This window comes from Trachinotus anak, unplaced genomic scaffold (genome assembly GCF_046630095.1).
Source record: "Trachinotus anak isolate AG129_WGS33_773 ecotype Australia unplaced genomic scaffold, CSIRO_AGI_Tana_v1 ptg000013l, whole genome shotgun sequence".
Classification (NCBI taxonomy): Eukaryota; Metazoa; Chordata; class Actinopteri; order Carangiformes; family Carangidae; genus Trachinotus; species Trachinotus anak.
Window position 1 is genome coordinate 14,829,452 of NW_027273864.1, and position 141,544 is coordinate 14,970,995.

The window sequence follows — 141,544 nt, forward strand, 5'->3', positions numbered from 1 at the left end:
CAATCTGAGCGGCATTGTCCTCATATGTGGCCCGGGGCAGTGGTTCATGAAGGAAGTATTTTCTTAAATGACAATAAAAAGCACAATAAGAGGGTGTAAGCGAGCAGGTTGATGATATTTATTTCACAAAAGATCCAGTTTAGTGGAGACAGGTGGATTTCCTTACACTCTGTGCACTTGAGTTTGGGCTGGATGACTGTGTGAAAATCTCAGACTGAATATCTGTGTTCACAGCATAGAAGTGTGGCTGTAACTCACACAAGTGCCTTTGTTTTTGTGTAAAAACTATTTTTTATTGGTATTTTGTCCTGGCAGTGTTTGCCATCAGCTTTTGTGCTTGTGATTGTGTATAACCGTAAAGGTCAGAGTGTCCCAGCTCAGACTGATGTAACAGTCTAAGCTTGGGCCCACATTGACTCCGGGACCCTCACAATGGCTGTGGTCTGCCTGCAACACAGTAAAAACATTGTACTAAAACCATTCTCTGAACCCCCACCCGTCTCTGCTCATGGTGTGGTGGCACAGCACGGAGGGAGGCCGCTCAGATGCTATCTGACTCGCTCATCAGCAGGTCAAGAGAACAGACCCGAAGACGGACTTCAATGGGAGCAATGTGAAAAGACTTCAGCTGCATGAAGCGCCTGATAGATTGAGGAGGAAAGGACAAAATTTTCTGATACATGTTCAGTAGCTGAATGAATTCTCTGCCTCTTTTCCCTCCCACTCTAACTGTGTCCTCTAGAAATGATGTTTATGTATCAATAAGTTGGAAAAATAAATACATTTTGGGAGTAATGTTATGGAACATAAATTAGATTTCTTATCAAGATAATGAGGAAACGTTTCTAATGTACGATCCTGCAAGCTTGCAAAAATGTTAGTACTAAACATATCTTAAATATCTAGGCTAAAATATGACAACATATTTAAAGTTTTACTACAATATCTGCTCTCACAATATGTCTGCTTATACCAACATGATAAATGTTTTTGCATGATTCTGTTTCAACAATGACAGCATCTGGTTAAGGTTAGAGAAAATTGATGTCTTCTATGTCAAAGTCCTGTGCTTTATACGCCCACCATTTACCAAAAAAGAAGCACTTCTCTACAGGAACATAATTCAAGTAGTAATTAAATCAGATTATTAGTATATAGCAGAGAAGGGAATAAGTCACACGAGTGCAAGTCACAAGAAAGTCTCAGGTTACTGTGATGAGAATCAAGCGAGTCAAGCCGAGTCCCTGTAAGTCAAGCAAAACAAGTCACTGCTCAAGCAAGTCACAAGTCAGGTAATATGAAATTCTGATGGTCAACCCCAGTTTCCACCTTTAAATCAGGTAACAGACAGTGGTCATGAAAGGTTTAGTTTTAGTTTCAACATTAATAAAAACTGTTGCAGCTGTTTACACCTTAAAAATCTTATATTTGACATGTTGTGGCAGTGTAGAGTCTGGATCTGTGACTGCTGCCACCCTCTGCTACAATTATTATTAGGATTCCCCAAAAAGTTCTGCACCGATTTACACCAAACTTGGTGGAGAGATGGGGCATGGGCAAAAGAAGAGCCTATTACATTGACATGACTTACCCCCTCCAAATGACAGCTTCCATATGCGTTGGCTTCTGCATGTCCTCCACATCCTAGTCAGTTGCCAGGTTTGCGGGCATTGTACTGGAAATCACCGAATCATGTTTCAAAAACAAAAGTAACTTGTCAATATCTATAAAAAGTCCATTCAAGTCATCATCACCATGTGACCTTGAATGATTATCTGTCTTTATGTGCTGATGCTATGTATTTTACTCTTTTTACTTTTACTCCAATAGACTCAGTATTTTATTATAATTCTTATTAATGTTCAACCTTTGGGGACCATAATTGAATTGTAATTGTAATTGTACTGTTACAGTACTAACAGTTTTACAGTTGCTTCCCATAAAAACCTAAAAGGCAGACTGCTATCTTCAGCAGTTAATCAGAAACGTGTTTCACTTTCTGCATCACTGTGCACCTAAACTCATAGTGGGGGCAGATGATGTCACGTTACTGACAGTTTATAAAATTCTTGAAACAAGCAGATTTTGCTCCAAAACAAGTTGACTTTTATGATATTGTACTTCTCTCTATTCTGAGTGAGCTCAGTGGGGTGTTACAAATAACTTTACTGAGCACAGAGATTTTTGTTTCGTCAAATTAAATTATTCTTTGTGTGATAATGATTTCTTTGTAAAATATAACTGATGTGCATGCAGAAAATCTTTTTCTTCGCTCAAAATGTCCCATTGTGTGAGACTAATATGAATCCACAGGCATTTTACTTGTTTAAAAAAAAAAAGACTTAGAACTCAGTAAGAGACAAAATGACTTATTAAGATGGAGATTTTATTATAGTGTAGTATTCTGTCATGATGACCCATCTATATTTTCTCACATGGTCTTTTTAGAGCTCGAATGTGTGTGCGTGTCTGTGTGTGCAGACCTTAACGAGGTTAAACTGTTTAGGAAACACACATTGTCTGCACGCTCATTGAGTTGTAGCAGCTGCAAATGCCTGCAGTGTTTTCTGTCCACACAAAATGGCTCTTCTGCAGGTGACAAAACAGCCTCATTATATCAGGGCTGTATAAAGGACAATGCAACAGGGTGTTGTGGCCACCGCAACAATAGCAGTGAAATTAAAGATGTGAAGAAGCTGGTTGAGGCTGTGTGGAAATGGTTACAGACGGCTGTGGTGGGATAGTACGGGAGAACGGTGGGAGGGGGCTCTGCTGGGTCAAGCTACTGCAGAAGCTACAGGTAAGGCAGATACATGTCTGTCACTCTCCTTTCTTTTTTGCTCTGCCTCTTTTTCTCTCAGTGCTCACATCCATGTCTCCAGTTTCTCTTGGCCCGATTTCCATTCTTGCCCCACCTAAGTGTGTGAAAGTTGTCGTTTTTGCGGCTGCATCTCCTCTTCACATGAGAGCGATTGTACATTTCAAAAGGTGAAATGTGAGAGAAAAAATTCTTCTTCTTACTTTTGCAATTAATCTACGAAAGAGTAAAGAAGCAGCATTGATGAGCAGATCCTTGTCAGACTCAGCAGTGCTCAGCAGGGTGGTGGAAGGGTTAAAATGACACACCACACAAATTTAAAAAAAGAAAAAAAAGGAAAAAAAAGCAATAAAAAGGAGAGGAAATGAAAAGCAGCTTGATGGTGAGCGGTGATAAGAGGTGCACTCGTCAAGAAGGCAATCAGCTCAAATTAAAAAAAAAAAGTGAGGAAGAGAAGTGAGAAGAAGGAGAGATGTGAGGAACAAGAAAGATAGCGACACACATGCCACATCAGGATACCTTTGCGATTATGAGGGAAAATCAAAGCTTTATGAATTTGTGCGTGTAATCCTGTGTGCGTGTGTGGGTGCATGCATGTCCGGTTTTGCATATTTAGCTCATTATCCGTTCTGACTGCACTCATTTCCAGTGCAGTGAGTGAGATATCAGAGCTGTGATCTGCCTGGGGGAGGTTTGTGCTGTAAAACTCACATCATATGAGCTGTATGCTGTGGTGGGCTTCAATACTGAGCCTCTAATGCTTTTCAGCTCTGCTCAAGACAACCTGATCACTTACATCAACAAACACAAGCCCCAACACACTCTTCCTTCTTTTACAAAGTCCTTGTTTTTCTCCTCTTACAGCTCCCTTGTTTGTTTGTCATCACATCTTTCCTCTCCTGCCTGTTTCATTACTATTTTTGCGCTGTTTCTCTTTTCCTCTTGTTCTCTCATTCTGCGTTTGTTTCTCTCCGGTGTTTGGTCTCTGGCCAAAGGGGCCTCTGCTCTGAGCTGTTATATGCTCTGCAGGTCACTGGAAGGTCAGCTGAGAGGCAACATTAACAGCAGAGACACTTGGCCTTCAGCATAAATCCCTAGAAATGATTATCTCCACTCTCTCAAGCAGCCCTGCTCATGGCCATCACAGGACATTGCAATTTGTTTGAGGCGTAAGACACAAGTCTGTGTTGACAGGTAAGAAAAACGTGTCAGTTGGATGCTGCCAAATGGAGACATTGCATTTTTATGGCACTGGAGTGAAAGTGAAAATTAGCTGTGTGTCAAAAGTAATGGGAGGGTGTGGGCAAGAGTGAATGCTCCACTGACAGTCGATGTTACAATAAAACAGTAAACAGTGTGTGCGCACACATGTCTCCAGTGATGAAGAGATTCCTCTCTGCTGAAGTGTCCTTGAGCAGAAAACGAAATGCCTGCTAGCTGGGGTGCTGATCCTGACCTCGGAGACAACCTCGCTAGACTTCCCTGCAGCAGTCACAAGACTGTTATTTGCCTTTCATACATATCCATAAATATTAGGAGTCAGGGTTCCCTTTTCTGTCTTCTTCTTGGAATTCACCAACAACTTCAGTGGTGACATATTCATTACTTACTCCTGACTCTTAAGGCAACAAAATGCGTGGACAAAGGGCTTCTTCAGTGACCAGAAACAGTGTACTCTTCATTACCAGCTAAACTACCTAGCAACTAACTTTGTGATGCCTGAATTGGCTGGACTGCATCTGACAACTTTTGTAACCTTCCAAAACTTTCAAAACAGACAATCTGACAAGCAGGTCCACATCAAGCAGTGTTTGCACTGACTTCAGAGCCCCTCTGACTTTTTTTTTTAGCACCACCATTATGTTCATATTTTTGAGACTTTAGTGAAAAGTCTCGACAACTATTGGGTAGATTTTGTTGACCAAATACCTGCAAAAGCAATGACACAATGAAAATGACAGAACATCAGCTGTACTTTGTGCTGAGTGCTAATTAGCAAATATTAGCATACTAAGAAATTAAAAAAACATGGTTTTGCATTATACAAAGAAATATGACTGTTGTTTAGCCTACCCTCATTGATTTGAATGGAGTGGACAAAATATTAGGTTCAGCTGTCAACATAACGCAGTGCAGTTCAACAGCACCAGAACTACATCCTTGAAAATGTTCACACAGTTGAATCAACACGACTTTCAAAAAATACTGAGCACTGAAACCTTCATGGAGGGAGGGTTCATTGCTGGACTGTTGTATTGTACTGTACACTATCAGTTTATGAGGTGTCCCTAATAAACTGATAATGTACAGTATATGGGCCAGTGTAGGTGCAACGTACCTGGAGGTTTTGTCCCTCCTTTCCTATTTCCTGCCCTCCCGGCCTAGATACCCCGCCTCTCAGATTTCCTGAGGGCAGAGCCCTGGGCTTTTTGTCAACTGTGTTATAAGATAGTGGAGCCCAGACGCCCAGTCCCAGGGGCCCTAACACACAGGACATTAGCCTAGAGCCTACAGTGTAGCTGTGTGGGGCAGATGCATTTCTCCCTCCCTCTTTCTGTCCTGGACCCTCCCTCCCACTTTCATTGGTGCAACAGGCAGAAGAAAAGAGGTGATTGTTTGGAGACAAGAGGAATGAATTTGTCCGCCTCAGACAGGAGAAGAAAAGCAGTTTGAAAGAGACTTGTCAGTGGTTGTGGATCGGGTGGTTGGAGGGTGTCCCACTTTTCAGAGAGAATGCACCATGTGTCAGCATGATCAACCTTTTCTGCACAGCCCGGTCTACATTCACAGTGTGTGTGCCTCTATAGTGTACATGTGTACAGTGTGCACATCTGGGGTTGGAGTGTGTATCTCTAGTGTGTAGCTGTGCTCCAGTATAGTTGCATGGACATATGCACAGTTTACTCATTTTTGGTGTCATGTGTCCTCATAACTGTTTCAATAATGTCTTTCTCTTCTTGTTTTGTTTTTTCCCTGGTTGGAGGAAACTTAATCTCATTCTACATTCACAGAATTTGGATTACGACAATTGGCAGAATAATTTTATTTCCTACTGTAAAATGTTTAACAATTGTGGTTATCTTGGTGGAAACTAGAACTCTGCAGGACATCTCCATATCAATACTCATGTTGTTAATTTCTCTCACTGTTTTTTGTGTATTTTGGTCCTCTTGAGATCCCAGCAGAGACAACACTATTCAACTCAGACCTCACTGAAGCTCGACCCAGATTGCAACAGAGCACCAAGTCCCATTGGTGCAGAGCTGACACATCTCACATCCCCTGGTCTCTCAAGAGTGCAGTGTGAGACTTCATTGGAGGTTTATTTGTCTGTTGGTTACCCAGGGGATGAGCGTTTAGTTTTAGTGATCAGGGTCATGCAGTCATCTAGATGGCATAAAGCTCCCTGACCTATCTCCAATACAGATTTTAAAGACAGACTTTTCTACTACTCCTTCCTTAGAGTTGCACTATGAACTGTACATTCAGTTTACAAGTTCTCTTCATTCACAGCAGATATCTTTAGTCCTTAAAGATCATACAGACTTCACCATTCAAGGCACCAGTACTGAGTTAACGTGTTAATAACACAAATACTGATGCACAATTAACTGCTAGCAATGGATATTATACAATCCTTAAACCATTCTACAGCCATTATGAAGTTGTACTAAGCATCAACATCAGCATCAGTGTTTTTTTTAGAATATAGTGGGGGACAACAGTCTGATTAGTTGTACCAATGGTTTTTAAAATATGTTGTACACATACAGTAGACTGTCATTGAGACTGTTATCATTGTTGAGGGCAGGGTTTAAATTGTGTGACAACTGAAGCATCCTGGACCACTCATTACAGCTCAGAAGCCCCATCAAGATATTATAATGTAATTTAATTCAGTTATGATTTCATGTAAGATTTCTGCCAAAATGAATGTCTTTGCATTAGGTAAGATGTCCCAGTTTTCATTATCAAGGTGATATATATTTTTCTTAATCACTGAATAGTCCTTATAAATTTGTCATCTTATTTCATCACACTCTGTTCCCTAAAATCCCCCCTTGTGTGAAACTCCTAGTTAGTTTGAAGCATATCTGATAATTTAAAGACAGATTTTAGGCTTTCTGTCAATTGCATTTACAATTGATTAAGAAAAACTCCCAATTCTGAAGAAAAATATTTCAATTATTACTTTCTACTCATTAAAATTTGAGAGAAAATCATCTAAATGCACGTTCACATGCATAACTCTTGGTCCATCTTATAATTTATGCTCCCTACGAGTTTGAAAAAGAGATTATTCTGAAAACAGATTTCAAAATGTTTAGGTAATGATTTAGTGGGTAAGCCTGTGTATCTGTGTGGCAGGAAACACTAAGTGAATGCCAAATGTGTTACCAACCTCCAATAACCTCTTTTTCTGCATTAAAACTGATTTATGACATTTTCACACTCTTAACAGAGCAAGATCTTTATTACACAACTATAACTATCAACAGGAAATAATTACAGTATTGAAACATAGAGATGGCGACACATTTACACGTGAACTCAATTGTCCACCAAAATCACTGTTGAGATTTAAGGGATACAACGGTCCATAGTGATCTCTGCAATATGAACAACTTACGGGATCACACTGACATTTTTTTCTGAAATTTTCAGAGAACTGGTTTTCCGCTTTAATTTTTGTTTTTACAGCTGAGACCAGCCAAAGAATCTGTAATAGTATTAAAATATAATATCTAATTTCTCTGTAATCATAATCTCACTGCTTCTTGCCTTTGAGTTTGTTAAAAGCTCTTTGACGTACGTGTGCGTGACCTTCACTTTGGCATCCAAGAATCCCAGCATAATGAGGATGAATTGTTTTCTCCCACTTCTGGTAGACGTCCTCTCCCTTCATCATTATTGGGGCTCTGAACTGCTCCTTTCCCCTTTCATCTCCTCTATCGCCATCTCTCTGATGACTCACTCCTCTGAAGTCCATTCAGACCTTGTTTTTGATTCCATTAATTGAGTTAGAAAAACAAACGGTCCAAGGAGGGGGTACTTGTGCAAAGGTGGGAGCTGTAAATCTCACTTGTGATCTGATTTAGGATGCCCACCCAGTCCCCAAACCCTTCCTCCTCAGAGGTCTTCAGAGACGTTCACCTCGCAAAGCAACTCTTAACTACTCGACTGCTTTTTATCTCCTATTTATGGGAAGCCTTGTTCTTTCGCTGTGTCATATTTTTCGGGGAGGAGGTGACATTTTAAAAGGGCTTGTGAGTAAGTCTGTGGGAGGGCCTGAAAGAATGACAGAGTAAGTGCTTCCAGGGTGAGAGGTCAGGGAAGTCTTGAGAGGAGGCTGCAGGCTGCACTTGGGGTGACCCTTAGCCATGTGTCATCTCAAGGCTCTCTGCTGCAGCCTGGGGCCAGAGGCAACTTTTAGTTTTCTGAGGAGCTCGCAGACAAATACTTCACACCTCCACTGTTCCCTTTTTGCCTGTTTACAATACTGCTGGTCGTTTTCCAAATTAATTTATCCTGAAGAAGGATAAGAAGAAGAAGAAGTCATTGTAAATTGATAGCTTTAGATATAGAGCTATGACTGAAACTGAATAACAGCTTTGAAGGGCAGAAAAGCATATTAAAAATCTAAAATATATGTGGTAGTGAGGTTACATTTACATAATTGGTAGCAACAGGTTAAATTGTGTACAGAAAAAAAAGCCCTTATGGTCTTTTAAGAAATGTCTTATATCACTGTTGGATTAGCCTCATGCAACAGACTGACAATGAGAAGGTCTATTTCATAAGAGTATTATCCAATGGGCAGATGCAACTGGTTAAGTAACTGTGGGAACATATGGCTCAACCTGCTCAATTTCTGTCAACAGCTCTAATCTCCTCTGCCCAGTGAAGTAACCTGCTTGTTAGAAAGTGGCAGCTCATGTCAATAAGGGTGAGAGGGGTTACTTGAATACGTTGATACGCATTTGAGATCGACTACAAAGGCTGCTCTGAAAGGGAAGGAGATGGACAACTTATGCAACTAAGAAGGTCGATGGATGTGTGTATGTGTGGGTTATAAAAGCACCAAGACGTCCTACATTTTTGATCGTTTTATAAATATAACTCTCTTCAAATCTGCTTTTTAACTTCATCCATTAGACATTTTGTACTGTTTCTGTGTCTTAAAGCTCTTATAACTCATGTTGGAGGCAAACTGAAATTAGCTGTAAACACAACACTGATATATTATCATGTTTGAAGATGATGTGGCAAACAGTTGCCCATTTACACGTAAAGCAGAGGAGCAACATTAGCATTTATTTGGAGTCATGCCTGTGCCCACCTGATGTACATAAGTCCAACATTAATTTCCAGCTCCTGAGGGAAATATGTGGCTCTTTAGTGACTAAATGCTCCACTATGTTCACTGTCCAGTCACTAATTTTTTTTCTGTTTGCCGTTTGGTGTTGGGCAGGAAGTGTGCAGTCACATTTTTAGAGAGCGATGAGAGTAAAGTTGTCGCTAAAACGAACTACAACAACGAACTGAAAGATACTGAAACACTCTGGGGCTGAGGCGAAAGAGAGCCAGGTGAAAACGCTCTGTGCGCTCTTCACTTTGAGTGACCTCTGTCACATACAAGTAGTCATGTGATCCACTGTTAATATAAAAATATTGGTTATAGCCGCTCTAAGTTTGTAGTATCCTACCAGAAGGGAAATAAGTTTTCTCAGGCATCACTGCTCGGATTATATATATTTTTTTATTACCAGATTTTCAGTTTTTTTTGACAGGTAGCAAAGAGCAAGCTTGTGCTTTCTGACTCTGGCGGGATGGTAGGGGTGTTAGATGAATATAACACAGATCAGTAGTAACAGGAGAGAGATGCAGAGATGTTCTCCACGTATTGACATCAGCATCGGCTCTGGAGCAACATGTGAAGATGAAGTGGTTCACACACAAAAAACTCTTCATCCCTCGCTCCAGAGAAAAACAGGGATGCAGAAAAGGATACAGAGCATCTGATGCACAAACATTTCAAACAGGATAGTTATTATATTAGTACAAAGAATCAAGTATTTATTACTGTAGCTGTTGAATTGTGTTCAGTGAACTTGTAATAGTGCTTTCATAAAGGTTATTTGTCTTTTAAGATATATGCTCGCCTCTTGTGTCTCTCAAATAAAACATTGTACTTTGTCACAGTATGACAACAAAATAATCAATATGAACTACTGTATCTGTTCTCATTTCAAAAACATACATATTTGATATTGAATAGACAGAGCAAATTGGATAATGAACTTGATCTCTTTATTTCTTACGAGTATAAATGTTGACCAGCTCAGAGAAAGCGCTTCAGCTAAAAATATATTCATAACTGGGATAACAGTATCCATATTATGTTTCAGGTGATATACTCAAAGAAAAAAGGCAGTGAAAATAAATTATCTGAATAACAATAATAACAATAATAATTATAATAACAATAATTATAATAAACAGTGTCAAATTAGGATTCATAAACCTTTTCGTTTGCTTGTTTCTTTTGTGAAAATTCCATTTAAAATTGTCCATGAGCAAAAAATCCAGCATATTTTCATTTAATGTTGTGAACAAATTTACAATATTCACAGTTATATAAACATGGTCAGCACATACTGAACCACACTGCAGACAGTCACGGTGTCGGTGGGGACTGTTGGAGCAAAACAATGAGGTGGGATGACATTTTTGTGTTTACGTGTGTGCTCCTGGCTGACAGGAAGCAGAATCTTCCTCCATCAAAATAGGTACCTATAGGTAAGGAGTAAAACTGTCCTTTCTTCCCATGATACATCTTTTCTCCGACATACCACTGGCATAATCAATCAAGAGACAATCAAGAAGAAGACACACAAACTGCGTGTCTGTAACATTGTACACATTGTCCTCTAGTGAGACCCTCTTCCCCCTTTATGAGTCTGTCTCAGGTTCTTGAAGCAGCTCTATGCTAACCCTTCTCTTCGCCCTCTCAGCCCATGGCCGTCACCATGTTAGAGTGGTGCGGGTGGCCAAATGACGGGTGTATTGGGGTGGGCGTAGGGAGCATGTGTCCAGCGTGGCTGAAAGGCGGCAAATGGCCCATGGACATGTGTCCGGCCAAGGAGCTGAAGGGAGAGCTCTTGTCGTGCAGGCTTTTGGTAAACTCCTCATAGCTGTCGCCGCCTCGCTTGCTCTTTTTGGATTTGTTGGACATTTTCCGGTTGCGTGTCTGTATTCCCTCCTTTTTCATGGTCAGGGGCCGGTTCACCTGTGTATAGAGGGAGAAGTGAGGAGGTGAATGATGTGGTTTTCAAAAGTTCAAACCCACAATTTACAAATTTTATAAACTTGTGATCAAATAAATTTCTAAACATGGGGTATCTGTGTTCTTTTTTATTTTTTAGTCATTGTCAGCAAACCCCATGTATAAACTAAACCGCATTCATTCATCCCTGTCCTGTCTGTGGCACCCAACCTCTAGCCCACTGGTTCCTTCGTTATGAGGATGTAAATCTTGAAAAACAGGTCACAGTCTCGTAAAAAAAGCCTCAGTAATTTCCCCAAGTTGGGCACAATATAGGTACTGAAGCTTTGAGCAAACTCAAATAGGAGTTGATACTGTATTTGCTGACTATTCTCACTATTCTGTAATACACATTTGGTCTAATGAGTATTTACAACAGCAGTGAATGTGAAACTGACTTAAAATAAACTACAGTACCCATGTTCATCATAGTACAGGAACATGTCGCCCTGTGCAACATTGCAGCTCTTTCGTTTTTTTTTAAAAATTGTTTTTGAACAACAGTGGGGGTCTACGGCACAGGGGCTGCATTACAGAAACTTCGTAACTTGCAGATCCTATCTTAACTATTTGGTAACCATGGTAATAAAAGTAACAACCCGATTTAGGAAAAAAACGATTACAGATGAATAGTTCCTAAGTCAATGTTCCTATCCTCACTTAAGAGAGGAAAAGTGTACTACACTGCTTCCTGACTTCCAAAATCTTAAAGAGACTGTTAATGTGTCCTAACTTTCATTTTTCCACCACTTTGCTAACTTGTAAGGAGGCTGACATGGCAACATGGGGCTCCCTCGTTTGTGGTGCAAATTACAAATGTGCTAATGGAGATTTTCAACGTGAAGTGGCCATTTTTTGTACATTGAGACATCTAATAGGTTGCAAAAATACCTCGGTGAGATGAGATGAGAAAAGTAGTGTTGGTCGCTAGGTAACAGAGACAAAAGTTGATAACCTATGTTGGATTGAGTATTTAGGATTTCCTAACCTAAGATAAGATAGGATGACGTAAAATAGGATAAGTTTTGTTAGGATTTGCTTCTGTAATACCAAATTGGGAAAATTCTTATTTTATACTCTTCTCTATCTTAATTTAAGACTTAAGATAGGAAGTTTCTGTAATATGGCCCCAGGGAAATAAGCTATATCATACTTTGACTACACAGAGAACATGATATACTAGGAATTAATTCATTGTTGGTTTTGATCTTTTTGTGGGATTTCTTGACAATAAGAAAATATATAATATCATATACAATATTTTGATGCCTTAATTCATGTGGAGACTGGCCTTGTGGCAGTCCCACTCAACAACAGTCCCACCATTGTGACTCTCAGGGGATTACGCCTACCATGGAAACAATAAAGCACAAAGAGAGAAAAAACCAACGAGTCTCTTGAGAGTAAAACAAGCCTCATTCTCTCTCTCTCTCTCGCTCTCTCTCTCTCTCTCTTTTCTGCCTCTTATCCCTCAACAATCAGTTTAACCTGCCTGCCTACTTCCTGTCTACTTGACCCTGCTGACTTTGCACAGGCCCAGTGTTGGCGATCAGCGGTGAGAGACTTACGTTATGCAGTTTATAGTAGAGGCCGCAGGCGTTGCACACTGGGTCTCCATTTGCATTGCGCCGCCACAGTGTGGTGGTGGTCGTCTGGCAGTTAGCACAACAGGTGCCTGCTCGTCTGGCAGCGGACTGTTGAAAAATAGAGAGTGAGTTTTAATGAGAGGTCGTCAGAACAAGCAGACACAGCAAAGGCCAGTTTAAGAATACATTCAGATAGATAGATCTGTTGAATAGACAGGTTTCATGACATTAGGGCCACAGTTATTTTCATTGATGATTCATCTACAAATTATTATCAATTAAGCAATTAAACATCTAACCAATAAATGTTCAATTTTGGGTTATTTTCTTTTTCTATAAACCTCAGCAAACTGCAAAAAAAAAATGCTCATCACAAGTTCCCAGAGCCCATTGTGATGTTTTAAAATGTATTGTTTTGTCTCACTGACAGTCCAAAACAAAAAGAGGTTCAGTTTACTATCCAGACAGAGTGGGAAAATCTGACAGTCTTCATATTTAAGCTTTTGACCACAAAGTTACTTAAAGGATCAGTAAAGGATGATCAGTTATCGATTGTTGTCAATTTTTTTTTGCAAATATTTACATATTCAATTTAGTTCACTCCCCAATGTTTTTATTTTAGAATGAAAAGTTAATGAAAAATATATTAATTAATATATTAAATGAGGAACATGAATTTGACGTAGAGCAGCTAAATTCACATCCAAACCACTTCTTACTCAGTCAGTCCTGGTGGATTCTTCACACCTGAGTATTTCATGCTTTTAACGAGGCTTATTTCCAATACAGGAAATTAATAAAATAATCTGCAAGCTCTCTCCAAATGTTCCAATAATTGTTTTATCTAAACAAACATCAATGAGTTGGTTTAATAGTTAATTGATAATAATTTTCCCAATTAACAAGTCAAGAAAACCGTTTCTCACGTCCCCCCCCCTGCCTGTAAGTCAATCATCAGCTTCCACAACTTTCCCAGTCCTCTTCTTTTTCACTGCTTTCTCTGTCATGAACGGAGAGCTTGACCACTAGAAAATGAGGTCTGAGACTGTAGTTGTGAGGCCGCAGGAGGAAGCAGGCGCTGGCCCCGCTGCTTTATCTGGACCGGTCAGATATCCGGATAGGAAACAACTGGAAGGCTGCTGCCACTGAACACAGGGCGCTCCGGAGCACAGGGAGCCCCGGCCGAGCCACACGGAAACCAGGCGTGATATATGGCCGCATATGCGTTTATAGCTACGAGACGCTGACTTAAATGCCCACATATTGTATGGAACAGGCACTCTGGTCAGTGCAGGTGAATAAAAAATGACCCCGAAACTAATCTCTACCGTTAGATAAATAACAATCACAGTCTTTTCAAAGTAAGGCCTGAAAATTAGTCACAACACTTTGCGCACCGCGCTTTTCTCGGTAGACCGTTTTTCCCTCGGTGGGTGTGACGTTGCGCACTTTTTCTTGCGCTTTTGAATAAATGAATGTAGCTTTCCTTTGATTACATCGCTATTTCTGATCAAAAAATGCTTCTTTCATAAGAACAAATGCTGTTTTTGATCCATTCCCTCGCTTCTGTCTCAAGCTGGATCCAGAGCTCCTTCAAATTAAAACCATTTAAAATCATTTTCTCAAGTCCTGGTTTAAAAGTGCGTCAGCTAATTAGGCCTCTACTGATTTAATGAGCAGTGTGTGTTTACTCTGTAAATACTGTCTTCATTTCACAGCTGCCTCCAGCACCAACACACACCAAACGCAACTGCTGCAGAGGGTTACATGAATGCATTGAGCTCTGCTGTTTTTCTTTGAAATTATTAGGAGACTCTAGGAATAAGTATTTAATGTTATTAGCCTACTTTAGCAGTCATGAAACTGTCAAAAAAAGGTCATGAAGTTAAATATAAAGTTTTTGTACAGTTGTTATTGTGTGGCTCTAAAGTATTTGGCTAAAATTAGATTTCACCTTTTAAAATTGTGATTCCAGTAAACCGGTGTTTCATTTCTAAACTTGTGGCTAAATGCATGTAAACAGTGTGTGTCTGTGTGTGTGTGTGTGTGTGTGTGTGTGTGTGTGAAGTGTGCAGCTGAGTGAATGTGACATAAAAGTTGGGGCTGACTGGGTAGCACTGATGTTTGAAGCAGTGCATGGTGGGAAATATTTATCTTCAACCAACTGCAAATTTGTTCTGATCCTCTACACTGAGACGCACCTTTCTGTCCTCGAAGCCACAAAATGTAAACGTAAAAATGTGCTTAAGAACAACAGCTTTGTGACAATGCTTTTTCACATAATCCAATGGCATCTCAATGGTTTGTTCAGAAACCATGGAAATTTCTCAGCCCCAACAAGGAACATCTCATCCCTTAGTCTATTTGAAAAAGAATTAAAAATCAACAAATTTGGAGGCACATGGTTTTCACTCTACAGTAGCTCTGCTGCCCACATGTCAAAATAAAAACAAAGCTCTACTACAACACCTCGCACAACAAATTTCAAAGAACTCAGTGTTGCACACAGCAGTGGCATTATGAGCCATTAAGTGTCGGCAGGGCACTGTGTTGTTTTGAGGGATGGTGCGCTGGCCCTGCTATCAATGACAGTATCAGAAGTAGCAGTAATAATGATAACAGCAACAACAGAGATAGTCCCACTCTGCTAACAGCCCGAGCTGAAGGAGCAAGAGGTGAGCGAGAAATACAATTCCTGGAAACTGATTGGGAAAATATAACTTTCCTGGCATTGTACCTCGCCCCCCCCCAACTCCCTCCACCTTACACACTTTATTTACTACCGCCTCTGCACACACACACACACACACACTTGTTCCAGTACCATGATGTTGGAGTGAACGGGACTTACCAGCCTGCGTTTGGGTTTGATGAGTGGTCTGTTCTGGCCGTTCATCTTGTGGTAGAGCCCGCAGGCGTTGCACAGGTAGTGTCCGGTGCTGTCACGTCTCCACAGAGGAGTAGAGGTGGCTCCACAGTTTACACACTCACGGCCCTCTGAAGAAAAACACACACTGACATTCATGAAATCAGTCATGATACCTTTCTGTGCTAACGTACAGGGACCTTTGTTAAATTTGTTCATTTGATGTTATAACCAAACTGTGATAATATACTTTCATCAGCTGCTTTGACAAGAATTTATTTGTTCATATACTTTTTGGTGTGTATTTGTAGGCATGTCAGATTTCTTTGGCCAGGCTGTTGTCTGCTTAAGCTTCTCAATCAGTTTTAGTTCAGCAATATATTTCCACAAACAACACATCTAGTCATAGATCAAAGCACATACTGCATTTTTTGTATCTTTTTTCACCCCTGACACTGTGTTTGTGAGAGTATAAAGAGAAAGAAACAGTGTCTGCGAGTAGTATGCTGGAAAATAAAGTGACTCCTTAATAGTTTACATTATCAGAGGCACTAAACAGCTGTAACGCAAAGAAGAGTTTGCTTTGCTATCAACAGTAACTGCATGCGTCCACCCTCAATTTGTAATATTTGTTCACTTTTTAAATAATATTGCCAGGATAAAAAAGCAGTCTGATGATGAAAAACATATATTTGCATATCAGAAGAGCCATTTAATCCCACTTTACAAAATAGATTAGTACATTTTCGTTGAATGCCTTTGACCCCTCAAAGCTCACAAGGCAAGCAGCCCATTAAAGAAAGAACATTTAAATGTAGGTCACTATTTTCATGAAATATTTTAGTTCTTAACCTAATAACATGTCATACAACCTATAATTATATTAATGTCAGTAAAATACATTTTATAGCCAGTTAAGATGTCAGCTCCTATTAAATAAAATACAAGTTTAAAGTGAGGTTAGGTTTCCAGCCGTGCTAGTAAGCTGCTTAAACACAATCAGGTTTGAAGCTGGAAGTCTCCAGGTCTGTAATCAAATAACAATCAGGACAATGTATTAATGTCTTATGTAACAGAGAAGCAACTCCAGCCTAAATACTGAGGTTTTGGCTCTGTGCACCTGCAGATCTTCCTTTCACACCTCTGGGCTGGATCCAGCTCAGTGTTCTGCTGCAGCCAGATCAGGCGTAATTACAGAGTCATGGTTAACAAAAGAGGATTATCAAAGTCTCCCTGTGTTGGAGAACAGTGCAGTGCATTTATTAGGGCTGAAAACAGCATTATCATTATTATTGTTATTGTTATTTTATTATTTTTTATTGTTATTCTACCCCAATTTCCAAAAGCTTGATGATGCTCTTATCACAGCACATTGCTCATCGCTACATTTAAGATAATTTACAGAATGACTCAAAAATAAATTAATCTCGCAACATTATTAATCATAATATATTACCGGTAAATGGCTTCTTTGAGGCTGTTAATTTACTTGGGTTAATATAACAAAAACGTTTCTCCTTCAGGTTTTTGTTTTATTGGTAGGATAACGGTTTTATTTTCTTGGATAATTTCATTATCCCATGAAGAGTAGTGAGGCGATAATAATCTTATATATTTGCTTTATGTAACATTCACAGTGGATTCAATTTGCATCTTGATCGTCTGTTTGTGTGTATCCATTTTTAACAAGAATGTGCAATAGTCATTTTACAGGAACATTAACACAACAGTGTTTGGATTTTAACATGGCACGCAAAAACCACGCACTAGTAAGGTCAGTGAACTCATCGTTGTACAACAGATACACAAACGTGATCTACACTGGAGTGTCACAGGACATTTTAAAAATGAGCGAAGTTACTTTATAATTGTCTGAGACCTATTTTGAGTTTTACAGTATTTTTTTTTTTATTTTTTTATTTTATTTTTTGGTGTTCTACTGGTTCAGGAACCAAACAGCAGCTCTACACACAGCGTCTTATTTCATTTTGGGGATCAATGTTGCGTGTTTCCAGTGGACTCACCGGTGCAGGACCGTGTCTTGCCTTTGTTCTTGGCGTTGAAGCTGGGTGATGCTCCCAGCAGGCTGCCCGGGTGAAACAGGCTGCTGCCGTACTCATGCGCCGCTGGGAGAGAGTAGGTGGGGTATGTAGGTATGGGATGGTGGGTGGACGGGGTGTGAGCGCTCATGGAGGCCAAGCTGCTCCTCAGCGGACTGGATCCCTCCATCTTCATCCCCTCCGCTAACGACACTTGGTATTTGATAGATTCCTTCTCGTCCATTCTGGTGGCGGAGGACGAGGGAGACGCGGCCCCCGGGTCCGGCGATACGTCCTTTGGTGGTGTCGGGGGGAAAGTGTACAGATGCGGGCTGGAGTGAGACGGCGGCGTTAACGACGGCGCGGAGACCGTGTTGGAGTTGCTGCTGCACGGATATACGGCGGAGAGGCCGCCGGGCGACGCGGAGCCGGGGTGGTGCAGGCTGGGTTTGCTGAAGGGACTGACGGCCCAGGCGTTGTGGTGGTGAGCTGAGAGGGCTGCTTTCCCCCCGTCCAGCCATGAAATCCCCGGGCTGTGGATGAGATGAGGCCGGCAGACCTGAGTCCCCGTCAGACGGGCTGTGAAATAACCAAAGAGCAGATTATTTATTACAGAGAAGATGACAGGCTGACTCACCGTATCCGAGTAGTATTTTCTATGGCACGCATGTTTGGATACAAAAAAAGACTTGTTGATTCACTGGACACACTGCTCTGACAGAAACGTGTAAATAAAGTAGCCAGAGTAATCCAACATAAATAGATTAAACCAGCGTTTCCTGCACTAAAATATGCATTTAAAATATTCACTTCTAAGTTGCATTAACAGTTTTAATCTCAATATATGTTTTTACTTGGGTGAATGTCTTATATTAAATACAAAATCATAAAATAATGTAGCCTAATGTAAAAAAAAAAAAAAAAAGTGAGCCACACAGACAAACCTATTTATCAGACAGAAAACTCACATTTTAATTCACATGTTAAAATTACAAACACAGAAAACTGTCCCACGTACGTTTGATGTTTCAAAAAAAAAAAAAAAAAAAAAAGATAATGAAATAGTAAAATATGATTTGCCTGTCATTATAAGGCAAACATCATTTAAAGCATGAAAGCGATTGTTTTCAGAAAACAATAGCCTATATAGTTTTGCTTTGCAACTCGCAGCCTGTGCAGCCAGCTGCGAGTTTGTGTTTATGTACAGTTTTTTGGTTAAAGCTGCGCCCCTGTGTCGCAGCTCCATCTTACCGTGCGCTTGGCTGTAGGACACTCTGGCCCTGGTGGAGTTGTGGTAGTACGGGTTTCCCTGTGAGTCCAGGTGATTAAAGAAAACATCCACCTCATCCGGAGGCAGGAGCTGCGCCGCGGGCTCCATGTAGTTGTGGCCCAGGCTGGGGTGGTGGGAGTCCGGGTGCTGTCCGTTCAGCATCGCATGGTGGTGCATCCAGCGGGGCTGATCAGCCGTCACGTCCATCTCTATGGCTCTCTGCAGCGCGGTTTATAGAGCCAGAGAATATCCAGAGGGCTGGTTTACAATGTGTCCTTTACGAGATCTTCACTGTGTCCATTTACAGTTGAGAACTGAGTTAAATTCCTCTCTTCTCCGGGACATCGAGTCAAATTTGACGCTGGAAACCTGCAACGAGCAGACATCAGATGTTAATATTTGAAAGGCAGAGGTGTTGTGCAGCCTGGTATCTGTTTGTAAGCATCGGTCCTCCAAACGGAGAGCTTGTGCACACTACTTAGGTTGCATGCAGAGATGGAGCCCGAGATAATAAAACATCATCTCCCCGCCACAATATTTACTGCCACACCACTCTTCATACTACTCACCCACAGCAGTCTTACAATTACACTCAGTGACAACAGGTTAAAAGTGCTGTACCTTGTTGTTGGTAATGTTATTTTATCCACGTCCACTTTGGGAAAGTGTCCCCTGTCCCCTGTCGGTGCAGCAGGTCCTCCCCACGTTTCGTTTGCAGTGTGTCGGGGTGGACTCGCTCCGCTGGGACTTTAAGCAACACGTATAACTGAGGCTGACAGCGCGGGGCGAAGCTTGTCAAGCTCAGGGGCGGAGTCTCCAATAAAGCTTTGACTCAGCCAATTGCACAGCACCTCTGCAAAACCTCAGAGGCGGTGCCCCTACCACCACCACCACCACCACCACCACCACCGTTACCAGAAGATCACTGAAATATTTGTATGGTATTAATGTAGAGAGACGTGCTCTGGCTGCCTGGGGGCCAGGCCTATATAATGACTTTGTGGAATTTAATGTTTCATCAACAGTACAGGAAAATAATATCAATCTAAACACACCAGTCAGTTGATATTTCTATCAGGGTCCGTTAGGGTTGTGGCCACCATTCATGAATAATGATCTGCCAAAAATGTAAAGTTAAATAAGATAATTCAAAGTGTCACTGACACATGTAAACACACCAACACCAGAGGTTGATCTAGAACTACGTGTTTATATTTTCCACATCTCGCTGTATCTTATTTATCTCAGACTCTATGGAGACATTTGTCCATGAGCAGCACCACGAATTTTTTATCAGTGAAGTATGTGAAATAGTAAGAGGTGCAGTCATTTCCTCTGAATGCGCCCAAATAGCCCCCCCCCCCAAAAAAAAAATTTAAGAGTTTTAATCCGAAGAACTTGAGCACACGGTTGTGTGAAGATAGATTTGCCGCTGATGATGTGTTTTCTACAGGGTCCATTGTTTTATATTTAAATGAGCAGACGTCCTTATCCTGCTGCATGTGGTCTCAGAAGGTGAAGTGTGAGTTAATTCTCATCTGTGTCTCCATCCCTTGTTTGATGTCGGTCGTGTCAAAGTTCAGGGTAGGCTACATTTCATGGATCTCTCTCTCTCTCTCTCTCTCTCTCTCTCTCGCCTCGCGCATGATTGACAGACAATAATTGGAGAGGGAGCGCGTGCAGCCCTGGCCGCCTGCTCGACGCCACATCATGACGTCAGTGCGTCTCAGAGAAGAAGAGGAAAAAAAAAAAAAACAGCCTCAGAGATTCAGGACATGAACTTTTTCTAACACGCAGTGAGAGAGAGAAAAGACAGGGAGAGAGAGAGAGAGAGAGAGAAGAGAGAGAGAGGACGGGGGGGGGGGGGGTCTGCTGTAGTCCCAGCGGATGAACTCGAGGAAGGACATTGCAACTGATATTTACACTGTGGCAGCATCAATAATACATCAAGTACATCCTCCTGACCCGACTGTGATTTCGAAGAACAGGCCGAATGCATGGCAAACTACTGGCAAGGCGGACCGCTGAGATTAGATTAGATTAGATTAGATTAGATTAGATTAGATTAGATTAGATTAGATTAGATTAGATTAGATTAGATTAGATTAGATTAGAAAACTTTATAATGTCTGCAATGAGGAAACTCTTTGTGCAGAAACACACCCACCGGCAGAAGCTCCGTTCGCTCATGTTGCAGTGAACTGGTTAAGAAGCGGCTCTTTCTCCTGCAGTTTACGGCCGATTCACTCTGTCAATAAACAAACTAGGAAAAAGATTTGGAGCTTTCTGTTCTCCATCTCTCTGCATTAAGGCGAAGTCACTGGCATGATAACAGCCGAAAATTGGCTCTTAACTTCCGGTTGTACCCTGTTTCCTATATGAGCAGCTATAGCCTGCGTTACATGGTCAACAGTGATTTGGCCTATGAAGGCCGTTTTCTAAAAAAAAACAATGACATCTATGAAGCCACTGAATTTATAAGACACACACACGTTAATATGATTGGAAATTCGCTCATTTATTATCTTCTGTTACATCTCAGTCTAAAATTGCAAGTTTTTCTGTCTGTGTTCACATGTGAGAGTTTTGGCAGCAGCGGTTCATGAAGCAAATGCTGTCAAACTACCACCATTAATCCTTGTTTTTCATCATGTGTAGGCCCACAAACATTAAGGAGCCTCACGACAAGATGGAATGAGACAGCTTCCAGAGAGAGGTTTGGTAGATTGTAAACCAAATACAGTGTACTTGGTACCGTGTTTGTTCAAATTAAATTTAGACAAAGATTTTTTTTTAAATAGTCTGATATCTATCTATCTATCTTTCTATCTATCTATCTATCTATCTATCTATCTATCTATCTATCTATCTATCTATCTATCTATCTATCTATCTATCTATCTATCTATCTATCTATCTATCTATCTTCGGACATTTCCCTTCATTGTGTTTTTCTATTTGCATTTGTTGTTGTTGTAACATTTAAACATCTAAAATAATTAACACCCACCCTCGATCAGACCAGCAGCTTTAGATGACTAATAGTCTACATTTAGATAAATCCACTTTTTATTTTTATTTTTTTATTTATTTATTTATTTATTTTTTTTTATGTAGGCCTACTACAATGTAAAGGGCTTGCCGTCATTATTTATACCGCCACAACAATTCTCTCCCAGCACTATTAAAATGAAATCTAGTGTATAGATTGAAGAGAGCAGAACGTACCGGGGGGACAAGTGTTGCAGTATTAGAGCTCATCAGCATGATAATGTGGAAATACACATGCTTTGAGTGTGAGCCCTTTTGATCTGGCGTGGCGATAAAACCTTATCGGCGGCGAACATCCACTTCCATTTTAGTTTGACATTAATTCAATCCGCCTTTTTTTCTTCCTTTTTTTTACTGCTCCTTTTTCTCACAGGAGCCCTGGAGAAAGAGAGAGGTCGCAGCCCGATTCAGCTCTCAGAATCTCATTATAGGACTCCCGTTGAAAAGGAATTTGCTTTAACTAATAATAAAGATAAATAAAAATGAAATGTCACTATAGTAGCCTATAACAATAGGCCTAGAAGATAGACGTTTATTAGGCTATCAGTACTGATCTTAATCAAAAGTATAATAATAATAATAATTATTATTATTATTACTGTTATTATTATTATTGATGTTGTTACTGTTGTTTTGTCGGAGTGTTTTTTTTGTTTTGTTTTTTTTTAGGGTTTGGGGGGTTATTTATTTAACTGTTTTGTTTTTTGTAGGCCCTAGTCGTAGTAGTAGTAGTAGTAGTAGTAGTAGTAGTAGTAGTAGTAGTAGTAGCAGTATTTTTTTGCTGTTTTTTAACACTCAAGTAGCGGTCTTGGATCAACAATAATCATTTTAGGTTACATTGAGGTGCGTGTGTGTTAAGTCGCTCTGCCAGCTTGAAAGAGAGAGAGAGGGAGGAAGAGAAATCCAATGCTGGTAGGATCCTTGGGTCCCACTGATTATAACCCATCCCGGGGTAATTTTTCACCGGTGCTGGCTAATCTTTGTTCTTTGTGAAGATAATAAATAGCCTAATCGTTATCAGCGAGCTGCTGGAGGTGTCGGGGAGAATGGGGCTGATCGGCCCGGGAAATAGGCTCCAAAGTGCCGCGGAATAAATGCCATTTCTTATCTCTCTCTCCCAGATTATCGCCGCCTTTTCAAACTCGCACAACAAATACATCTAATGCAGGGAATGCATCATTTGCTGGACCAGATCTGTGTGAATGATTGATAGATAGATAGATAGGGGGTGGAGTGGGGTGGGGGCGACGGGGGGGAAAGTATGGTGTTGGCTATTATTTACAAGTTTAATGTTCTGCATGTGCAAAGCCTTTATTCGGTGTATTTAGACAGCATAAATACAGCTCGCTTTTCCATTATTTTTAGGTTATCTGCGGGAGCCATCTGAGGTTCCGGTTCTTTGTTGTGGTATCTTATTTCTTTCATGTTGGATTTTACTGGATAAGAGTTAAACAGAGACAGCCGCTTCCACCCAGGGAGAAAAATGCATTTGAATAATGTTTTCATGTGTTGGAAATTTTGCAAATGGCAAATGCGAGCAATAATAAACCATGGGTATAAAACGGTCTGGTTACAAACAGGCCTTGTTAGATTTACTTGATATTTGAGGCTCATAGGCCAGGAATGTGGGATTGATTTATTTGTATTTATTTATTTATTTTTGTCATCTTGGTTTAAATCTTACAGCACTTTATTTGGCTGTTTGGTTGCAATGGTGAATCATGGTGCCCCTCTAAAATAATGAAAACAGTTCTGATTTGATTAGGTTATTGTTCAAAGTGTTATCATGAGCTGTATTATTATGTTATTATTATAACTATTTGATAATTTCTTCTAAACACCTGCAAACCAAATTTCAGTTAGGGAAATCAGACAAAGAACACTGTTATACATTTATTTTCAGTTTCTGGTTTGTCCTAATTTTAGACACAAAGGCATAAATTGAAAAGCAAAAAGACTTTACAAATAAGATGAACATACTGCTGATAAAATAAAAAAAAAATCACACTTCTCCCTGAACAACAGCTATAGTTTCATGCCTCATTCAAAGAATAAAATGAAATAAACCCCGCGTCCTGTATAGGCACAAAGAATGAAGAAGAATCTATTTATTGTGGTGTTAAAGCATTGTGCATGAGTGTGTGCACGGGGAGTGACCAGTTATGGCAGAAAAGGTATTTTTCCAATATATACAAACTGGATGCTTAATAACTTGGCAGCTGCAGCAGCCTTGGGTGCTGCTGATGGTCTCCAGGGAAACGGAGATAACAGCGCACTCATTTTCCATATCTTACAGTCTATTATATTCAAGGATTAGTTCTCCTTCCCGAAAAGGTCAAACATAAAGTCAAGCCAGCCAGGAGTGCTCCTCCTCCTCCTCCTCCTCCTCCTCCTCCTCCTCCTCCTCCTTCCTCCTATAGTGACAGAGCATTTCCCATTTTTTTATATTATCTAGTTAAACCAGTGTGATGACCTTTGCTGACATGCTTTGATAGATGCAAACCTCCCACAGCAGAAAACAAACCTCCTTGAATTTCCTTTATATCCTCATATGGATTTCTTCTGTGTTTGTGGTGAACAGTGATTTCCTTTTGTTTCATCTCCTATGCTAAGCCATCACTACTATGGTATCCTATGATATAATTATATATTTTTTTTCTATTACACCTATGATCCACTGAAAATCATAATTGTTTCACATCTTTTATTCATTGTGACCCAAATATTGCTGTCTTTTGACTTAGGACACAAAAAAAAAGATTAGATGATATAATACCTCAACAGTGGTATGCAAGGATGTACAATGCTTTAATCCTTGGTCTTTCAGTGTAGGTTCAGTAATTTAGAGTTTCAGGGATAGCTGTATTCATAAAATGTCTTAAGGCTAGAGGTAGCCTCTGATTGGCTGACTTAGAAGAAACTATTAAAAAAATAAAAAGCGTAACTTTAGGATTCTTGTTTTTGGTCTAAGAACTTTATAAAGCCCAAATCTGAGAGATCAGGGTTTGTCCTGGGGTTTGTCCTAAATTTTGGAGACATACTCACAATTATTCAAATGCAGCAGTGCGTCATTGTACAATAGGTCTAATAAACTTCAAAAAAGCAGGAAGGGAATAAGAATCAAATACATTTTCAAAACTTCAGAATTTGATACAACTTTTTGTTTAATCTGTTATTTAATTTTAATATTTTTTAAATTACCTTTGATTGTTAATTTTGTTTTTTTTTAAATTATATTCAAATTAAATTAAAATCCACTACTTAATTCAGATTATTCTAACTCTTATTAGATTACATTTTTTTTTATTTAAATATTTTTTTTTAAATTTAATTTAATCTGTTAATTTAATCAGTTCTTTTATTTAATTTAATTTATAAATTAATTAGTTAGTTAATTCAATTTAGTTTAACATTTATAATATTTTAACATAATAAATTACATTTAATTTGATATATATCCAATGTTATCAATTTTAATACATAATAATAAAATATTTAATATTTATCATCTAATGTAATTCAATCTAATCTAATACAATCAAGATTCTTCTCACTCTTATGTATTGATAAATATTTAATTTTGCATTCACTGACAGAGGGGTCACCTGATAACCAATTACTGTAGTAATAGTGAAAGTAAGTAAATTCATTCAGAAACATGATGTCTGAAACTCTTTGCTATTAACTTTTAGCCCCATTTAGAAAGCACACCAATGGTGAAATGAGACACTTTGTCACTGAGCTGCATGTTGGAATTATCAGGCGGACAGTGACACCTAGGGGAGCAGAGTCCTCACACACTAACCTCAGAACCTCAAAAAAGGATTTGCCTTTCAAGTGTGCTGCCTTCTTAGTAACCTATCTTTGATTCATGTATTAACAACACTTCCTTGGTACTGATGTGAGACTTTGGAGCTAGAGGTTATTGTTTAGTCTTTCAAAGACAGAGTATATCCTCTTTCTCCGCCAAGATTTTTGCTCCCTATTAAAAACAGACTGGCGACAATATAGCGAACAACCCTGGATCAGTGAGAGGATACACATGCAAAGGCTTCCATGCAGGGCAGAGCGTGAGGGGTCACTGAATGCGTTAATGAGTATGAAAATGATGATGATTGAGACTAACCACAGTTAGTCTCAACTCACCTGGATACTTTAGGTTGGTTTTTAGTTCAATTTTTTTACCCATTTACCAAACAGAAGAGGCAGAGTGGGGGCAACAGATTAATTTTGAGGTACTTGGACTCCACTACAATTCGCAGATAAATATGATGAAAGTTCCAAACTGGTACAGCACTGTCCTGTTACAGGTGGTTTACACGCATCTTACTGAAACTGACTACTACAACAATCTCTTATTCCACCATGTGTAGTCTTGAGAAGGATCTTCACTAAGTAATTAGAGGTCAGAGGTTCACCACTTCACTTCCTGCCTAGAGAGCAGCAGGAAGTGAAAGTTTACAACACCTTGTCATTTACAACCTGTCCATCAAACTCTGTTTCACTGGAGCTGTCTGGGGAGTTGTAGAATTCAAAACACCTTTTTTTCAAACCTGTGAGTGTTCATTAGTTTCAGACATCATAACTTTATTTTGTCTTTGCATGTTCCAGTTCCTGTGTGTGCGCTGATGAGCAAGTGTGCATGTTCAAATGTGTGTAGTAGTGTGTGTGTGTGTGTGTATAAGGGCTATGAACACAGTTACTGGTCAGGAAATATGTGGTAACTGGCCAGAGAAATTAATTCATGATTCTATTCTTACAACACAATTTTAAATGAGAGAAAATCATGCGTCTATGGAAATTTTGAGATTATGGCTCAAATTTTAGCTAAATTTTTCTGGCTTTGAACAAAGTTCATGTGGATAGAGTGAGTTTGAAATGTTGGATCTGCCAAGCTGACTTTTATCCTGTTTTAATCCACATGTCCACCGTACAGTGCAGGTGAATCACTGATTTTTAAAGTGACATTACTTAATTTGGTGTTTCTACTGGTTTTGATCCACTGGTCCATTTTTTATGGAAACTTGGACACCTCTGCAGATAATTCAGCTGTTGGTAAAAACCTCTGAAGCGTCTGGTTCATAAATTAGCAGTTAGTTTGTTAGATTAGCTATCCAAGCTCCCAGCCCTTACCCCCACATGTCCTGTGTTCGCTTTACAGCGTCGGAGAAACACTGACTTTAAATTTGAAACTGCTTCCAGTGCATTTAAAGGCTATTCACTGGGTCTGTTTATTTTGGAGAAGAGGAGACCTCTGTAGGTAATTCAGCTCCCGGTAAAATCCTTTCGAATGAGTGACACTGAAGAAATTCAAACCGGGAAAAGCTTGCGGCAATGGTGGTGAAGACAACAACTCCCATGATCCCACCCTGTTTCATGACATCATCCAACGCTGTGTTTTGTTATGTAACTTCCCAAGTGGCAGAAGTTATACTGTGCGTTTAAATCACAACTTATAAAGTTTCAAAATCATGGTAGCATAGTTAGCGAAACATCAATTGAAGGGATAAATGATTTGTGGTAAATTGGATCCTTTAACAGGAATGGGAAGCATGAATGAACAGGTCACGGCCATGCAGGTGGTTCTGTGAAGGTGTACTGTCAATAGTCACAGTGGTGCTTGGAGCTAAATGCCAAAGTGAGCTTGCTAATATGCTCACAATGACAGTGCTAACATGCTGTTCTAAAAAGGTATGATGTTTACCATGTTTACCAAATTAGTTTAGCGTGTTAGCATGCTAACATTTGATGATTAACACAAAGTCCACCTCAGGTGTTTGGTCATAAACCAAAGTATTAGACAAACTCAAAGTTTGAGCTGGCGGTGGCATCACATGAAGAGTCAGGGGATCATCATTTAATGAAGATCCATACAATAGCTGCTGAGGCAATTCAATGTGGATCAAAGGGATTGACTGACTGACATTGCCATCCCTGAATGGCTAAAAATGAAAATGAGCAGAGGGAGACCAACATAACTCTTGCTTATCTCCAAAGTTTTCTGTCAGTCACCCAGGAAATTTTCATCTGTGTCTCAAAGAGGAAACTGAGTGACAGTGATGACCTTGACCTCCAGCAGCAGCTAAAGGAAATTGAACATCCACACCTCAAATGACAGACTTTACTACAGTATATAAGGTCATCTGTGGGCTTCATATTGTCTAAAGTTTCTGTGTGCACATTATAGCACAATAGTGTGTGTCTAGGCATACGTATGTGTGTGTGTGTGTGTGTGTGTGTGTGTGTGCACACTTTGTTTAATGTTTTTGTGTGTTTCTGCTCATTCTGTGTCTGATCCACAGTGATTGCAAGGGTGCAAATCCCCTGACTTTCCTGCTCCTCCTATGAAGAAATGTCTGCTGCTTTGTGTAAGCTGATTCTATGGTACAAACCTATCCACACACACACACACACACACACACACACACACACACACACACACACACACACACACACACACACACATCCGGACACACATGCACGCAGAGAATAAACAAGGTCTTATCCATCTCTTCCCCTCTCTCAGTTTCTGTCTCTTGCTGTGTTCATCTGACACACACACACACACACACACACACACGCACACACATAAAAACACACAAAAACAAACCTCTCTTAGTATTCAGAGGAATTCAGTTCACCGTTTCTCCTGCTCAAAGAGAGAACACTGAAGTCATGAGACTGAAGTTGCAAGATGTGTGTGTGCTTGTGTGCATGTGTGCACTTGTGTGTGTGTTTTGTCTCTTTGCCACAACTCTCTGCAGGTGCAAGATGGAGAGAAGAGAAACACAGCTGACCATTAGGCTGCTTTACCACATCCTTCACACTGTACTTCACACACACGCACACACACTCCTCTCTGCATGTTTCATAATTGTATTTTCCGTGTGTGTGTTGCTGTGTTAATTAATTGTCAAAGCTTTTCCTGGTATTTCATCTGGATTATGATGAGCTGCTTCTGGCCCCCTGGTGGTTTCATTTCATGTGTGTTTGTGTCAGTTGGTATTATCAGATTAGATAATCCTTGATTTGAGAAATAGAGTCTGCCTGATCAGCATTCTCAATATCATCACCTTTCCTCTCGCTATTTACTCCTTCTTCCCTTTATTTCAAACCGACAGTCTGGTGGGTTGTAATGGAAACACTCAACACCAGAGCTTCTGTTTGATATGACTATTAACTTTTCTTGTTGGAGAGTCAATAAAACACACAAAACGACCACAAAGGGACTCAAAACAACCACAAAGAGGCACCAAACAATTACAAAGATGTGTAAAAGAAGAAATAACAACAATGAAATGCAAAGCAACTACAAAGACACTCAAATGACCACAAAAACACACAAAACAACTACAGAGAAAATGATAAACTATAATGCCATAATGATGAACAGTCTCGATCTGCTTCCCTCAGAGCGAAATCTTAAACCTGCGATAAGTGAGCGACCACTTGGGGGAAGCAGAAACTAGTGAACACAACACGGACACTGTATTAGCACCTTTTAAACTGATATAGTGAACTTATTAACAAACATTTGCTTTTATACACATCCAGCATATACAGAACAACATCATCATTCATTTAACTCATGTTTCTGGCCATCTGGAAAATGTAAGTCCATTAATCGTTCTCCCTTAAGCTCTGTTTTTGGTCTCCAGGGAAATAGTTGTCTCTTTAGCTGCTAAATGCGCCACTAGGTTCACCAGCTAGTCACTGGCTCTGTCTGTCTGCTGTTTGGTGCTGAGCAGGGAGCAGAGCTTTTTCACCGAAAACAACAACTGTTCAGTTTGACCCAAAATGACACTATGAGAGTGCTGAGAGTGACCCAAAACAATAAAGTTGTGGGCAGGCCAGAAAACAGTTGTCACAACAAAAAACTCCTCTTGCTAGCAAGAAGTCATGTGATCTTTTGTTAATACAAAAATACTGATATAAACAATCTCTCATCTTATGCCAGAACCGACTATGGGCAAAAGTTTATCAAACAATGTTGTGCTTTTAACAACATTATGAGAACAATGTGATTACATAAAGAATACATGACATTATTAGATAATATAGGCTAGATACAGTATTTGTGTAAAAAATATACATGTTTTGCAATTTTAATGAATGAAATTTGCTAAGAACTAAAAACGACGATGAGGTGTTTCTCCAGGAAGTGCTGGAACCTGACCATCAACAGTCATTTTGATTTTCTCTTCTGCAGTGAGATTTGTGTCGAAATGGTATAAAAACCTCCTATTTGAGTCTGTATTGAAGGCTTCAGTGTATGCAGGAAAAGTTGTGGGACAAGCTGGTTACAGTGGAACGTGGTCTCTTATGCCACCTGCACCATCAGACTATGTGGTTTGCTGTCATACATCTTCTGGGCTGCAGGCTTTCAGCGCATCACCCTCACAATTATACATTATATTTTATTTTACTGAATTCTCATCAGCCTAATATCAAAGCAATGATCATTCAAGTAATCCAGATCAATGTCTGCATTGTCACATGGGTGTACGATGCCACAATATTTACAAACAAATGGAGAACATTTAATTATCAGTAACATAAACAATTAAAAACACGTACTGGGTGTTGATAATATAAACATTTTACTTTATTAAAATGTTATTTACTGTTACAAAATTACACACACAGAACATCCTCTAGTGCCTCCTCCCCCTCTCTGTAAAACCTTTCTACCTCCACTTTCTTGTGCAGATGTAGAAATGACAAGAGATGGGGTGAGGCCTGCCACATGGCCTCTATGTGTCCTCCCTCCCTCCCCTCCTCTCCCCTCCTCACCCCAGCTCCTCACCACATCAGGATACACTTGTTCTGGTGAATTCCGGTTTCAAACGGAACGCTGCCTTGCTCTGGTTTTCTGCAGGACCAGTATTAAAAGCAGGCACATGCTGTCTCTCAGTGGCCCTGTGGTCAGGGAGGGGGAGCTTCTAACGGCCTGTTATACTCACACACCTTTCAAACCTCACCCGCTCTTGCTTCCTCCCCCTGAGCCTTCCTCCCCTCCTCACCCTTGACAGCCCCCTTGCACAGCCTTATCACCATGAGAGCAGATTAAAGAATGAAAAGTTCCTTCCAGTGCAAGCCACCAAGTTCATCACCTCCTCCCGCCTTTTTCACGCTGTCACATCACCGAATCCTCTTTTACTGGTGACCAAATACTAAGTGCCTAAGGTTCATTTTCTTAATATCCCACATTAAAACAGTATTTTAATATCATAAACACAGCCTCTAAATTTCAACTGCTCTCACTGTCTTCTTTGACTTCCAACCTCAATTATGACGCCCCTAGTGTAGGAACAAATGTGCTGCAATCAATTTTTTTTTCGTTTGAGGTTTAATATTATAACATTTTGTAGGTCAAACCCGTCATGTTTGCAGTGATTCTGTGCTATGGCTTGGGGGAAAGTACACTTATCGCTCTTAGACATCAAAACCACTAGAGGAAATCACATTTTACTAGCACATATAGCTTTAACACACATGACATCATCTACCTACTCACACAGTAGTTTTCGCATAAACATTGTGTTTGACACAGTTATTGTCTTTGACAGTTTATTTTCATATAGAGCACAATATCCATTGTTCTGTCATTTCTATACTCAGACTGTTTTCTGCTGCTTTGTGTTTGAGACTGTGTTGAAGTTTCTCATGTGGAAATGCCAGCAAGAAAGAGGGAAAGTGATTTTCCAGAGTTCCCCCTTTGCTAAACAACATTGCCACCTGCTGTTAACCAGATAAACTGGCTTATGTTTACAGTTCCATATAGTGTAAGCTGTCCAATGACAGCTGCTGGGTTTTGAACAGCAGACTTGTAAAGCTGCACAAAATCTCGCCACGTGTGAAATTCCTGCCTAAATATTTGGTCTCTCGCTCTCTCTTTTTATTTTATTTTATTTTATTTTTACCTGCAATTGGTTTGCGCAGGTCTATTTTATAACTCAGCTAAATCTGATGGCTGCCTCAGTGTTTTGGTGCGCTCTGCACCAATCACCAGAACAAATTCCTTGTACGTGAAAACATACTTGGCAATAAACCTGATTCTGATTCTGATTCTGATTCTGATTCTGATTCTGATTCTGATTCTGATTCTGATTCTGATTCTGATCTTAAGCTTACTCACTGAAGTCAAGTTGTGAACTGTATCATTGTTACTCTGCCTTTACACATGATACTGTGATTATCTACCCAGAGAGAGATTGATTACTGGGTGATCAGTAAGCCTGATCATCATTAAAACTGGATGGCTTGATGGATGGATATCGCCTGAATAAATAGACGATTTGACCAAGAAACTAAAACAAAATTACTTGCAGTGGCCGTTTGGGGATTTGTTTTTTTGTTTTATTTTATTTTCTATGCTTCTGTGATCATCATGACTATTCAAATCAGCCTGTGCATTGAATGATAACCACAGATAGGACATCTTTAATGTGTGTCCGTGGGGGTATAGAGGTCACTGGCATGCGAAGGATCAACACAGTAGTTTATAGATAAGGTAGGCGTATGTTTGTAATCTGATATTTTCTTGTGGAACACAGAAATAAATGACACAGGTCACAGGGGAATTTCCCTCAGAGGAGCACAGTGCTTTTCAGAGGGATGTGCTGGCTAACCGCTGCCCAGGCTGGGCTTCCGGCCCTGGGGCAGCAGTGCCTGCCGGTACCCCTCACACCCTGCAGCACCACCACTATCACCCAACTCCAGACACTGTGCCAGGATACTGTGGTGACACAACCCTGGGCCTCTGTTCCTCCCTTGTCAACAAGACTGATGGAAACAGAGAGGAGGAGAGGAGAGAAGAAGAGGACAGGAGGACTGATTGATATTTAAAGTGACAACAGCTCAGAGTATGCAGAATAGAGGAAAGGATTAAAACATGTGGGAGATAATGTTAGAATGAGGGAGTAAATGAAAGAAAATGACAGTGAGGATGAATAGAAAATAGCAGGAGAGGAGTTAATAGTGATTTCTTTTTATATCAGTAATAACATGAAATGAAAGTATCCTTTTAGTCATTTGGCTATATTTGGGAAGTTCATTATCCAGCACATTTCAAGAGTATCTCTTAGACAAAAACTTTATTTAGAACAACAGGACCTTTGCTAGGGTCTAAATTAATGTAGTTTTTTTTTTCCACCAGTTATCTTCAGCTGGCATGAGGCTTTTTTTCTGTCTCTCTAAGATCAGGAGCCACCAGGGGGCAGAACAACCTTTTAACCTTGTAATGTTTTCTCGAGTAACGTAACATAACACACACAAGTACGCACAATTAAAATCAAATGAGAAAGCTGATAGGTTTAATGGCTTATATGGTTGACTGATCTTGATTACTTATGGTTAACTGTCTGTCTGCTGTGTGTGTGTTTGTGTGTGTGTGTGTGTGTGTGTGTGTGTGTGTGTGTGTGTGTACAAGATGGAAAAAAGGGAAAAGGAGCTTGTGGTTGCATAACAATAATTAAGGCGGCATGATCAAACTTCAGTGGAAGCCATTTTTTTTCCCTATTGTGCACTTGTTTTAATGAAGTCAAGCACATCATGCACCTCCATATGTGTGGCTCTTCTGTGTGTGTGTGTGTGTGTGTGTGTGTGTGCATGCACATGAATACAGGCATGTCCAAGTGTGTGTATAATTGGTGTATGTGAAATACCATGGCTGGTCGGGAGTCTGCCCGCAGTGTGTCTGTGTGTTTAGATCAGAGCCTGCTGAGCCCCCTCACCTGCTAATATTAGACACACTACTTGTTGGACAGACTGACAGCTCATTATGAAGACTGCAAAAATAGGTGTAGCCGTTTTCACACACACACTCTCCCTCACTGGGCATCCTCACACACACACACACGGACAAATTTCACTTGTGCACGGCCAAACTCAGCACCCTCACACCATCTCTAAACTCCGAGAAAAGCCTTTGTGAAGCACAGCCAGAGGGAGCCGCCCGCCTGACGCCAACATGAAAATGCACTTGAGGCTGAGTGTGTGTTTTTGTCCGAGTGTGTGTTTGACTTGATAGTGGTGGGCGGAGGGTGGTTTTGGAGTATGACGACAGAATAAACCTCCCAACGGTCAGCATCAGTGTGTCAGGCTTGCTCATGGGAAAGTTTAAGTAAGGTGAAGTGAGAAAACTGGCTTCTCCAAAACTGGGTCTTTCTCTGTTTACTGTCAAACTGTGAGCTTTGAGTTTGGATTTATATTAATACAGTTGGAAGCAAAACACAAAGGTTTCTGGGTAGATGTAAAAGTATTTTAACTCTCTATCTGTTCCTCTCCCTCCCTCTCTCTCCCCTCTATCCTTTATGTGTAAGCAGTGTGTGTATGTAGGTATGCCTTGCCAGGCATCCTAGTTATTAATTCAATTACCACAGGAGGTTATTCTTTAATGTGCAATAAAGATTCTGGAAATGCAAAACAACAGCTACTATTACAAACAGTATCCATTCCTTTGTGTCACTGTTATGGAGGGGGTTTTTTTTTTTTTTGCAAGAGTAGCCCCATAATGAACTAAAATATAATGTAATACGGAGGGTAGCTCAAACAGAATAGTGTGAATATTAAAACATTATTGTTATTATTATTATTATTATTTTAATCTATTAGCTGCCATCCACATGTAGCTGATAAGAGACATGAAAGCTGCTCTAAACAGTGATGTCCACACAGTAACTTAAACACCAACATTAGAGTTGTTCCGGTACCAAATAAAATATGTGTTGGCTGTGTACGTCTATGCACCAGTCTGATACATACCACATAATTTATTAATACACCTCGTACTTTCACACCTGGATAAAACAGCAGTTTTCCTTGAAATCAATGGTTCTTTGCTGCTCTAAAACAGTTAAAACAGGAAGTTACACTGTGCAGCCGCTGGCAACTACTGTTGTAGAGTGGTGAAAAGCACTCTATAGTGTCATGTTGGCCATTAGCAAAATGTCAGCAATGTGGCAATATGTTACACTGGAACAGTCCACCAGTATAAAAGCAACGTGTACAGTATGCAAGGCTTTAATTTTGTGTTAGGACAACTAATGTAGGAAGAATTATTTATTTCAAGATTCATATTGTTTTATGGCTGACAGACAAATTAAATAATAAAGATTCTATTGCAAGGATCTGTTCTACAAAGGATTTAACCTGAGCCACAACAACAACAATGAAAACCATGAGAGCAATCAAATCACACCCATACCGTAGTACACAGCTATTACATTTTTTTTTTAACGCGATGATATCGGATCGGTACTCAGAATCGGCCAATACACAAGGTCGGGTATCGTATCGGTAGAAAAATGGTATCGGAACATCTCTATCTAACATTTGTTTCTCATCTATGACTGGCATGATTATTACAGTAAGTTGCTGTAATTGGTATATTTTCCATTGAGAATTGTCATCATTAGCTTTAGGATGTCCCCACAAAGTTCCTGGGTCTTGTCTTCATCTCCACCCTCTTGAAGGAGTAGCGTTCTCCAGTTCGGCCGTCTGTCAGGATGTACCATGTCCCCCAGTAGATACCATTGGTCACCCCACTGTAGCGCCCACGGTAGTATTGTCCATTCAGGTTAGCTGCCAGGCAGGCATCAAACCACCAGCCTGCACCATAGTAGTGACCACAGTTTCCAGCTGCATAGCGGTCATGGTCTCGGTCAGCAGTGCTGAAGGATCTGCCATCGTGGTTGTAACGTTTGCTGTAGCTCAAGGCATTGCCCGCATCTCCAGAGTACTCACGGGCTGTCAGACGAAATCTGGAAGAAAAGAGAAATTACATTTGACAGTATGTGAGGGTTGTGTGGAACATCCAAGTCTTCATGTGTGTGGCAGGGAACCAAGTGGACACACACAACCTACACACAACTGTCTAAAACAAAAGACAGTCTCCATTTTACCGAATGGATGCTGATACGTTGAAGCACAGTATCTTACTACTATATGAATGCAACAGATGAGCTTCAGGGGCTTCAGGGTAGAAGAGTGATTTTTCATTTGCTTAAGTGACCTTCCAGACCTGCCTATTTTAGTTTAAAGCCCCTGAAAACAGATAAAAAACTTCAACCACACAGTCCCAATTTCTAAACTTTAATTGTTGCTTATTTAGTCATTAATTTTCTAGTGAATGGTCCACCCATCTAACTAGTGCAGAAAGTGTGTATTTGTGCAGTGTGTTCCACCTCTGTGCCTCTGAAGCTACTTTGAAATTGCTGTAGGTAGCATGGCGTTTCTGTTGGTGCCAGTCCTCCAGCTCGATTCGGAGTTGGTGTTGGCCAGAAGAGGTGAGGGCGTACAGTGCTGCGTTCCCCAGCCAGTGCTCTCCCTGTGGACTTCCAAAGCCCTCCCGGTATTCTTGCCATGTCCTGTTAAAGTCCAGCAAACCATCCTGCCGATTCTGGATCACCGTCCAACCACCGCCGGCCGTCTCCATGTCACATTTAGCCTGAGCCACAACAAAGACTTTGATATCATAAAGCCTAGATTTTACAGATCCACAGATAGCATACACATCTCTAAAAGAAGCAGAGAAGGGTGGGAGTCAGTCTGTGTGTTTTATGAGTGTGGTGAATCTGAAATACCTCAAGTGCTGGCCGGTGCAGGTCAGGCTGGATAGTGTAAATTCCATTCTCTTTGATGCCAAGCCTGTAAATCTCTGCACAGTCCTGAGGATGTAACCTCTCCAAGGGGGCGACTGAGAACCACACACAGTACAATTTTATTCAACTTAATAATTAATAACAACTGTATCATGTGATCACTCCTCTTCCCCTTACCTGTGGGTGGGTATTGTGTGATGCTCTTCAGGAAAAGCAGCAGGTCCTTCTCCCCCTCTCTTCCCACAGCTGCACTCTCTGTCAAACCCAGAGAAAGATTATGTTGTCAGTGAAACACATCACACTGGGTCTGAAAACAGAAGCTTTGTCTTTATTTACTGCACAGAGGGGTTCCAGTCTGTATGATAACTCTTTAGAGCTTCCTGACATCAGCCATACAGTACATATGTGTGTCTGTGAGTGTGTGTACACAGAGCTCTTCTCATCCTGTGCAGTTAAATTCCTATGCACTCACCTATGACCGACACTTAGCAGGCCTCATTGAGGTTCTGTTTACTATGTGTGGGGGAGTGACTGCACTGGCATTTGTGTGTGTGTGTGTGTGTGTGTGTGTGTGTGTGTGTGTGTGTGGTGTGTGTGTCTGTGCATGTTTGTCTGTGTGTTGCAGAGGTGGGGGATATTAATGTGTACTACTCACCAAGTCGTTTGGCCATTGCTCCAAGGGCCTGGCTGTGACAGTGGAGGTCACACTCTGTCAGCACAGCTGCCATTAGTGCCAGGATGGCCCCTAGAGAGTTGCTCTCCTGGCCCCCATGATTCCAGGGGCCTCCTGTTTCCTGGAGAGAGTGCATGCAGTGCTGCAGCTGAACTAGACGTTCTTTGACACCTCCAGTCTGCAAAGACAATGCCAACAGGTGCTCCTTGAAGAGATTGCGTTAAACAATGGTCATGATCAAACACTGCCAAATCCTATTTATTCTTCAGGGAAATTTTGTATCTGTAAATGTGGGTTGAGTGAAATAGTGCTGTGTTTTTAAGCGAAGGAAATGAAGCTGTGCATGTGCATGAACATGCATCCTTTAGTTTGGAAGATGAAATCTCAAAGGTTCACAGCTGAGTGGCACAATTTGTGTCAGTCTCAGTCTGTCTCTTACACTTACATCAGCCATTGTAATCATGTCCCTCACACACCTGTTGCTGCATGAGCTCAGCACAACCATATGACGAGGACATTTTTAAAGCAGGCCTGATTTTATCCCTTCTTTGATTGCTGACTGTCATTGCTCCATGGCTGTGAGGTGGTGCCAAGTTTAGTGTGCTCACTGTCCCCTGAGAAAAGACCTGCTGGCCTGTGCCTGATAGTACACTGCTCAGTTGTGGTTGGCACACGTGAATGAACAGAGGGTCAGCTCTGCTGCATGATGTGTCTGAGCCATTTCACTGTTACTTGGCTGAGAAACATCTGAGTAACAGTTGCATTATCTGGCTTTTCGTAGAATGATGTTGTAGATGAGATTTGTAAGTTAGAAAAAAATAAATCTCATTGTGAAAAGTAAAGCACCTGACTTCCCATTACACTGTAAGTGATGTCACTTACCTTAGGCTGAACCTGGGGGAAATCTTGCCTGTGCTCCACCCTCCGAGGAGTGTCTGAGATGGCTGGAAGTGCAACCCCCATCCTGCAGGCTGTTGTCCCAGTCTGACCTTCACAGGCCCCGGTACCCACTCCTGCTCCTGTGCCGGGTGGGATGGGTGCAGCCACCAGACTGTCCCTGCAGGGAGGTTGTGTGCAGGCTGGGGATGCATCTAAGGACAGCAGTGCTCCCACATACAGTGACAGCAGAGGAAGCATGCTGAGAGAGCTGAAAGGAATCATGGGAAAATGCAGGCTTGTCCTAAACTTTGTTTTAAACTCTTGAGCAGTGGTCCAGCCTCCTTCCTCCAAGCTGTAAGTTGTTTGTCCTTTTGCTGTTAGCCGTTTTTTTTTTTTTTTTTTAAATCTCAGTAAGTGCCTTTTCAGGCGGAAAGTGTTTGCTGACCTTTTTGTCTAGATGCTTCTATTGTTGTCCTTGTTTCCTACTCTCTGTGCTTCATCCTCCTCTTCTTTCCTTTTTTCCTCACTCCTCGTCCTCCTCGTTCTCCTGCTCTCTCTCTGTTAGTGAGGTTGCTTTGGCTCAGATTCCTAGATAACTGCGGCACTCTTTGCTGTCTGACATGGACTAATGCACCCACCCCCTGATGCACACACACACACACACACACACACACACACACACACACACACAATCTGTCCATCTCTTTAACTCATCTCATTCTCTCTCTCTTGGACTCCCACACAGCCACACACAGAGCTGCACATTTACACGCACACACATGCACCCAGAACGTGGACAGAAATCCCACTACGTCTTGAACACACGTGCACATGTGTAACATTATTGTGAAGCTCTTCACCTGCCCTGTGGCTGTACCTGTCTCATGTTAATATCGCAGTTTTGTTTTAATTCTTCTCAAGCAACATGCACTCATTCTGGACAGACATTGAACACCTTATGCTTTCACCCATCAAAGTGCATACGTGACAATGTTTGTCGAGGTGAAAATGCAGCAGATGCCTAAAGTATGTGGCTCCCTCTCTGCTGTGTACTATTTTCACACTTGTGTCCTTTTGTACTGCAGTGTTTGTGTTTACAAACTGAGTTCCAAAGACGCCATAAAGACTCAACATTGAATAGGTTTGAGAAAGCAGGAATTCCTCTATAAACACCAGAGTCATCCCACTCATCAGGACTCTGCAGAGGCACACTCCCAATAACGAGGAGGACAAACACACATGTAGACACAAAGACACACTTACACATCAACACAGAGCAGAACTAAACCAAGATGAGGGTTAGGCTCATTCAGAAGAAATAACCTCATATAAATGGTTTTCTGCTGAGCCCATAGCAACTCAGCTATGTTCTGTAAAAATGAAGGAGTTTGTGATTTTGGATGAACATTTTGAAGAAGAAATGGCATCCTAATTTTATGTTACTACATTTTGTATACCGTTATCTTGGTACATACTTATCAGAATAACATCAAGAATGTGGTAAACAATGTGATTTCTACAGATATTACCATTATGAATTTCTCCTTTTAACATTTTTCATTTGTTTTCTTTTATTCATATCAGCTTCCTCTTCAGGATACTGACTGATCAGCAGAAAATGCTACAGTCATCTATGGCCAAATGTTTAAAAGACACCTTAAAAATATCATTAAAAAACATATTTTATAAAATAAATGTATGTAACATAATAAAAAATAATTCAAAAGATAGTACAAGGTCCTTTAAATTATTTATAACAATGGCATTTTCTTTATGTAACTCAAAGTTACTATTTATTCCAATTTATAGCACAGATAAATTCAATTCTATGAGTTCAAGGCACAAAGATTTTATTACTTGACAGAAGTTGAGAAGCAGTGGTGACAGTTGGAAACTCATTTCATTTTGTGTGTCTCACCAGATATCATATTTTTATAAGATCCGTGTGTGTAGTTCTTACCTGTGGGTCAACATGGATATTTTTGCAATAACACTATTTTTATCTTCTTTTAAATCATATAATGCCATATAAACAGATTACATTACATCAGTACCACAATCTTGTTTCAATTTAAAGCTTGATATCAATTTAAAAGTTACATTTTGAAAGGACAAACAACAAATGTATTTTCATTAGAGCAGAGCACAAATGCGTGCACACACACACACACACACACACACACATTCACACTCCTCTCTGCATGTTTCATAATTTTATTTACCGTGTGTGTGTTGGTGTGTTAATTAATTGTCAAAGCTTTTCCCGGTATTTCATGTGGATTATGATGAGCTGCTTCTGGCCTCTTGGTGGTTTCCTTTCATGTGTGTTTGTGTCAGTTGGTATTATCAGAATAGATAATCCTTTGATTTGAGAAACAGAGTCTGCCTGATCAGCATTCTCAATATCATCACCTTTCCTCTCGTCATTTTCACCTTATTCCCCTCATTTCAGACTGACAGGTGGATTGTAAGGGAAGCAGTCAACACCAGAGACTGATGCAAAAGTGAACCACAGAAGGGAACTGATGTGAAGCATTATCACCAAATGTGGTCTTGAGTATGAACATTTTAATCCATCCATGTGGACAAAAAGACACTCTCACACACACACACACACACTCTCACACACACTCTCACACACACACACACACACACACACACACACAGAGAAGGTGAGGTGAGCAAATACAGACTAAATCTTTGACTTTTTGGAACTGCAAGGGATTAAGAGGAGATTGCTTTTTTCACCCTCTCTCAGCTCATTTGTATTGACAACTTGTTATAGTAGAGTTATGTAGAGGGTGTAAAGGCTGATCTGCATTCCCATCTTACCATGTTTCAGAAATCCTGTGTTCAGGGGACAAAGACAGTCATTCAAGTACAGAAGTCGATCAGTCATCTATCTTTGACCTTTATGCTTTCTCAGCAGAGATTGCTGCCTCGCTCTACAAAGATACAAAACATGAATGCAGGTTGAAGTCTGGAGCCGCCACGTCACTTGGTTAATCCATTAAAAATAAGATGACAGTGTCCTCTAGTGGTGGATCATCACAGCTCTCCCTTTTGTCAGTGATTCACTCCAATCAACCACACTGACACATCCCATTTCTAGCATGTTTTAATGACATAAAGATGAAAAACATCACTAATTAGTTGGGGGAGTGAAGCAGGAGACACAAAAGGATTATTTTTTGGATTTCCAAGTTCTAGCAAGGTTTTCTAGATCAATAGATAATTTCTTACTTTTAAGGGTGTTAGTGATGTAGCCTACATCCACCAATGCTACAGAGTGATGGTCAGAAAGACTGAAACAGTGTTACAATGCATTTCTGCAAGAACATCAGAGCGGTTTGGTGCTATGCGGTTTTGTAGAATTATTTCACATAATTTGGCGTAATATGACTCATTTGAAGCAAATGAGTACAAGCCTCCATTACAGCACTACCAATAAATGGAAACTTGTCTGACACAGCCAAAACATCTCATGTTGTCCAGTGGACTTTGTCTAATATAAATCCTGAACTTGTGAAACTACTCCTATTACTCTAACAATCCCCATCTAATGATGAAAATCACATGCAAGCTTTCCAAAGTCTGAGAAAATTACCCTGGTGATGTCGTCAGGGTTATCTCAATTTGGACATGAGGCTTAAAAGTTGGGACAGAAAATGTGTTTCGCAAACTCTTTGACCAAACTGGAGACTAAAAGTCAGGATCTCTCAGCCATTGCTGCTTCAATTTTTAACAATTCTTGTGAGACGCCAGTGTGCAAGTGCAATACTTAATCGCTGGAGTACCCATTTAGCATCAACAGGTGCAAGGACCAAACAAAACTGAACTGTTTATCAATGCTTTGTAAACTTAAGATGATAATTGATGATAAACAATACTGTGCAAAGTCTTACACACTTAAGAGTTTTAGATTCCTCTCCATGGCACAATATAGTACTATCGGTTATTGGTTCCAAATTCAGTCTGCAACATGACAATGACCCCAAACACACAGCCAGAGTCATAAAGATCTTCAGAGACAAGAAGAACAAGGAGGCCTGCAACAGATGGGCTGGTCCCCACAGGGCCCTGATTTCAACATCATGGAGTCAGTCTGGGGTCACATGAAGAGCCACAGCACACTGCCACAGCCTAAATCCACAAGAGCTGGTTGGTTTTTCAACAACTTACCTGCCACATACTTTGAAAAAAACTGTTTGGAAGTGTTTGGAAGAAGCACTGCTGTTGCTTTAAAGGGTGGTCACACTGAATATTGATTCATCTAGTATTTTCTGTTTATTGCATTTTGTTGGAAGTTAATTAATAAGCAAAAAACTATTTTTGCCATTATTTTGAAAGCTTCCTATGTTTTACTTGTAGTGCCCAAACCTCTGGCACAGTGCTGTATGTCTGAACTGAACGTTTATCTGTTTTCAAAGGCTGAACTTGGCTATAGACCAAACCTGCCAATGCTCCCTCAGAAACAATGCAGAATATTATGTATATGATAAATATAGCAGAAAGGTGTGATAGGTGGGCTGGGATCATTAATTAGCTGCGTCTGACGTAGGACGCAGGCGTTGTTTTGGAGGAGGAAGTGAAAGGGGAAGACAGAAGCTGGGGTAGCAGGTAGTTAGCTCGCTGGCAGGCAAGCCTTCAGAAAAGTGCCAAATATACACACCGGTTGTGGACAATCTGCCTCGCCAATTTACGACACGGGTTTTGTTAGTGTTAACGCAAAGGGCAACTCATTTTTATAAGAATTTGAAACGAGGCATTGCCACATTAACGCTAGCTAACGAGTTGAGTGCCAGCGAGCTAGCTAGCTAGCTAACGTAACGCCTAGTTAGCCTCTGACGCTAACTGCTCTGAACAAAACAACAGCTAGTCAGCTCGCAGCCTGGTCCGACACCGTCAACAAGTCTCCGCTCCGCTGTGTTACAAGCTGAAAAGTAAGTTTTTGAGACGACAACAGTCTGTTCGTACATGTGATATTTGCTCCCTCGTCAGTGCGCTCAGCGTCCTATTAACGCTAATGCTGCAACACCAAACGTTAATGGTGGTGCAGTGTTTTTTCGAGAAGCTGGATGGCAAAAACAAGGCCGGCCTGTGGCTCCTCTGGGTCCACTCCAACTAGGAAGGAGAACTGGGGAGACGAGGTCGGTCGGTCGAACAAAGAATCGTAAAAAAAAAAAGGTGCTTCCTCCCCTCTGTCAAATGTTGACAGAGGGATTATTGATTTCTCTAAATACTTTAGTTTTTATCTGGCGTTCATACACTTAGAAGTAGGGGTGCGGGGCACACTCTGCCGTTCACCTGAAAACCACCAGTTTTGGATTAGACATATCCAAAGGTGGGATTTAGTAACATGTCTGGATGTTGGCAAGTGTCGACTTTGACATATCTCTTCTGCCAACAGTCTGTGTCAGAGACATGCATATCGCTGTCGTAGTGTTGCCAGGCAGACGGGACTTGTGTTGTGTTTTTCTGTGTGAAATAGTTTTCGTTTCGATTGTGACTCACCGGTCACGCAGGGACACGTCGTTCACTTTGTCTGTTTGATCAAAGGTACTTGATTTAATGATATGAAATGGCCAAAACGCCTTCTACTTGTACCAGCAAGCTTGCTAGGATTAAAAGTAACCAGAAATCTGTTGCCATCCGAACATAAAAGTCCAGTATTTCTTGTCGTTCATGTGTAAATGTTTACTGACATTGTCATATAGCTCTTTATTTCTTTTTGCCTCTGTGGTTTTGAAAACAACACTTTGTACATTGCAGACGCAGAGTACAAACGCTGAGCTATGTCCCCCACTCAGGGATTTTGTCTTTAATGACTAATGGCAGTATTTGACAACTATTCATACCAAGCAAACAACTCATCTCAGGTTACTTGACACTAAAGTTTAACTCTTAAGTACCTGCCTGGTGGTTTGGATAAGCTCTAATTTGAGGTTTACTCATACCCCACAAGGTGGCATAAATGGGTTAATTCTTTAAATATAGATTTTAAGTACAACTTGTTAACATAGTTAACATGCCTGATTTTTTTCCCCCACAGTTAACCTTGAAGCATAGACAGCTGTGTCTCATTTTATGTTGCACAGTGTACCTTCCAGCTTGTTCTGCAGTAACTGGAGCACTTCATTGTTCACAACTGAACATCTCGATGTGTGTGTAGGCTCATGTGGAAATCAACATTTCTGTCCAAAAGATCAGTCTTTCTATTCGATACTGTCCTGAAATACAATATCAGTGGTTAAAATGCAGTACTGAGTATATAACTGTAAGGGGAGAAACCTTTTTTTCACAGTATGGATTTATAGAAATATTTGGCTGCACATTATATCACACATAGTAGAAACTGTAGTTAGTGGTCTTATGTGTGATTATTTCAATGTTATCGGTGTGCTGAATTGACTCTTTTTGGCCAGTGGAGCATCTGTTTATCACATGGGAAGGGGTTAACCAGGAAACATGAAGATGGCTTAACTTTATGACTTGTGGAGATGGACAGAGTATTGAGAAACATTCAGCTTTCCAAATCTATATTTAGTTCCAAGTTTGTTTGTGTCTGTTAGCATACACGCACAAGATATATCAGATGTGATCTGTGAATTCCAGCTGTTTGTGCCAGTGATTTTCAGATAGAGGGGAAAATGTGTTGGGGCTTTTACTTAAGTCCAGCACATGACGGTTTTAACACACATTTCTCAACATGAATCCATGAAGAGTTAGATTCTAATACTAGCTTGTAGAGTGATGGGCAGTTACCTCTGTAGAAAATCAAACATTGCTGTCTTCACAATGCCTAATTTATAGTTAGTAAAGATACTTGCCCAGTCATCCCTTTTGATTCTTAAATAGTGAATTGAGATAGGACACTGGCAACTATGAATAAAACATCAAAACAAAATTTAAATGAAAGAATGTGGCTTAAAAATATTTAAATTCTCAGGATTACACTGATTAACTTCAAGAATCTTTTGGTGGCTGATATGATGATGGCAACTAAGAATGCAACAATTGTTTTGCTTTGTGAGTTACTTCAATAATTTCAATTTGTCGCACTTTGAGGTCGTCAGGCAGAGCAATTATGCAGCAAGCTCAGATACATAAGATATGTAACACTATCAGGAGCCAGACAGAGTTGACAATTGACACAATCTCAGGAGCAAAAACACTTTTTAATACCAGTTCTTTCTGCAGCACTGCTGTTAAAAAAATCTGATTTAAAAAAAATATTCTTATGTGCAATGGTGTAATAAATACTTGCGCAATAATTTTAGCTGTTGCGAACTGCATGACATTGACCACATTAACCACCCATGGCACATTTGCAGCTTTAATCAGCAGCACCCATTTCTGAATGCAGAATACAAGTAAATATATTCATCCAGACACCAAAAATTGTTTCACATATATGTAATAGTAATTGATATTGTCTAAGTACAATACCAGCACAGATTTCCACTAACTTGCAGATATACAGGTTTTTCTCAATCTGTTTTCAGTTTGTCACAAAGTGCTAATATTAATATCAGTAAAATTTGCCAACTAATGTTGATGTTTTAATGAAATAAAATTAGGTGGTCAGATCCACCTGATGTCAGACTGAACCTCCTTTCAGAGACCATAACCTAAATTCAGGAATCAGTGGCCAATGTTCTGCTATTTGTCAAAGGTTTTAGATCTGATCTGAGTTTGTTCTGTAATCATGTGACTGTGGTCTCAGCATGCCTCAACTTCAGTGATGTGCTGTTGTTCATCCTTCTGTCAGCTAGTCTGTGCTTCACAGTATTGTAGTCACTGGAGTGCTGTGTTTGTTCCAGTTAGAAGGAATGCAAGTGTACTTTTCCAGCTCCTTATGGGAAATGAAGTGTTTGTATTTTATAGGCTTAGTTTTAGAATTTGGATTTACTTGTGCCCATGATACAGTGTGTCTGTTGAATTTTTAGTTTTTCATCTTTGTGTCTTGGAAAAACAATGCACAAATTGTTTATGTTCGCTAATTGGATTACACTAAAAACCTGGTGGATTAGCATGTTTTACATGTCTTTTATGCTTTGTGTGTCATGTACTTTGACTTGTGACGTGCTGATAGGAAGTGGTCAAGTTTTCTGTTAAACCGTTGTGTGACAGGTTATCTTGCTTTACAAAAAATATGTGGAAGTTACAGCTCTGGTGATTAAAGACATGTTTGTGATCAAACTGCGTAGAATATCACAGTCACAAATACATCTTCCTATATCTTTTCTATATACTATATACTGTACATACTAGAGCTGCTATGATTAGTTAATTAATCAATCGACAGAAAACTGACTATTTCTGCTATAAAATTATTAAATAATTGTTTCTGTCATTTTTTAATCAAAAATGCCAACATTTGCTGGTCCATGCAAACGGAACATCTTTGAGTCTTGGACAAAACAATACATTTTAAAACATCACTTTTGAGTCTAGAAAATATTAAATGGCATTTTCACAACTTTTTGACATTTTATTATATAACAAAACAGTTAATCATCTAATATTAAAAAAGAGAAAACGGAAGCTTAAACAATAATGAAAAAAAATGTGAGTTTCAGCCCTAGTACACAACCAAATATGTAATTGGCCTAAGTCACAGTTCAGATTGTTTTCACTGTTGTGAGGAAACAATGCATCATATTCTCATCAGACACCTGCTCCTGCTGCCATTCTCACTAAAGGTATGCACACCTACAATAGGCTTCTTCTTGTCAATAGCAATGTGCTGGAGTGTTTGCTTGGCACAGATAAGACAAATGTGTGACAAGAGATAAAGCAGCCTGTTATGAAATCAAGGTTTATTTTAGTCTATTCAGCTTATTTGCGTGTGGATAACGGTTATAGATAAGCCCTCAAGACCGGAACGCTTGTATTTTAGTGTCCTACAGTTTATTTTGTAATATGAGTTTCTGCCATGAAACGTCATAATGTTTTTATCTTCTGTGATGAAATCTTGGAAGGCAGGAAGAGTACTTTAAATAGATTGAAGGTGAAATGAATAATAATAGGGTGACTAAAGAGCAGTCTCTATCATGTTCCATGTCTCAGACACCAATGATTAGGACAGTACCCTAGCAAATTCTTTGCTTTGTTCCAGCATCATTAAGATCACAGTGATTGACCTGTCATACATAACATCTTAGAACAACTGATTTTAACATCAAACACTGATATAATTTATCTAATTCTTTCTTCCTGGCATTTCTAAAATTCAAAGGGGGCTATACATGACTTGCTCACTCATTTGTCTGTTTTGCAATATCTCAGATCTTGCTTATTTAATTTTGCCAATACTTAAAGGAAATTATGCACTTCATTGCTCACCACTGCTTTCGAGCGTACAGAAATTACGTAGATTTCAGAATGAAGAACTACAGTCTTTGCTGAAAGTAACGTCATTCATCTCTGACTGATTGACCCAAAACATTCAGACAGTATGTATATTGTTGCTTTGTTGGGAACACCAGAATTTGGGCCATTTTTGAACATGAAAATGACCAATTTGTGCACCAATCTTGGAAATTAAAGTTTTTAATAATTACGTTTGAAGGCATTACATCATGTGTTCACTTTAGTACAGTTCCAGATGTTTATTGATTAAAAAATGACACCTGTGATAAAATGACATGTGCATATGAAGATACAAACAATAGGGCTTTAAATAAATACACATGTACTGTGTCCCTCAATCCATGTTGTGTTTGCTGTTGTAAATACTGGTTATTGTTATGTTTGATAGTGTACAGAGATCAGCACATGCTGTAGTAGGTTGTCTCCTCAGTGACAGCGATATGAGCAGAATATGTCAGAAGTGTCACTTGATTTGGAGCAGTCAGTCTTCTAGGAGGTAACTTCCTGTGGTGTGTAAGAGGGAAAGAGAAAGAATGATGTGTTCCTCGTGATTTGCCCAACAGCTTAGAAAGCACATGACTGGAATGAATGGTCTTCAAACCTGATTGGTCCATGGGCATGAAACTCTACACACCAATTTGTAGACTAATGTTTTCCAATGGCCTTGTTTGCACAGAAACAGATTTACTTTTGTATTGATTTTATTGACTCTCAACAATAGAAAACTGGTGATTAGGTTGTGACTTGTAATGAGTATGTTAGGAAGGTATCGTTGAGTAACCTCTGTATGTTGAACTCTGTAAATGTTTTGCTGTGTGTCTTTCTGCAGCTGTGGAAAAATGACATCCAGGAAGAAAGTGCTGTTGAAAGTCATCATCCTGGGAGATTCTGGGTGAGTCGCAACTTGGCATATTTCACATCAAATCCTAAAACCTATCATTAGTTAGTTATACTATAAAATCATTTGGTGAGAAATAAACCCAAATGCCAGTTTAGAGCTGAATCTTTTTTTTAATCAGCGTCTAATACTGTTATTTCCTTGTTGGCAGGAGTTATTACTGTGCCATAAGCTGTCTCCAGGCAGAGTGAATCCTCTGCTCTTCACTAATGCAGACCTGCTCTTTTTCATCTGTGCTTCTTGTCTGCAGACCTAACAAGACTTAATCACTGCCATTATTTTCATGCTCAGTACTGCTCTGGGTTGTCTATGAAAAGTAATTGTTAAAATCAGTTCTGCACATATTATTTTAGGGATGCTAATACACATTGTGATAATAGATATTAGAGCTGGGTGATAGTGGAAAAATCTAATATTTCTTAAATAATTACCTCTACTGATAATGTGACAATGTTTTGTCTGTGGCTGTTGTTTGTTTCCTACATTAAGTGCTATCTTCTGAGCAATAGCTAGCTCAGGGTTTATATAAATATAATGGCCAAGCAGGTGGAAACATTACCTGTTCAGCTAAAACAGTCAAAATTAAGTTTTACTATATACAATAAATCAGCCAAGGAAAAATGAACATTCAGTCACAGTATCATATGAAACTACAATAACAAGATACCAGACAGTATTCAGTCATTTCTTATAGTATTGTGCCCTATTTACACTTGTCAATTCAAGTATCTTATATTCAGATAAAAACCACACCCACATCTTTGTTTGCCACATTATAAATTTGTTTCCATCTGACTTGGCTTGCTGTGAAAATGCACTTGACATTGTCTGGTAACTGCCAGAAAATTCAGAAGAATGGCAGCTTATACACTGATGGACTACCAGTGAGACCAGGGAAGAAGTATTTTGCTAGTCTCTACAGGCACTCACATACCTCTCTTCCTCACTTATAAAGATCTGTGCCATCACCCTCACAGATCATTCAGTGTTGCACTGATCAGAGATCAGAGTGATTTAGCTGGAAATGTTGCGCTCTTGTCCCTTTTATTTGTGACAGGAATAATTATAGATAATCTTGTTATTTCGAAAGTTGTCTTTGTCACAGGAGTGAAGACCCTGTAAGTGGCTTCTCCTCCACAGACTGCCTACTAAAAAACTTACTAAAGACTTGGGAGATGGTTTGAGCAATCAGATTTTAATCCGTGTCTGATCCCTCTTGGTTGCAATTGGTTCTTCTGATATCACATTTGCCATCTGACTTACTCAAGATGTAGGATCTGGTACAAATTGTAAATATGGTCATGATTACACCCATATATCACCCAGTTCTAAATGAATGTAAGTCATTTAAACAATGCCTATTTCATACTAGCTATCATTAGTAGCAGTTTTTTTTTTGCTCCTGTTCTACCATCTACGGTATCTGTTACACTGTTGTCTGTTCTCCTCTTGCTCAGTGTTGGAAAGACATCCCTAATGAACCAGTATGTGAACAAGAAGTTTAGTAACCAGTACAAAGCTACAATAGGAGCAGACTTCCTGACCAAGGAGGTGATGGTGGACGACCGACTCGTTACAATGCAGGTGGGACACAGTTACAACTAGAAGGCCTTCATCTTATGAGGGGGAATTAAATTGTAAATCATTCAAGCATTTAAAGCACAGTGTCATTTAGAATTTCCTGTTTTTGTTTTTTGTTTTTTTTTTTAGATCCTTTTTATATTTGTAGTGGTCTTTTTCTCTCCTCTGTAATCCTGTCCCTTTACTAAACTATTTGTTTCCTTTTGGTTGCCTAGATCTGGGACACAGCTGGCCAGGAGAGGTTCCAGTCCTTGGGTGTTGCGTTTTACCGTGGAGCAGACTGCTGTGTGCTGGTGTTTGACGTGACCGCACCCAATACCTTCAAGACACTTGACAGCTGGAGGGATGAGTTTCTGATCCAGGCCAGCCCCCGAGATCCTGAGAACTTCCCCTTTGTGGTGCTAGGCAACAAGATTGACTTGGAAAATAGACAGGTTGGTATGAATGGATAATACCTCCATGATAAACCAATTTAAAATCATTACCCATCCTGCATTTCATAGTGTCCAAATGTCAGAACCCCTAGACCCTAAGACCCAGTTCCTGTGGATGTGTTTCAGCTACATTGATGGTTTTGGGGCTGTGCTGTGAGTGCTCTTCTGGCTCTGCACAGTAGTACTATGATGCAAGGGTCACAATGGATGCTTGGTGTGTGCATTGTGGCTGCCGTAGCTGATATGCTGCAGAAAAACACATGTGTATATTCACACTGGCTGCGTGTCTGCTATGTCGTTGCTACCGCCAGCTCTATCTGTGTATATACTTGGATTTCTCTTCATTTTTAAGTCATTTCTGTATTATTTTTGACAGAAAATGTCAGTAAAATACCACTCTCTCAACATACAGCTGCTAAAATGGTTAAAAAAAAATATTAGTGTCTTATTCAGATTTAGCCTAGACATAGAAAACTATAGTGGAGGGTGTCCGTTTTGTGTAATATTGCTGGTATGATTTCAATATGACGTCAGTCTTTTCTCTGTCTAGTGTTTCTCTAAAATGAAAATGGCTGTCAAAATGGAAAATAAGACATTCTGCAGCCACCACGCGACACATCCAGTGTGCCAAAGCCCTGACTGTTGCTCTTATGCTGCTGTTGTTAAGTAGCCTTCAAAGACGTGCCTCAGTGCAAGTGCACATGGGCTCAAACTACTGTAAGAGGAATGGCAGACCACTTGGTGAAAACAAGAGTCTTTTTAACTGGGGAGAGGTTATTTGTGTGAAATAAATAATAATTGCAAGGCTCATATTTAATATGTACGGTAATAAAGGAGTGTGTTTGTCACTCACCAATGAAATATGGCTCAAAAATATTGTTGTTAATAAAGTTGTTTGATCTCACCAGAAGCCAACAAATCAACATGATGCCTTCATAGAACAATGAAGGTCAATGAAGATCTATTCCAGGCTTTTAAAAAAAGTTTATTTTTGTTTAACACATCTTTACAAACTTAAGCTCATCATACTGATGAAACTTTTCCACTTCATACACACAGGTAACCACCAAAAGGGCTCAGGCTTGGTGTCAGAGTAAGAACAACATCCCCTACTTTGAGACCAGCGCCAAAGAAGCCATAAATGTAGAACAGGCATTCCAAACAATTGCACGTAACGCCCTCAAACAGGTGAGTCACAGTTGCTTGAAATGAAAATGAAAGGGAGTGGAGATGTGTGTTTTGTCATTGTCAAATTTCAGTGCAGTTTTTGTAAAATAATGATAATGAATTCTGTCAGAATGTTTTCCTGCGCTGACTATTTTCTTTCTCTTGATGCCTCACAGGAGACAGAGGTGGAGTTGTATAATGAATTCCCAGAGCCCATAAAACTGGATAGGAATGACAGAGCTAAACCGTCAGCAGAAAGCTGCAGCTGCTAAAGGACAACTTGGACCATCTTCTCTCTTGGCTTTCTGAACCATCCTGTCACCCATTACATCACCTGCACCTCGAGGGAAAGGACTTCCCTATTGGTCTTCCTCCTTCACACCACTGTTCATTCCATCAACACAACCCTTCACAAAGTACGCTGCACATGGATGTATCCCTCCCCCCACTTAGTACACAAATTAATACACTAGCATACTATATGCTGACAAATCCAGTGGCGAAAGATCACACTAGGGAAGAATGAGACCTCTTCTGACCTCACAGTCCCTGACTTGATAGTGAGTGATCTCCTGTCCTGCCCACCCACTGTTTGCCCCTGACTCTCACACTGAGGGGGCAAGATGGAGCCTTGTTCAAAGAGTGCAATTGGGAACTCTAGATGGACTGGCTGATGCTCTGTAATGTGAGAAGACGTTGGCTAACGTCAGCATCCCAAGTATCCTATTTTCACTTTCTGTTTTCTGTTTGCTTTCAATTTGCCTATCTGTCAAGAACTAATCGAGTTGAACTATATATATAAATATATATATTTTAATTGGCTGATGTTATTTCTTAAGCCAATCTGAAACACATACTTGTTTTGGTTTTTTTTGCACTTTCTTTTTATGTTTTTGCCTTTAAATGTTATAGAGGGATGACTGATTTTGGGCAACATCAGCTACCACACCTTTTGGTAAGCTTCAAATTATACCTCCTTGCTTGTTTTCCCTGCCAAATATATCCTGAGAATCTGTCAAACGGTGAATGTTTTGCCTTTTCCCTTCATGGTTGTGTGCTAATGGGTTTACAACTGCCTCACAATGCAGAAGAAATGTTCCGAAGTAGACATTAAGTAAAAGCTGATAACGCAGTCACAGTGTAAAACATGGATTAATTCTCAATATATTAATATTTGCCTTTTATGTAACATTACTTGTACTGCTACTATTACTGCTGTATGTGTTATGTCCTTCATCAGACATCTTTCAATGCTATGGAATTACAATATGTGTCACCAACACAGCATACACCTGTCTTCTGTCATGTCTTTGTTATTGCTGTTCTCTCTATCTGCTTGTAGCTCAGGTTGGCTAAGTACTTAATATTTTTAACGGATTGTGTATTACAGTGTATAGATGGTAAAGGTAAAAGGCGGATGGATTGAACTGAAATTGATGTTCTCTCTTTCCATGTAAAGATAAGATCCAACTTTTTGCCCTGGTATTACTCCTTCTCCTTATAGAAAAAAATCACTGCGATGCCAATGATGTTGTAAAAGAAAATTGGGATGTCAAATAAAAAAACTCTTGAATATATCAATGGTTTCGCAGTACGTGTCTCAGTTTCTGTTTTCTGTGGTTAACTTCTTACATTTTCTCAGTGCATCCAGACTATTCCTCACTTACATAATGTAAGATATAATTATTTTCCTTGGCATTTGTCTGTTTTCAAGACTTGAAACATTAGGAATTGTGTGTCATGCTTGGGTGAGCTGCATTGTTTGGACCTTGGTAAGTACTCCCTCACAGCAGTTTTCACTTATTTTGGCTGATTTGACATCTCCCCAGGACAACCACTGCTCTTTAAATCTGTTGTTAAGGAGGGACCACTCACACCTTTGGGACTTTTGTTGGGAATTTTGTTGATGCAAACTCACATGCTATCCACACTCATTCTACTGTCCACTTATTCCATGTTTTATATGTAATACACACAGTAATTTATAGTAAGAGGCAAATTGAACTTTTGGACACTGCGCCATGACTTTTGAATATGAGAGGTCAGATCAGCTAGAATAAATGAAAACACATGTCCTCACAACATGTGTGAATACTGCCAGACAACTTTTCCAGAAAAGACTTTGACTTGCCTGCCAACAGTTTGACTTGCCATACTAGGAAACTTAATGCACTTTATACATGTATATGTGCTGTAGTTATCATTGTATATGTCTGTATACTTAACAAAAATAAATCAAATTTTACACAAGTATAAACTGAACTAAAATGATTCAAAAATGAGAAAAGTATGAATATAATAGACATGATGTCTTCTTCATACACACACGCGTCACTATATGAAATGTAGGCTAATGCCATCATATGGATTTCTCACTATGCACCTGGACTTGGACAAGAGCTGACCTGTTGCAGACCAAAGCCGTGGAGAGCTAACCACTCAGTAGACCACTGGTGTACTGTGCTTGACCATTTGAGGAACACCTGCTGAAGGGTGTCACAGGTGAGCAGTTTCTGCGTTTGTTCCACAGTTTACTTTTATTATACAGTTGTTATTCATATCATTCTGGTAAAGAGTCAGCCTCAGTCTGGGGGGAGAGATCTGCCCAGACAACCCACACACAAACCTGAACTACACCACACGTGCCAGACTCAGCCCATGACCAGTTCTGGCAGTGGGCCAGAATGGCTTTTTGTCAGTTTCCTGCTATTTTCCCCCATGCTGACTCCTCCCTTAGATGCAGGATAGAATCAGAGTACACGACTGCTCTCTTATCAAATGACACATGGATGCAATTCTCATGGATATAAACAGAATAAACCAGCAAACATGGAGCAAGAGTCCGGAAAAACTTCAGCTGCAAGTGAGACTAAACCCACAAACCTCAGCTGCCAGTGAATGAGTGTTTAAAGTTCATAAACTGCAGCGATAAGTAAAGTGAGGTAAAAGACCAACAGTAGCAGTGCATTAAGTTCAACTTACTTACAAATTACCATCACACAACATTCATGAATATACAGTTCATTCATTATAAATCAATTTTGACTGAATATAAGTCTTAAATGTCACATTATTCCTGTGTGCAAGGTTAATTTGGAAATATGCAGCAAGCATGTCCTAAAGCTAGAAATCAGAGAGAATCCTCAAATCAGGTTCCTTCATAGACAATACAAGGGGCACTGATTCTGAAGCATCAGCAGTTGTGCATTGCATCGAAACATCCATTAAATGTCATGAGTGACCAATAAAAATGTGGAATGCAGGAACAGCATCACTCTTTTTAATTGGACCTCCCATATTAAGATCTATTGAGTGCAAATGATGAACCAATACAGCAGAAAAATATACTCTGGAAATATAGACGTGTTTGTAAATCAATCAGTCAGGCCACTGATGGTTAATGGCTGAAATTACTTTGAGCCACTGGAGGAAATGAGTTACCTTGCTAACCCCAAAATCTACAGAAGGTCTGTCATTTACCCCCCAGAACAGGTATCGCCCAGATTTTAAATTGGATGTAAAGTTTAAGATTTGAAACATTCATTTTGGTGTAAGAAATTACACAAACATTTTATGGCCTCACAGTGTCAGAGCCCCGTTTATTTATTTTTTTTTATATATCATCACACATTTTAAGGTTCTTCCTCTGGTCTCTAACTTTAGGGGAGGGTGCTGCATGTTCTGGGACACGGGAATAAGAAATGTGAACTCTTGAAAAGGGGCTGGGTTCTACTTCAAATGTACAGTCCATGATTGTAACACAGTGCCCCATCCTCAAAGCATCTCGTTCAGAAAAAACAAAAAATAAATGTCAAAGCCCATCCAGGACTGTATTGGAATAATCATGTAAACTTGAAAATGAAACAAATTCCATGAGAGCATTGTAATATTTTTTACACAGGACCTGACCTACTGAATATGAGCAAAGCAGGAGAAGCAGGTTCCTTTTGAAAGTATTTCACCTTTTGCTTGCACTCAGTCAGGTGAGTTACGGTGGAGTGGTTACGTTTCTACAAATGAAAAAAAGCGAGCCTACGTTCAGCATTTTCTTTCATTATAGTCTGATTACGTGAATTGTAATATTTAACATTTGTTGCAAACTGATACTTTGTAGTGTTAGTATTTCATCTCGTTGCTCGCCACAGCAGCGGCAGCTCGGGGGCAGAGGCTGTTCCGGTATGTTAACGGAAAAAGCCCTGACAAGTGTAGCTGCTTCCGCCTTTAGCCGCCTCTCCTGAAACAGAGAAATGGTAAGTGAAATTGGACAAAAACTCACAAACGGAGAGAGTTTAACAGTCACATATATCAAACCGTGTTGATATGACGATGTTATCACTCGTCGACCAGCAGCACCTCCCTTTGGAGAGGCGCTGCTCGTGTTTTTCCACGGGTTTCATTTGAAGTAGCTCAGCGGGCGGTTAGCTAACAGGCTAACGCTAATTTCCTCGCTAAGAGAAAAATCCGAGTTCGAAGAATTCGGCTGCGTTTTAGAACGCGATGGAATCCCTGATAGAATGTTGCCATTGTGACGTGCGAGGTTGGTTGTTGCGCTTTGGTAAAGCTTTGTTGCTAAGTAACGTAGAATGTTAACTACAATGGAAAGGTACTGGTTAACTCTGACAGCACCGCTTTGTTCCTCAGCTGTAAAAATCCTCGTTGGTAAATCATGATTTGTTTACACAGATCAACACTTTTTTTTTTTTTTTTTTTTTTTTTACAGTTCTGTCAGTGCTTCCTGTCATCCTCCTGTTGTAGTGTGGCGGTGATGCATGGTTTTGGGTGTGTATAGTGAGGTCAGAGTGTAGGGTCTGCTGAACCGGTCATGCTTACTTTGTGAGGGCACTATCAATCTTTGAGAACTAAAAAAAAATTAACCATTCATTAAAAATTGTATATAAATACACAACATCTCTACATTTGGTTGTCAAAAATTGAATAGTGGGTGTGTTTTTTTTTTTAATTTAAACATGTCTGATGGATAAACAGGGTTATGGCAGCTTTTCCAAAGGCAGATGTTATTTGCAGCCAGATGTCAGTAGCCAACAATGATATTTGTAGCTGGGTTACAAATAGCCAATGTGGATTGCCTATGTGGCTATTGACACCCAGGTGTATATAGCAGACCAGATGCAAGCACCCAGAGGCCTGCACTACGGGTCAAGTTCAACATACCCAGCACACCTCTTTCGTTATCTGGCTTAACTGAACATAATGTGGGCCCACTACAAAGCTGGTTATCAGTTGGCTTGGTTAAACCAAGGTTTTCCTATCCTACGAGCGTGTTCATGTGAAAGAGGCTCTTGTTGTTAATAATTTCCTGTCTTTAAAGTTAGACTATAGGTGTACTGTAAATAAGCACACAAATTATCAAGTTTTTTTTACTGAGTGAGTATTTTCATTCTTTTTTGTCCGATGATGAACAAAGTCGTGTCATGCTGCTGTTGCTGCTGCCAAAGCAGAGAGAGAAGAGAATTGGCTGATGACTGGTGAGGTCAATCTGACTGAAATGTGAGGATATTGTTTTTCTAATAAGAGACATCAGAGTTTGTGGCTTATATTTCCTTTTCTGAGCTGCTGTGATGGAAGAAGAGTGTAAAAGCATCAACACTGTCAGGAATCCTGTTGGGATTAAAGAATCTTTGTTCAATTATAATGAAGGTATTATTTAGTGTGATCAGCTCTCCCTGCATTTGTTAGCTCTGTTTTAAAGCCAAAGTGGGTATATGCAGATAAGTTTGAGGTGTTTCCTCCTTTGGCATCAGTGCAGAGTGGCTCTTTTGTCGTCTGTAACTTGTTCCTGTGGATTCAAATACAAATATCCCCATACACCAGTCATGGTGTTCTGTTTTTTTTCTTTTTCTTTTTCATAAGTCACCGCACCTGCACTTGATGCTGTTATTCCATGTGTTGTTGTTATTGTTAACTGCCTGCCCTCTTCTTCTCTCCAAGTTCGATTTTAGATTAGACCACTTGTAGTGTTATTATTCTGCTCTTGTCAGTCCTGTTAGAATCACATCTCCTGTAGAAAAACAAGTACTGTCACATTTTCAGAGTTTTGACATCGACTTGGTACCGAAGTATCAGTTCTCGTGACATCCCTACTCTGAAGATAAACTGCTCTGGAGCAGGTTAGGAATTCAGTATGATTTACCATGGTTATTTAACATGGTAAGAAGTGAACCACCATCGTAACCATGAAAGCCCACGATTCAACCTGAAGTTACCTTGCTAACCTCAAATCCTGCTTTGTAGTACAGGCCAGTCTATTTGCACCCTGGTGTCCATAGCCAACAAGGCATTACATGTAATGTGATCAAGAAAATTTGTCTTTGCACATGCATTAAAGAGCTTTAGTAATTTGTCTTCTCAGAGGGCTTAGCTTTAAGGCATGTCGTTACAACTTGTAAGGCACTTTGAGTAAAGTTACACAATTACAAACACATTGAGTGAAACCTTGTGTGTGATGTTGTGGCTTAATCTGTGCAGTTTGAGTTTCTTAGCACCATGGAGTCCAGGCTCATTAAGATTAACTACTAGTTGTGTCAAGTGCAAACTCAACAGAAACAACCAGGTTGAGATTTAAGACAGCACAAGACCTTATACAATGTTTTCAGGCTAACTGAAACCAGGGAAGTGTGTGTATTTAAAACTTGTTGATACACAGGACTTTTCTCAAGTCAGTCTCGGTTACACCTGCCCGTAGATTCAGATTTACTGTCCTTGAGGAATGATTTTCATCTACTCTTTCTCGCTTTCCTTCCTCAGACGGCAACTTTGCGCCCATATCTCAATGCAGTGCGTGCCACTCTGCAGGCCGCCCTCTGCTTGGAAAATTTCTCCTCACAAGTAGTGGAGAGGCACAACAAGCCAGAGGTGGAAGTGCGGTGAGTTTGTCATCTTAGCTTTGAGTGCCACTTTGGAGCAACCAAGCACTACATGAAATCAGAGTTGAATTAAAATTAATTGTGTGTGTTTCTGCCCACTTCCAGGAGTAGTAAAGAACTGCTCCTCCAGCCTGTGATCATCAGCCGTAATGACAAGGAGAAGGTACTGATTGAGGGCTCCATCAACTCCGTCAGAGTCAGCATCGCTGTCAAGCAGGTCAGTCAGGCTCTAAACAGATGATTACACAGTAATTGGTAATTAGTAAATGTAAGGATGAGAATTGTAGGCTGTCAGCAACCCTGACCACTACTTACCTCAATCTGCTGCTGCAGGCAGATGAGATCGAGAAGATTCTGTGCCATAAATTCATGCGTTTCATGATGATGAGAGCAGAAAACTTCTTCATCCTGAGGCGGAAGCCAGTGGAGGTAAGTGGGCTTTGAAAATAGGTCCTCCACATTTACAGGCTTTTCACACACACTGCATACATAGAATTGGGCAAATTTTCCTGGTAAGCATTTAGTTGTTCTTTAAAATGTAACGTGAACCATAATGAAAATAACTTTGTTATAAGAACAGTGATACATTTAATAAAACTCCAAATTTAGTCTAGATAATGTAGTGAGGGATGAGGTAAGGACAGGCCGGTGTTATGCTTTAAAATGCTCTGAATGACCTGGAATGGCTAGAGCTCTTGAATGCCCCTTGAATATTCCAGGCAGCAGAGGCAGCAGAAACAAAACTGTGTTATTTTTAAACTTCAAGCGAAAGTCAATGATGGTTGCTATATTATCTTGAAGCCACAAATGTTGCTGTGTATGTTTGGTCCTTAAATCACAAAATACCCAGGAAATGCCCTAGAAAATAATTTGTTGCAAACAGTGCGAATGCTGAAGTATTTGTGTCAGTTGCTGCTGCTATTTAAAGTTTATCGTATTCAGCTGAAACAGATACATGTGATGACGGAAACTTTAACATTCAACTTATTATCCATTTTTTTTTTTTTGCAGGGCTATGACATCAGTTTTCTCATCACCAACTTCCACACAGAACAGATGTACAAACACAAACTGGTGGACTTTGTTATTCATTTCATGGAGGAAATTGACAAGGAGATCAGTGAAATGAAGCTGTCTGTCAACGCCAGGGCTCGTATTGTTGCTGAAGAGTTTCTCAAAAATGTAAGTGGTTGTCTTTCTACATTTTTTATTTGCAGAATTAGTGGTTTGTTTTTTTAGTTTTTCTTTTTTATTAGTGTAACCAAGACTTTGATATTGTTGCAGTTTGTGTTCAGTTAACTTTACTGCTTATAGCTAAAATAGGTTTTTAATATTGAAAGTTTATTATGGTTATATTATTAATGTTACATTATTAATTTGTGTTTCTGATTTTTTTTGTAGCTTATACATTGTTTTTGTTTTACTCTTGCAGTTCTGAGAGAGAGGAGTACATTCCTTTTGTAATCTTGGCCGTCACTGTGGAGCGTGCACATCACAGGGCAGAGACGAGACAAAATACTGACAGCCAAGAGAAGTTAAGAAATGTAAGATGTACAGTAAAGATGTACTGGCCAATGAGGTTTTGCCCTTTAACCTTAAAATGCCCCTGTGCTCAAAAATATTGATGTTTGTATATAATGAATATTCACACCAGACATTAATATCTGCCTTTAGAACATTAGAAGACATCAGGGCAGGTCCTTTAAAAAAAATATTTGTAATCAGTATTAATGAGCACAGGGTAATATGAAAGTTTTTCAGATAATTTAATTTTTTTTAAATATATATATTATATGCACATAAATTTCATTTTGCTATGTTTTGTTACGACAGATCTTAAACCATGAAGGCAATCAACTAGTACACGTTTCTTGTTTTAGTACACAGAGTAGACCTTATTGTAGATGGATAATAAAAATAAATATACTTGCTGGCAGTGAAGAAAATAAAAGCATTATCCTTTGTATTTTAGTAATTTCTTTTTTTAAATCTGAAGTTATGAAGCAAAAACAGCAGGTCTGTCTTTCCCCCAATCACTGAAGGTTTATTGAGATTTTGACAGCTGAAGACAAAGAAGGCATTTGGAATTATATTTTCAGTACAGTTATATACAATATCAAATGTATAATATTACAGGAATTGTACAGAGTTCTCAAAAAACTGACATACTGTATGATACATGTTGATTTTCACACAAACCTTACATCAAACAAACATGCGTGTAGTTTGCACAGTACCTTATTTGATATTCCCAAAAAAAAACAGGTAATCATTTGAATGTTTTTTTTTTCCATTATTATTCATTTATATATTTTATTATTCAGTATTCATTAATCAGCCTGCAGTTCGTTTTTAAGTGTCAAACATAAGATTAAAGATTTCTCATAACATATCACTGATCTCTTAAAAACTGAAACCCTAGAAAGTTCAAGTCTGAAATCCGCAGAGCATAAGCTACATTTAACAGAAAAGGTATCTGTGTATTTACAAAAACTATTTTCAACGTTTGTGGTGTTTTTGTGGGGCTCTGTGGTATAAGAATTTTATCTTCACCTCTGGAATGTTTTAAGATTCATTTTAAACCTTTGTTCACTCAGAGGAGGTACACTGAGCACAAAGGCTGGTCTTTTTAAAAAAAAAAAGGAAATTAACAACCATAAGAGGAAAACACAAAATTGAAATGTTTGTTCATATCTGTTGAAAGGTTTCACAGCAGTCAGGGATTATGGACTTAGATCAAGAGTATTTTAACTTAAAGTAGCTGCGGTCTCCTCACAGTCTTTTTAGGGTTATAATACATGTTTTTCACACAAAAAAACATCTTCAAAAACACTGGAAGCATATGGCAATATACACAGTGCACAACATACAGTAGATATTAAATATAATCATGGAAAAAGATGGTTAAAGTTAAGGGAATATTACATTTACAGCAAGAACAGTAGACCCACATATCAAAAATAATGGCATTTTTAAGCGAGAGAAACAGTACAGTTCACAACAAACGTATAAAAATGGATTATATTTCGTGAAAGTGCTTTATAGTTGGAGTCTGGGACGATACTTATTTCACCTGATCAGTAAAGAGAAGCTGCCATTGTAGGCAGTTGAACAGCACCGTTCCCATAATGCTGTTCAGAGGTCCTAACAGAAAGTTGGACGAGGTCTTGGCTGGAATAGGAAGTGCAGGAGATTAGAAGTGACCTGGGACTGTTTGCAGAGCGTCTTCTGTGGTGCGCTGGACATTCACATTCTGAAAAAGTGATAAGAGGAAAGGAGTGAGTGAAGTCCTCTTACTTATCTGACATTTACAAATCGATTTTTGTTCATTGAGCTATCCCTTGATATACATATCTTCATGAACATTTACAGTACATTAACAGTAAAATGATTAAAATATATTATTGCTCTCGCCTAAAATTCAGATAGTTTTGCTCATGTCTAGATTACAAAAACTGGAGTATATGGAACTTGTGGGTGCATCTAAGATATTTCTTCAGAAAGTTAAAGTTTTTGGTTGTAAAAAATGTATGACTAATTTAATTCTAGTAACTGATTTGAGCATTTCTCTGTTCATACTGGCCATTAGATATCCCTTCTGCGCTTTCAGTATTCTACAAGACCCAATTCAGTTGTTTGTGTAAAAATATATTCCAAAGTTTATCTGAAGGAGTCTTCAGCAGTCTGAATTAGACAAGTGGGTGTCATTTAAAAACAAAATTCCCTCTTTGTGTTTCCACAGATAGAACATATGGACATTGAACTGCTGTTACAAGACTTGAAAATGTTCCATTTACAATTTTTCTTTTAAATGGTTCTGTGGTTTAAACGTACCCTGAACTATGACCATGTTTTGATGTCTTCAAAAATCCACCTTTAAAAAAAAAAGGTTTTTTTTTTTAGAAATAGTGTATAACTTAAAAAAACTACACAAATTCTATGCATATACTCCAGTTTTTGTCCCTCACATGGGCACCTGACTGTTTTAAAACAGACTTGGAAAAACTGTGATCCTATCCTAGCTTTATTGATAAAAATCATTCAGAGCCCTAATCAAACCCCTACTGAAATGTGTTCTGTGAATGTGTCGACTTTATCAGTCATTGTCTGAGTGCAATGCATTGTTGATGGAACCACTGATCACTTTTGTTTTCACCAGAAAAAAGTAACGGGAGAAAGCGAATGACTTTTTTTCCAATTTGGACATTTATATTTACAATAAGTAAGCCTTGACAAACACAAGAACACAAAAAAGTTACATTTGATTAAAAATTCAAACATGTGGTTTAGTAAACAACATCACTGATGATCTCAATAAACGGTGTAAATCTTGATTCTAGCGGAGATCTTGTGATTACAAATTAGACAGGATTTTGGTAGGCATTGCAGATTACCATTCACATTTAAACAGAAATCACATGTTGACAAAATGACAAAGTTTAGCTCAAAACAAGAATATTACCATGATGAAAATATTTTTGTGCATTATTTTATATCCAGCAAAACTGAATGTTGAGGTTAAATGCGTGTCAATTTTTTTTTCTTGTGTACATACATTTGAAAAGTATATATACATATAGCTTATATGGAAATGACTTGTTGTTCATACAAAAAACAATTTGGGCAACATTCATTATTTAAAAAAAAATGCATAAAGTTAAATTCTAGATGGTGTTTAAAGACAGATTAGACAGATAAAAACAACATTAATGTAATGTGCTCATTATGTAAACATTCATCCATAACAGTCACCTTTCTCCACTTGTGAGGATCCCCTTTGATATAATGCATTCCCTCGCTGGACCACTGCCATAACCCTAACCTAAACCTTAACCCAATTCTACCCCTGACCTTAAAACCAAGTCTGAACCTTCAATCAGTGAAAACACACACATATGCTGTTGTTTGTGTCCCTTAGGAAACAGCAGTGACTTGCATGCCAAATCTGAATTAATTTAGTCTTGAAACTAGATTTAATAGTTGATCTTATGGGGACCAGCTCTTTGTCCTGAAATGTGTCTCCAAAATGTGACCACACACGCGCGCGCGCGCACACACACACACACACACACACACACACACACACACACACACACACACACGCGCACACACACACAGAGCTGAGTGATTTATCCTGAAACTGGATTCCAGTTATGTAGTTCCTACAAATATGAAAAAACAAAACCAAAAAAAAAAAAAAAAAAACATTATGATGTCAGCCACTTCTGATCCCACTGAGAGATAAAAATGAAACCACAGATAAAGGTCAGGAAGGAGGGAGGAGTGTCATTGTTAAGTGATGTCACAGTTGTCTTGGTGGCCCTCAGGGATCACTGGTGGATGGAGACTGAACACGGCTTCCTCTGTGTGAAAGATTTACATTATCTGTGCGATGAGAAGAAAAGGACGGATCAGCTCTGAATGCGGGGTCTGTTTCAGGAGGGAGATGCAGATAATAAAGTGTGGAGGACACATTGTGCCTTTCTTTAAACCATGATACAAAGTCTCACTATGTGTAAAGTGTTTTCTGTGAGATGTTCTCCTGACTGGAGGTCATAGGTGAGGTTGTCTTGAAAATGCAGTGAGGTCAGTCACCCCTGAAGTAGGGCTGGGTGATATGGCCTATAAATAATATTGCAATAATTTTAGGCTACATCGCAATACACAATATATATCTTGATATTTTAAAATCTTCTCTAAAGCATTTCATGAATGATGATGCATAAAATCACATCAGCATGAGGATTCTGGTCCCTGCAACATTTTTCTGCATAAAAACACTCTTCTTTACTGCATATTCATTAGTGGTTCCTATTGGAACACATTTAAATTTGTGTACAAAAAGGTGGGAATCACAACCAAGTTAAATTTGACCCAAAAGAAAAGACAAGAATCCCTGAGGAAGGCGTGGCGTGTGCAAAACATCTTGGTTTTCATTTTGGTGCCCGTGTAAACAGGTTAAAGTGGCCGATTTTTTAACGAGTGAGGAGTGCAGCTCTCAGCAGAATCAACAGAGAAAACATCTGTTGATAGTGATAATGACATAACAGCAGCATTACATAAAGCATTACATAAAGCTGACACCATTCACTATAGTTTCAATGTCTAGGCTGAATCTGAATATGACAACACATAAAAAAATGTAAATGTGTAACCATTTAAGCAATTGTACTATATGGTCATAGCAGAAACCCAGTGTAGGCTAAAATTATATCATGTCAACAATTTAACAGGTCAAGGGTGCTTGCTCTCTCTCTCTCTCTCTCTCTCTGTGTTTCTCTTGCTCTGCGTATGTATGTGTGTGTGTGTGTGTGTGTGTGTGTGGGGCTTGGTCTGAACAAGGGTAAACAAAAGTCAAGACAAATTTTATGTAGAAAGACAGATCTGGCAGTAGCAGTGACACAGCAGACACACAGATGGTGTGACCACACACACAAGATGCAGCAGTTCAGCAACGCAGGCACCACAAACACACAAGGCAGGCAGTGTGTACCAGTGTGGTTTCTTTACTTTACCAATTCATCTGCTTCCATCTTCAATTACCGTTTTTGAACATGTATAAACTCGCTTTGGCGCTTCACTTCTTTCACTTTTGCCTTTATTGCAGCTGTAGTCATAGAGAGACAGGATGACACAGATCCGCAGGCCGGACTCGAATCCCGAGCTGCGGCAAAAAGGACTCAGTGTGTTGGATGTTTAGTTATGCCTCCTTTAGTAATGATATATGTAATAAAAGTAGTTTATTTGTCATAATGGAGGCGAGGCGCAGTGTAGTGGAAGCGCTCCTCCACTCCCCTGCAGTTCTCAAGCAGCTGGGAAACCAGAGTGGCTAAGTAGGTTGCCTGTAACAAGAGGTGTGGCCCTAGAGCCCCCTGTCAGCATCCATACACAGTCCAGTCATGTACCAGGTTTATACCTCGTTTGTTGAAGAAAAGTCTCTAAATCTAGCGACAATGTGCTAAGTTGGCAACACGCATCCAGAAGAGTTTTCTGGAAGGGCAAGAGAGAGACAGCCACAGGAGAGAGTGAGTGGGGCGAAACACCAAAGCGAATTCCATGCCGGCATCTTAAAACAATTATGTGACGGTTATTACTCAATATTCGTGTTTTAGTCATTTACTACATCCCACATGGAACAAGTCGCAATACATCGAGTATATTTGTTATATTGCCCACCCCTACCCTGAAGCTGATTCAAGTTGTCCACATGATGTGCTGAGAAATATTTCTGTGTGTTCCCTTGGACACCTACCTCTGGTCTGTCTCTGTGTGTGTTCACAGCATCCACGCCTAAAAAGACAGACTCCACTTTACATCCTAAGGAAGACCAAACACAACAAAAAATATTAATAAGAGATGAGATCCAGTGGAGATAAATCATCAAGTTTTCTTTTGTTGAAATTTCTGACTCCCAGTAGAAATACAAACCTGATCGTTATAAAACAAAACAGAGGATAGCTATTGCTGTATTGTTTCATGTAAAGTAGTACTACAAGAAAACATACAGTAAATATATGTTATAAGCTTAGAAAGATTATATAACTCACCGTAAGCCATAGGGGTCAACTTCAGCACAGTGTGCAAAGGGCACTTAAGATAAGGCAACTCGTCTGTAAAGGCAGAGACAGCAAGTTATAAAACATCACCTTAGTTTCAAGGTCAGGGTGTACAACACATTTTATTTGAGGCTGCAAATGAGGCACAACACCTTTCAATATGTTGCAACTATAAACCAAGTTAGAGTTTACATGTCGGTCCAGACTGATGCTATATGCAGTACAGACTTAAAAGGAATTTCATAAAGGTATTAAGTATATTCAATTTTTAGATTAAATGTATTATATTAGTTCACATCAAATGTACTAAATTCAATAAAATAGTGTTGAATTACTTATATTTTATTAAAACAACTATTTTAAATTAAATGTTTTTAATGTATTGAGTGAAATTAATTAAAAATCAATAAAATAAAGTCAAATTAATTACATTAAATTTCATTTATTTAAGTTAATTGAATGTATATAGTAAATTGACCCAATTGAATTACATTGAGTTAAAGTCATTAAATAAAATGACATGCAGTAAATAAATACATTTTAAATGAAAAAATTAAATAAATCAATTTAATTTTGTTTAATTTATGCTCAGTTAGATTGAGTTAATTTAATTGAATTCAAACAAATATTTAATATATTGTAAATTATTCAAATTAAATCATGCAGTATGCACCCCAAACACCTGACTTAAATTGACTCAATCAAATTAAATTAAGTTAAATTGATGACATTAAATAAATTTAGTCTAATTATGTTGAGTGAAATTAATGAAATGAAATGTAAACTCAAATATATAAAAGTGAGTTAAATTAAATTGCATTAATCAACCAAATATAATTAATTGACTAGGGTCAGTCAAAACAGACGGGAAAAGTGGAGGAGTAGAGGAATAACGTGGCAAATGGTCTGGCTGGACTGCTCTGGGTATTTATTCCCCTGTAGTAAGGATACCTGGTATTACGCTACCAAAAATTGCGTGAAATTAGATTATATCGATTACACTGAGATAATTAATGAAATCAAATTTACCCAAATTAGATTGAGTGAAAGTAATTCATTTAAATTAAATTAACTCAATCAAATTAAACAAAATTGAGTTAAAGTAATTAAATCAGTCAAATGTAATAAATTGACAAGGGACATTAACAACAGACAGGAAATGTGGGGAATGACATGCAACAAACGCTCTGGGTGGGCTGGGAGTCGAACCAGGGACTCACAAAATGTCAAAAAAAGTTTTGTCCACAGTAACCACCCCAAGTCCATCATACCTGCAGTCTTGTCCAGGAAATATGCAAGAAGACAGCGCATCACAGCTTGGTGACAAATGACTAGAATGTTCTCCTGTCTCTCCAGCTCCATGATCACAGGCTCCAGTCGCTGCACCAGGTCTTCATATGACTGAGAATCACAGACCCATCAAACACACACAGTTGTAAGGACAAAAAACATCTCTCAAAAATAATGAGATATGTGAAAGAATCATGTTCTCACCTCTCCTTTTGGATAGCGGTAGCGGTACTTGTCTTGGTCCCTCAGAGCAAACTCCAGGGGGTAATGCTCTTGAATCTCCTCATACATCATTTCCTCACACACACCCTTTGTAAAGATGGGAGAGGATGTGTTTAGCTTGAGTACACAAATGCTTAAAAGGTGGTGCTGTATTCACTTCTCACAAACTCAGAAAACAACATACAGCATCTATTTCGTTGAGAGACTTCCACTGTTCGTATGGCACTCCCAGGCACTCTGCTGTCTGGATTGTCCTCTTCATCTGGCTGGTCCACACCTTCAGATCTTTGATATTCTGTTCCTGGATGAATTTCCTCAGATTTCTGGCAAACTACAAGACAAAAGAGCATTGTAAAAATATACATTATATCCATCTAATAAAAACAGTGATTTCTCTTTGAATACACCCATAGTGAATGTTACATTACATTATATTACATATACCGAATATTTTCCGTCATTGACTGAATTCTTTTAACAATGATGGCAAAATCTGAAGACAGTCCATCATTTTGACAGATTAGAGCAGAGTGAGACAGTAGGTTCGGTGGCTGTGAGGGGTGCAGCCACACCCTTGGTGCAGAAGGAGTGCATGCTGCAGGATCTGCTCCTGGTAAAGCGAGATCTTGCAGGATTGGGAAACCCCATGTTCAGCGAGTTGTGCTGACTTCTGATCACTTCCCTGAAATGTTACCCCACTTCAAAACTCTGGCTGAGGTGGCACGAATAATTTCAGCCTCCACTGTAGGAGTAGAGCATGGGTTCAACCTTCAGAACAAAATTGAAATGGCCATGAGGCAAAGATGCAAAACCTAATGACAACTGCCTCTGCAGCAATCTCTCTTGATGCATGCACCCAGTTTAAATCCATGGAGGAAAGTTTGAGCTCAGGAATGGGCTGCTAGTTACTAGTTTCATATCTAGTAGTTCATATCTTAATTGTAATTGCAAATTAAATTCTGTAAAATTGCATTGTTCTTATTTGCCTGTTTAGGCACAATGGCTGTGGTATTTTAGAGCCCCCTGCTGTCACTGTGGAAAAAAAATTAATTGACCTGCTTAGTGTGATGTGGACAAAAAAATTAATGCATGATTGGTGTTTCTTTTCATCTTTTCTCTTCATGCCCTCACAAATGCCTAACCTGGGTCATTTTTTAAAGCTAAATGCTATTAAATTGGGCAGCAAATGTCTCATTTAAAAAAAATAACATTAAAATGACACGTAATAATAGATTATGATGAAATAAGAAAGTTTAATGCAACCTCTGAGTGATATATCTGTTTGACTATGTTGAACTCATGCTTTCCTTATGCAACACACCACATGCACAAACACATACCTCTTTTCCCCTGGTAGACAAGCCAGAGTCTCCTCCGATGCGTCCCTTGATGTTGAGGTCGCTCTCACCGTGGCGACACAGGTAGATGGAGCGAGGTGTAATGTGGATGTTCATCAGGTAGTAGACGATTCGGCTTTGGATGTGGTCAAGAACACGGTTCACCAGATAACGATGGCCCACGTCCATGATCTTTATGTAGGACAGGTCCCTGGAGCAAGAAAGTCAGCCGTCTGCAATCTGCGATCTTGACAAGCTGATTTAATCTACTCATTTTTATGTGTCCTCACCTGTCAAGAACTTCGTCCAGTGGCTGGTAGGAGGACTCATAACACTTGATTCTCTTCATGAAGTCCGCAATGGCCTCCTCTGTGTTGCAGTGAATATAGTCGGGGCTGCCCAACTTCACTTGCTACAAAAGAGAGGAGTTACAGGGTAAGGATGTGAGTAGAGAAAGATACAGCTAGCCTGGCTCTGTCCAAAGTGAAATAATTCATCTATCAGCACCTCTAAAGCTCCCTAATTAGGTGCTGGTATTAATTTTCATCTGTCTCTTACCATAAGAGTGAATTAGCACATGGCTCTAATTGATTTATTTAATTGAAATATTCCTTTAACATACACAAGGATGAATGAATATGTTTGTTTTAAAGGTATCACTTACAGCCATTTTTAATGATTTACACTGGAATGAATAAAATAAGACAATGCTTACCACTATATTTTGTGCAATGACATCTGGGTCTTCACACACAGACTCCACAAAAAACACCTGCATTGACAAGAAAATACAGTAAACTCGGAGGCCATGAAATCAAAAAGACTGATTCAATGGTCAACTTACCTTGAACCCATTCTGCTCAGCGAACTTGACGATGGTCCCTCTTCTTTCTCTTGTTGTATTTGTGGCATCAAAGACCTGAAACAGCGAGAAAAGGTACGTCTTAGCAGCCCTGACTTATACATACTGTATTTATTGTATTATAAATTTGTCAAGAAGAACTCAGGGACAGTATCAAGTACTCACCGCCACCTGTCCTCCTTCAACACTCAGGTACTGCCGAACATCATTAAGTGCTGCCATCGCACATTGACTGTTGAAAGACAGCAGTCTATTACAGCCAAGACAAACATTGAGACAGATAGAGTTTGTTTGCCAGCTATTGAATTTTCATTTTGGCAGTCGAACTCTAATAATCCCAAGCCCTTCTGTTATATTATGTGTGAAAAATTATCAGAGATAGGCTTGAAATAACAATGGTTATTACCAAAATTACAGTGCTTGAAACAGTTAGAATTCTTAAAAATGTAGACATGTTGCACCCAACATAATAATAACAAGAAATTAAATGACAGTCACTGATGACAGGAAATATTACTGATTAAGAATTAACACTTCTTATTAAGGCCAAATAAGCTTCAAACAAACCTTAATAATCAGGTTTCTTTTGTGGAATTTTTGCCACTCCCCCCGATTTTCAAGGGCCTATTTCCCATTCAGACAACCTTCATCCAAACCTTGAGTTTAAAGGTTCTGTAAGTGACTGCTACTGCCACTAGATGATGCACTAGACCACCAGCACTTCCCTTCATGTTTCAGTGTTGGCCAAATGAAGCTTCAAGAAGCAGTGAGGCTTTCCATTCCATTGATTTACCAAAAGGTCCATTACCTGAGGCTTCATTCAACAGCTCTCACAAGTGATATCTACTGCTCAAGTCAATGTGTAGCAGCCAAATCATTCACGAACCTTTTATAGTGAATATAGACCTGCTATCCCTCTATGACCAGTTAATGCAGGCTCCACTTCTCCTGCTCCTCCAACTACTCCTAATCCAACTTCTCCTCCTTCTCCACCAACAATAACCCACAACGGCAGCGTGTTTCTTTTATACAGAAACTGACAGTCAAGACAAACCAGTGATGTGTCACTATTCACTTTCTCAGTCAGCAAGGTGTTATGAAGCCCAGTGAATGTGGCCACTAAAGACACAAGAAGAACAACTGAATAAAGCAACCCGTTGTACACCAGAGCCAACAAAAACACTATTCAGCCACAACCATTAGCCCTGGCTAGTATTGCCATGATATGCTCCACAGCAATGTGGAACAAACACAAACAGAGGAGGAATGCCTTCTTTCTCTGCTCAAGACACCATTACTCCTCTATATCTTTACATAGAAAATGTATTTTATATTATTGTTTAAAAGCTTGTTTGCAGAACCTTTAACACAATTATATAACAACACTTCTTAGGAAATGAAAATCAAATTGCAAGCCCCTGAAAACATCCAGTTTATTAAAAAAACAAAAAAAAACAACTGTGTGCGTGCAACTTTGAGAACTACAGTTTGTTAAATTTATACCAGAAAGTAACTGAAATCTCAGACACTTTGGCAAACAGACAATTTGGGCAACATCATTAATGTTTACTTGTGTTTTCAATTCTAAATAAGTAATTTGGATAAGAAATGACTCGGGGCCTAAAACATAATTTTTGTTAAATAATCTGTAAAATTACTTTTAGAAATATATTTTGTTGTCATCAGATCTATAGACTGGTAGAGTATACCTTACCAACATTTAATTTGGCTTATGCTCAAAAATTTGACATTTTTTTTATGTTGTTCCAGAACGGTATTCAGTATCATACGCCTACAAGACTGAAGGAAACAGTACTGTAGTATACAGAAATGACTGCGTAGGGCCACCAGTCTGCACGTTTTCATTCCTTGGCAGAAGATTTCACAGATGACCTCCTCCTTATCAGAGTGAGTCTTTAGCTGGTTGTTGGTTGTCAGACCTCTGGCTCGCCATTGCTCACATTTGGCCTCCCCTGCATGACACAAGTTGACTGCTAGAGAAATCAGCGTAGACTCACCGTCTGATTTTTAAGCCTTCTTCATTATCGGGACGGAAAAACTCAAAGGACTTGTAGATCTTTAGACACTCTCTCCGATACTGGCCGACATTGAACTCTGTTACAGACAGACATATTGTATGTGTCACAACAGAGCATAGCTAGTTTCCATTGTAAAGCAATATGTACATATCTGTGTGTATGTGTTGAGGAGTGCAGCTCGTACCTTTGGTTGGCACACCTATCCAGTTTAGGTAGCGAGTGAGTTTCTTTGAAATGTAAGTCTTCCCTCGGGCTGGAAGTCCAACAGTCACAATGAGGGTCGGGCAATTTGTCATACATACTGAAAGAAAAGAAGAGGCAGAGAAACATTGACTGAGCATTGTGGTGAAAACTGCCTGCCAAACCCTGAGCACACACAAAACACTGGTGGAGTGAAGATAAGAATATATTGTATACAGTAGAAGCGACAAATCATATCACCACAAGTCAGAGGGGAAAGTCTCAGTCAAGGAAAAATTAACACCCAATGAGCAGGAAGCCATGAGCTGTTCACATACTAACGTACATTAAACGCATGCACAGGAATTCCAGGACAGAGGACATCCAGATATAAAAACAAAGAACATCTGGTTACACTTAAAGTAACTGTCACAAAGACCGGGTCACAACATGGCTATCGCTATCAGCCTCGCAACTGCCCAGAGCAAGAAACAACCATAAGATTCCCAATTTGAACAAGAAACCCTGATCTCAGTGTTATGGTAAAAGCAGAATAAAACACTTAGTTGTATAAAAGAGTAGGCAAGTTTCGTTACTGTGGCAATCCCCTGACCCGTCGTTAGTTTTGGTTTCTATTTTCTAGGTAGTTTATTCTTCTGTTTTTCATTCGTGTAGCAGGTACTTAGAGGGTGAAGCACCTGGGCCCAGGGTTTACACCCCACTGTTACATGAATCCCAACAGGCATATAAGCAAAGTGACCCAAGGCAAGTCGTAGCAACACTGGGAATAAGTGATAAAACCTGATTCATGGTAATGTACTTTCACAGCATGTCTTGTCATCATTGTTCAATTCGGCAAGAATTTAATTACTCTTGAAGGCTGCTCATAATTACATTTGATAGTGAGAACACTTGTTGAAAAGATTATGGCTCACTCTGTGTGACTGTGAAACACATCACGAATGAAATACCTGCCAGAAAGAGAGGAGATATCAATACCACAACAACTGAAACAGACCCTGAAACTCGCTTGACAGCAGCTCTTAATAACACTGGGAAAAGATGCAGAATTGAAAGTGGACAAACTGAAATACTGAGAACGAGGGTGGAAATGAGCAGGCAGCAGAAGAAGGTGAGGTCTTCATTTTGTCAACTTTGACTTACTGCTGAAAAACTGGCCAGAGGCCCAAGCTGGTTAATTAAGGACACCATGATGCTGTAAAACATCAAAGGGCAGTTTTGGTCTCTACTGTCTGCTCTTAGGACCAGTTCGTAACTACAATCCACACTTCACTGTCCGCCCGGTTTACTGGGCTCCTGCATTCTGTGGAAATCTCTGCTGGTTGACAGTCTACATGTTATTACACCTCAGCTGACAATTACTTGACAAATGTTACAGACAAAAAGCAATATCTTATCTTTCTTTTAAAGTAACTTACATTCTGTTGTTTTTTTTTAATCTTTTTTTTACTAAAATTATAATGCTCTTTCTGGTTTTACTTTACTTCTATTCAGGAAAGCCACAGACGAAAGCAATGGCAGCATTTTAGATTCTGCAGCAATAAATTATTTCACCTAATTTCTTTCTTTCTTTTTTTTTTTTAATTGTTACTTACCTACAAATACAGATTATTATTAAAACTGACATTTTTAATGCAGCACTTGAATTAGCAGTAAAAACCCCGAGCACTTCCTTCAGATATCCTCCTCATGTTCACTGAGACACTCCCTCCTGATATGAAAAAAGGGATTTTGGATTAATGTTTAAATGGACTCTTGCAGTGGTATTACAAGACGCGAAATGATTGGAGATAAAGTTGAAGAGGGTGAAGTGTTTGTGAAAGTGCCAGCTTGAGAACTGAACTTGCAGCTACTTGTTTTAAAAGGAAAACAGCTTGAGACAGGCAGAGCTTGACTCAGCAGAAACAAGCTGACCTGCAGAGCAAGCCAGAGAGCAACTGGCAGAAACTGGGAAACAGCTACTGACAAACACAAACAGGCTCACACCGTCAGACATGTTGGATGTTGGAGGTTGTCCTGGGTAAACTGATGCATTTGGGTCATGTGTGTGTCATATGGTCAAATTCAATTCAGCGAAGATACAATTATCTCCCCCCAGCGCGATTCAAATTTACCTCCATGCGTGTAAAAGATGAACCAAACAAGCTGAGCATGATGCAACACTTGCAAACACGAAAAGGCAACAATATCCTATAAAAATCTCAGACAGCCCTGCCTAAATGTCTCAAAACATATTATCTACAACTTCAGAGACAGACTGGGCCCAGGAAAACATGCATACAAAAAATACGATAAAAAAAAAAAAGAAAGGATCTCAGCAGAAGCATATCTCCTCCCAGTCACATCCTTTGCGGCACTTGCCGGCCAGCTGCATCTTACCCCGCCTCTGAGCTATGTGCCCGGTTCTGCCCGGCATCCAGATCTTCCTGAGCGGGTTCTGTGTGAGCTCCCGTGGGGAGGTCTCCAGCATGAAGTCCTCGTTGTCCAACATACTGCAGGTCGGACCTGAGATATTGCCCTCCTCACAACAAACTGAGGCGGAGGGTTGTAGCCCTGGCAGTCTGAATCAGCGCCGGGGGGGGGGGCGCATCTATCAGCCGAGAGGCACAAGCTTCCTATTACCGTAAGGACTGGAGACGGTGCGCAACACATATCAAGGAAGCAAAACACAAAGCAAGGAGCAGGACGTCCTGTAACTTTACTTGAACCGCATTTTATTGTTATTTACAATTATTTCATGTGACAGTATTATCCCAGACAAGTATCACCGTCTTGTTTCTACCGTCGTTTGTCAGCATTGTAGTCGCTTTTTACTGCAGCCACCAATGCACTAATAACACATTCACCTAAAAGATAAAGGCAAATTTCTTTCACTAAATAATTCTTACTCAGTGTGTACTTACTTGGTTTTTCAGAGCTTAGAAATATAATGGAAATAGTCTAGTTCATGGAGATGGTTGAATCCACTTAAAGAGAAACACAAATATCTCTCTCGTAAATAAATTAAACCGTCATATAAACAAATGTACTATCATTCACAGAAAACTAGGTATTTGGGAGTATAGCTTTAACCAGAAGGTTTTGTTTTGTTATCTTTAAACTGCACACTTAGTTGTATTTGTTATCATTTGGAAATTCTTCTTATGCTTTACCTATGCCTGGATATGGCAAGTAAAAGTCCTTGAATCCTTTTCACAAATGTTTTCACAAACATTTCAAAAACATATGCAGATGTCCAATTTCTGAGAATCAAACGTTACCGTAATGACTCGTAAAGTGAGCGGGGGAAAAGTAGAGAAGAAAAACAAGCGGTCGGCTGTACATGCGCAGCACACATGGGCCGTGAATGCAGCTGACAACTCCACCAATCAGAGGAGAGACCACAGCCCCAGCAGCCAATGGGAGAGGAGAACCGGCGTGCTGACTGCTGGTACCTCATAAACATCATCGTGAAAACTATTGTATCCTCAAGTTTTACACGACCTCATCACGGGCTCCTCAGACCCACGGACACGCATCAGTCTTGTGGCTAAAGTCATCTGCAACTTCAGACAGACACACACACACACACACACACACACACACACACACACACACACACACACACACACACACACACACACACACACACACACAGCACATCCTGTCTATTATTGTGTAAATATTTTGTCCAAAAATAAGACATCTGAAACTGTCAACTTGGTATCTGATAAATTATAATGGGTATATTTCACCATTTTATGATGTTTTATATCAAAATGTTAATAAATACAAGGTAATCAAGAAAATAATTTGCTGATTCATTGACAATAATGGCTGTAGCCTTAAAAATGTCAGACAATTGTAAGAAAAAGCCCAGTTCTGTCCAAAGTGATATTCCCAAACTGAACTATTCAATTTATACTGGTATACACAGGGGAAAACAAACCCTCACATTTATAAGGCATGAGCCATGTAATGTTTGGCATTTTTTGCTTTATTGATTACTTTATTAATGGACTAGTTGTGTTGATTAGTTTTCCATGAGCTCTTATGTTAGGGCATTAAATGCTTTAAATTTTTTCTCTCTCCCGGTTATTTCTCTCTGCAGAGACAAGAAAGGGAAATGCAGCAGAGAAGGACTCATCAGCAAGTATCTATACACAACTGGTTCAAGTTTCACTTTCAAATAATGGTCGAAAGAGAGAAACTTTGCAACATCCTTACTTTTCTGGAAGCCGGCTTCGTTGTTTCTCAGCCTTGACAAGACTTAATGTAGTGTCAGGGATGTGACACCAGGTGGCATCGTGTACTTGCTAAAGGCCACAAGTTTGGAATTCAGTGGAACAGACAATGCAATGAAGACAAAGATGCATCTGGATGAGGAGAAATTACTCTATTAACTGATAGTTGAGAAAAAAAAAATTATATGAGATCATACTTGTCACATTAATTTAATGTGTTGTGTTTGTCTAAATGCCCAAGCGATGGGAATATTAGGTTCTGCAAGCAATTGAGTTCAAACTGATTGTAAACTGTTTAAGGTCCTCTCTGATTAATGGCGCCTTAGTGTGTCTTTGGCTTGATCGCAACAGTGGTGCCAGCCCTATAATATGAAATGTCCCTGACTGACTGACTAAGAGACTGATCATATTTCTACATATTTACACCACTGGTCAGCCAAATGCCACGTCACCATGTTAGAGTTTCTAGTGCAAACAGGTTCTATTATTATTATTCTATATTGTACATTATATCTTGTTTCAAACCAGATTGGGTATAAACCTGGTACATGGCCGGACCATGTATGGATGCCAACCGGGAGCTCTTTTTACAGGCAGTTTGCAAAGCTGCTCTGGTTTCCCAGCTGTTCGCGAACTTCAGGGAAATGGGAAACGCTTCCAGTTTACTCAGCCTCACCTCCATTACTAAGGAACTAGCAGATCTAAAGAGCATGTAAACAACAGAAATACTAGCACCTGGAAATGAGACAATACAGTTACTGCCGCACAGCAATAAAAGCCCTTTTAAGAAGTGAAGGGTTTCTTCCCATTGAAACGCTAGAGGGATTTTAATTTGAAATGGTTACAGGAAGTGTTGAGTTAATTAGAATTAAAGACTTGCCTCTAATAGGGTACCATCCTGACTTGGTCTTGTTAAATGTAATTGCTGTTATTGTTATTTTAAATCGTGACTATAATTCTTTTTTTTTTTTTTTTTTAAATCACATTTCACTTTGGGTGTTTCATAAACAGACTATTGTTTAGGGATCCGTTTTCCTGTTTCTTATAAAATTGAGACTGGATGAAAACATTTGGTGGTTTGTTAGTTTTTACTTTTGCATCTTACAAAATCAAAACACTAAAAATACGAGACAACAATAACTAAATAAAACATAATGTTGACACTGTAATCTATACTGATTCAGGAGGAGCACAACCATTTGTTTTAGCTTGAAGGTGTCAAGATCTCAGAATTTTGATTTCTGATGACCGTCTAAACTACAGGACCAAAAGTATATGGCTGGCTGAACATTACACTCAGATGTGATTGATATTTACATAAAGATGGAGTTACACCCTGTTTTGCTGCTATAAGACCCTCCACTCTTCTGGAAAGGCCCTCTAGAAGATTTTGGACCCTGGCTATAGGGATTTGCCCAAACTCGGGTTAGACAACAAGACCTGGTTTGCAGTCAGAAACTTAACTCACCCCGTAGATGTTGGACAAAGTTAAGGTCAGGGCTCTGTGCAGGCCACTTAATGTTTCCCCACCAAACTCAGACAAATAAAAAAAAAATTATGGAAGCAAACTATTGTATAAAATATTGTATGCTGTAGCATTAATATTTACTTTAACTGGACTAACAACCCCAGAATAAAGGAATGTAGACGGGGTTGTGCTTATACTTCTGGCCATAAAGTATTATCATCAGTGTGTGACCATTCTGTTTGAGCTTGTTGATTTATATTAGAGCTTTATCAACTATTCTACTGATTATTATTAGATTCAGATTACTTTTTGATTATTCATTGTTGGAAAATCATGAAAAATGCTTCTCACAATTTTCCAGCAGCCCAAGGTGTAGCCTTAAAACTGTTGGTTGCAGTCACAAAGAATATAAAATTTACAATAAGCCAAAGAAAATCAGCACATGCTCACGTTGAAGGAGCTTGTATTTTAGCATGTTTGATTGACAAATGGACTTCAATGGTTCCCTTTTTATCAAACATGTTGGCAATTCATTTTGTGTTGATTAATAATGATCAACTGCCCAATCTTTTCAGCACAAATTTGTTTATAGCGTATTCCCGAATCAGTCTTTAGGTTTCTATCCATTACATGCAACAGCAGGTGTGGTTTTGTCTGAGGCTGAACAACCAATATTCATGTCTCCATTGCACAGATATGTTGCTACATTTGCAAGCATGGACATAAATAACAAAAATAACACTAACATTCCTGCACTTGAGCGCGAACAGATGCAAAACATCAGCTAGATCAGTGCACTGAGCAGGCGCACACTTACTGCAGAAGCATTACGTACACACATGCAGGCTACAGCTCTGCCTGATGCCTATAATGAGACTCTGAGTGAGCGGGTGAACTTTCCCCCAGATAGAGAGCAGACATAGGGAGGAAGGGAGGGAGGGAGGGAGGGAGGGAGGTGCAGCTGGAGAGTGAGACAGAGAGAGAGAGAGAACGAGAGAGTCCGTGAATAAATATGACCACAACTGATCTATTGTGATTATTTGGAGTAGGGATATGACGAGATAAGAGCGGAACAAAAATAAATATTATTGAGCATAATAAAGATTGAAAGAAGAGGTGAGAAAAAGGCAGATTGACCGCAGCTGGCAGTGTCTGAGGAACCCCCTGAAGCAACGAGATGAATATCCTGTGGGATATAGTCCCGTCACTGTCAAATGCACATATAGGGATATAATCTGTTTTGGATCTGCTGGACCCGCTGAAGCATTTTTTCCTCCCTCTGCAGTTATAAACACATACAGGCTATGTGGGCACTCTCAAGACACAGCCCCCTCGGTGTTGTTGCGGTCTATTTGTAGCATCACATTTTCGTTATTCTTAACAATGGCAGCAGCTTAATATGCATATAAACAATGAGAATCATAAGTAAAGTAAGCAAGTAAAAATAGAAAACTGCTGTTTATATTTGTTACCAGCCTGCTACAGTAAATAAACAGACCAGCCCCCACAAACAGACAAGTATGCCACTTTCTGTTTTTCCTGTTTTTCTGCTCAGCCCCACCTCTCTCTGTGTAGGCAGACAGACAGTCAGCAGAGCACATATCCTACTCACTGACACAGCCTGAGCTCTGTTCATCCCTCGTACATCTGCCACAGCAGCTTGGGCTGCAGACATTTAAACCACTGTGACCATATTCGTACAAAGAACAGCAGAGAATCCTTCCCTGAGGATACAAAGCTGTCACAGTTTGTCCTCTCAGCATGGCGATAGTCAACATGACCGCGCATAATGTCAACCTCCAGGCTACATGACTAATAGAATTACATAATAGTCTATTCTTATAATAACTGTGTCTTTGGATTATATAGGCCATAGTATTAGCAATGGTTCAGATGCCATTTGTGTGCACATAATACTTCTTTTAGCACGTAACAACACATCAAGGAAGTTCAACAACAAGAAAAGTGTGGTTGGCTGCTTGGGACAGCATGCAAACGTAAACACAGCAGAGTGGAGGCGGCACCTGTTGGATCAGGATTTTGGACCCAAATTAAAATTGAAATCTCTCCTCCATCTGTCTCATCCACTGCTGCACATGTTGTGTAAAAATGAAGCAGACTTTACTGTAGGTGTTCGCAGTAAACATGTTACTTACAACTGATGAAAATGAATCTTTGGGAGAGACACATTTGGTGGTTACAATAATCACTGTGACAACCAGATAAAAGACCCTGAAAATTTTAAACGGAAGTCTGTCAAAACTGTGGTTGTGTTTAATTTATAACCACTGAGTGAGCCACATGAGGAGCTCCTAAATTAATGATGTCCACGAATCACGTTGGAAGAGCTGCGGAGAGAATCTGGGTTTCCCTGGGGAAATAAAAAAAGTTAAAGTAAAATAAGCCTGGAGATCAAGGTATGCAAAGATGACCACCTGATCCTAAGTTTAACTTTCTCCTGCTCCACTTTATGGTCTGACAGCATGCCCTGACCTTACCTTTGTAGAGCCCCATATGATCACTAACTACAAACATTTCTCAAGTGCTCTTTAGTCACAACATAAACCGATGGGATTTATAATGTAATATACATCTGCTCTGGGGGTGTTTGACACATTACAAAAAGTGACATGATGTTTAAGAACCAGACAGTTTAGTGTTTAGTACATCCTCAAAACTGTCCCCCTGCTAGCTTACTGGCTAGCTCACCAGCAGCTGCAGCCAGGCTAAGCAGCAGACAGGAAGATGCTAACTACCAAAGCATCGCTGGTATCTGCAAAGTAACAAACTATTTCTTGTCTACATGACACCTGAAACAGCCAGTCCTTCCCAAATGAGTGTCGGGGGGTCTGTCCCGCCTCTCCCCGGGTAGAAAGCCATGTCAGCCCTGACGCCTCTGATGCCTACGTGACACAGGCTTGTTTACTTGCTAGCCCAGCTGCTCCCTCTCTGCACACAGGAGTCTGCACAACAACAAGAAACAAGAAGTGTGGACTCGGCCGGAGTTTTCACAGCCTACCTGCCCTGTCCCGCATGTTCCTCCGGCAGCAGGAGCCCCTCATGGTCCCGGGTTAAAGTCTTCTTCCTCCTCCCAGTGAGCAGTGAAGCAGCAGCAGCAGCTCCTCGGGGCTGAAGCAATGAATGAAGTGAGGAAGAGGAGGAGGGCACGCGCATGGTCGGGTCCACACGCGCGCGCATGTGCGCGCACGAGCACGAGCACACGCACGTTTTATTGTTTAGTTGTTATTCGTGTAACTCTGTCTCCACCTCTGTCTCCGTCCGAGGGTGTTTTAAGGCTGTTTTTTTTTTTGTGTGTGCGCGTGTATATTTATCATATCAGTCAAATGTGCACCAGGCAGATCAGCACCTGCCCTTTGACCCCGGACCCCAGACCCCCCCCCCAAGGGGTATTAGAAACCCCCCGGTTTTTTGATCGATGATTTCACTGACTGCAAAATTTGAAGAAGTTGCACCATTTAAATCTGATTTTCAGGCCACTTGGAAGCAGAAACAAGTCGTGAACGCAACACTGAGATATCATCTTTTGAACTGATATGACAAACAGTTGCTTATTTGCACATCCAGCAGTTACAGAGCAAAGTTATCATTCATCTGAAGGTCTCTGGCCACCTTTCACATGTAAAGGTCCAATATTCACCCTTTTAGCTTTGTTTTTGATCTCCACCAACTACGGAGGGAAATATCTGGTCTTTTAGCGACTAAATGCTACATGATGTTCACCTTCAAGTCACTTATTTTTCTGTATGCCCCTGCTGAGCTGGTAGTGTACAATGTTGAGAGTGAACCAAAACAGTAAAGTTTTGGGTTAGATATCCAAACAATGCTAAAACAAATTACCTGCAGGTTCAGGTTTCATCCACAACATGCCTGTCATCTTGTCTTTGATACATTATTATAAAAATATTGATTAAAGCTGCTTTTAGTACAATACTACCTTAAGTGGGTCCTGCATCAATTATCGTGAGCCCCTACCTTGAGAAGGGATCATATGTCAAAATATAGATATAAGAGATTCAATTAAGTTTTTTCTTGTGCTCACATTGTGCATATTCCCAGATTTTAAATCCTAAATAGACCTTTTCTTTTATTTGCTGGTTCAACAGTTTGAACACTATTGTTCTGCTCTAAGATTATCCGATTGAAAGAGAGAATTTAAACCAATTCCTTATACAGTTTTTAATTTGTAGCCTTTGTTTCTAACACGGTGATTAACAGTGTTGTTGACCTAGGTGGTAAACTGCTGTGTACAATTGTCCTAACAAGGATAAATATAGTCATGATAAACTGAATTGAGTAAGAAGCTGTGTTCAGCAACCAGGGACCAGGTAGTGTTATTATAGTGCAGGAGTTTTATGGGTATCTTGGCAAAAAATAAAATTTCCATTTACAGTCTGCTGTGTGCACTGCACATAAAAGGAGCCCCATAACAGGTTAATCCAGCCATGGTGTGTGAGAATCAGAGACAAAAAGATGTATCACAAATCTTAAATGTATGTAGCATAGTTAAAGATCAAGGCTTCTTAAAGGTGCAGATCCCATCTTGTTCCATTTCATCTTCAGTTGTACTTCTTGTGTTTTGCTGGAGCATCTGCTTTTGTAAGAATACTTGTCTCAATGCATTTAGGAAAAGGTCACCTCTTTCTGGATCTGCTGAGGAGCCCACCTAATACCACAAAGAAAAGTTAAGATCAGTCAGTCCACACATTTAACATATTCAAATGGATAGCACAGAACTGAAACAACACATATCCTAGTCCTCTTACATGTTTGAAACTTGCACTCTTTCTGATCCTCTCTGGAACAACTGGAGCTGGAGTAGGTGGAGGAGAAGGAATCTCATGCTGGTCTACTCCCTCTGTGCCCTGTGGTGTCTGATAGGAGGTGGTGTTGCCTTTATTGGAGGGGACCGGTGGCAAAGGCCCTTTCTTCAGAGCAATGGAGATGGATGCCCCAGCAGCTCTTGGCAGTGTCTGAGAGACTGGGCCTGTCAAACATGCCAAAATGTTATCTTTAAAGATCCTGTATGACTTTTAAATATAAATAAATATAAAATCTAACTCAAAAAATATATATCTACACTACATTTTAAAGATATAGTACCTTTGTTCCTCAACTCTCTCTGCACAGCCTTTAATCCTCCAAATTTGTTTATGATGCAGTCGACAGCCTCAGCAATGTCTTTGTCTTTCAGCTCCTCCACAGGGAGTTTTGCCTGCATCAACAGTCTTCTCATGGTGGGATCCACATCCTTAAACTTCACCAAGCAGATATGGCACAGAATGAGACTGATTATAGACTCATTTTAGTATATCTGTGTTTGATTTTGTTTGAATCATGTATTAGTATTTCATCTGCATGTTTTGACTCACTGAACCGGTGGCTGATGTAACTATGTTTCCTGGTGTCTCCATGGGGAAATGCTCCTCCTTGTCCAAATGTTCCACTGGTTTTATTCTTCAGAGAAGAGAAATACACAGTAAACCAACCCTTCAATCCACTGCTTTTTCCTCCACTTTGCATCTATGAAGTGGTCATTTTGTTCTTACCCTGAATCAGGTGGGTCCGCTATTTCACTGTTTTCCATCTTACTCATGTCAGTAATCTTTTCTGCAAATGGAAGGAGTAAATGGAGACTAGTGAGAAAGATGGAGGTGAAACTGAACAATAGTTTCAACCATTGGTTTCATGTTAAAACAGTTTTATGTGATGATACATACTAGCCATCTATTTGTTGTTATTCTAACCTTGTTTTCTTTGGACCGCTTTCACTGCAAGATGGAATTCCTCTGCCTCTGTCTCATTTGCAAAGTTGAAGCCTATCTGGTGGCCCTGTGCAAACACAGTAAAGCCACCTTAAACCAACAAATACTCATAAAACACGTTACAGCCACTGATGCTTTAACACAGGGTCACTTACATCCGCAGGGAAAGTGTGGAAGAATGTGCGATTTGCAGCGTACTTAAATGGGATGTACAACTCCTGCTCCCACAGTAACTTGGCACGCTGTGTTTAAGGCAAGACAAGGCAAGGAAAACAGGCAACAACTGTTAAAGTAGTTACATGAGGAAAAGTACGGGCACACCCATCATGATAAGACATCCTATTGTTTGTAAAGGAAATAGCTAATTAATGGAAATACTACAAGCTGTCCCATGTGCACAGCTGAACTCGTACCTATGATATGAAGCAAAGAGGACAATAAAAACCGTCCCTTCTTTAGAGGATGTGGCATACAGGTTTCAGTATGTGTGCTGATGTGAGTGGCTGGTGTGTGTCTAACCAGCTCTGCAGTTCCTCTTACCTTGACACAATAGAGACGCAGGAAGTAGGAGAGGACAGATTCATCCTCAATGAGACACACCACACCACAACCTAAACGACACCAGCCTGGACTCTCATCCTGGGTCTCTTTGGCCTCTAGTACCTGTGCCACTGTAATTTTGATCAGCTGAAATACACAAGGGATCATATTCATTTTCTGTCATTTAAATATAATAATACATCTCTTGTGCATGTGTATAACAAAGTAAAGCCTCTACATGCTTCTTCCCTCCAGTATAAAGTGTGAAGGAAGTGAAGTCCCGGGTGCTTATCTTGTCTTATGAAGATTGACTGGTGTATTATTGAATCAACTGAATTTTAAATAGTACTAACAAAGACTCTTGAAAGAGTATTCCTACTGTGTTGAGCAGCTTTGAAACCTCTTATCTGTGTGTGCAAGAACTTTAAAGTCACTAAAAATTTTCTTAAAGAGATGTGTGGTTAGTGCAATTTATCTGCAGTCACTTATTTTCCAGACTCTGGTCTTTTTCCTTCGAGGGTCAAGTCCATACCCAAACTACCATTTCAATCTGTGAGATTAAGATTTTTAAACGTTTTTTTTCTTGAACCAGATCATATTTTTTGTGACTTTGAGACATTCTGGTTTAGTTTCACAGCACTGCATAGCAGAGAGGCTGCTCCTCAGAGACACCGGTGACCTCCTTTCAGTGGCTGATGATGCTCCACTTAAATTCTCTTCAGGACATCTAACCATTTTATAACATCATTCGTGAAACTAGGTTGGTGTCAGGACTCCTCACTGGCTGAGGTCCTATCTTGATACACTGGGTTTTACACACAACAGGCAAATCATTCCCACTGATAACACACAAAACGTGGGGTTATAGGATCCAGGTGTCATCTTTTGTCTATTAATGATTCATTTGGAAATCCATTGTTCTCTATAATGTTAATGACACACAGTTATACTTGTCTATAAAGCCAGCTACAGGACACTGAGGTGTTCTTTTTTTTTTTTTAGTTTGGCCTATTTCATTAAAATGACTGTGAAGAGAAAGACAGTCAGAAGATAATGTGATGCAAGTATACACTTGAAAACAACATGATGTGCAATCTCTTCATTCCTTTCAAAGTATTTTGAAAATTTCTCAGTTTTTGATATTAGTGGTTGTGTTTTTATCTTTAATAAATGCAACTCTCTGTAGTCTAAGAGTCTTATTGTGTATTCCCTAACCTTTACCAGCAACCTCTAAGTTTCTTAACAGGACAAAAACTGTTTTGATCATTTAGGGAATGAATATATCACAGGATTTAAACCCTACAAAATCACAGGAACTTGTGAAATCACATTGCCACTTATGTTGCAAAATTGACAACTAACAGTTAATTTTAATGGACCAGCTATTATGTATTAACGGAGTGTTGATTGAGCTCTCTTTTTTATGTTTTCTCTTTTGGCTTGAATCACTTTTATATTTCTATTATTCTTTTTTATTATTTTTGTTCTTTATAAGTGGTTGAAAAAGTGTCACACGAAAAAGGATTCTTACTGTTCATTTTTACATCTTGCAGCACTTGGTCTAGTAACATGATGCAATAGTTCAAGGAAAAATAAACATCAGATACAGAGATCCCATTCAACCACCAAGCCTCCTCTGATTACTGCTATTATGAAAACAACCACAAGAGCGAGAGTCAGAATTACATGGTGCAATGGATCATGATTCAGAGAGACATTTGAGTAGATTTTAGACTAAAACAAAACTACATCAATATTGTCCACATGTTAAACTTTTTTAAAGATTAAAGTGTTACTTTTAAAATATTTTCCCATAGTAACACACTTTAACTTTTTGTCAGCATGTGCTTTTTATTTAAGTTGCATTAGTTCTTAAAATGTTCATTTATGGCAGACTTCTGTTTAACGTGGTCGTTACACTGGTTTGCATACATACAGAGAAACATTAGGGGAAATACTATTAAGCTGTATTTTACAGACATGAATTTGAAGAGACTGTAGTGAATTGAACTGACCTTGCAGTGAGGTTCGAGCAGAGTGAAGAGGACACCTTTCTCACGGATTGTCAGGAGATCACTCATTACATGGCATCCAGGAATCAGACTGGACGCCATCACAAGACCCTTGTTTTCACTTTTTACTCTCTTCAGTACCACTCTCTCTACCTTGTCCTTTCATTCTTTCTAAATGTATCCACTGAACACACTCCTAACTGTAACAGGTGTGAATATATTTCCAGTGCAACAGGTAACCATGCAAATTTATTTGACTTATTGCACACTGTGTGTGCACTGTGGCTTTCGGTAACCAAATGAAGTTTAGTGTAGGTTGGTGTTGTGTACAGTCAATGAAACGAGTATCAGGATGGTAAGAAGACATTTGTCAGTCATAAGTATTTGAGGTGAGTGTTTTTAAAGGTCCTGCATGTCGCCCTTTAACTTGCCTGTTCAAACACAGCATGAAACTCTTAAAGATAAACAGATACAATCTACAACCTGTGGACCTACAACCCGGAAAATAACAAAATACATTAGCACTGTACTTAAGTTTCATTTTGAGGTACTTGTACTTTACTTTTGTATTTAGATTTTTATCACCTCTGAGATTTGTGTTTGACATAGAAATCATATGATGAGTCTTTCAAATATGACATATGAATTACAGATGAAATTATAGATAAAATCAGCATCGCTTTGACCACACTGGCTAATGAATGCTTTTAAATGTGATACTTAAAGAACATTTTGTTGCAAACACTTTTATTTCATTACCTTTTTACTAAAGTAAAATTTTCAAAGCAAGACTTTTATTTGTAATGGAATATTTTTTACATTGTGGTAGGAGTGGGAATCAGAGTAACTCACAATACGGTACTATCAAGATATATTGCCCAAGATAACAATGGCATCACGGTACAGCGATTCTGCGATAATCTACAAAACATGTATGTGTAAGTGAAGAAGAAAAATAAAAGGCAAAAATCATGCATTTCATTGCACAGTGGTGTCAGTCTCACGGAATTTGACAACTGAGATGAAACAAAGTGCATAATCTTAGTTTAATGCCTCTATAACACACACACACACACACACACACAGATTGCAACTTGTTTATATCCATGTGTGCTGAGTCGGTTTTTCAAGTGATAAAGCAAATTAATGAAAAAATACACATTGCTCTCTAAATGGAATAAACACAGAAATACACATTCAGTGCTTAAAAAGCATAATCAAGTTTAAAAACCTGACACATTTCTATCACATATCAGTGTTCACACTTGCAGACTGCAGTCTCTTACATAGTCTCAGTCACCTTCTAACTAAAATTCACATGACAGAAAAGTGCCCGTTGTGTGGATGTTTGTGTGAACGTTCAGTCTCATTAGCAGCAGACTGCTGACTGGTCCACTCCATGTCATGAAGCCTGCGTGTGTTTATTCCCAGGTGTGCATCTGAGATAATACATCCTACAGCGCTTCGTAGTGTAAGTGTATGCATGTGTGTGTATTTTTGTGTGCAGGACGGTGTCTCTGGTCTACCTACTCTGTGTGTGAGGGGTGTTAATGTGAATGTCGCGTTGTCTTTGTCAAATTTATTTGGGCCATGAGCGTATTAACAGCCAAAATGGGCCCAGACTTTCGGCTTTAAATAATACAGTGCCCCTGTGATTTGTTTTCTCCCGCTGTCTGCTACATTTCCTCACTGAGTTTCTTCTTCTTCACTGCCAATTTACCGTTGAGGAGTATATAGCATATATATAGCACTGTATATAGCAGTGGTGCTGTAGTGTATTGATAATGTATCATAAGAGGAAGTTATACAGTACATTCCCTTATCCTACCTCTACATTTTGAGGTAGTGTGGGGTACTTCCTCTTCCATCAACTGCCCTTAAAATCCTGTACACATTGAAACAAAACAATGTGTTTTCATTTTCCTTAGTTTATTCAACATTTTAGTGAAAAAAATCATTATAATTTCAGCCACAAAACTCAATGAGTTATCATTATTCAGCAGGCGGCATTAATGGCCTGGCATAGCCTCAGAGGAAGAAATTTCACAATAGTCCCCTTCAGGATGTATTAGTTGGATATAATCTTGCCAAATAAATTTATTTTATAACTTCCACACACAGTATTTCTTTGTTTACAGCAAGAGGAACCAGTTACTCACACAACAACAAAATATCTGCACTTAGTTTAATCTCTAATTGACTGTAATATTCGCCCAATAGACCTGAAGGACTGAGAATCTTCACAGACGGAGGTTTAACCTAATAATCTCTGTGTGAAACAAGGTAAAATGTATAACATGAATAAAAGTGACAAAACACAGCTGTAAAACATAAAAAACATAATTTTATTTAAAATGTTAGAGTAGTGCCAATCAAAATAAATGACATTCATTAGACTATTGAGTGCAGTGATATGAAAAAGGAGAAAAAGTAAGTAAAATACAATAAGGGGCATGTAGGGGGGAAAATATTGCTCACTCTGGCTTTTATGCTACTTTTGCCCAATAACAATTTCCCCATGTTCAAAATGTCACTTCTCTGTGACTATTACACACCGCTCCTCCGTCTCAATCTCCTCCATCAGCTTGTCCTCCTCCATCAAGTCCTCCAGGCATGGGCCTCTTGCGTCTCTTATTGAGCAGAGGGTTATTGGATGTGTCCAGGTCTTTGATCTTCACTTGGTCGTAGTCCACTCGCATAGTGGCCAGGGCACTGGTCATTTCCTCCTGTTGGAAGACAGAGGCATTTTGCGGTGTAAATCTGAAATTTTACTGCCACCTTGTGGTCTCATTCTGAAAATAGATGTTTAAATAAAGCAGATCTCACCTTCACATCGTCCCACAGCTCCCTGTCCTCTGTCAAAACGCGGGAGGTGTGAAGGGGTGTTGGAGGGACCACCATTGACTGCTGCATTATAAAAATACATGAGCATCCATCAGTACACAGGTGGGCAGTAACAGGCCTATAGTCACAAGGTTTATAAAGTATTAACTTACACTAATCCAGGGATGGTTCATGAACTGTCCAATGGTCATCCTTTCATTAGGGTCTGTCTTCAGTAACTGAATGATCAGCTGTTTGGCTGCAGAGGACATGAAAGAAAACAACCTCAAGATCCAATTTGACCCAACTGGTTTTTAGCATAATGGGCTTTTGAAATAGTACAGTTCATGTTACAGTCTTTCTCCATTGTTTTGATGCATTGTTAGAAACAAAACACCAGTTCTGAGAATAGATGACAAAAATGCCAAATCTGTTTCCATTTACAAAGTGGCAAAAGGTGTTGTGTTCTCAAAACTATTCGAACAACCATCAAAGTCACATACCAGAGAAAAAGAAGATACTGTGACAGAAATCTGCTTTCTCAAGACAGCAAAAAGACAAACAACATTAGTTCAAAAAATATTGTACTGAAAATTTAGTGAAAATTAAGCAGACAGCTTACTGCTTCATGTCTTGCCTGTTACTTACATCAAGTCACAGATTTTCATCCACATCACTACTCTACACCCACTCTCATATTGACCCAGCTCAGACACACAAATGATTTAGATAAAATCATTTGTGTTGTAAATCCAACCTTGGCATGACCTCACAGGTCATCACAGGTGTTGCACGTCTGAGTGTAACCTGAATAGGAGATTTGTGTTACTGTAAATGGAGCCCAGGTTGTTTTCCACAGTTTTTAAGCACATGATTAGGTTGGTACAGCATACCATATTTTTTCATGACGTTCATTTTTCTGTTTAATTTTACACAAAGTGAGAGCTAAAGTGCAATTGAACTTTGCATAATGTTTTAACAGTTGTTACATGTTTTTGCTGTTAGATATATATTTGATGTCCAAAGCCTGACCTTCCTCGGACACATCAGCCCACTCAGGGTTGGGGAACTCGTACTGGCCCAATCTGATCCTCTGCTTCATGCCTGGAGAGATGGCCTGACCTGTGTTTGAATAGAACGGAGGAAACCCACACAGACTAGAAAACAGAAGAGAAGACTAAGTTACTTTGGTGTCTTCTTTAACAATGGGGCATATACTGTATACCAGAGTTGCTACAAACATTTCATTAAGCTGAAACAGTTACTAGATACACACGATACTCACAGAATGTACATGATTACGCCCAAAGACCACATGTCACATGATTTGTCATATTTCTCTGGCCCAAGCACTTCTGGGGCTGAATGCACAAACAGATACAGAAAAAAACCAACAAAATGATGTGGAAAATGAAAGACACACTCGCACAAAAGCTGGTCAATATGCAGACACACATGGACAACATGAGAATGAACGACAGTGACCATATCCAAAAACTATGCCTGTATTTACACTTTTATTCTATTAGCTCAAATGCAGTCTACGTTCTGGTTTCACTACTCTATGACAGCAAACACTCACCAACATAATATGGAGTGTAGCACGGCGTTTGGAGGGAGTTGTGCAGTGTCGTCTCCTTAGCAAAGCCAAAGTCGGTCAGTTTCAGTGTGGCGTTACTCTCCTTGGTGGTGTAGAGCAGGTTTTCAGGCTGTTGTGTGAATGAGAATGAGAAGTTAAAAAAAAAAAAATCTGAGATTCAAAACTATATATTTAGCTAGAAATTTATTCTTACATTCTCTGTAAAAAAAATTATTTCGACAGCAGCATTACCTTAACATCTCTGTGAGCAATGTCCATGTGGTGGAGGTACTCTATGGCTGTGCCAATGTCATGCATGATCTCTGACGCCTCTGATGGACAGAGAAGGCATAGATGTACCAGTACAGGATACAATATAGAGATCCATTTATCTTAAACTGCAGAACATGAACTCCAGCTCACCTCTCTCTGTGAAGGCCTGGTCCCCTCTGGCTTGAATGCGACTGAACAGCTCCCCTCCCTCCATACTGACACAAGATCAACAAAGGAATCAGAACTGGGGCAGCGATGGGGACTCTTGGCGAATGACCACAGTCCTCCGCTGCAATCATTGCTTTATAACAAAGCAAGTCATTGTGCTTCACTATTTACTGTTCAGACGAGTCCAGTCTTCTGAGCCACGGCAGACTCAGATGACTCAAGCAGTAAGGACGCATTAAAGGAAAAGTCATGCCAGAAAGCAGAATTTACATCATGCTTCTATGTTAATTTTACACTATAAAGTTAATACAAACACAGATTATGCAAATGAGATGATGGTGTTATCAGGTGACACTTGAGTTCACGGGCTCAAGAGTTTGTTTTTGATCAAGATAAATGAGACAAATACTGAGTGCAGCTTATACTGTCGCTGTATATCAGAAAATGTTTCCATATTCCAGTAAAATTGGCTTCTCTCAGAGGCTGTGTGAACTCTTAGCACTAAAAGATCTGTGTATTCCAGTCATGACTGCTAAATATCTCCTTGAAGGAGAACGTATTTTTGACTGAAGAGTTTCATACATTAAGACCCCAATATCTTATTTAAAAGCACTGGCTGCGATGTGGAAGAAGGAAAAGATCAGCTCATTTTGAATTCATATTTACTGTAGGAGCAAAGACTATGAGAATGCAAACAGAAACTGATATTGTCTCCTCTGGTGTGTATTTTTCTAGTGTGTTTTCCATAAAATCAAATGTGAGCGTCAGCGGTAATTCATAATCTATATGAGATACATTTTTATTCCAGTTGTGAGTTTAAATCACAGGTTGATCAAGATTCAATCCAGATATTTCTATCGATACAAGATACATGTGCTGAATAGGGACATAGCATCGTAACAGTTTTTCCCTGATTCACATATGTGGGATCTTCAGGATGTCTGACCTCATTCGGTCTGTCTGTCTGCTGTTCATCTTAAAGAGATGCTTTTTCTGTAAATTAACACAAAGCTGTTCCACATTATAGAAGACACATGTAAATCTGTTTTACCACTGAGTTTCCCACGAGCTTAGAATAAGCAGACAATAAATAAAGTAGTGCTCCTAATGCTCACCACTCCATTATAATGAGGAGGCATTTCTTCCCCTTGTGCATGTTCTCATACAGGCTGAGTATTGGGACGATGTGGGGACCTCCAGACACTCGCCAGTGCAGCTCAATCTCCCGTCGGGCTTTAGGAGTATCATACAGGATCTGCTCCAAAGACAGTCAGAATAAAGCATAACAAAAACACGTGTTAATAAAATGGTTCTGTTAAAGATATGTCTAAATACATGGGTTTCCATGAGGATTTATAGTTGTAGATCACAATGCCCAACGTAGTCACTGATTTTTAAAAAAAACATTTGTCAGGAAATCAATAAACACACACAAACACATGCCCCAGTGTGAAGTCACTCAGTGTGTACAGCACTGTTAATGGCCACTAATAAAGCCATTAATCTGCAGCTGTTTGCTAGGCAGTGATTTCCACTGAGAACATTAAGAGTGAAGACTTTAAGACTGCATTTAGCAACATTATGCTCTGTCTCTACGGACACCGCTGTAAGTGTGGTGTTACAGATATGGGAGGAGGAGACCCTAGACCCAATCCTTGTGGACATTAAAATGCATTTTGAGCACTAGAGGTGGAAGAAGGCTGAGATATGAATGTTTATATGGGTATGACTTTTCAATGAAAATCACAAATTATTACATTACCACTCTTTATATTTTATGATAACTTTTCCGTTGTGGCTCACCACCAAAGAAATTCTAGAGGAAACATGCAGAGGTGCTCATGGGGCTGCTCTTCCTGTTTGTATTTTCTTAAGGCTTTGCTTCAGCCGTACACTCAGCTGTTTATTGACTTACCAGCTCTGGATTTCCCACAACACATATTTCCCAAGCTGCCTTTCAAAATCACTGTGAATAAGAAATAAGCTGACTATTCAATGTTGAGTAGATGAATGAAAAATGCAGATTTCAACTTTTGCTAAATGTCAGAGGCATAGATTCTGATGTGAAGCATTAACAGAGCAGATCATTGTCCACACAACAATCATCACAGCAGAGTGGAAACTGTGTCAAAACATCCCAGACAGCACATCACTGTCTGTCAGACACATCCACTGTCTGGGCAGCTCAGTAACTGAGAATCAGTCGTACAAACTGGGAACCATGGCCGGACTTAAAAGTCTAGACAAGGTAGAAATCCTGTAGGGGGTGGGGGTGAGGGGAAGTGTATACATTTTGCACAGTAGCTTACAAGACGACATTAAACAGTAGGGACCACAAACACAGAGGGGGAATCAATAATTGATGGCTTATCTCTTTCTTTCCAGTGACAGCAGCCTTCAGAGGACTGGTTAGATCACACAGGGTAAACACGCAAAAACAAACCTTGAGGGCACATTTCTCTCCGGTCTTCTTGCAATAACACTCCAGCACTTTGCCATTGATTCCAAGGCCGAGGACCTGAGCTGTGATTTTATAGTCGTCTGTCACTGCGTGTCTCCTAAAATCCAGTTTAGAGTAAGCAGGTGCCTGGAGGTCAGTGACGCCGCTACCCAAGCTGCTTCCCAGGCTGCTTGAGTCACTGTGGTGCGCTGTGCCGTGCTGCGCAATAATTGGATTTCCCGATTGCTCCTCCTGGTTATGATGCATTTTTTTCTGTCTGTAAAAAGCCAACAGTGTTGCAGAGCAAATGTCACCAGTCTCTGCCAAAGAAAATATCTAGTGTCATCTTAGTCCATCCGCGTATGTCCAGAGGACTTTTGAACTTCTCGACCGAACATCTAGACCCACTTTGAACACTATACAAGAAAAAATGTCGTATGGAATTTACAGTATAAAACCTCCTCCGTGTGTACAGAAAAGGGCGGAGGTCTGAAATCGCACCGTTACATTGGCATAGAGGAATTCAAGAGAGTCCGACTAAACACTGGATTTAAGTGCAGCGATAATAAAACACACTTAAACGTCCGAGGGGAAAACAAAATGCTAAAATGTCCTGGTACTCCCGCCTGGTTCCCATCACAGTCATCTGCCTCTTGCTGCAGGGTACACCAACCTCTCCGGCTCCCTTACGTCAGTGCAGAGCGGCTCAAATTCACTCTCCTTTCACTTTCTTAAAGGAACAACAACGCGTAAAGACGCACGGCACAGTACCAGCGGAGAGAGAGCACCTGCTCTAAGGTTAGCACCAGAAATTGATGTTGTAAGGAGATGTTGCGCGTCCAGAGGCGTGGGAATGGGAACTTTGTCGTGAAAAGCTGAAGTGTAAGTGAGTGTAAGGTATGTGAGTGTATAGTAAGTCTGGGGTGAACACTGTGGCGACCTGATTTGGCCCTGCTTTTATCTTCTCTGGTTGGCTCTGGTCCTCCGCTCTCCCATACTATTGACAAGCTTACAATCACACCTCATTTGTGTTTTTCTTTTCAATTAAAACATGTGCACTTTGAGTTTCTCTTTGTTGTCACGCATTTAAGACATGTTGTGGCAACAGATGCAGTATAACACATTTTAGTTTTTAAATAATGCTGTGGAATTGTCCCAGTAATCTGTCTCAGGTTTCTTGGAAAGTTGCCATTTATTTACCAAAAAACTTAACTGGCCTGACATCAATGTGGAAATATGTGCATCTAAGGCCAGAATCCCACCTGTTGCTTTGGTGCAGTCAGTTGTGACCAAATCTGGGCTTTTGGTACCATTTTCTTTGGCTAATTATTTTTGTGAAGTACCTACACAAAAATGACTCATACACTGTGTGAGTTGTGATTTGTACAGGCTTGCAGTTTATTTTCAGCACAAAAAATAAAGAATATATTTTTGCATATTAAATTACTAAAACAGTCCAGCACAATATTCACAGCAAACAACCTGTGTAAGATCATCATTACTGATGTATTAACTTCTGTAGTATTAGCAAACTATTTTGCAGGTTTTCAGGGCACTGAGCTGTCGCTGTGGTTGATATCTAGTAGTCTGCTGTGTATAATATCAACAGCTGGATAAGGCTTGATTCAGACACATCCGATGACGTGATTACTGCTGCCGGTTTCCTTTGCTGTGTGGCCTCTGCTGGCCGTTAATCTGTGCTCAAGTTGGCTAACCCTGCAGTGCACGGTCCAGCACATGCTCATCCTGTACAGGAAAAGGCATGGTAACACGCAACTGCCTGTGCTCCTCCATGGTGCGCTGGATGGTCTCGTAGGCATTAGAGTTTCCAGACCAGCAGCGACGAGCCACCTGCAGCACACAGAAACACACAGATTGGAGCCTGTCAGCAATCATCTACAATCTGAGCAGACTGTAAATAATGAGTCAGGCTTTATTAACCAATCTGCTCTTTTCTCTACACTCTCACCCCATTGGAGACGTCCCAGTTGAGCATCAGACTGGCACGCTTTGCTGCTTCCTCTGAGCCGTCCAGCAGCAAACCAAATCCTCCATTCATTACCTCGCCCCTACAGGTAAAGTAAAAATGCAATGACATGGTGATAGGTGAGTATACCACAAATGCCTTTGGTGAATTATAAAGAACATTCACACAGAGCATTACCCAGCAAGCCTTACCAGCCAACACCTCCACCATTGTGCAGGGCTACCCATGTGGCGCCCCTGAATGCATCACCGACAAAGTTTTGGACTGCCATGTCTGTAAGGAGGAAACATTGTGAGCTCTGGTTTATATAGCTGAAGAGACACAGGAAAGCTTGGAAAATGGAATTGGAAAGTGCCTTGAGATAACTTCTGTTGTGATTTGGCGCTATATAAATAATACTTGATTTGATTTGATTTGAAAGGAGGCTATCTTCACCCAAGACTGTGAGTTTGTGGACAAAACCACAAGTCTTAGTCACAGTTATTTTCATGTCAGCAGTAATTTGAAACAGATTCTGAGTTTAGTTTCAGTTTCTTGTGCTGTTCTCTAATGTTTAATGATACAAATCATTAGTCTTTAGGCTCCACTTTCAAGGCATCAAATCAGTTCAGTTCAACTTGCATCTGTGTCCACAGGACAAAGTATAAAACTGACTGGCATGATGAACAGGCATTATATCATTATATCACCATGATATGAAAATGTAGTTGCAGACTGTTAAAACTTGCTTGAGATTGTCAATCTATGTGGAGTCAATCACTCCACAAAATGTCTTCATTTATTTTTGTCCCATTTTATTATGGTGGTGTTCAAACTCGATTAATCTAAAATAGACAAGTTGCCTTAGTAAACCGATGAGCAGGATTTAACTAAGTTCTTAGCTGCATACGGCCGTAGTGAACTGCACCTACCTGCACAGAAGGCAGATCCATCATAAACATTAGACGTCTCTCTAAATGGACTGTCTGTGCCACTGACATCATGATGGTCTCTGCTGATAACCACAGGAGCCTGAGCGAGAGAGACAATAAAATACACTGTTGAAACACTACTGAAAACTTGATATCATGCCGAATCTTCTCAGCAGGCAGTTGACTTAGCCTTAAGCTTACTGAAACTCTTCCATCAGCAATAGCCTGGTTGATCACCAAAGCAATGCAGACTCTTCCTCTCTGGTCAGAGTAGAGGATTCTGGCTTGGGATCCAACAACCTAAACGAACACACAGAGGAAATGTCGCAGTTCTAAAGCTATCGCTCAGTATGTGTGATTTGCATTGAGAGAGAAAATGCTCCCATTAGTTTCCCACAAAGTTACGGACCATTTTGTGTTTTCCAGCCTCTCTGATCCAGCGGATGTTGTCATTGTACTGCTGCCTGATATGATCAGTCACACTGGCACCAATTTCCTCCAAGACAGTAGCAGCGATGTTATCTGTTACAGCAAGATCTTGGGGGTTGCCTGATGTGCACACCCAGCGAAACGGGCCAAAGCCCAAAGAGAAAATGTCCCTGTGGTAAAGACAGAAGGAGAGCAGGAGGTCATTGGTAATTGATCACAGGAAGAAAATATCTGATCTAATCACAGTTTATATGTCTTTTTTCCAGTCTTAAAATCTTTCTACAGTTCTAATACAGGATCAGTGCAAGACTTAATCAATAGGAAATGTCTCACCCCATAATGTGCTGCACATAAGAGGGGTACCGAAATTCTGTTGCTCCTCCGCCAACCTTTTCAACTTCCGCTCCTACATAAAACAATTAACACAACTCCTACTATTGTTCCGACATGAACTGAATGATAATAATATTTTCTGTGTGATATAAATTACATACCAGCTCTCTGTGCTTCCAGAAGAAATGCGTTGCCATAGTCCCAGAAGAACATACCAGCATCAGACAGCTTATTGATGGCCTTTATGTGTCTCCTGAGGCTGTGGGGGTATGTAAAACTCTTGTTATTTTCATGGACCAGTACATTGCAGAAGATATCTGTAAGAATGTCTGTTAATCTAACCTTTCTTGGACCATGGTTCGGAAACGGTTAGGATCAGTTGACATTAGCTGGTTTGCCTGGCGAAAGCTCAGCTGGACTGGGTAGTAGCCTCCATTGTATGGGTTATGAAGAGAGGTCTGGTCTGAACCCAGATCCACTAGGAGATCCCCCGTCCTCTCATACTCCAGCACCAGCCTCTCCCTGGTTAGAAAGGTAGAGTCGATAAGGACAATGATTACAATATTTTATAACAAATGGTGGCTCTTCACTATATAAAAGGTGCAGAAATACGTCGTATCTGGCTAGCAGAGAGTTTTCATCTCTTACTCACCACAAGTCTACGATGTTGCCATGGTAACCCAGACTGAGGGGAGTCTTGGATCTCTTGGCCTCTCTGTAAGACACAAAATAATAACGATTACTGCGTATCACAGCAGAAAGGTTCTGTTATTGGATGTATCCATTTGTCTTTTTTGTGGGATTAGGTGCCAATTTCATGAATATGGAGCTAATATGCTGAACATGAAAACAAGTAACTGCCCTGGTAGCAGCAGTTGAATGTAACTAAGCAAGTATTGTAGTTAAGTGCAGGTTTGAGGTACTTGTACTTTACTTGTGTATTTCAATTTCATGACATTTCATACCTTCATACTGTACTTTTTTATTCCACATATATTTGACAGTTATAGCTACTAGTTGCTTCATGAATTAAAATTTTACAAACACAACATATGATGAGTTTATAAAATATGGTGTAATTAAACTTAATTAAATTATTAAAACTAGAGAAACCCACACGTTCGCATTGGAAATTCATAATTAATCTTTTCCTGTCTGTACCTGATGCATTTAATGCAGTCCTCCATGCTGCTGGTCACCTCCATCAGCCAGCCCTGCTCATGTCTCTTTCTAAGAGGAGCCTCGTCCACCTACACAGAAAACAGATTCACACAATCACATGGACACACAGGATTTCCTCCGTTCTTGCTCAGCAGTCAGTATTCGTGGGAAATTACCTCTGCAATCACGCCAATGCAGCCGGCAATGACGGCAGCTTTAGCTTGAGCTCCACTCATGCCCCCCAGGCCAGAGGTGACAAAAACACGCCCCCTCAAGTCACCAGAGCCCAGGTACCTCCGGCCGGCATTCAGCACAGTCAGCTGCACAGAAGACCACAAGGAAACAGAAAAAATGTTAAAGGGGCTACACCCTCGAGGCAGCATGTGCACAAACTGTTATGATTAAAAGCAGTTACTCTCAACCTTTTAGACTTGGACCCCTCAATAGAGAGAAAAGTAAAAGAGATTTTCAAATAATAAAATAAAATAAAATAATAAACATCTGCTTGTTACCCCTAAGCACAGGCTGCATATGTTTATGAGCTGTGAGGAGTTCATCCAAAGTGTGTGAACTTCAGGCTTGACGTGTTTGTTTTGTTTGTTATTTGTCTTGTGACACCTTAATCGATTATATTCTCTTAGGGTAATGCATATTTGGCATTAGGAAATACTGGAGTGGTGTGTGCACATCTTTTTTTAAATTTCACAAACCATAGTGCCATGCACGATCCCTTGAGGTCCAATGTAGCAGTAGCTGCCTGCTGTCATTTGACCATACCTGAAAGTGCACAACAAAAGTACACAGTTTACATCTGGCACACACCTAATAGATTTAATATGGCAACATTTCCTTATATAATATTTACGCTACCTAATAACAAATAATGAAGAAACCAGCACCAACAAGTAAAAGGCACCTTTAAAACTTACATTGATACACCGAGAGCAAACATCTTTTCATACTGGTCTCTGGAAGAGTAATTTGGAATAACCTGGGTGAAGCAAAAGAAAAATTAGTGAATTTGTCATGTATCAAGGTATCAGTTTCTTCAGATGTGTGTTGTGCAGTTACCATGCCGTTGGTGATGATGGCACGAGGTGAGGACGGCAGACTGGGGAACAGGCCCAAAGGATGACCGCTGTACATGACCAGAGTTTGTTCTTCTGTCATCTCGCTCAGGTAATGCATCACCAGGCGGAACTGCACCCAAACACACACAAATCACTGGTATCTATCTGATTAGACTCTGTACATCATCATCAAAGACACAAGAAAAACACAAGAGAATTCAGGACTGACCTGGGCCCAGTTACTAAACACCTGTCCATTGCCTCCATAGGTGACAAGCTCCTGGGGAAACTGTAAGATAAAACAAATACAACAAATTAAACAAATGGTTATTAAACTACTATTAATTAAACTTCACTCAGGGATTCATCAAGTTCAGCTTTGCTAAGTTAATACCAGCTGTGGAAGAAGCTCACCTGAGCAACTGCTGGGTCCAGATTGTTCATGATCATTAACATTATAGAGGCTGCTTGACGTGTGCGGCAGGGGTACTGGTCTATGGGGTAAGCTCTGAGGAAACAGAAGGAAACTCACATCACTACTGTGGTGGAAAAAAGAAACTAGATAATACCCTGAGAGTAAATGTAATGCCACTGTAACATGTTTATCTTCAACAGGATGTGGAGAGAAATTGGTTTGGCACTCAGGTTGCTGCTCTAGTTTTTGTGTGTGTGTGTGTGTCTGTGTGTGTGTGTGTATGTGTGTGTGTGTGTGTGTGTGCGTGCATTTTCTTGTTTTTTGCTCTGTCACATGGATCATGCTCGGATGTCAGTGTATAATCTTGAGCATTTGAATAAAAAAACTGAAAATAAGAATAAATTTAAATGTAAACTGTTTGAGTAAAAAATAATATCTGCCAATGTACAGCATCATCTGATTTTTGTTAACACTCAAATATGAAACCTACACCTACTTATCAGTTGGGCTCTTGTCACCAGGTTGCCTCACCTCATGTGTAACGTGGGGCAGAAGCGGTACATGTAGATGTGCCCGTACTGCCGCAGCTCCTGAGCAAATTCAAGCGCAAGTGTTGTGTGGAGAGAAGGAGGGAAATAACGCAGGGCATTTCTTAACGCCAACTAGAGGGAAAAGGAGTTGAAAGATGGTTAGTGAACACAGTGACAGTCAGTGTTTCATTAACATCAGACAGATGATTTTACTATTTTTTGGTCTTCCTAATATATTGTCAGAGGTAGAGCACTCCCTCTTTCTCTCTTAATTATTGACTGAAGCCTTTGCTCCTAGTTTGGGCAATCAGTTGAGAACCTTAGAGAATAATCAATTTTTTAGGGTGGCCCATGAGCAAACTGTGGTGACGCAACATGACCCTGTTTAGATCACAGATGACTTCATGATCATGTCTGCAGGTAGCTTACTTTTTCTTTTTGATGGTTGGGTTGACTGCAGCCCAGCTTGTCTGTGTTAAGTGTGTTCCATACCATTGTTCATATGCTAGTGTTTTCATTATAAACTTTTTTTTTTGTCTCAGAATTCATTTTAAATTATCCTTAGCAAAAAGCTTATGTGTGATTACCAACATCACTGATGGCTCTGTTGCGTTTAGGTGTGAAAGCATTCATAAAATCAAATGTAGCTATTATCGGTGTTATTAGTTACCCCTCTGTTGAAAGAGTCTAAATGTCCATCATGAGGTATGTTGTGTGCTTGAAATAATAAGGTGTAGGCTGGATTCTGTCTGGATTATGGATTTACAAATGACTGTGTAGCAGAGGTGATAAAAATGTTGCTAGCGTATTTACTCACTCGCTCTTCCTCTGCTGTGAGGTTTGGGGTCCTGACAGGTGCATGTGGCACACTGGGATCTCTTCCCCGGTTAGGTGGCAAAGGGTCCAGAGGTAAACCACTGCATATCTCCTTTAGATTAGACATCCTGTTGGGTTATTTCTATCACACACGAACAGAGACCTGGAGACAGAGATCAGGCTGGAGGCAGCTCTTACCCTCACTGCAAATGATCCTCAAAGCAGAGAAAGACTGTGTACTTGTATAGATTTGAGGGCGATCACTCTTCGCCTTCCTGTCCCATTGGCTTTTTGGTTGTCTTTGTCCTTCACAATCTGCCAATGGTATGCCACGGATAGAAAATGGTGTTTGGTAATTATTGATCCCTGACGGAGTTTGAAGTGGCACATGCTTCAGTGGACAAACATCCCCAACGACCTCTGACCCCTGATGCTTTGACATGTAACTCAGTTAAACAAAAATGCATGCCAGAACCTTTGGACAGGTCAACAGCTATTATCAAGAGCTATTATGTAGAATCATGTTATTTCCCCTTTCAGTTTTACTGGCACTTACATTACAGAGCATTACTAACGCCTGCAGATGTACCCATCTTTAACTTATCAAGGCTCCTGCAAAAATGCACATTTACAAGTATCATACTCATCATCATCAGTATCATACTTTTTGATGCATGTGCATGTTCAGAATAATTATGTAATGATATAAACAATGTGATATGAGTATAGACCATTGTCCTCCTAAAAAATATGACAGCTAGCTCAATCATTCCAAGTGTTTTAATTATACTGTGCTACCGACGACATAGCTGATTTTAAAAACAGATTGTTAATGGTAACACTGTTGTATAACAGAAAAACCCCACATTTGTATCAGCCTGAAGAACTCCAATGACAGGTCTCTTTTTTATTACAATGTTATAATTAATCAGTTTTCTTACTGTGACATATTAAATATTTTAATCAAAGATAAAATTATTGGAGCAAGTTTACAAATTCAAGATTTTGCAACAGAGGAAACAAAATTGTTAACCATAATGATTAAATCAACTGATAAATTAATACATATTCTTTCAGAAATACCTGCATTCACAGTGCAAACATTTGACACACATGGAGCATATGACGTGAGAAGCTTCCAAATTACAGCTCGTAGGTTTCCAGGTTGTGCACTGGCAGAGAGTAAATGATGTGTTTGGAGATACTACTGCACTCCCTGTACAATCTGTATTTTGCTTGGATTAACTGAAACTAGACAAAATTTTAAGGCAGTGACAATATTTTAGTTAAGTCACTTGTTTACCGTCAACACAAAGCTACTTTCTGTTGCGTGCTCATGAATACTTGCTCTTGTTGGCAGTCATTGCGAGATCAGGCCCAGAAATATGGGAGAGGTTTACAACAAGACATCACAAGAACCATGGAGGTTTCATACTATTTACTATAAAACAACAGCATTTTACTTCAAGTCACTTCAGTTGTCCTATGTTACACACAAATAGTTCAGATGAGTTCAGCTGAGGTAAAAGTTTTAAAAAGTCTGGTTGAAAATTAGCAGAAGAAATGCAGCCCCACAGGACAGAGGGCACCTGTGTAAACACACTACTAAAGATTCAACATATTCTTCAGCACATTCTCTGAATTTAGCAACTTAATCAGCAAAGTTACTGACATAAATCTTGTGTAATACATACTGTACATGTAAATGCTAAATATATAGAAAATATATAGAAAATAGCACTGATATGGGAGCATGGAAAACCTATAAAACATGTTTTTACTGTAATCTTACAGTTTTACACAAATGAAGTAAAAAAAAAAAAAAAAAAAATTATATATATATATATATATATATATCGTATATAGAGAGAGAGAGAGAGAGAGAGAGAGAGAGAGAGAGAGAGAGAGAGAGAGAGAGAGAGAGAGAGAGAGAGAGAGAGAGAGAGAGAGAGAGAGAGAGAGAGAGAGGTGAATTATTGTTTTGCCTGCACCCAAAGGCAGGACTGAACACTCAAGACAGTCATTTTTTCCTTGACCATATTATATTAGTTTTACAAAGGCCCAGCTTAGTCATAAATACAATTTTTCAAGTCCAAGTGAAATTAAACTTACATACATAGATAAATCACATGTCCTGTGTTCTGCTTTGAGAAAAACAAACAGAAACCAAAAGGGAAAATGTATACTTTATATATTTTTTGGTTTTGGAGGCCCCTATCTTTGCATAAATCCATCTGATTCGTTCATGTAGACGGCATACTGATTTCCCATTAGCCAATCAAATTGCATCATTTTAAATCATATTTTGATAAAGCAGTAGCCAGAGACTTTAAACAACAACCCACATTAGCTTTCCTGCTGAAGTCTCCCTCTAATATAACTTAGAAACACGTCTCGTCCTGCACTGTCCTTATGTTGTTGAACAATGTTGAACAAGTGGCCAAGCAAAGCTTCACTGGGAACTGCACTGCTAATGTCAGCTTGAAGGCTTGATAAATGTGTAAGCTGCAGCACACTAAACAGCAAAATGCTAAACAGCTAAATGTGTCTGCACACATCTTGTCAACCTGTTTGGATGCTGGTGTGGCTCTTCTGTACCAATGCTGACAAAACTGCTTGTAAGCTACAGTGTGAGTTTTTATTTTTTCCTTTTTTTCTCCCTCCCCTTTTGGTTATTCATTCTTCCAGCTGCTGTCAATCACACACTGACACGCCCCTCCAGCTGCTAGAGTAAAACAAGTATTTCTCATATTTCCCCCAAAAACCTTTTTTCCTTCTTTTTAACAACAAAAAACACCCAAGAGTAAATTTAAAAACATGTTGGCATTATTTTTGTCTGCAAGAAGGGATGACTAAATGTGATTTGAGTTGGACTTTAAACCCTTGTTCCTCACTTTGCCACAGAGGCTCATTATTAGCTTTCCACTGAGCTGTCTGTGTTTGGTTGTGTGGTATTAGAGTCTAGCTCTATGTTAGATGTTGAGTTTGTATCTAGTGTTTCTTGTGTGGTCTGTTCTGTTTCAGAAAGCTGTTCTTGTGGGACCTTCTCATCTTCCTGTGGGTAGAGCTCTGGGTAACGCTGCATGCACTCCTGCATGGCCCTGAACTGCTCCAGGCAGTCAGAGCCCTTCACCTCCTCTTTACTATAGTGGAAACAGGAGAAGGCATCCTTAAATTCAGTCCCACAGGGACCACTGGCCATCCCACCCAAGCAGGGGCAGTTCCAGTTGATCTCCCCACTGGGAAGAATCAGACCTAGGATGAGAGAAGAGGTTTAAACAGAATACTAAACTTGAGGTTTTCAAAGTCCACTGGAGTTACAGTTTTGCCTGAGGGCAGGTTGCTTTACAGCTGTTACCTTGCTGCTCGTATGGGTCACTGGGATCTTCCTCTATGAGCTCAGCACTGCTGGGTGTTGCATGATCCTCTTTGGTGACAAAGATAATTTGGTCTTTACCTGTTGTTTACAATGAAAAAAGGACAGTGCAAACGTGAATTGTGGAGTCTTACACCCTGCACCTCTTCACCTGTTCAACCTGAAATGAATGACATTAGTGCTGAAAATGTTTAGTTGATTTATTGATTGGTCAATCGACAGAATAATGGACGACTGTGATAATTGTTAACTGCTTTTCTCCAATTTACACAATTTATATTTGTTTGTACATGTAAACGGAATAATTTATGGATTGTTTGTTGGACAGAACAAGCACTTTGAAGACATCATTTTTGGTTCTTGGAAATTGTGATGGGCATTGTACACTATTTATGGCATTTTACACACTTAAAAAATAATTAAAAAAATAAGGAACTGAAAAAAAAAAAATCATGAAAAGAATTATGTTGCACCACAAAATAAGAACAAGAGAATGTGAAGTGAATGGATAGTTAATTTCCCCTTTTGAATATGTTTTGCCTATGATTGAGGACTGGTGTGTCTAAACTTGAATATGACCAGTTCAGTGGTGGATAAAGTGCTCAGACCTTTTACTTAACCATAAGCATCAACAGAACAATGGATACTCCATACTCTGTACACGTTATAGTCTGTACTCAAACTACTACTGAAGGGAAAGCATGGAAATATTATCATTCAAATGTTCATAAAGTATCAAAAGTAAAAGTAATTGATCTACAGGAAAAAAAAATACAAATTTCATTATTAGATTGCTTATGCTTCAGTGAGAGGTAGTTTTAACCAACCAGGGGAATGGGCCCTGAGCAACGTGACGAGGGGCCCCGAGTAAAGACTGCTTTTATGTGAGAAGTCAGCCAAAAAGGTTGGGAAACATTGTTTTATATTTTTAGATCTAACAGTTTTCTCTATTTTATAAGTTACATTACTTATTCTGCAAAATAACTTATGACTACAGCTGTCAAATCACTGAATGACAAGTACTGATGTTTCCCTCTTAAATCATGTGGACTAACTGAAGTATAAAACAGTGCAAAGTGTAAATACTCAGTACAAAAAACTCAAATTGAACTTGAGTTGAGCACTTGGGCAAATGAGTTCCTGTCCCCCAACATGCCCAGTTACCACCCAAACTAAGACAGTTCATGTTTGACTTGTACAGAGACAACCATAATAATAACAATAATAATAACAATAATAATAACTGCACTCAGGTGAGTCACTGTAACATTTCTGCATTGTTGCCAGTCAAGGTTAAACACTGTGATAGTGACATATACACATTTTAACGGTCCTATATAACATTTTAATATCTGACATTTGATCACATTTTTACATTTTTTTTTCATCGAGACTTTAAACTTCAGTGTTAACCTTTCAGATAAGTTAGCCGGCTAGCACAGTATAGTTACCTTCCTCTCTGACCGAGCTCATTTCTTCACGCTGGAACAGATTAAACTCCTCTTGTTGATTTACTGCTCTGCCCGGTTAAGCACCGAGGACAACGACTCTTTCTGACACACAACACAACACATTAAAACATCAGATGTTTTCGTCTGGCGGCATCAGCTCCACTGTTTCACAACTATCCTTGCAGCGGCATGGACCGGACACTTCTTCTTCTTCTTCGTCTGCTCTGTTTCCGGTGGCGCAGACGCTCCGCGCTGCTGCCCCCTACAGTCAAAAAACAAAACAAACAAACAAACAAACAAAAAAACATTTCCAAGGATGAGGCTAGGGTTTTAAAGAAAACTGGTAAATTTTATGTACCATTTCTCTTTTAGTGTATGATTTCTTTTTATTTCTACACTTTCATATAAAAATGGGTTTAGTAGCACACAAAGCTTTTGGAAAGACGCATTATTATTCAATACAAAACACAGTATTTACAATCCTAACAAGAGAAAGCAGGAGATATGTAAATTTTTTTCAATTAATTGTTTCATCTATAAAATTTTATAAAACAGTGGGGGAAAAAAGCGCAGGGCAACATCTGCATATCTCTTGTTAGTCCACAACCCAAAGATACTTACTCCACTGCCATACATGATGAAGAAAAGCATCAGACCATCATATGAAAGAAGCTGGAACCAGTGAATATGTGGCGTAATTGCTTTAAAAAACGAAAACAATGATTCAACAATCAAAATAATCGCCAATTAATTTTCTGTTGATTGACTAATAGATTAATTGAGTCTGAACTGTTTCAGTTCCAGTTCAATTTAGGGGCAGGTGATTAAAATAAAATAAATATTGTCATAATTATTTTAAAAAATCTCTTTTTAGATACTCTGATATTTACTGATCACAGGGTGTCAAGTCACATGATAAAAAGCTGAATAAACTCATTCGTCTTATCCAGTCAAATGGGGTTTCACTGACATGAAATTCTAGTTATCAAAGAATATGTTGTCAAGTACTTCACCTCACAATAGATGGAATTACAAAATGCTTGCCAGATAGTACTTAATTATTTATTAGCCCCGGTAGTAGCTACACCTCATCTTATTGCTATTGGATTACAAAAGATAAATGTGTTCAAAATGTCTATTTGCTGTGCCCAAAATTAAAGCTGCCCTGTTACAGAGTCAAACTGCACCAAAAATATACAGAACATGTAAAATATTCCTCTTTATAAATTAAAAAAAAATTCCTCCAAGTATTTTCCCATCATTTGACTAAAGCTGATAGACTTCACATATACAACTACTGACAGTTGAGCAGTGTGAAACAGCCAAGAGTCATCAAAATATGTCAGTGTCATACATTAACTGCATCAGTATCAAAGGAGACACAACCCAATCAAAACTTAAAGCCTTTCACCACGAAGGTTTTTGAGAATGTTTTTATACAAGTTTGTTCAGAAATGTATTTATTTTTACATATTCAAAAGACTTTATCTTACACTGAAGACAAATTCAAAGTTATTCAATGCATAGCCTATGTACAGAAATCATAATTTGTTGGGTCTGAAACAGTGATTAATTGGGAGTATGCTTAGAGCAGACAATTAAAAATCAAAACAAATATTAGGAAATGGGTAACAAGAATGAGTGTGACGTGAGTTAATACTGTAGCTCCTTGGGAATGCCATACATTAAGACTATGTGGACCCTTTTTTTTTTTTTTTTTTTTGAATGGTTCATGTCGAATGACTGTTCACAAAAATAAGATGACCAACTAATTTTGACAGGTGGACCCCAATGTGAGCTCCACTTCCTCTTTTTCCAAGACCCTGTTCAAATAAAACCTATAACGGGGTCACAAAAATCAGGAAAACAAACGATATTGGACTCAGCCCCTGAAAGGTCAGCACCTGGTCCACACCTTTACCTGATTGGCAGGTTAACAGAAAAATAAAATAAAGTTGAAAGCAAAATTATAAACTAAGACAACACCAAGCAGATGGTTGAGTGCTTGTATGCACACAGCTGGCGGTTGACCACCATCTTCCAAGTCGAGTATGCCTGCATACTGAAGCGCTCTCTTGTCAGTCTGAAAAAAGAACCAAACTCCAACAGGACTTCATTTTATACACAAAGGAAGCCTTTAAATGAAACTAGGGGAGCATTAATCTCGAGTCAGCTGGAAAATCTGATGAAGTACAACTGAAATGTCTGTCTTTGTGTAATTTTGGAAGATATGTGGAGGATGCAACAAGCTGTGTAGTCGTACCACCTAAGAACATCACATTTCAGTTGAGATTCCTGAATCGATTCCTCAAACATCCTGAAACTGGAGAACTGATGATGCAGGCGCTTCACAAGGATGTAAAATAAATGCAAGGTTGTTGATCCTAATAAAAGTTGGTGGACGGTGGGAGGATATCGGCTTTTCTAGAAGAGCAGGGCCCCCATGCTGCCTACTTCGCTCTGTTCTTTTACAAAGATCTCAAAGTACTGATAGATGATGGTGACGGCTAGCAGGATACCGGTGCCAGAGCCAATGGCTCCGAGGAAGTCCGCCATCACCGATAAACCACCGATACAAAGTCCACCAAAGGCAGCAGCAGTAGGAATGTACCTAAAACCCAAAACAGGGAGATTAGAGATGAATATTAATACACAGATTTTTAGTTTATGATCTTTCAGTTTAAAGGCTGTGAGTAGTAAGAATGGTGCAAATTTAAATACATTCATGATGATTGTGGAGTAGTGAATAAGGGAACAGTTTGAAATTTGGGAAATATTCTTGTTCCCTTTCTTGCTGAGAGCGAGATGAGAACACTGACATTGTCCATTTAATATGAAGTTACAGTCAGCAGCTGGTTAGGGAAACAGCCATCCTTGAAAAAGTGAATGATTTCCAAAATGCTGAACTATTCCTTTAAGTGGTGCATATTATAGATGCACACCCAAGTGAGCAATGTGCAGACAACAGAAAAACCTCAGCAATAACAAAGATGATCACCTTCTTGAACTGCTGTACTACTTTTAATTAGTTTACAACTTAATAGTTATCATTTTGGCACTCTGACCCTTTAACAGCATACTAAATCTTTGTTTGGGCAGAATAACATTTCAAAAGGACATGAAATGTTATACAAATAATGCACTGTAGGAAAAATGGATAAATGCCATTAAGACATTACTAATTTCATTATTTACACCTGTGCTGGCCGGTTGTTCTCGATATATCTTGCACTTTTTGATGCTCACAAATTTGCCCTACTCTAATGATCCATTTTGTCAACGAGAACAGACGATCACTGCTCATTTTGAAAAACACTTCACAGTGAGTGTAAAAAGTATTTGAGTGTCACACTGCAGAGTCCCGTGCCACTGGAACTAAGTTGTTACATGTGTTGCAATAAAGCAAGGTAGGGTGATTTAATATGACAATGCGCAGCTTCAGTTATAAAATGGGAGTTATTTGCTTTATGACGAGACACTGGCCAAGAACATTAGATAATATAAATTCATGATGCCAACTTATAACCATTCGAACTGATAAACTTGTTCCATGTAGAGTTTGTGTGGCTAAAGAGGTATGTAAATGAAAAGCTTAAAAAAAAAAATCTATACATGAAAACATTTTTGATTTTACCTGTTGAGTTCATGGACCATCGAGGTTTCTCTGTGTCCCCTCATCACCATCTGCTGCTCCTTTAGCTGTTTCGCCACCTGGATGATGGTGAAGAACAGAGCTCTATACTGCAGTCTGTTTGAAGTGAACCATTAACACCACCTGACAGGAAGCAGTTACAACTTACATCTTTAGCAGAGGAGCCAGAGACTTCGATCCAGGTTTTGGAGAAAAAGGCACATGATCCGAGCATGAAGACAATGTAGATGAGTGCATGGACTGGGTCATCTAGAACAGAGCCAAATGACTCCGGGGGGGAGAGGTAGTAACAGAGCCCACCAACAGGGTAGGCACGGGCTGGACCACCTGATGAGGTGTCCTGCAAACATGAGGAAATAAAGAATAAATGCTTGAATGGGCACACAAATATTCCATTATATAGGGATTTATTCCAAATAAGGCACTAACAGTAAGATTGTGTCTATGATGACGATGATAATCTGAATCATGAAGCATTTATTTGCTTAGAGAAACTTCACTGAAAGTTGTGTGAAAAGCTCAGAATAAGTGTTCACTTACAGACCAAGTTCCAAGCAGATTAACCAGGAAATTGCCACTGAAACGCGTGGAGAGCATCTGGGAGATAACATACAAGTTGGAGACCAAGGCAGACTGCAGGATGATGGGAATGTTTGAGGTGTAGAAGAGTTTGATGGGGTAGGTGTTGTACTGGCCACGGTAGCGAGCTGACTTGATGGGCAGATCCACCCTGAATCCCTGTGAGAAGAGTTGAATGTGTAGGACAGCTGTGAACAACTTAACCATTTATATTTCCTAAACATTTTGAATTCATCATCGGTTTTAAAAGTGAAGCAGTTTAGAGTGAAGTCACACTAAAGAAAGGACAGCGACTCACCTGAAAGTATATCACTACAGCAAAGACAAATACTGTGGCGATGAGGTTCATGAGGTTGGGCAGGTTCTGTCTGTAGAAGGCCTCTCTCAGAGCACGCACTTTGTCTGTCCGAGTCGCCAGCAGATGGAAAAGAGCAATGATGGCTCCCTCAAACTCTGTGCCTAAAAACACAAGAGATCACAAGCATGAGGCATATTTCTGAGGAGTGAAGAAGAGCAATGGGATGGAACTGATCATTACCATGGTATTTACCAAAGTCACATTTTCACTGACCACTCTGTGGTGTCTTACCTCTTCCAGTGTTCACAGTTGTGGGGCTGAAGGCCTTCCAAACGATCGTCTCACAGATGTTGGTAGCAATGAACAGTGAGATCCCTGAACCGAGACCATAGCCCTTTTGGAGCAGCTCATCCAGCAGCAGCACAATCAGCCCAGCTACAAAAAGCTAAAGAAGAACACAAAAGATACAGTCATCTGGGAAAGTACTGAGGCAATCATGTGAAATTCTTTCACTTTGCTATAAATTCCCATTTGTTTGGAGAGTCTTAGCTGCTGATACTGACTATTTAAGTTAAACCATTTGTTTTCATAAATGAATTTAATAAAAATGTGTGTATGCCCTTTCTAGGTTAGCACATCCAGTTCCACTGGAGAATAGTTTACTTTGTGAGTAAACTTAAGCAATCTAAACAAACCTGTTGGTCATGTGATTCTAATTATAACAAATGCCTAGCCACCCATCCCTTAGCTTATACTATTTATCCTCTGCGGATAGCAGGGGAGCTGGAGCCAATCTCAGCTGACACTGGACAAGATTATAACCAATGAAGAGTCACCACTCTGGTATGACCTTGGCACAGCTTTTTCCAAAATGTCATTTTAACAGTGGCGTCAGTATCACACCCTTTACTTCAAATATAACTATATGTTTGATAATTACTAGTTCATATGTGGTAATAAATAAGTCTAATATTTGGGGGAACTTTGGGGAAGCAAAGAAGCTAAACCGCTCCGAGCTTAATTTTATAAACACAGAAGGAAAATGTAATCCTAATCCATCTGTTAGTTTGTTCTATATTATTATGTTCTGTTTTCACAATATGTAAATTCATACTGAAAGCCAGTTTGAATGAGAGATAGTATATTTTTAGTCAAATTACACAATCTTTTATACCAAATGTGAAGAAAAGGTTCCTGTTCTCACCTGAATGATGATGAGCAGACAGATTCCTGCGCCCATCTCTGAGGGATCTCCATACATGCCAGTCATCACATATACAATGGCCTGGCCAATGGTGATGATCATTCCAAACACTGAAAATCATTAACAGGGGTTTGAGAATCAATGGACTAAATTGCAAATTCTAATCAAGTGCTTGCAAATCACCACCTGATGAGAGTTTACTTACATTTCTGAGCTCCATTGAAAAGGGCTCTGTCCTTTGGTGTGTCTCCAACTTCAATGATCTTAGCTCCAGCCAGCAGCTGCATTATCAGGCCCGAGGTGACAATAGGCGAGATACCCAGCTCCATCAGCGTACCTGGAGGTAGATAGTTAAGTTAGTTATACAAGCAGGAAGGCAGACATGTATTTAATTTGTATCTAATTCAGTTATCAGCTAGACAAATACCTCTGTTTGAGGCCAGAATTACTCTCATCCAGTAGAAGGGATCTGCAGAGTCCGAGGACATGATGCCAAAGAGGGGGATCTGGAGGAAAACAGTGTTCACACAGTGTGTGAGATATTTTCCAGTTATGCATGAATTTAATACTTACTCTGCAAGTACCATTTCAAGCCATTCATTCACAACATGGAACCAAAAAAGACCAAAAAAGAAAACTACTCTGTGCAACACTATTACATTTACATTACATTTCTTATTTGGCAGATGTTTTTATCCAGGTAAGGAATATCACTAAAGCTTCAATGCAGTAGGAGACCTTGGTGTAAGTGCTTAGTACTACATCTATTGGATGCAGGATACAGGATGCAGTTGTTCACTGTATCAAGGCTGCTGATAGGTCCAGCAAGATAAGAGCCAAGGATTGAGCTGCAGCTCTAGCTGCCTATAGGACTTCTGTCACAGACAACAGAGCTGTGTCAGTGGAGCGGCTGCTCTTAAAGCTGGACTGATTTGTATATGTACATTGTGAATAGTTAGACTTAGGCTACTATTCAATAATATCAAATATCACAGTATTGCCATACGCGATATTTTTCATAATTTCATCTTTTTTTTGTAGTCTGCCCTGCCGCTGAATTTGCATTTACATAGATTTATCTATATCATAAAAAAAATCCCACTGTTAATATTGTATATTGTAATATTTTGTGTGTATTGAAATATAAAATTTTGGTTATCGCCCAAGCCTATACACAGTATTTAAGTTTGGATAATTTAACTGTTATGCAGACACAGATATTACTGAGCAAATGTCATACTCATACTATTTTACTGTCCCATTTTTACTGCAGGAGGTTAAGTTCACCATGATTAGTGAACTGGTGGACAAATCGATCAGCAGAAAATTAATCAGTAATTCAATCCTTAAAAGTAAAAGCACCAAATATTCTCTAGTTGCAATTTCATGAATGAAGTACTGGGTTATGGCAGTCAATCTCATGAATCATTTTGTTTTTCAATGCAGAAACATCACAAAACTAAGATGACTAGAGCAAGAGATTAATTGTGTAATTAATTGTGACACTTACCTGGCAACACACCAGGAAAATGAAGAGAGTGATGGCAGTCCATAATACCTTTTCCCTGAACTGGATCTGTTGGTCAAGCACATTTTTATTTTAACATAGAAAACACATTTTGAAGTTAAGCTGGCAGCTAAAGCAAATCCAGCATTAAGTATATTTATAGCCCAATACAAATGTACCAGCAAAATGCGGATGTAATCAAAAATACACACCTTTCTCTCGGGTTTTTGGATCTCTGGCAACACTGCACAGAATGGCTTGATCACCTCCAAGAATTTGACTGGAAACAAGCAATCGTGAGTGTTAAAGCGAGTAAAGTGGAAATAATAGCTGGTCCTCAGTGGGACGTGGCAGTGAATGGGGGGCGGACTCAAGGCAGATATGAATTTACAATAACCAAAACCAAACAAATTTCACGTCAACCAAACGTTTTGTGTCACGATGTGTCCAGCTATTTTGCTCGTCCATTGACATTATCGTTGTCGTGTGTTTTCTGAGAGGAGCTGGGAGTTGATTTAGGTCTCACAGGCTCAGGACAACACCGGCTGTGTTATGCGTCGTCATCACTAGACTGTCAGTGTCTTTGAATGAGTGGCTAACAAGTTAGCTTACAAGATGTTTCCGGCCAACAGGAAACGGCAAAACGGCTAAAAATCTCACTACAAGCAAGGAATTAATTTCTTTCAATAAAGGTGCTTAGCTTTAATTGAATCCTCGTAAGACTTCGGATCAAAAAGGGCTCATAATGGTACAAAAGCAAGTGGAAACTAGCTAGCTAGCAACATAAGCTAGCCGCATGCTATCAATGCCAGCGCTCACAGCGTTAGCTAACTAAGTTGTCAAAAACAATTAACAGTGTTTTGGATCTTGTTACACAGGCTCCAGATATCAGTCTCATACAAGTCCGATGCAGAAGAGATACTCACTGCCCATGATGTCCCAACAGTCCACCTATGTGCTCCTCTGATGTGTAAATCTGACCAGAGTCAGTCTCACTACTGAGCCACCGGGCGGAGAGGAGGAGGAGAAACTTTAGAGACACGTCACCACTACAGACATGAAGACTGTAGACGATTTAAAGACACATACAGTTTTAATAAAATAAAATAAAATAAAATAAAATAAAATAAAACAAAACAAAACAAAACAAAACAAAACAAAACAAAACAAAACAAAACAAAACAAAACAAAACAAAACAAAATAAAACAAAACAAAACAAAACAAAACAAAACAAAACAAAACAAAACAAAACAAAACAAAACAAAACAAAACAAAACAAAATAAAATAAAATAAAATAAAATAAAATAAAATAAAATAATGATACAGCTTTTCGTTATTTGTGCAGTGGTGGAAAAGTATTCAGATTATTTACTTAAGTATAATTAAATACCATATAGTTAAATGTACTTTTTTAGAAGTTCTATTCAATTTTTTTTTACTCAAGTGAAAGCACAGAAGTTTTGCAGCAAAATGTACTAAAACTAAACAAAGTCATTATACAGACGTGGTCGGCTTAAGGCTTAACCTCCTACAGGCCCCATTGTTCTTGAGCTCCTACTGACTCCCACTGTGCACCAGTAATCTACAGCTGAAATGATTCCCAGTGTTATACAATAGTAAACTCAGCATCTTCTTTTTTTCGCTTTTGGTCAGGCAAAAAATAAGATAATCATATGTCAGCTCGGTCTTTTTTGAGGGTTTCTCACTACTTTCTTTTTTATTGAAGAAAATAACAGTCAGATGTATTGATAAGGAAAATAATTGTTCCAGCCTTACAGCGCTCATATGATGGAAAAACACTACTTTTCTGATTTTCTGAATTTTTAAGGTTCCTCTCCAGACATGTTTTAATGCAACTTTTCACTCTTCATATTGGAGATAAAATTTCTCCACAACATTTATTTGACAGCTGCAGTTTCTAGTTACTTTGCATATTAACATTTTGTATTCAAATCCAAAAAAGATGTATTGTTATATACTATCTACCTAACACAATATATAGATCAGTTAAGATTAGCTCCCATTTAACTGGCTACAGAATTGAAATCTTTGTTATGTTAATTTCTGATAATACTAATTTGCTTAAGTCAAATTTTGAATGGAGGAACTGTGTCAGATCTTCTTTACCTTTGACTATTGCTGAATTATGGTTAGAATGAAACAGACCAGTGGCTGCTGAATTATTTACATTTTTCCACAGTAGTCATCACAAAGCTACACTTGTGGAAAATCTACTCTGACAAATAGGTTTGTCCCCCTCCACTATTCCTCCCTGCTTGAGTACATGCATGTCCCCACCAGAGAGCAGCAGTAACCAGATAAACATCTAGCTCACTAAATGCAGGCAACAGCTTCTCTCAAGCCAGCTTGACTGTCAACTAAAGCAGAACCACACACATCCATAACAGGTTCACATTACAATGCTATACCATGCAAGAGCCCTGCAATAAATCCTTTAGTTGTCAAGATTATCATATTCAGTATTTGTGTTTAAGAAATGCTGACTGACCTTTTGCAGGGCAAAAAGTTTTAGAGTGAGAAAAATGATAAAAGAAAAATTTCGCACAGGAAATGTCTAAGTCTCAGTCTATCTCAGAGGAGTCTAGAGTAGGACACTTAAGATTCCTCTTTTGATTTGAAGTCCATATCCTTATATGTGAAATGCCTGCAGGAAGAAAGGTGAATGGATTTATGATGTGGTGATTTGCTATAATTACTGATCTGTGTTTAAATAGGACCACAGAGCCTTTCCAAAGCTGTAGTGCTCATGTCCTGAATAGGGGCTATGAACTGGGAATGCATTGTTTACAAAGATCCTACTTCCCCACTAACCACAATTTAGCATTATATTAATACACTGAAAAAACACTTTCCTATAAGTGGGCTCAGTCTGTTGGGCCCCATGGTTCTTTGAAAATGTAGCTAAAGAGTATCAGTCAACAGTATGTTGTAAAAGGTTGGTGCAGCATTTCTCACATAGTTGAAAGAGGAAGATGGCAGTAAGTGTAGCAGAGGAAGAGCTCAGTTTTTCAGAGCACCCCATAATAACAGAGTGCCTGTGGTGTTGTGGAACAAGGGAAAAGATATAATAACAGAGAAGCTTCTCCAGGAGAATAAAACCTTATCTAAGGTTTTGTCTGTTGACAGGGAGGCTCTTTGTTTTTAACAGTGTATGAACCGTTGTGTACTCTCCAGGAGCTCACTGACATCCTTTCTGAAGAACCAACCAGCATTTTGAACCTCAGGCGAGGTCTTCATATTTTAAGGGCATCAACTCTAGAAGCAGACACAGAACTTTAAAGGTTAACAGCCCCAGGTAACATGGAGGGTAAACACAGAACAACAGACATTCAGGAGTCTCTGATCATCACTTCCCGCCTTTATCCCAGATTTTAAGAACAACTGTGAGAGTGTGGAGAACACATGGTACCTGCAATTCAAACAAGACCCAAGACAAAAGTCTACGGTAAACGTTTTAGTGGGTACAAATGTCACATTCGATTTTTAGTGGCATCTCATTTCAGAAAACCTTTCAATCCTCTGAAACTAGACAGAGCTATAGAGTCATTAACATCAACTTTAAATGCCATGTTTTCCTGGCTTAGCATGAAGATTGGAAACAGGGAGAAACAGCTGTGCCAGAAGGTAACACAATACTAACACCTCTAAATTGCCTACAATCTCACTGAGCAACACTTTACAGGAGATGAGGGAGAGAAAGGGTGGAAATGACATGCAACAAAGGGAGTGGTTAATGATCACCTTAAGCCCTAGTCCCAAGATTGTATAGATTCAAGCAAAGATATGAATAACTTCATATCATTTCACCCAAGAATAGCTTTTATGTGTTGTAGTAGTAATGATGGAAAAGGTGTTTTTTCATCACATAAGCAGTGAAAATTGATCTAAACTGTCTTTACACACATCTCAACCTCCTGTAACACATGGCTTTTTTCCCTTATTGTGCACACAGGCATGGACACATGTAAAGACACAAAAAAGTTACATGGCGGCTGGCATTACATAAGAGTCTTTGACTTTGCTGTAATGTGAAGGAATGCTGAATTCTTTCTTTTCTTTTTTCTCACATTCACCCCATTCCTTGTTTGTTTGTACATTCACCTATAATTTGAGTTGTCTTCTGTGTTTGACTTGATTTGTGTGTTTGTGCCTTAGTTACTGAATATGTGTTTTAAAGCAGGTTATCACACTGGTAGATTACTGGGACCTACCGGGGGATCCTGAAGTAGGAAGGTAAAAGCAGATGTCGGGGACTTTTTAAAGGCCACAGTCAGATGTTTACAGTGACAGGATAATACTATGTTCTCTGACGTTTCCCATCTCCATGGGGTCGCCTGTGTGAAACTGGGTGGGCGTAAATAGTCACAAGATCACCATGTGGCCAAGTAGTGTGAGTCACTCCATACTCAGCTGTCTTATCCTGCTTTTCCTGTTTGCTCCTTTCCCCTGCCTATCTGGGATAACCATAACAGCACAATCCCGGTCAGTCAAACTTCTCTGCCTCTATGTCTGAGTCTCTCTCTCATTTCCCACTTTTATCATTTCTCATCCTCTTATGAATCCTCCTAATTATCATTATAATGATATGGTGGATTATTTGCATTCACTGGTGGCTTAGTGATGACGAGCCTGAACTGTCATCACCACTCTGATTCAGCAGGTCCTCCCTGTGGCAAACAGCCGTGCTGATCTCTTGGCGAACCACAGACTGCTGATATGTTTCACGATGACTGTCATGCAGTGTATTTTCTGTACTGGAGGTCAGGGGTTAAAGTTGGCGGGTCTTTTACGATTGGATTTAATTGTCCTTGTAATCCACTGTGGTGATCCGGCAGACAGAAGAACATTGTGTCCTCGACCTCATCCCGCAGGTTACATAAACATCTACAGATCAAAGACCTCTAACGCCTCCCTGCAGTTATTTTCTCACACTGCATAAGAGGGTTAATGAAGAAGAGCTTTGCTTTTCAGCTTTAAATAAACATTGTGGTTATTTTTAGTACTTGCATCAAATAAGGAGGAAGCGTCATCAAAGTTCAGCTGGTAGTCTGAATGTCTGATGTGTCATTTTATGTTCAAATCAAATGCAATTAGAGAGCCACAACGTAACAAGTCTGCAACTGTGCTAGTTGCCCTGGTAGGCTGCATTTAGGCATAGTGGTGCCTTGAGGTAAATGCTAATGTTATCATGCTAATGCTTTCACAGTGACAAAGCTAAGAAAATTCAGGCACTGAAGTTATATAAGTTATCATTCACCTTGAGGGGACCATGAATGTCTGTACAAAATTTCATACCCATCCAGTAGTTGTTGAAATATTTCAACACAAATGTAAAGCTCATGGTGGCACTACAGGAAAAGCCAGGGGATCACCAAAGTCATTGGGCTACACAATCTGAACATCTGTACAAAATTTAATAGCAGTCTATCCAGTAGTTGTTGAGCTATTTCAGCCTGGACTCAGACCAAAGTTATGGACTGACCAACATTGCCACACTTGGGAATTTATAGAAAGAGAAAGAGGAGTCTGAGCGGATATGAGACAGAAAAATGTGACGTGGGATGTCGAAGTTGGAGATAAGCTTTAAGCACCTTTAAATCCCAATGGAGTAGAGTGGGGAGGGGGATACTGTTTTTGCTTTTGTCGTCCCACTAATCTCACTATAACAGCTGTGCTCAGTTCAGCCTCAATGTAACTGTCTTATGTAACCTGTTTAAAGGTCCCCTGACATCTATACTCTTAACATAAACACAGCCATGATAGCCATATGACATCAGTAGATGTGTACGCTCATGTTTTAAATGAAAAAGTGTCTGAAAAAGACCAGCTGTTTGTTGATGATAACATTAATCTGCTCAAGGGTACAGAATGTGAGGCAACAGCTAAATCTCTTGTAAAACAATCAACAGAGGTGTGCAACTTCATCTGATTAGAATTGATAAAATGTTAAAATATTGCATGAAACAATACAACACAAAATGAAGACAACCTGCTTTGCCTTTTAAAAGAAAGAGAACCATCTGAAAAATCCTATAGGAGAAAATGAACAAGACAGCATCATGACTTGAAACCACCGTCAGTGTTCACTGCTATAAACGTTAATTACAGTAATTAAAAGGACATCATTGTACTGCAGATGAAAGAGATTATGTTACTCAAAGTGACTTGCCTAGCCCTCCTCCGCTCACATACACTTAGCCATTCATCATAAACCGTCTATGGGCACTGCAATTATTTCGGGAAGAGAGAGTGGTGTCACAACATGTATGAAAATGGAAAATGTTTGGGAGGAGGATTAATGCAGCCATGTTTTAACCAGGGCGAAACCAAACAATTACATTGACAGGGGAGTGGTGTGAGTGGCGGACCACACCATAACTCCACCAAGAGTTAACTGGAATTAACCGGACTGTCATCGGGTTTAATGCAGATTATTCCAGACTGCGAACTGTACACTCATAGGTTTCCCGGCCTGTCTTGTCCTGTCTGGGCTATTTTAAGCACACATACTCATACACTTCTCTGTGGTTGCTGTGAGGAGCATGAGTGTGAATGTGCTGTGGATACAAATATATTTTTTCCCCACGTCCTCTTGGGCGGTTTAACTGGCCAAGAAGTGGTTTCTCTTTTAAAATGCTCGCTCAAGATTGACTAAGTCATGCTCACATATCTACTCATCCGCTCACTCCCCAATAAAGCGCTCAGAAACATTAGCTTCACAGTGGATGTTTCTATGAGTTTGAGAGCTGTGGTTACATTTGATAAATCAGGCTGTGAGCTGTTAGCTGCACACATTTCTTTTCCACGGGATACATTTCACAGCATCGCTACCTTTCCCTGGACTGCCGTATTAAATGGTACAATTAAGTGAATCCATTTATCAAGGTGATATAATCGAAATGTGCTGATTTTGACCCAAAATTGTGCTGTTACAATTGCTGGTGTGACTAGGCACAATAACAGCATTCTCCACCATCATCATCAAAACAACAAATGAAGAACGAATGGTGTTTGTTGCTCCAGGTGGGTTCAAAGGACTCGGAGAATCTATGTCAAGGATCACTGAGGCTGAAGCTGTCTGACACCTCACATAGATATTTCATGAAGATTTTTTTTAAATTTACCACCCATCTGTATAAATATGTGGTGCTATTCAACAGACAGCAGTCTTCTGCTGATTTAGTGATATAAATAAACTTTGAGAACAGCTGTTGACGTCCTGACAGAACCCCTGATGGCAGCTGGTTAAAAATAAGACAAAACTGTGTAAAACCGCTGATGAGTTATATAATCTCAGTCCTCATCTGGTCCTGTCTAAAAGACAACTGGGATGGGATCAACAAGTATTTCAGCATTCAGGGCCTATCTATCTATCTATCTATCTATCTATCTATCTATCTATCTATCTATCTATCTATCTATCTAGTCATACAGCAGCATGTAGATACGAAGTTCACTTGATTTAAGTTACTGTGTAAATTTCATCTGATGTCCATTAAACTTGCAAGGACGAAGGTTGATGATAAGACTCTATATCAAAACAGTGCCAACAGGATTACTACAGCTATAGAGGTAAAGCTACACCCGGCCTGATATGAAAATGGGCCAAGCTAGATGGACAGAGCACAGTGTGTTCAAGTTTACATGCATTGTGTCGTAAATTCTCCCACTGATCGACTGCCACCTGATCCCTCCTGGTGAATGTGTGTTGCTATCTGATTTATCTGTTGACCAGGGTTCAAGGTGGGTTGCATAACATGCTGTGACATCATAGTCTTTGAACATATGACATGCCGTGTGCGGCGTTACAGAAGTAGCCCAATAGTTTCACCTGTATGATCTCCTCTATGTTCCCGAGGCACATCACAGCACAGTTGCTTGGAGTGGTATGTTTCTGTTATGATTTTATGGTTGCACTGACATAGTACCAGAAATGAGTGTGGTTGGCCTACAGGCTGCCAAAAGGCCTCCATCATGGTTGATCGATAGTTAGCTAGCTGCCTGCTTTTGATCTGCAGTGTGGTAGTTAGTGGTAGTGTACTCTCTTACAGTTTTCACATTTTGTACCATAAAATACAATATTTAGCTCTGATTCCCATGTTTTTATGTATAACACTGAGCTTACTCTCATTTGACCTAAGGCTTAGTAAAAGGCTGAAATGAGATGAGATCTAACCGGGTGGAAAAGAAATCTGGGTCTTTAAATCTCACAGAGTAAATATCCCATCTTTGAGTATGGTCCGTAGATTAGTGATACCTCTCTCTGTTCATTGTTTGAACCTTAGGTTAAACCATTGTTCATACAGTATAAATCGCTACCTTCTTCTGATTTGTTCCTCTCGTCTGGGTTATTTTAAGATCACACACACTTCTCTGTTATTGCTGAAGGGAGAGTGAGAGTGCGTGTGCTGTTCTGCAGTTTCGAATGTGTTTTTTTTTCACATCCTGTTTCACTGGTTTGTTTCTCTGAAAGGTAACTTCTCTTTTGCAGCATGAGATGACGTCCTGAAACAGAGAGCCTTTTAAAGCCACTCTAGCGGCTGAAATGACAATCAGGCAAGAAATACCATAACCTTTGAACTGTGACAGTTTTATTACCATGTACTTATACACCACCAGCCACGCAGTATAGGCCTCCTTGTAGAAAACAGACTCACATGGAGACACAAACACCTACATGTGTACCACCACGTATGCCACAAGAACTGTGCATTCATGTGTTATCTTCAGAGTAATATTAATCACACCAGCTCTTACATCATAACTCACACTTTCATGTGAACTATTGAGGTCAATCAGGATTTATTAGTTTCAGGACATTGCGCAACCACTACTTTGATCCAATAACATTAAGTCTGATCACACTTAGAGTAAACCTGTGAGTGTTATGCTGCTAATTTGTGTTTTCTTGAGAGATTTTTGTAAAATGAAGCAAGCCTCCTAATTCCATAAAAACAAAAGGATGTTTTTTAGGTTGATTTTCATTTAACTTCACAGCATGACATTATCTTAAATATTGTTCTATGCCAGGTGTCAAATACAGTAATCAGGTTATGAAAATATGTTTATATGAGCAATGAGGCCTACCTACCCCTGCATTTTGTGGTGGTTCAGAAATTCAACAAAATAATGGCTCTGCTGCCTTAGTTATGTATCACTGTTTCTGTAAAAAAAAGTCAGTCCAGTCGCCAAGGCAACTGTCTATGTGCAACACCAGCTCACCCACGTACATACAACTCAGACACAATGCAGACAAACAAGCCCACTCATCCAAAAAATGTCTCACATTATAATCTCAAGTGAAGAAATGTCTCAGCACATAAAGTCTTGAGTATTCTCTTCTTTTCTAAATCAAATGTATTTACAGCCTTCGTCATTAAAGCCATATGAAGGAGCAAAACATATCGATTCAAATATGTTTTGCAGAAGGCAGCAGATGAGCAGAGAATATGCAGCTGTTTTTAGATTTGAAAAGAGGAAATGATAATAGCTCTCATCTTGTGCTTCATGCTATCATCTCTCCAAACCCGTAATTGGATTGGATGTTGCTTTATCTATTCAAGCTCAAAAACCAGATTAGATCCACCTATGCCCACGTGTTTTACATTTTGCTATTTCAGCTATTCTGTAGGATAGGCATGAATAAACCTGTAGCTGAATGTTGCACATAAAGTGTTGTTATGTGGGTTATTTGTAGGGCTCTGAGTCAGTCTTAGGTAAGTGTAAGTGAATGGTGGCGGTTAGGATGATGTGTGGTTGTGGTGCCCTTAAGGGCCTGCACTTTCTTTATTGGGCTTCATTAGTCAGACTAGTGCATATTTTATGCTAATGTGGACAAATAAGTCTCATTTCATATGCACAAACCTAGAATCAACGACCTACCTACTCCACATATACCACATGTCATGAGATTGTTACTGTAAAAGCAGGCATCTGCTACACTACCTGGTCTTAAGAAAGTTACTCCGCAGCCTCAAATCACCCCACCCTTCATGTAAGGCAGGTTTGCCAAGTCGCTGAAGACTGACGCAGCTTTCTAGGCATACTTTCCAGACTGCCAGTCTTTCCGTAGACTTACCCTCCTTTGCTCTGAGTGTTTTCCGCTACTGGAAAGCCGATTAGGCTGACTACAAAGCTGCCGGTTTCGACAAGCAACAACTTTCACTACAAAACTCAGGGTGCATAAAATATGTTAAACAAATACCGGTCATCTGAGGTGGCTGCTTTGGAGCTGCTGGGATATCTAGGAGCTGGCTTACACCTTCTAATGCTTCCTGCTTAGCACTACAGCTTTAATGGAAGGTTTTCGTGTTTGAAGTGCATAATCGGAGCCCTATGCCGGCCTAGTGCAGATCAGTCACCGATGTCACCACTGAATGGCAACTGGGCCAAAACCCTCAACTAAACTGCTTAATAATGAACTATGTGACTATGATGACGCATGAAAAGTGAGGTTTGCAATCTTTGTATTTACGCTGTCTGAAACAAACTTGTGAAAACAAAGGAAAAATCCCAAAGCCTGTTCTCTTGAGTTTCGTGTGGATGAATTTGTCAAGACTATGTAAATTACAAACAGAAGACAAGTAGACAGCACCAAGTCTTGGTGTTTTAGCTCACACCGTAACCTCTACTTACTACGTACGAATACTTTGCCACAAAATTCAAATCCATTCATTCAACCACAGCTGTATCATATGTGACTGACAATAATCAAGGTCTGCCTCATACAGCATCATCACATCACATATCTCAACCGAGCCCACTTAGTGGTATTGTCTGTCTTGTCAATCTATAAATACATCTGCAAAGATTTTCCCACCCCTGTCCTGCCTACAGGCACATCTGACGATGACGAATTTGTTTTATTTAACTTGAATTGGGTTTTTAAAAGTGAACCTTGATCAGTTGTCAACTTGGTTTGAATTTAAAAGCCTAGGCCTCTGTTTCTATGGCCTTGGTGGTGTTAAAGACAGTTTTTATAGTGGTTCACACGTCAACAATGTCATTCACTCTGTTTATTATTTACCCAAATAACTACTGGAACACGTTTTTGCTTCCAGAGACACCTTAATTTATTTAGACATTGTCTCTTTGCTAACTGAAGGGGCTGTCCATCACTTTGTATCAGTTGAAGAGAGTCCATGTAACACTTATCAGTTCAATTTTCCATATAAAATGTTCAGATTTTCATTCATCACATCCATGTATAATTATGATTTTGGAGTTGTTTGCACTGTGTGAGGTGAAGGATGATTAGGTCATGGTCAAATGTCAATATTTTCTTATGATTTACTAATTATTGAAAGAATGACTCATGTGCCCCACAGAATTGTATGATTTTGTTAAAGCTACAATCTACAACTGCAGTCAAAGATCTACTCACATTTCATTTCACCCTCCCCACTACTTCCTGCCCAGTAAAAATGCATCTCTCTCTCTCTCTCTCACACACACACACACACACACACACACACACACACACACACACACACACACACAATACTGTAAATGAACATAAATGAACATGGACCATATTTTTTTTTTTTTTTTTTACCACAAATGAATGCCTTTATTATCCAAGACACTGTTAACACACAGGTATACAAGAGAGGTATCAGCTCTTGCAATAACAAAATAAATCAAAGTTGGTATCAGAACATTTATAGTGGTAATATGGAATGTACTTGTTTCCACTGTTTTTTTAATTTTTAAACAATCCTTTCAAATAAATAGTCTCTATATAGTCTTTATAACTAGTGTTTTTAATCAATATATTCTCTTTGTTTAGTCAAAGTTTCCGGAATGAAGAGGAGAAAATCAGATGAAAACAAAGACAGTGACAAAACAAGGATAATATCCCCTTTGCAATCCCCTTTTCAAAATGTCCTCTGTTTATAGGCAAAAAAGTACAGGGCAGAACAACTGTTGAAAAAAGGCAAATCCCTTCTTCTAGACCTAAATAATCTTGTTCTTCCACCAAAATGTGTAAATCCAAGTGCCCAATGGACACACAAAGCATGTTTGTTAAGAGACACCAATATAAACACAAAACGTCCTTATCAGAAGCTTAAGTTGTCAATTGCTACAAGGCTGCTGACCTAGCCAGCCAAGGTCAGCGTGTACAGTCATTTTCCCCACTAATACGTTTCTGTGCTGTTGGGGACTGGCAGTCCACACTTCATCCAAAAAAAACTTGTCATGTTATAACACAGGTAAAGCACCACGTCAGGCTCCTAGAACTACACTTGAGCTTCAATTGTCTCTGCCTCACTCTTTCTCTCTCAGAGAGAATTTAACAATAAAGAAAACTTGTCTGTACCAGAGGAGGAGAGTCCTTGGATGCTACAGGAGTCCTGGTGTTTCTGAAGAGACCTCTGTCTCGTCACAACATTTCTCCTACCATGAATAACAAAGAAAGGAGCAGTCTCAGAAAGAGAAAAGTGCAAGTAAGGGCACAGGCAGCCCTGTCCTCTGGCAGGTAAGGGAGAGTGCACAACGACCACACAGACTCTCCCCTGACCCTGAGGTGTCTGAGGTTCCCTCCAAGCAGAGGAGGGTCAGACCCCCATGTAGGCGTAAGGACGATGCACCTTGGAGTAGCAAGGTTTCAGCTCAGCGAGCCTCATCCCAGGCTAGAAATTCAGACCATGTTGGCTCCATTGCAGCTTCAGTCAGTACTGTGATCCTCCAGCTGGGAAATGATAGTAATCAGGTTCTGGAGGCCAAAGATGAAACCACTGTCCTGGCCTTCATGCACTACACTGTCTTCTCCATAGTGCCGACAGGTGGTGTGGGCAAAGTCAATCATGCGCACGTCCACCACGGGGCTGCTGGCCTCTCCTGTGCTGTGGGAGGAGCGACTACTGCCACCGTTACTGCTCGCTGCGGCCACACTGGTGCTGCCACCTGCTGAGGAGGAACGAGGGAAGCCAAATGCCCCCTCCTCTTCCTCCTCCTCCTCATCTTCCTCTTCCTCCTCCTCCTCCTCTTCATCTGAAGGCTCATCCTCATCACCTTCCTCCCCACCACGGTGTCTTGGTCTTGTGGGAGTCCTGGGGGGATCTCCATCATAGATGATGAGCAGGGAGCTAGAGTAGAAGCGGTAGGACTCGCAGGCCTCCAGGGCAGCTTGCATTTCGCGGAGTCTGCGCAACACCGGGGACAGAAGCTCTCGACGCAGGCGACGCCCATTGTGGAAGAACTGGTAGAGGGCCTCCTTGAAACCTGCGAGGGTCAGCTTGCGGCCGTGGTACTTATTCATGAACATCAGCTGGCCTGAGTCTGACTGGTATACCTGCAGGAGTCACACAGAAACATGAGTATTACAGCTCCCCATTCACAGTGTAACCACCACAAGAGAACTCAAATGTAGAGGAGCCGGGTTGCATCTCTACCATACCTGCATGCCACAAAGTCGCACTCCAATAGAGGCTGAAGTGCTCTGTTGACACTTGCGGATCTGATTGGCTTTCTTCTCCTCTGATGCATCATCCCCATGCTGCCGAGTTCCCATCTTCAAGTCTAAGACACATGGTACTGTATAGCGCCATGTCAGGTTCTCCAAAAGGATAAATTCTGTGAAAGGGGTCAAGGATCAACAACAAAGCCCTATAAACTAACATGGTATATGCAAGCTTTTAATAACCAAGATCCATTTATCACTGTGCGCTTCACTGCACATTGAGACGCATGGTAACTGCTGTTCATTCATGAAAGGATACTGTATTGATTGCGGTGCTTAGCATTCTCCTTCATCCTCTGTAAGTGCTGCTGGTGACATTTGAGACTCCAGGGGTTGTGTTTGATCTGTGGCACCACGTTGCCTTTCTCCAGGCTGAAGTAGAGAACCTCTGCCTGCTGCTGCTGCTGCTGCTGCACCACCACCTCATCACGATTATAACTGCAAAGGTGACAAAACAGACAAATTTATAACTTTAGTGTTACAGAACTTATCAATGACGTGTCTTGTAGTCTGCAGACGCATGAGGGTGCTAGGGCAAGCATCTTCACCTCATGATCTTGTCTTCTTTACGACTGTGTCGAGCTCTGTCTTTGCTGTAGTTGTCGTTCTCCAGAAGCAAAGAGGACTGCTTCTTGTTGCTCCACTTCAGCATCTTGCTCTTGGGCTCGCAGTCTGCTGAGGGATCTTTGTTTTCCAGGTCCCCTGATTCACTGTGGAGGGGGTAGGCAATGAGGCACAGGTTCCCTTCCTCATCCTCCTCAAAACTGACTGACACTACACCTGAGAGAGGAGAGACAGAGAGCGGTTATTAATATTTGTTTGGTAGTGATTTCCTCAATAAACTGCCAAGACAACACTTTCCATATATATGTCCATGTTAACATCTTAAAATAAATTTCCATTGAAGATTTTGACACATTCAGATGGTCTGATTATATGTCCACATGAATACAGACACACACACACACACACACACACACACACACACACACACAGACACAGACACAGAAAGTGGATGTGAAAAGAAGTGATGAAAGAGGAAAGCAGGACATTAACAGACAGAGCATTTTACATCATCAGCAGCAGATGTCAGAACACAAACAGTGTGTTTACATCACTCAATCAGAACACGGGAGACACAAAATACCACAAAAGGTTTAAATGTGTGAAATTGAGCAGGTCATTTATTAAGCAACTGTCAAACATCCTTATGAAAAACACACAATAACTCACAATACAGAGTTTCATGCCTTCAGCAATGTCATAAGAAAATGAAATACAGCTCTCTCTTTCCACATACAGAAACACACATGGAACAGCAACAGAACAGGCCACAGTGAAGACTCACAGTGTATTAATATGCAATGATTCAGTCCACATAGTCCACAACCAACTTAAATTAAACAATAAAAGTTGTGAATTGCTTGAAAATACATCCTGAGGTCGTTTTTTTTTTTTAATCAACACAATTTTACCAACACAAACCAGAAAGGCGGAAATGGGGCTAACATTTGTTTCTAGAATCCTCTTAATCATTAAAGACACACAGTGTACCTTAATGCCAATACTAATTCATGACGTGATCCACAAACAGGCACCCCTGTAGACCCCCCCTGGGCCCCTAGTAAAAGGCCATAGAAGGGCCTGTGTATCACAGCGTGGGGGAGGTGATGCACTGAGAATAAACATCACAGCTGCAGTGGCTGATACAGATAAACCACTGACGGAAGAAGTGATGTGGTTGAAATAGATCAAGAGGAAAGTGGCAGACAACAACCGACGTGATACATGGTACGCTGCATCCAGCAATACAAGTAAAAGCAGGAGTGGTCACATTACAACAGCCACAGAATAACAAGGAATACATGACAAGCTTACAGTGGGAACAACCTCACCACAAGAGCTGACATTTACAAAAAAAACAAAAAAAAAACCCACTGTGGTGTTTTCCCATGCAAAATGTCAGGCCTCAGGACCATGCATCCATATTTCTTCTGCAGCCCGAGGCCTCTCTGATGTCATGTGCACTGACATCATCTCAGGCAGGAAGCCCCGCCTCTAAAGCCAGTCCTGACGGACTGTGGTGTCTGCTCAGAGCTGCATTGTCATCACACCACCACAGCCAAGTGTGGGAATTTATGAGTCACCCTGACTTAATTCGATAGAAAGGCTCATAAATCACTGATAAATGTGCATCACTTAAAATATTTACAGCTTAACAGCATAAATTGACAATAATATACTAGCAGTAGTTTGGCATTGTTGCAGATCGTTATCAATCACTACTGTTTTATTAGGCTCTGAAGTTGTGGCTGTCCAATCCTATTTCCGGATTAAAATCATCCAAATGACCATCATGATTTACAGTGAATACAGATAATGCTACAATCATTCTCCTGGTGTCTCTAAGCTTAACAGTACACCCCTAAATTGTGTTCCCAATATTTTGTGCATTCATTGAGTATAAATTTCAACTTTATTCCAGTGACAGGCCACGGCAAGGCGTCCAATGCATGTTTTTTCTTTGAGACAGAGGAATACCAGTCGTGTGGAGCATTCAAAGGCCTCAGGAGTCCTCTACTATCTGCTCCCCAAATCCCAATCCTCATCCTGGATCTTTTTATAGTCCCACGATGCATAACTGAGAAGTCAGACACCACTGCGTGTGTCTTACCTCCGTCATAAGGGCGTCTAAAAACGTGTGCACCAGCATGTACTAGGTGTCATTGTCTATGGGTGAAACTGTACCAGACTGAAGGTCTGGATGCATCCAGGGAATCTAATATTCCCATTAAAAGTGTGTGTAGATGAAAATGTGTATTTGTAATCATGTTTCTGTGATGGACCTGAAACCAGACCTTGAAATCTCCTCGGCTGACTTGTGAATTACTCCCTTGGTGATGTGTCCCATTTATTTTTTATTCATCTCTGTTGAACTCTACCTCATCCTGAAACCACAGCCTTCTTTAAAGCCAGGCACGGTACTTAAAAGACCCCTGGCTACTCATCCTCTTGGCAGGAAGTCAGGCCTCAGCTTAGATGCTACCTGAAACCCACCCTCCAACATGAGGGTCACATCCAGAAAACTGGATGCAGTGCCTGCCAACTGCTCCAACACCAACGACACTGTACACAAGTTACAATGTGTGGGAACAGGAATGAGATCTATCTATAAATATCAAAATATATTTCCCAGCGTGTTGATGTGAACGCCATGTTCTTCAAGCCTATGCAACAACCAATCACCACCCTTTGCCTAAAACATAATTGTCTCCTCAAGATCTAAATAGATGCATTTTTTTTTTTTTTTTTTTTGCCATTTGTAATATTAAATGCAGCCAAGAGAACAGCATATATTACAAACAATTAGCACAACGATGAAGAAGAGGAAAGAAAAGGATTAATGCTGGACACCACAGCATCACTCATGCTCTGTTGTGACAGCTGATATTTCCTCCACGTCCAGGATGGAGGGGAGATGGGGGGGGGGGGTCTTACCTTTATACTGAGGGGTGAACTTCCTCATCTCTGGGGGGAGGCTCTTGTAGAACTGGTGCTCTCGGGGTATGAGGGGCTTGCAGATTGTCTGCTCCCCAAATCGTAGCACACAGGAGTGGCCTCCCACCTGGTGCACGAAGGGCTCAAGCATCACCCCTTTTCCGGGATAAGGAGTCCCGTCCGCCTGCATGAGGGCTTCCAGAGCGGGACTCATCCTCACTCCGCATCGGACAGCTGAGCTGGGTGGACCCACGTCGCACGGGAGGCAAGAAACTCGGCCGCTCGCCTGGCTCCCTATCCTCGGCGCTGCTCTGCGGGCTCACAGGGGGGCGCTGCTGGTCGCCTGTTCGAGCGATACACTGAAAAACAAAGGGCTGAACAGGAAGGACAGAGCCAGGGACAAAATCCCTTATTCCCCTTTCTATTCCTTGTCGTAGGACAAATTGTAAAACTCCACCGGGCTGGATATTCTCCGTGTTTGTATATGTAATAAAAAAAAGGCTACTTATGTAGCCATAAAAGCTGCTTAAAACGTTTTTAGACAACGTCTCCGTCGCCCGCTGTGACTGGCTGTTACCGAAACTGACGACTATGTTCACCCCGCAACTAGAAAAACAGCCAACAAGTCCCACCTCCGCCCCAGCCAGCCACTCACAGAGCAGCAGCTGTCGCTGGGAGGAGACAAGGCATCTCGGAGAGGATCAAGCAGATCAAGCAAACAAAGAGGAAGGAGAGAAAACAGGGGGGAGGGTAGAACAGGAAAAATACTAGACACAAAAACACAACATTGAAGTCATCTTTTTTCAATGTACTCGCAAGTTTCATCGTTGCTGTTATTTGGAGACAGACTGCAGGTTGCGTTTTAAGTTTTATCTCGTTGTTTCCACATTAAAAATCACTGGATGCAAAGTGCAACAGAGAATTTAAAATGAAGCCAAGAAGGAACACGAAATTGCACATCAGCCATTTCTCTTTAATTGTACATTTTTGACTTAAGTTTTTGTGTCTGAGTAGTGGGCAAATGGGCGGCTAAATTGAAAGGTGTGTTGGAGTGGAATCTGTAAATGGGTTTCACATGGAAAGTCAGAACTTCAAGGTGTTACTTGATTAAAAACAAAGGAGTGTAGACCTCTGTCAAACCAATGTTAAACAACATACACCAGACTATAGAGAAAGTTCATAGTAAAAGATCCAGATCTGCCCCAAAATTTAACGGGTTCTTCCCTGGACCATGCCCCATCCCTCCTCCAAGTTCGGTGTATATTCATTCAGTTGGATTCAGTTTTTGCATAATCCTGCTGACAAACAAACACACAAACCATCAAACAGACACAGGTGAAAACATAATCTATTTAGCAGAGATAGAAATGGTTGAGAGAACCTTTAAGAAGGTAGCCGTTGGCCCTGTGTAGACCTGGCATGAACACTGGTTTCTGTTGAACTGATCACAAGTGAACAGTTCCATGCACATCAGTTCACACCTGACATTAAATGCGTCTACACACGTGACCACTTGTGATCAGATCTCACGTTCCCGCTCCAGATGTAAATAAAGACGTATGCATTGTTGTTTTTAGCCAATCAGTTGTCAGTGTGTTCCTGTGTGTGTGTGTGTGTGTGTGTGTGTGTGTGTGTGTGTTTATGAGAGAGAGGGAGAGAGGGACAAGGATGGGTTGAGTGAATCAATGCACTGGTGACTCTACAATGAAGTAAGGTTTCAACCATTTGAGATAATATAATACTTTTGGTTCAGTATGAGACTAATTAGACTGTGGCAGACGACGCCAGTTGAGTAGGCGGTCCTTCAATATGTCCCAGGATGCGTTCACACTGCTAAAATAATGTGGCCACATGTGGCCCAGAGCACCTCCGGATGTGGTATCAGGTATTGGATCTCAAATGCGTCCTCAAGGTGTCTTGGGAGCGTCTACACCTGTACTTGTGGTTAGATCACCCAAGACAGTTGTAAATGCCAGGTCTGAACAGGGTTTGTCTGACATCAGTGGCACATGAAGTCAAGAGCTAACTCAGAGTTCACATCTGTTGGCAGAGAATGAGTCCCATGTTAGCAGCTTACAAGTGTATCTCAGTCAGAGTTGAACATGTGAGGGTTGAAAATACTGTGCACTGCCAAAACAGCATTATCCATGTATTTGGTTTAACTACCTTGAAGAATGAAATCTGAGGTTTGACTTTACGCAAGCACTATTTATTTACAAGCTGGACACTTGTCATTATGGTAACTCCAATATGACATGCACACAACATTGCACTATGTTCAAAAAAGCACAAAGGGCTGCATTAGTGTGACCATATTTCTACAGGTACTGGTGAGAAAATGGCATGATCCAGAAAGTGTTGCTCACCCGAAGCATTACTGTCTCTTTACCTGACCCAACCCACAGACTTTACACTGAGATGGTGTTGCACACATTAAAAAAAGCTCTTCTAAGTGTTATAAATACTAAATCTTCATGGATTAAAAATTCTTAATACAAAAAGTAATAACTGCCCTCGTTCACTGTCCAACCTTTTTGCCATGTCAATGAAGTGAAATTATTGAGAGAGCTGTGTTTTTTTTCATGTAGTTTGACCATAGCGGCGACATGAACGCAGTCTAAAGCCTGAACAGGATCAAATTTGTTAACATGAATATACTGCTTTTGCCCTCTTCAAATCATTTTGTTGTTTCCTCTCACTAAAATGTATGTACAACACTACAAACAAACAAAGCATAGCACTGTTTATACAGTTTTCCTGTCTTCACTGTGCATCATCTATATCTCAGAGAACAACATCCTTTTGTAACATAACTTGCATTCCAGTGGCAGATAACTTAATTCTGGCTGCTGCTATGAATAGACCTCTGATAGCAATATTTGAGGATCTGTTATTATATCCTCTGTAAAATAACATGCAAAACGTGATCCAGGAACATTTTTCTGTGGTGTAAAGCCTGAACCTTTTTTCCCTAATATAATACAGCAGAATGTGAAAGGAGAAAGGCATCATTGGTGTCGGCTCAGAGTAATATCTGCAATAATACTGTACCAATAACAAGGATTTAAACTGTAAATCAACAATGCAGGTTAGTGGGTAAGAGATGAGACAGCTCCACATTCTGGTGCGAGGGCCTTCACCAGCTTTACTCAGGGTACAGTAAAGGATTATTGCTCAGCCAACAAGCTTCAGATCCAAACTGGATATTTCACTGTGAATGGCAGTCGACCTAATGGGTGTGACTGGTGTGCCAGACCAGACAAAGCTGAGGTACTGTAGGCAAGTTCAGGTCACTGGACGGTTACAGCCTAATCATGCACTAATCTCTGATGTTCCAGTTCTGTACTGGGATTACAAATGGGAAGAAAGAATCCCAGACCCTGGCAGGGAGGGGATTAAATGATCAGCACTTGAACAGAGCAACCAGTCTTCTCTTTCCATTGGTCCCACAGGTAAGGACTCCCTGGTGGTCCGGTGTGAAATGTGGCTTTGAAGAGAAGAAGTAGTGTGTGTGTGTATGTGTGTGTGTGTTACGGGATACACTATGGGCTTCCCAGAGCCTCTGATCCAAGGATCAACAGAACAATACAGACTTAATCATGCCAGTCCATCTTATGGGAAGAAAACCATGGTAGTGTCACTTTACCAGGTGAAGGATTTAGTTGTGATTGCAAAGGTGTAGAGTGGGCCTCAACAGTGTGGCCAGGGAGGAATGTGTGTGTTTCTGTGTCTCACTTCTAAAATATATAATTTTTGGTACTTTCAGATGTCTGGCATGCTGTTGAGAGTTACTGGAGAAAGTGAAACCAGCACAGAGAAGCCATAATTTCAGTCTGTCTCTCATTATGCTACTAATCTTGAAACTGAAATAAAACTTTAAACTCTCACAAATTCCAATAAAAACTGTGATATTATATACAGCATGAAGGATGGAGGAAAGTATGTGTTCGTGTGCATGAGTTGTCATCTTTCTAGCCTCGTCACCCTGGCCTCACTGATGCATCAATGTTATGTCAGTTTAGCATGGCTTTCTCTTTCATGTCATGGGTCTGTGCCCCAGGACAATAGGTCCAGGGCCTTCAATCCAGCTATGAAACAAAGCAGTGATGCAATTTCCAACAAACTCCTCCATGCACATTAGATAATGTGTGGCCTTCTACCAACATAGTAGTCATTGTGAAAAAAACCCACCAGAGTTGTAGCAGAAGTCTAGACAACTTTCAAAATGTTAGGTGTAACTATCAGCCTGTAGTTCATCCCAGTTATTCTAATGGAGTATTCTGAATATTACATGGTCTCACTTGTACTGATGACTGATATTTACCATGCCATGCACTGTTAGCAAGGTCAGCTCACTGGACAACTATGGCCTGGTCATGGACTTTTAATTAACTATTATTGAACCAATGAAACTTAAGAAAGTAAAGGGTTTGAAATCTCTGTCCACCTCCTGAGGACATCACACAGTAACAGACAGAATTGGGGATTAAAAATGTGTGTTGTGAGGCAAGGGGTAAAAATACTGTGTGGAAGAAATCACAAGAGTGTTATTCTACTAACTTGGCACCCCCCTTTTCAGTTGATCTTTAAGCCCTCCCCCTCATTCCCAGACACGTGAGGAAGCGGAACATGGGTGTGTACGAGAACTTGCCACATGGGGGGGATGGGCCCATATGCGCCTTCATTTACTGCTGCAAGCCACTCAAGTTAATAAAAGTGTGTTGATAGTGATGAGTGTTGTTGGCACTCTAACACTCAATGCCAAGTCAAGGGCAACCTTGTTTACTCCTGACTTCCTCACTGCCACCCACGCTCTTCATAGCATTCCATATGCCTTTCAATTTGTCTATGATGGAAAAAAGGGATCATCTGACCATAAGACACTTAGAGCTCAGTGATAAAAATATAATCAAAGGACATGTTTGTCATCTGGAATATAAGCACCATCATCATAATAACACACCTAGTGCAAAAACATTTTTTTTTTGAGCGTACAAGACCTTTTTTACTTACAACAAAAGAGACGTGTCTGTAACAATTATACGTTATGAGTCTCATTAAACAAACCTAGCACAAGACAGAAAAGGACTGATTGCTGCACTGTCTGAGTCAGTGACAAACATGATTGATTCTGAGTTTCTGGATAACAATGAGGATGTTTGGTTTAAGTAAATAGAATCATAAAATGTGAGTCAGGGCAATATAGAGTAAGTAAATAACCAATATCAGGGACAGGGCTTCCTCTGTGATGCCAGGAATCTTTCCTGTGAATACCAAAACACGAGGCTTGGCAATAAACGTGTTTACAGCCAACAATCAAGGTTTGCCAGATCTATCTCTTAATGTATTGTGAATGAAAAAATAGACTTCACACAGAATCATAATAATGGGAAGAGTATTTTTGTATTAAAAGGTAATTTTGATACCAATGGTCCGTAAGAACATGATCACATATTGGCGATATTTAGGAAACACCAAAGCAATCTCACAACTTTAATGTCAGATTCTCCCAATACACTGATATATTCCTCAAGTGCATTCCTGAAGCTGCACAGCGTCCTAAATTATGGCCCATGCCTGCACACAGCCATGTGCTACAATGGTTTATGGCTGGAGGGGGAAAACTATTGGCCTAGCTGATCCCCATAAACCAACTTCCTTTACAGATTACAGGCACTAGGAGAATTGGAGATGCATTTCTGTAACTTTTGCTAAAGTGCAAGCAACTCAATATTCCAATGAAATGCAAACTCACTATCACCTTAAAACACTGATACTGCAGAGACACGCTGTGGAATTTACAGCGTGTCATGTGCACAGGAGTGAAAGGTGAGAACTTATCTTATGAACCCTATGGCGTAGCGTCAACACAAGCTTTACCTGGTATATATATGGTATATTGAGTAGTGGCAGGAAAGCCCCTGACAAGTGGCAGAGATAAATGTATGCATTGACCAGATGCCTCGACACCAGATGACTGTAGTGTTTAAAATTGCTCTAGCCCTTAAGTTGTTGGAGATAATACCATGCTATCACCCTGACACTTTCAGCTTGTCACTGAACAACCAGCTAGGCCCTGACCCACTTTAAAGGAGGCAGCTGACTTCTTCTCTGAAGTCTGCAGGAAGGGTGGGCCTGCTTCAAGGTGGGGGCCCTCAGGATATCTGTTTGTAAACATACATGTCACACTGTAACGTGAGGCATGGTGGATTTTCAAGAAGAAATGACTGAGCACGTGTGAGGGCAAACAAATCTCAGGGAGTGTCACAGTTTATGTTTCTGTCCATTGTTACTGGCCATCACTCACATACTGTGTTGAAAGTAATGAGACATGTATTACTGCCTCAGTGTCATGGCCCAGTTTCTACACTCAGTAGATCAATGCTGGTTCTGCACTAGTACATCACCATGGGAACAGTCTCGAGAGCACAGCGTGTATGTGAGCTGTGTGGGAAGAGACATTCAAGGTTTTATTTGGTTGTGGTAAGTTAGAAGAGGATAGAGGCTGGTTTGAAGAAGTTGTGTTAATATTTCCAGAAAAAAGAGTAATACCAGCATAGAATATTCAAATGCAGTTGTGTCACCTGCTAATAATCTTGTCGACCCAGCTTAGAGATCTTTTCTCTTCAGCCTCCATGTAAACTCGAACAGGACACAGATCATGCCTCTGAGTCAGGTTATGTATAGCCTCTGTGGCTATAGTCATAGACAGGAGTCTGGTGATCTGTTATAAAATCCTAAAATCCTACCCTTGACTCCTGACCTCTAGGAGATAACTAAACTGGGATGCTATTCACTGATACTGGCTCCCCAAGCTCTGATTTCCCCTAACACCTGGAATCATAATTGGGTTAGATTCCATGTCCCTAGTCCAGGATCTGGTTGCCCAGGTCCCATTTGCATGTGACGTTTGGTTAAATTCCAAGCCGCTGCACCAAGTCTGTTCCACGTGCCCAGCCTCAGACAGGCACCCATAGCCCGCCCTCCTCTCTTGCCCCACATCCTGTCTGGCCCACTGTCGCATCTATGTCCCGTCAAAGTCAAAGGATATTAAGTGTCACTCTTGGACAAGTGGACCAGAATGAATCATCTTTGGCAAAGAATTAATTAGTGTATCTATAGCTAGTGCAACCTTTTACACGTTGCACTCATCCCACTCACCACTCTGTGAATGCTTCACCATCCTGTAAATCTGCTCAGCAGCTTATTGTAAACAATGTACATTTTTACAGGATACCAAATCAATTTTTTTCAGACTGCAAAACTCTCCTCTTGTTTTCCGTGCACAATTGGTTGAAGAATTTACTGCAAATAACTGCCAATATTTCAAAACAAGAGACATATGACTTTGATTTTCTGATAGAAAAGAAGCACAGTTTCTTTATCTGAATGCACATTCTCTCACTTTTTGGTTTCATAAAAGTATGATTCAAGCAACCAATACTAAACAAAACAAAAGATTAAAGGTTATATCTTAGTAGTAGCTAGAAAGTCTGTCCATGTTTGTGTTGGTATACACAGAGATGCAAATTTACAGATTATTCTTCCTTTAATCAAACAAAGTTCCCTCACACCATATTTATCCTTGTTCTGTGACTTCTTGCTGTACCCACAGTCCAAATAGCTGTCAACACCTCTGATATTTAGGAGTGGGCTGCAACGCTCATGTGGTTTCCTGAGAGCCACAGATACATATGCACGCACACGCAGATAGAGCGATAAGCAAAACAAGATGTAAACACAAAATTCCCATCACGTGTATGCTTAAATACAACAAAACAAGGGTAAAGTAGTATACTTCCCTGAAAAAGAATCTATCAGCATTTATATCAGCATTTCCCCTCATCGATATGCTGATCAGATAAATGCAAATGAACATAGAGTACCAGCACTGTGGTCAGAAGTTTAAAGCCAAACACTCACTATGCCTCTCAACCCAGTCAACACCACAAAACCAAACAGGTCTGGTGTAAAACAAATCAACAAAACAGTTTGGTTTTGTGGTGCAGAAATAAACACTTATTCAGCTTACTGACAAAGTAATTGGTACAAACTTGTTTTCATGCGTTGCAACTTAATGGTTGCTTTAAACCAAATTTGGACCCAATCCAACACTGACAGAACACATACAGTAGAGTCCTGCATGCCCAAAAAGCTTGGTGGGTGGAGACTCTTGGGAAAAAGACAACAACCTTTCTAACCTCATGGTCTACATGAGTTTTTTTTTCATGGAGAAACATGAGCAGCTTTATCTCGGGTATGTTCCCTGCGGCTTTCTAGTTAATAGACAACAACGGAGAGGTGTAAATAGCTTGCTTTGAACTCAAACTCAAAAAATCTGGTCTCAAGAATGTGGTCTACTTTGAAACTGAGAAGAGTGTGATGAAGTAGTCTGAATCAGTCAAAAACACATGATCTGCATTATTATTATTATTATTATTATTATTATTATGAGTCCGTGCACTGCTCTGCATTTCTCCCTGCAGCTCACTGTACATTAACCAGTTCCATATGACCCAAGTATGCAGAGAGTGAGCCAAAAAAGAGTCACATTTATATAAACAAACCCACTCCTCTTGCTCTCCACGTGTTACACAAGACATCACGTGGCGCCTAGGACTGCCAAAATGTAGAACCATAATATTTTGATTTTCACGCACACACACACACACACACACAAAATTTATATTCTGTCTGAGCTCAGGACTCGTGCACACTGAGGATTCAGCCCAAAACAAACAAAACAGGGAGACATTTACCATTCAAGGACTTCCAAGAAACTGAAGTTCATTAGGTCACATTAAAGTAGTCCTTGTTCAAACCTTCAGCTCCGTCTTTTAAGCGTCTTTACAGACTTTATCACTGACCTATTCCCCAGTTTCTACAGTGTGCTGTTGCTCAACTCCTGGAGATTTCTATTCTTTTAAAGTTTTTGCAATCCTAAAGACAATTTGTAGGATTGAATACAGTAGAAAGTAGATGAATTGTTGAGTCAGGGGTCTAGTCTGGGACAAATACGCCTGCTTGTCCTTGAAATTCAGATGAATGAGCAGGAGATAAAGTATTGGCGTTGTTTTTTTGCTTGTTTCTGGTGGGTGGTGAAGAGTGCAACTAAGATTTTTTTTGGATGCAAAGGTCATGAACATGAATGTCCTCACCGTTGTGTACAGTGAACTTGCTGTCAAGTTCACTTTGGTGTGCACCAGTTTTCTATTTCCAGAAAAAAACAGGGTAAACATCATCATCTGTTGAAAGGCAGAATCAAGACTCCTCCCCACTTGGCTGGACCTAGAGAGCATGTTTTTGTTCTCAGTCTGCAGATGTGAGGGGCTTTTGCAATTCCCTCACATATCAGTGGTGTGTGAGTGTGTGTGTGTATCGCCTGGGCGTGTGTGTGCATGTCTGTGTGTATATGTGCAGATGTGTGAGTTGGAGAGAGAAGGGGGAGGGAATATAGGTGCTGTCTACTCCCACTGTATTATGTAACAGTCCAGTGAATCCAATCTGACTTGTATCTAAACCCCATGACTTTACATTGACACAGAGTACAGGCTGTCCAGAGCTGGTGGCCCTGCAAACACAAACACACAGCCATGCTTTCCATAATGTTGAGCATAACATTAAGGAGTCTGTAGTTTATACATATAATACATGTTTTGTTTCTGAAACAGACAGTATTCACATGTTCTTGGAAAATTAGCTTCACAGATGTTGCTGTTCTGTTTTTGGTTGGACTGTGATAGACGGCCTATCTCATGCAAATGACAAGTCTCTGTGCCCTGGAAATGGAAAAATGAAAATGGTCTGCAGGAATGCAGTGTGAACATGTATGCATTTGATTTGTAGTAACTGAACTTAAAACATTAACTTTTTGTCTTGTCACATTTAGGTTCCAAGATATCCAATTTTACAGAGGACATGGGTCTAGTATGACAACTGCCTCTTGGCTGGCAGCTCTGGACCTTTGCATGCTGAGTGGAAAGTTTAATGCCATTATACTGTGCGATAACCACCATATAGTTCACCTCAGACAATCAGATTCACAATCAAAAAATGTCTCCAACTGCTTGTTATGCTTGGTTACTTATACTTCAATTACCTTTGTTTAACTGTAACGGCAATGTATGCGCAGAGGTTGCTTTCTGCCAATCACTGATGAATAACTCAAGTAAGCTAAGGTGTGGATCTTAATTGTTGACAGCCTGAGGGGAGCAGATTAACCTGTTTCTCCAGAAATGGTAATTGATTGTAGCTGAGCTTTACTTTGCCAGAAACTTTGGTTTGAGAAATGTGTAACGACTAATATGTGCAGTCAGAGTGCTGCAAAAAAGCACTAATACGCAATTATGGCAATAAGTGCAGCAAAGAGCTAGTAGGTTGCTATAGAAATTGCATGAACTGGCAATGTTTCAGCTCAAGTGAAATTATCCCGGAGCTTTATGAATCTACTTCATAGACATACAAAGACAAGAGAGAATGGGAGAGAGGCAACAGGGAAATAACAGAAGTAACAGTAGTTTCTAATGAGTTCAGTCAGAGGCTGAGCTGAACTTAAACACACACAAGTACAATCCCACACACAAAGTCAGGGTGACCATTTCTTGCAAGTGTAACATACAGTTGGTACATGAATAATGCAAAATCTGGTTTGATTCAATAGAATAAAACAAAACCAAACATGTTTGTTCTGTCACAGTGACCTTGACCTTTGACTGCCAAATTCTAAGCAGTTCACCCTTTAGTCCAAGTGAACGCTTGTGCCAGATGTAATGCAACTCCCTCAAGGCATTACTGAGATATCACATTTATGAAAATGGGATGAATGGATGGATGGATGGATGGATGGACAGAAAAGCCAGAAACACTATGGCTCTGGCCACAGCTTTCACCAGCGTGAAGGCATTAAAATGGACTCTTGAGATACTGTCTAGGCCATACACCTTTCTCTCTGCATCCACCTCTCTGTATGTTTTGCATGGGACATTGTGTTTTCTGCACACAAAGCTTGGGTTTGTGCAGACAGGTGAGGTCTAGAGTACATCTCATCTGTTTACTCAGACTGCCATGCCATGTGGATGCCTTAATGTGGACCACAGCTGTCAATATGGTACCAGCTTAGACAAAATCAAACCGCCACACCAGTTTGATTTGTTTTTAATTAGTGCACTTGCCAGTCAGTACTCCAATACCAATGATTAGTGCTAGTATAATGAGAAACCATCAATATCTCAAAGTCAGAAGCACTTTAGACTAGGCTGCCATTGACTCTGCTGCTGCATTTACTGTCTGCAAGCTGATGTTCATCAACAACAATGAGACAGGTCAATGCAGCAGCTCAGGGTCATGAGTTTTGTTCTTAACTTGCGGCATATGAACCTGCCAACATGTGCACCCACTGTTCCCTAGCTGAGTCCTTAATGAGTTGCTTAATTCACTGTCCAGATGGTTTTGTTGATTTTGAGTGAGTCACTGCCAATGTCATTAACATCAGCATCCATTTGAAAATGCCATCCCAGTTTTCTGGTGTGAGTTAGGAGGAAGAGAGAAGTCTGGGTTTGTGTGTTCCCAGGACTGCT

At 40.0% G+C, this 141,544-nt stretch overlaps 12 protein-coding genes across 18 annotated transcripts in view; 3 read left to right on the top strand and 9 right to left on the bottom strand.

The window, feature by feature from the left end:
• Window positions 1-654, top strand: part of eefsec (eukaryotic elongation factor, selenocysteine-tRNA-specific) — a 53,828-nt gene extending 53,174 nt beyond the window's left edge. Inside the window, exon 8 of the transcript XR_011693096.1 lies at window positions 526-654. The gene's annotated coding sequence lies outside the window, so the exon portion shown is untranslated. The remainder of the gene's footprint in view (window positions 1-525) is intronic.
• A 9,458-nt stretch (window positions 655-10,112) lies between these two features.
• gata2b (GATA binding protein 2b) lies at window positions 10,113-19,669 on the bottom strand. Its single transcript, XM_071493113.1, has 6 exons — window positions 19,527-19,669; window positions 18,887-19,274; window positions 17,621-18,214; window positions 15,582-15,727; window positions 12,713-12,838; window positions 10,113-11,108 (listed from the first exon to the last, which is right to left on the bottom strand). The coding sequence occupies exons 2-6, from the start codon at window positions 19,110-19,112 to the stop codon at window positions 10,830-10,832; spliced, it is 1,371 nt and encodes a 456-aa protein (XP_071349214.1). The 5' UTR covers window positions 19,113-19,274; window positions 19,527-19,669; the 3' UTR covers window positions 10,113-10,829.
• Window positions 19,670-33,918: 14,249 nt separating this feature from the next.
• On the bottom strand, window positions 33,919-38,687 carry LOC139630768 (fibrinogen-like protein 1). The gene is made up of 6 exons (XM_071494461.1): window positions 38,115-38,687; window positions 37,215-37,410; window positions 36,737-36,814; window positions 36,542-36,654; window positions 36,143-36,405; window positions 33,919-35,719 (listed from the first exon to the last, which is right to left on the bottom strand). The coding sequence occupies exons 1-6, from the start codon at window positions 38,391-38,393 to the stop codon at window positions 35,377-35,379; spliced, it is 1,272 nt and encodes a 423-aa protein (XP_071350562.1). The 5' UTR covers window positions 38,394-38,687; the 3' UTR covers window positions 33,919-35,376.
• A 4,007-nt stretch (window positions 38,688-42,694) lies between these two features.
• LOC139631394 (ras-related protein rab7-like) lies at window positions 42,695-53,143 on the top strand. The gene is made up of 6 exons (XM_071495628.1): window positions 42,695-43,054; window positions 48,316-48,378; window positions 49,842-49,968; window positions 50,181-50,399; window positions 51,459-51,587; window positions 51,743-53,143. The coding sequence occupies exons 2-6, from the start codon at window positions 48,326-48,328 to the stop codon at window positions 51,836-51,838; spliced, it is 624 nt and encodes a 207-aa protein (XP_071351729.1). The 5' UTR covers window positions 42,695-43,054; window positions 48,316-48,325; the 3' UTR covers window positions 51,839-53,143.
• A 2,535-nt stretch (window positions 53,144-55,678) lies between these two features.
• Window positions 55,679-60,416, top strand: arpc4 (actin related protein 2/3 complex, subunit 4). Its single transcript, XM_071495629.1, has 6 exons — window positions 55,679-55,816; window positions 58,332-58,450; window positions 58,556-58,667; window positions 58,784-58,879; window positions 59,462-59,632; window positions 59,883-60,416. The coding sequence occupies exons 1-6, from the start codon at window positions 55,814-55,816 to the stop codon at window positions 59,886-59,888; spliced, it is 507 nt and encodes a 168-aa protein (XP_071351730.1). The 5' UTR covers window positions 55,679-55,813; the 3' UTR covers window positions 59,889-60,416.
• Window positions 60,417-60,469: 53 nt separating this feature from the next.
• Window positions 60,470-80,839, bottom strand: LOC139631393 (6-phosphofructo-2-kinase/fructose-2,6-bisphosphatase 4-like). Of its 7 annotated transcripts, none has more exons than XM_071495626.1 (14): window positions 80,668-80,839; window positions 71,941-72,057; window positions 71,736-71,832; window positions 69,883-69,949; window positions 69,700-69,774; window positions 69,571-69,627; window positions 69,146-69,267; window positions 68,859-69,066; window positions 67,703-67,849; window positions 67,501-67,605; window positions 67,278-67,407; window positions 65,998-66,060; window positions 65,703-65,767; window positions 60,470-61,703 (listed from the first exon to the last, which is right to left on the bottom strand). In XM_071495626.1, exons 1-14 carry the CDS (start codon window positions 80,708-80,710, stop codon window positions 61,644-61,646), a joined length of 1,356 nt encoding a protein of 451 aa, XP_071351727.1. In that variant the 5' UTR covers window positions 80,711-80,839; the 3' UTR covers window positions 60,470-61,643. The 7 variants fall into 7 exon arrangements, with proteins under 7 accessions (XP_071351727.1, XP_071351723.1, XP_071351728.1 ...); XM_071495622.1 differs by lacking the exon at window positions 80,668-80,839 and adding an exon at window positions 74,337-74,526; XM_071495627.1 differs by lacking the exon at window positions 60,470-61,703 and adding an exon at window positions 62,634-63,835 and having other exon boundaries at window positions 80,668-80,827.
• A 1,102-nt stretch (window positions 80,840-81,941) lies between these two features.
• On the bottom strand, window positions 81,942-86,167 carry LOC139631194 (actin nucleation-promoting factor WASL). The gene is made up of 9 exons (XM_071495207.1): window positions 85,987-86,167; window positions 83,972-84,118; window positions 83,587-83,673; window positions 83,414-83,498; window positions 83,216-83,276; window positions 83,039-83,123; window positions 82,770-82,923; window positions 82,433-82,653; window positions 81,942-82,332 (listed from the first exon to the last, which is right to left on the bottom strand). Exons 1-9 carry the CDS (start codon window positions 86,083-86,085, stop codon window positions 82,180-82,182), a joined length of 1,092 nt encoding a protein of 363 aa, XP_071351308.1. The 5' UTR covers window positions 86,086-86,167; the 3' UTR covers window positions 81,942-82,179.
• Window positions 86,168-88,307: 2,140 nt separating this feature from the next.
• Window positions 88,308-93,962, bottom strand: LOC139630640 (MAP kinase-activated protein kinase 2-like). Its single transcript, XM_071494265.1, has 10 exons — window positions 93,270-93,962; window positions 91,942-92,081; window positions 90,809-90,873; window positions 90,638-90,717; window positions 90,389-90,515; window positions 90,092-90,167; window positions 89,839-89,963; window positions 88,980-89,065; window positions 88,810-88,890; window positions 88,308-88,709 (listed from the first exon to the last, which is right to left on the bottom strand). Exons 1-10 carry the CDS (start codon window positions 93,531-93,533, stop codon window positions 88,551-88,553), a joined length of 1,203 nt encoding a protein of 400 aa, XP_071350366.1. The 5' UTR covers window positions 93,534-93,962; the 3' UTR covers window positions 88,308-88,550.
• A 678-nt stretch (window positions 93,963-94,640) lies between these two features.
• uroc1 (urocanate hydratase 1) lies at window positions 94,641-101,162 on the bottom strand. Its single transcript, XM_071494264.1, has 19 exons — window positions 100,920-101,162; window positions 100,104-100,234; window positions 99,572-99,665; window positions 99,387-99,446; window positions 99,159-99,287; window positions 99,017-99,078; window positions 98,798-98,864; window positions 98,264-98,407; window positions 98,088-98,176; window positions 97,579-97,641; window positions 97,269-97,448; window positions 97,088-97,185; window positions 96,927-96,999; window positions 96,574-96,763; window positions 96,366-96,464; window positions 96,165-96,264; window positions 95,445-95,526; window positions 95,236-95,335; window positions 94,641-95,117 (listed from the first exon to the last, which is right to left on the bottom strand). The coding sequence occupies exons 1-19, from the start codon at window positions 101,043-101,045 to the stop codon at window positions 94,977-94,979; spliced, it is 2,028 nt and encodes a 675-aa protein (XP_071350365.1). The 5' UTR covers window positions 101,046-101,162; the 3' UTR covers window positions 94,641-94,976.
• Window positions 101,163-103,691: 2,529 nt separating this feature from the next.
• Window positions 103,692-105,904, bottom strand: chchd4b (coiled-coil-helix-coiled-coil-helix domain containing 4b). Its single transcript, XM_071494146.1, has 3 exons — window positions 105,746-105,904; window positions 104,277-104,375; window positions 103,692-104,173 (listed from the first exon to the last, which is right to left on the bottom strand). Exons 1-3 carry the CDS (start codon window positions 105,765-105,767, stop codon window positions 103,833-103,835), a joined length of 462 nt encoding a protein of 153 aa, XP_071350247.1. The 5' UTR covers window positions 105,768-105,904; the 3' UTR covers window positions 103,692-103,832.
• Window positions 105,905-107,188: 1,284 nt separating this feature from the next.
• sec61a1a (SEC61 translocon subunit alpha 1a) lies at window positions 107,189-114,021 on the bottom strand. The gene is made up of 12 exons (XM_071494145.1): window positions 113,912-114,021; window positions 113,198-113,265; window positions 112,989-113,054; window positions 111,906-111,984; window positions 111,684-111,815; window positions 111,479-111,588; window positions 110,566-110,719; window positions 110,275-110,435; window positions 109,938-110,135; window positions 109,546-109,737; window positions 109,380-109,456; window positions 107,189-108,356 (listed from the first exon to the last, which is right to left on the bottom strand). Exons 1-12 carry the CDS (start codon window positions 113,916-113,918, stop codon window positions 108,170-108,172), a joined length of 1,431 nt encoding a protein of 476 aa, XP_071350246.1. The 5' UTR covers window positions 113,919-114,021; the 3' UTR covers window positions 107,189-108,169.
• A 10,671-nt stretch (window positions 114,022-124,692) lies between these two features.
• ip6k2b (inositol hexakisphosphate kinase 2b) lies at window positions 124,693-130,554 on the bottom strand. Its single transcript, XM_071494144.1, has 5 exons — window positions 129,969-130,554; window positions 127,019-127,250; window positions 126,730-126,908; window positions 126,408-126,583; window positions 124,693-126,302 (listed from the first exon to the last, which is right to left on the bottom strand). The coding sequence occupies exons 1-5, from the start codon at window positions 130,180-130,182 to the stop codon at window positions 125,676-125,678; spliced, it is 1,428 nt and encodes a 475-aa protein (XP_071350245.1). The 5' UTR covers window positions 130,183-130,554; the 3' UTR covers window positions 124,693-125,675.
• Between the last annotated feature and the right edge of the window lie 10,990 nt (window positions 130,555-141,544).

What these genes read in the sequence shown, in the direction of transcription:
- gata2b (XM_071493113.1), bottom strand. Translation starts at nt 19,112, where the DNA reads ATGGACGTGACGGCTGATCAGCCCCGCTGGATGCACCACCATGCGATG. An exon ending in GTCCTACAGCCAAGCGCACG is followed by an intron (nt 18,215 to 18,886) that starts GTAAGATGGAGC and finishes GTTATTTCACAG; the next exon opens with CCCGTCTGACGGGGACTCAG. An exon ending in TCTACTATAAACTGCATAAC is followed by an intron (nt 11,109 to 12,712) that starts GTAAGTCTCTCA and finishes CTCTATACACAG; the next exon opens with GTGAACCGGCCCCTGACCAT.
- LOC139630768 (XM_071494461.1), bottom strand. Translation starts at nt 38,393, where the DNA reads ATGATTCCTTTCAGCTCTCTCAGCATGCTTCCTCTGCTGTCACTGTAT. An exon ending in CACACAATACCCACCCACAG is followed by an intron (nt 36,655 to 36,736) that starts GTAAGGGGAAGA and finishes TGTGGTTCTCAG; the next exon opens with TCGCCCCCTTGGAGAGGTTA. An exon ending in TGCACCGGCCAGCACTTGAG is followed by an intron (nt 36,406 to 36,541) that starts GTATTTCAGATT and finishes GTTGTGGCTCAG; the next exon opens with GCTAAATGTGACATGGAGAC.
- LOC139631394 (XM_071495628.1), top strand. Translation starts at nt 48,326, where the DNA reads ATGACATCCAGGAAGAAAGTGCTGTTGAAAGTCATCATCCTGGGAGAT. An exon ending in ACCGACTCGTTACAATGCAG is followed by an intron (nt 49,969 to 50,180) that starts GTGGGACACAGT and finishes TTGGTTGCCTAG; the next exon opens with ATCTGGGACACAGCTGGCCA. An exon ending in CACGTAACGCCCTCAAACAG is followed by an intron (nt 51,588 to 51,742) that starts GTGAGTCACAGT and finishes GATGCCTCACAG; the next exon opens with GAGACAGAGGTGGAGTTGTA.
- arpc4 (XM_071495629.1), top strand. An exon ending in TCAGCATCGCTGTCAAGCAG is followed by an intron (nt 58,668 to 58,783) that starts GTCAGTCAGGCT and finishes CTGCTGCTGCAG; the next exon opens with GCAGATGAGATCGAGAAGAT. An exon ending in TGAGGCGGAAGCCAGTGGAG is followed by an intron (nt 58,880 to 59,461) that starts GTAAGTGGGCTT and finishes TTTTTTTTGCAG; the next exon opens with GGCTATGACATCAGTTTTCT.
- LOC139631393 (XM_071495621.1), bottom strand. Translation starts at nt 74,448, where the DNA reads ATGTTGGACAACGAGGACTTCATGCTGGAGACCTCCCCACGGGAGCTC. An exon ending in GCACATAGCTCAGAGGCGGG is followed by an intron (nt 72,058 to 74,336) that starts GTAAGATGCAGC and finishes CTTTTCTTTCAG; the next exon opens with TATGTATGACAAATTGCCCG. An exon ending in CTGAGCAGAATGGGTTCAAG is followed by an intron (nt 69,628 to 69,699) that starts GTAAGTTGACCA and finishes TTGTCAATGCAG; the next exon opens with GTGTTTTTTGTGGAGTCTGT.
- LOC139631194 (XM_071495207.1), bottom strand. Translation starts at nt 86,085, where the DNA reads ATGGCGTCCAGTCTGATTCCTGGATGCCATGTAATGAGTGATCTCCTG. An exon ending in GCGGACCCACCTGATTCAGG is followed by an intron (nt 83,124 to 83,215) that starts GTAAGAACAAAA and finishes TCTTCTCTGAAG; the next exon opens with AATAAAACCAGTGGAACATT. An exon ending in AGAGTGCAAGTTTCAAACAT is followed by an intron (nt 82,333 to 82,432) that starts GTAAGAGGACTA and finishes TTGTGGTATTAG; the next exon opens with GTGGGCTCCTCAGCAGATCC.
- LOC139630640 (XM_071494265.1), bottom strand. Translation starts at nt 93,533, where the DNA reads ATGCATCATAACCAGGAGGAGCAATCGGGAAATCCAATTATTGCGCAG. An exon ending in GAGAGAAATGTGCCCTCAAG is followed by an intron (nt 92,082 to 93,269) that starts GTTTGTTTTTGC and finishes TCTTTGGAGCAG; the next exon opens with ATCCTGTATGATACTCCTAA. An exon ending in AGCTGTGGGACGATGTGAAG is followed by an intron (nt 88,710 to 88,809) that starts GTGAGATCTGCT and finishes GTCTTCCAACAG; the next exon opens with GAGGAAATGACCAGTGCCCT.
- uroc1 (XM_071494264.1), bottom strand. Translation starts at nt 101,045, where the DNA reads ATGTCTAATCTAAAGGAGATATGCAGTGGTTTACCTCTGGACCCTTTG. An exon ending in TGGACCCAGCAGTTGCTCAG is followed by an intron (nt 99,447 to 99,571) that starts GTGAGCTTCTTC and finishes TTTATCTTACAG; the next exon opens with TTTCCCCAGGAGCTTGTCAC. An exon ending in TTTGCTCTCGGTGTATCAAT is followed by an intron (nt 98,865 to 99,016) that starts GTAAGTTTTAAA and finishes GTGCACTTTCAG; the next exon opens with GTATGGTCAAATGACAGCAG.
- chchd4b (XM_071494146.1), bottom strand. Translation starts at nt 105,767, where the DNA reads ATGAGCTCGGTCAGAGAGGAAG. An exon ending in GAGCTCGGTCAGAGAGGAAG is followed by an intron (nt 104,376 to 105,745) that starts GTAACTATACTG and finishes TGTAAACAACAG; the next exon opens with GTAAAGACCAAATTATCTTT. An exon ending in TGACCCATACGAGCAGCAAG is followed by an intron (nt 104,174 to 104,276) that starts GTAACAGCTGTA and finishes CTCTCATCCTAG; the next exon opens with GTCTGATTCTTCCCAGTGGG.
- sec61a1a (XM_071494145.1), bottom strand. An exon ending in GTCTGCTCATCATCATTCAG is followed by an intron (nt 110,720 to 111,478) that starts GTGAGAACAGGA and finishes GTTCTTCTTTAG; the next exon opens with CTTTTTGTAGCTGGGCTGAT. An exon ending in AACTGTGAACACTGGAAGAG is followed by an intron (nt 110,436 to 110,565) that starts GTAAGACACCAC and finishes TTGTGTTTTTAG; the next exon opens with GCACAGAGTTTGAGGGAGCC.
- ip6k2b (XM_071494144.1), bottom strand. Translation starts at nt 130,182, where the DNA reads ATGAGTCCCGCTCTGGAAGCCCTCATGCAGGCGGACGGGACTCCTTAT. An exon ending in GTTCACCCCTCAGTATAAAG is followed by an intron (nt 127,251 to 129,968) that starts GTAAGACCCCCC and finishes CTCCTCTCTCAG; the next exon opens with GTGTAGTGTCAGTCAGTTTT. An exon ending in TAAGCACCGCAATCAATACA is followed by an intron (nt 126,584 to 126,729) that starts GTATCCTTTCAT and finishes CCCCTTTCACAG; the next exon opens with AATTTATCCTTTTGGAGAAC.